The 121,183-nt window shown below is 58.6% G+C and overlaps 7 protein-coding genes and 2 long non-coding RNA genes across 45 annotated transcripts; 4 read left to right on the forward strand and 5 right to left on the reverse strand.

The window, feature by feature from the left end:
* Positions 1-15,588: 15,588 nt before the first annotated feature.
* On the forward strand, positions 15,589-16,907 carry LOC146405000 (interferon-induced transmembrane protein 1-like). The gene is made up of 2 exons (XM_085010297.1): positions 15,589-15,942; positions 16,584-16,907. Exons 1-2 carry the CDS (start codon positions 15,757-15,759, stop codon positions 16,773-16,775), a joined length of 378 nt encoding a protein of 125 aa, XP_084866423.1. The 5' UTR covers positions 15,589-15,756; the 3' UTR covers positions 16,776-16,907.
* Positions 16,908-21,015: 4,108 nt separating this feature from the next.
* Positions 21,016-23,204, forward strand: LOC100519082 (interferon-induced transmembrane protein 1). Its single transcript, XM_003124235.6, has 2 exons — positions 21,016-21,337; positions 21,978-23,204. The coding sequence occupies exons 1-2, from the start codon at positions 21,092-21,094 to the stop codon at positions 22,167-22,169; spliced, it is 438 nt and encodes a 145-aa protein (XP_003124283.2). The 5' UTR covers positions 21,016-21,091; the 3' UTR covers positions 22,170-23,204.
* A 1,642-nt stretch (positions 23,205-24,846) lies between these two features.
* On the reverse strand, positions 24,847-30,296 carry LOC102161418 (uncharacterized). The gene is made up of 5 exons (XM_021082535.2): positions 30,165-30,296; positions 28,173-28,259; positions 27,086-27,166; positions 25,809-26,063; positions 24,847-25,169 (listed from the first exon to the last, which is right to left on the reverse strand). Exons 1-5 carry the CDS (start codon positions 30,294-30,296, stop codon positions 24,999-25,001), a joined length of 726 nt encoding a protein of 241 aa, XP_020938194.2. The 3' UTR covers positions 24,847-24,998.
* A 2,785-nt stretch (positions 30,297-33,081) lies between these two features.
* On the reverse strand, positions 33,082-61,257 carry LOC102166195 (uncharacterized). 2 transcript variants are annotated; one of them, XR_002341370.2, is made up of 5 exons: positions 61,178-61,257; positions 47,932-48,143; positions 41,252-41,385; positions 33,972-40,612; positions 33,082-33,637 (listed from the first exon to the last, which is right to left on the reverse strand). It is a non-coding gene; the product is annotated as an uncharacterized LOC102166195 (long non-coding RNA). The 2 variants fall into 2 exon arrangements; XR_002341369.2 differs by lacking the exons at positions 33,082-33,637; positions 61,178-61,257 and having other exon boundaries at positions 34,573-40,612; positions 41,252-41,319; positions 47,932-48,020.
* Positions 50,540-54,941, reverse strand: LOC110259205 (uncharacterized). Its single transcript, XR_002341373.2, has 2 exons — positions 54,844-54,941; positions 50,540-51,871 (listed from the first exon to the last, which is right to left on the reverse strand). It is a non-coding gene; the product is annotated as an uncharacterized LOC110259205 (long non-coding RNA).
* A 129-nt stretch (positions 61,258-61,386) lies between the features above and the next one.
* Positions 61,387-73,371, forward strand: B4GALNT4 (beta-1,4-N-acetyl-galactosaminyltransferase 4). Of its 4 annotated transcripts, none has more exons than XM_021082536.2 (20): positions 61,387-61,833; positions 65,160-65,263; positions 65,594-65,689; positions 65,770-65,865; positions 65,950-66,040; positions 66,114-66,214; positions 66,377-66,444; positions 66,623-66,701; positions 67,872-67,938; positions 68,070-68,204; positions 68,292-68,401; positions 68,515-68,615; positions 68,712-68,812; positions 68,890-69,799; positions 71,090-71,379; positions 71,518-71,671; positions 71,795-71,867; positions 71,958-72,111; positions 72,410-72,536; positions 72,920-73,371. In XM_021082536.2, the coding sequence occupies exons 1-20, from the start codon at positions 61,683-61,685 to the stop codon at positions 73,041-73,043; spliced, it is 3,132 nt and encodes a 1,043-aa protein (XP_020938195.1). In that variant the 5' UTR covers positions 61,387-61,682; the 3' UTR covers positions 73,044-73,371. The 4 variants fall into 4 exon arrangements, with proteins under 4 accessions (XP_020938195.1, XP_084866425.1, XP_084866424.1 ...); XM_021082537.2 differs by having other exon boundaries at positions 61,638-61,768; XM_085010299.1 differs by having other exon boundaries at positions 61,418-61,833; positions 65,770-66,040.
* Positions 73,372-82,731: 9,360 nt separating this feature from the next.
* Positions 82,732-91,247, forward strand: PKP3 (plakophilin 3). 2 transcript variants are annotated; one of them, XM_013987650.3, is made up of 14 exons: positions 82,732-82,855; positions 84,323-84,518; positions 86,581-86,660; positions 86,797-87,425; positions 87,514-87,637; positions 87,884-88,088; positions 88,422-88,596; positions 89,022-89,139; positions 89,220-89,390; positions 89,466-89,651; positions 90,011-90,164; positions 90,320-90,512; positions 90,590-90,677; positions 90,866-91,247. In XM_013987650.3, exons 1-14 carry the CDS (start codon positions 82,775-82,777, stop codon positions 90,899-90,901), a joined length of 2,436 nt encoding a protein of 811 aa, XP_013843104.2. In that variant the 5' UTR covers positions 82,732-82,774; the 3' UTR covers positions 90,902-91,247. The 2 variants fall into 2 exon arrangements, with proteins under 2 accessions (XP_013843104.2, XP_003354462.2); XM_003354414.5 differs by lacking the exon at positions 82,732-82,855 and having other exon boundaries at positions 84,196-84,518.
* Positions 91,248-92,176: 929 nt separating this feature from the next.
* Positions 92,177-95,028, reverse strand: SIGIRR (single Ig and TIR domain containing; the record flags this gene model as incomplete). Its single annotated transcript, NM_001315689.1, is given in 8 exon segments — positions 92,177-92,340; positions 92,642-92,831; positions 93,045-93,195; positions 93,260-93,362; positions 93,493-93,636; positions 94,008-94,148; positions 94,245-94,378; positions 94,830-95,028. Coding segments are annotated over 8 exon segments (1,226 nt in total), but the record flags the coding sequence as incomplete, so codon positions are not given.
* Positions 95,029-100,680: 5,652 nt separating this feature from the next.
* On the reverse strand, positions 100,681-119,433 carry ANO9 (anoctamin 9). 32 transcript variants are annotated; one of them, XR_014836661.1, is made up of 26 exons: positions 119,342-119,433; positions 118,290-118,447; positions 114,127-114,201; positions 113,897-114,022; positions 113,575-113,720; positions 112,357-112,403; positions 112,169-112,227; positions 112,014-112,087; positions 111,697-111,831; positions 111,299-111,395; positions 111,124-111,184; positions 110,944-111,026; positions 110,715-110,819; positions 110,539-110,634; positions 110,358-110,394; positions 110,001-110,112; positions 105,113-106,723; positions 103,886-104,789; positions 103,676-103,773; positions 103,402-103,532; positions 103,163-103,315; positions 102,204-102,351; positions 101,615-101,713; positions 101,449-101,542; positions 101,252-101,364; positions 100,681-101,153 (listed from the first exon to the last, which is right to left on the reverse strand). XR_014836661.1 is itself a non-coding variant. In XM_085010329.1 (25 exons), exons 3-25 carry the CDS (start codon positions 114,145-114,147, stop codon positions 101,126-101,128), a joined length of 2,187 nt encoding a protein of 728 aa, XP_084866455.1. In that variant the 5' UTR covers positions 114,148-114,201; positions 118,369-118,447; positions 119,342-119,433; the 3' UTR covers positions 100,681-101,125. The 32 variants fall into 32 exon arrangements, 24 of the variants coding, with proteins under 24 accessions (XP_084866455.1, XP_084866459.1, XP_084866454.1 ...); XR_014836659.1 differs by lacking the exon at positions 105,113-106,723 and having other exon boundaries at positions 103,886-103,943; positions 110,001-110,050; positions 118,369-118,447; XM_085010329.1 differs by lacking the exon at positions 105,113-106,723 and having other exon boundaries at positions 103,886-103,943; positions 110,473-110,634; positions 118,369-118,447.
* Positions 119,434-121,183: the final 1,750 nt, after the last annotated feature.

Below are 121,183 nucleotides of genomic sequence, written 5' to 3' on the forward strand. Positions count from 1 at the left end.
CCTGCCCAGAGCGGACCCCCATTCATGGCCTCTGCCTGCCTTTTTGTCTAAGAAAAACTTTAGTCAAAGAATCAACTTAGAGAAGTGAGAAAATACAGAGAAAAGGGAAAACAGGCAAGACATAGTTCAGCCATTCAGCATAGTCAAGGGCCGTTAGTTCTTCCTCGAAGACTGTAGATACTACTCTGAGCCCCGTCTTTGGAGGCGTTTTGCAGGTGCTGAAGCCCCCCCAGGTGCAAGAAGCCAACAGGACGCTGCCCACAGGCACGCAGACCCCAGACCTGTTGGAATCAGAAGGCTGATGATGCTGAGTCCCAGTGACCTCACCACCCGCCAATCAGGAAAATGTCTAGGGGCTGACCGCCCCCTGCTCCTTGAACACGAAGACTCGTCGCTAGCCCCTCTAAGGGGGGCACAGTCCTTGGGGCGCTCGCCTGCTGTGTCCCCTCTTTGCCCGGCAATGAAAGCTACTCTTTCTGTTTCCTCCAACTCTGTCTCGGAGTTTCTATTTGGTGTCGGTGGACAGAGGCAGCCGAGATTTCGGCAACATGGACATTGGGCTACTTCCAGTTTTGGGCCCTATGGGTAATGTTTAGAAACACTTGCATGCAGGTTTTTGTGTGAACACATGTTTTTAGTTCTCTTCCATACACACTCAGGAGTGGAACGGCTGGTCATGTGATTCAATGGTTACTTCTTTTGAGGACCCGGCAGGTCCCACAGCGGGATCACCTTGTTAGCCTCCCCCCAGCGTCGCAGGAGCGTTTCAGCCCCTCCCTCTCCTCCCTGATGGTTTTCACCGGACACACAATCGTAGCCCTTCCCTCCACTGTGCTCTGTGTGTGTGTCCTCGCTCACCACCGGCGGGATGCTCCTGGGCTCGCCGGCTGCCCGTGTGTCTCTGGAGAGCGTCTGCGCAAGTCCTTGTCCGTTTACTCTCCGGCCTGCTTGTCTCTCTGCTGCCTTTTATATTCTGCATGCTAGACCTTTGTCAGCTGTATGAATGGCAAAAACTCTCTCTCACCCTTTAGCTGCTTTTGCACTTTCTGGAGAGTGTCCTTTAAGGCACAAACATTTTTAACTTAGCAAACAGCAATTTATCGGTTTTCTTTTTTCTTTTTTTTTTTTTTTTCTGTCTTTTTGCCATTTCTTGGGCCGCTCCCGCGGCATATGGAGGTTCCCAGGCTAGGGGTCGAATCGGAGCTGTAGCCCCAGGCCTACGCCAGAGCCACAGCCACGCAGGATCCGAGCCGCATCTGCGACCTACACCACAGCTCACGGCAACGCCGGATCCTTTAACCCACTGAGCAAGGGCAGGGATTGAACCCGCAACCTCATGGTTCCTAGTCGGATTCGTTAACCTCTGCGCCCCGATGGGAACTCCCTACCTGTTTTCTTTTGTGGCTTGTATCGTATTTAGGAAACTATTGCCTATCCAAGTTCTCAAAGATGTACACCTCAATCTCCCTATAACAGCTGCATAATTTTATCTTTATTTTGGGGGGAGGAGGTCACACCCGAGGCATGTGGAAATTTCTAGGCTGGGGGTCCATGCAGAGCTGCAGTTGCCGACCCACGCCACAGTTCACAGTAACACCAGATCTTTAACCCACTGAGCGAGACCAGAGATCAAACCCGTGTCCTCATGGATGGATGCTAGTCGGTTTCGTTAACCGCTGAGCCACAACAGGAACTCCAGTCGTAAGTTTTGAGATCAAGAAGTGTGGGTCCTTAACTTTGTTATTCTTTTTCAAGGCTATTTTGGGCCATGGATTTTAGGATCCATATGGGTTTTAGGATCAGCTTGTCCATTTCTGGAAAAAAAAAAAAAAAAAAAGCAGGGGGAGTTTTGATAGTGATTTCATTGAAACTGTAGGTCAGTGTGTGTGGTGTTGCCTAAGAGTTCAGGTCTGTGAGCGCAGATGTCTTGCCATTTATTTAGGCTTTTTAACTCCTTTCTGCAATATTCTACAGTTACCAGCGTACAAGTCTTACGCCTGCTTGGTTACATTTTTCTTTTACTAAATATTTAAAAAATACTCTAAGTGGAATTGTTTTCTTAATTATATTGTTGGGTGAACCATTGCTAGTGATTCTGATCATTGCTATGCTGAGTTTGTCACCTGCAACTTTGTTAATCTAACAGGTTTTTTTGTGGTTTCTATTAGATTTTCTATACACTTGCCATGTCATCTGCATAGAGAGATATTCCCAAGATACTTGCTTTCCAATCTGGATGTCTCTCCTTTTACTCTCTGTCTCATTGCCCTTGTTAGAACTTTCCGGATGATGCTGGATTCAAGAAGATATCTTTGTCTTATTCCTGCTCTTAGGGAGAAGCTTTCGGTCTTTCACCTGTACGCATGCTGTGAGCTGTCCCTTTTCCATGGATGTCTTCTATCATGTTGAGGAAGTGGGGGTTTTTTGGATGTTTTTATAGTGAAATGTTAGATTTTTGTCAGAGGTTTGTCTTCAGCCATTGAGATAACCTCATGGTGTTTTCTTCGTTCTGTTAATACCGCATATTAATTATACTGATTGATTTTTATTTTTAAACCATGCTTGTGTTTCTGGGATAAGTCCCTCCTGGTAGTGAAATCCAGTGGGACCCTGAGGGGACATTTCAGGTACAAAAGCCCCTGCTTGTCCCCCTCCCCATTTTCTGTCTGTATAAAAAGACTTTAGCTTGTGAAAAGACGCTCGACTTCCCTGATTATTAGAGAAACGCAAATTAAACCTGCCGTGAGATACCACCTTACACCGGTCAGCACGTCCATCATTAAAAAGTCCACGAACAACACATTTGCTGGAGGAGTTCCTCCTGTGGGATTCCGGTAGGATTGGCAATGGCTCTGCAGTTTCAGGACAGAGGTTCGATCCCCGCCCTGGCACAGTGGACTAAGGATCCAGTGTTGCCACAGCTGTGGCTTGGATCTGATTCCTGACCCAGGAGCTCCATATGCCACAGGGTGGCTGATCAAGAAAAGAAAAGAGGAGTTCCCGTCATGGCGCAGTGGTTAACGAATCCGACAAGGAACCATGAGGTTGTGGGTTCGGTCCCTGCCCTTGCTCAGTGGGTTAACGATCCGGTGTTGCCATGAGCTGTGGTGTAGGTTGCAGACGCGGCTCGGATCCTGCGTTGCTGTGGCTCTGGCATAGGCCGGTGGCTACAGCTCCGATTCGACCCCTAGCCTGGGAACCTCCATATGCCGCCGGAGCGGCCCAAGAAATAGCAAAAAAAAAGAAAAGAAAACAAAACAAATGCTGGAGAGGGTGCAGAGAAAAGGGAACCCACCCACACTGTTGGTGGGAATGCAAGTTGGTGTGGCCATGATGGAAAGCAGTATGAGGTGCCTCAGAAAACTAGAAATAGAGTTGCCACATTGTCACTGAAATGGAGTTTTAACTAAAGAACAACCCCCCCTTGGCTAAGAAGGCAGCTGCAAGCCTTTTCAGCTATACTCCTCACTATACCACCCTTCTTGTAATAATGTAACAACTGTGTGCCCTCTGTCCAAGCCAGCAGCCCTGCTCATCAGGTACCCAGCATTGCTGATCAGTTCTGCTTCTGTAACCTTGCTCTCTCAGTTTCTTAGGGAGGAACACTGTCTGCTTGGGGATGGGGGAGGCCCGGGATGCTTATGTGGGAAAATCAAGACCTTGTAGTGTATAAAAGTTACTGAGAACAAAGACCTGGTGCTCAGACTCTGAGCCCACACCGGTGCTGAATAAACCTGGCTTTTCCATATCTCCGAGTGCTGTTTGTCTCCTTCCACTGCCACGGTTTTTGCGGTTTCCGCAACATCACAAGACACGTTTCTACAATCTTGTCTTAGTATCTTTGCCGAAAACTCCATCTTGTCCTGCTTTACTTTACCCCATCTTCCTGCTTGAAAAACAGTCGCTGTGATGGTGAATGGCTTATGCTTAAGAACAAAGACCTAAAGGCATAAGTTATTCACAGGGTCAGCAGAATGAGGACTTAATGCGTTGGTCCAGGCACGCCCGGACCTGTGCAGATTGGCAACGCAGTTTGCACAGCATGATACATGATACGTCCTCTTAAGAATAAAAGAGGAGCCCCACGGCCCCAGGGGTTTATGAGGGGTCGTTAGCTGGATATGCGTTAGCAAGGAGAAGAGCGAGGTACAAACCTAGGCACGCTGGGTTGCTGCAGATAGGCACGCCATCTGCAGAAGCACAGTGGTGATTCTCTAGATGCATAGACAGCTGAGGCCCAAGCTTCCTCATATGCCAATGATTGTTCAATGCCCAAAGGTCAGAGTAAAAGCTTAATCAGCAACCGGCTCTGCGACTTTTAAAATAACTTAAAAAAACCTATATCCCGCCCCTGCAGCCCCCTTCTCACTAGCAATCCCACTGCTGGGCATAGATCTGGACAAAACCATAAATCAAAAAGATGTGCCGGAGTCCCGCTCCAGCTGGACCAGGGCTTCCCGAAGGATGGGCGGCGGCAGCGAAGGAATGGACACAGGCCTGGTGGTCATGCAGGACTCTCGTTTATTGCTTGAAAGGGCTTAGTTATATACATTTTTTTGTTTCCTTATATCGTGCGTCATACATCTTTTGACATTTTTTAACTTTCCAATCCATCGAATATTCCCCCGTGATTTTACGCATCAGGGGGACACACACAATGTTCCTTTTCCTTGTACTTCCCACTTGACTTGTCAGCATTAGATGTGCTCATGTTAACGACCTAATTTTATGGGCTGCAAAAGCATGAGTCTATTAACTTTATGGCTAAAAATATTCCTATGTGTCTAACACCTAAGGCCTGACTATATTCCATTAGTAACGGTGAGCTGCATTTATCAAAGGTTATTTGACTCTCATAGAACTAGAAACCATAGCACTGGCACTCCTTGGGTTTGGGCCAATAGACCTGACACATCATCATACAATTGACTGGAAATGGGCACTTCCCTGACTTGTTTCCACTACGTGGTACAAACCGTACAAGCTTTCCTTTGACCAAGGCCCAGTGTCTGCCCTACTCATCACCTAGCCCCTGACATGGAAAACGACTGCCTGCTGGAACACAGAGAGGCCTGTGCCCCCAGCCTCTATTTTGTCTCCAGGGTTTTCCCACAGTTCAAACAGTATGGTCCAAATACGAAAGCATTCTTTTAGGGGCTCTTTCAGGAAAGGGGGGCGTCTTAGAAATGGATGATGATCGCAGTTCCCGTCGTGGCTCAGTGGTTAACGAATCCAACTAGGAAACTATGAGGTTTCAGAGTTCGACCCCTGGCCTGGCACAGAGGGCTAAGGATCTGGCGTTGCCATGACCTGTGGTGTAGGTTGCAGATGCAGCTGGGATCTGGTGTTGCTGGTGTTGCTGTGGCTGAGGCGTAGGGCAGCAGCTGTGGCTCCGATTCGACTCCTAGCCTGGGATCCTCCATGTGCCTTGGGTGCAGACCTAAAAATAGCAAAAAAAAAAGAAATGGATGATGATCCCAGAACGGGGGAACAGTAAGAACAGCAGGGAATTTCCGGCAAATTATAAGCAAGCATTCATCCTCGGAGTTTCCCTACTCCCGCAATTTTTACAACTACCGTGAGCAGTCTGAGAGGAAGAAGCAGGACCGTGACTTTCCCAGACGTGCCGTGCAGTCTGGGTTTCAGGTCTCCTTGGCTGTGTCAGACGGCAGACCCTCAGGAACGGCTCCTGGCAAAGATACGTGCACCCCTGTGTTCGCAGCAGCACTGTTCACAATAGCCGAGACATGGAAGCAACTTAAATGTCCACTGACAGATGACTGGATTAAGAAGAGGTGGTACATATGCACAATGCAATACCAGTCAGCCATAAACGAATGAAACAATGCCATTTGCCGCAACCTGCAAGGGCGTAGAGATTACCATAGGGAAGTAAGTCAGACAGAGACAAATGCCATAATTGGCACACTAGATGCAAACTAGTATATGTAGGACGGACAAAGAACAAGGGCTACTGCATCGCGGAGTGTCCTGTGATAAACTGTAAAGAAAGGGACACAAACGGTGTGTGTGGGTCCATATATGTGTGCAACGGAATCATTTTGCTGGACATCAGAAATAAAACACAATATGTAATCGACCGTACCTCAATAAAATTTAAAAAACAACAACAAAAAAAGGAAAGAAGTGAGCAGCTGGTGGCAAAAGGAGCCAGCAGTTGGCCTGGAGAACCGGTACGGATTTAAAAGCGAATCAGCCATCGCGCAGTCGCAGAATCTTTAGTTCCTCCCTGAAGAACATCGGTAAAGGTGTCTGATGCACTGTCCTTAGCTGTTTGTCGGATGCTAAAACCGCCCCAGGACAGAATAAGCTAACAGCGTGATGACCGGACGGCAGCCATGGCCTAAACTCTCTGTCTTGCACGATTCTGAGAACCGGCCTCGAGAAAGCAAGAACAAACTGACCATGGAACGGAATATTAACCCGCTTAAAACAATCAGACAGTGACCAGACCACCACATGACCAATTTCAAGATGACTATTGGAGCCGACTGTGCTGTCCTGCATGTAGCCCCTGCCTGCACACCCTTGAAACTTTTCTTGAAAACCTCTTGGCCCTGATCGGCAACTCGGAGATGGCTTGGGGGACATCGGTCCACCATCTCCCCAGGTTGCTGGCTTCCTGAAAAAAGGAGCTTTCTTTTCCCACCAAGCCTTGTCTCTTGAACTTTGAATTTGAGTGATGAGTAATGGAACCTGAGTTTGGTTCTGGCTCTGGCCGGTAATAGCCAGGGTGTAAAATCCCTTTAATATGCTGCCAGATTCAGTTTGCTAGACTTGGCTGAGGATTTTTGATTCTGTCTTCATAAGGGCTGTCAGTCTGCAGTTTTCTCTGCTTGTAGTGTCCATATCTGACTGCTGGCCTCAGAATGAGTTAAGAAGTGTTCTCTCCTCATCAGATTTCTGAAGGCGTTTGAGGTGGATTAGAGGCTGCCATCTGCGAGGCTGCACAGAACTTGCAAGCGAGAGGTACAGCCGGGGCGAGTTAAAATTCCACTAGGCTCTGTACAGAAGTTTCATTATTTTTTCTTGATTAAGCATTCCTCTGATTTCTGCAAGCTTTTTATTATTTTCCAGAGTCTGAAAATGTTGAGTCTGATAATTTTTGCAAGTTTCCCCCTGTCTTTGTGGAGAGACGGGCTTCTGGAACGCCCCACCCCAGCATTTTTCTGTGCAGTTTTTCACAGCTGGCACTCACATCCCTGGTAATCGAAAGACCCGCTCCAGCACCTGGACAGGAGCTGGTTGCAGCCCTGGGCTGTCCCCCATCAAGAGAAGCATGTAGGTACACGGGGCCTCCTGTTTTCAACATTGAACGGCTAAGATTTGCACGTGTCAGTGAAGAAAAATGCCAGCTAAAAATTGTAAAAACAATAAAATGGGGGTTAAGGACCACAAAATAATAAAAAGAGTGACAGATGACAAAATGGCAGCCTGCTGCTAAGTGTGTGAGGGCACGTGGGCCAAGGAACACATGGAGTCCTGGCCCAAGCCCCTTTCTCGGCGGGTCCCTGGGCAGTGGGACCCGTCCCCGCCCAGCAGGCATTGCCCACTCCAGGGGGCTGTGAGGGGAGGTGCGTGGTGGTTGGCTCGTCCTCATACCGCGTCAGTGGCTTCCGGGTAAGAACCGGGGTCGTGGAGCTGGCTGGCAGGGACGTCTGGGGTTGCTCCCCAACACCTACCCCTGCTGGGCGAGAAGTCAAAACCAGGGTTCCACCCTGGGAGAGGAGCAGACAGGGAGGCACCTCAAAGCCCAAGGTGGCAGGGGTGCCACCCCCACCAAACCTCTATCTCAGTCACCAGTCTGGCCCCAGACCCAGATGGGCCTGGCGGAGACTGCAGGCTGCGGCCGTCCAGCCCCTGGGCGTCCAGCCCACGTGCAGCTGCTGTGCCAGACGCCCATCAGCCGGGCTGGGGCCGGGGCGTGGACCAGGACCTGGGGAAGGCGATCTTTCCTATCCTGTCTCCAACACGGCCACGGCCACCCGGTGACTTGGTGGCAGAGCTGCCCGCCACAGGAGGCTTGTGTCAGACCCACCCAAGCAGGGATGGGTGGACCCAGCAGCAGCGCCGTGGAAGATGGACGTGGAACTTTCCAGGGCCAACGGGCAGGTGGTCCTGACCCGTGTCATCCACCACGGCCTCCCAAGGTCGGCCCCCTGCTCACTCCTGGGGCTGCAGGAGAAGCACAAAGGTCTTCTCCAGAGGAAGATGCACCCTCTGTGGCAAATACCCTGCAGCGGGGCTGGTCCCTGGGATCAAGGAATTTTGTGCCAGTTGAGAGACAGAGCTGTGGTCGAGATGAAATCATACAGATGAAATGGCAAAGTAGGGAACTCTGAACCCCCTACGAAAACAAGGAAGAAACCATCAAAACCTTTCAGAATAAGGAGTTCCCACTGTGGCGCAGTGGGGTTGGCAGCGCCTCGGCCGGTGTCGGCGCGGTGGGCTCCAGGGTCAGGCATAGCTGCAGCTGTGGCGTAGGTCCCAACTGGGGCTTGGATCTGATCCCTGGCCCAGGAACTCCATCTGCGGGGAGGAGGCCAAAAAGGGAAAAACCAAAAACCAAAAACCAAAGCTCAGAATCAGCTTAAAAAAAGTGTCGAGGTAAAAGCATACGTCACCTAAAAGTTACCATTTCTTATTAAAGCTCACGGTTAAGTGTTTTCCCCATAAGCTAGTTTTCCAAAATTTGGATGAGCCTGGGAGGACAGAGAAGGGACAGAACCTGCTTGATTTATTCCTTACCTTCTGCATCCCACGGCTCTGCTTCCTGCTCACGAGCCAGTGCTCCGTAGCTGAGCCGCTGGGGCGGGGGCTGCCCCCGACACCAGCCTGAGGTCTCTTCCTCCACCCAGGACCACCGTCGGCGCTCAGCCCCGGGATCTGGGAGCTCAGGGGGAAGCGCGAGTTCACGCAGTTGGGCGCCTATGATTCAAATGCCCACATGCTCGGAATTCCAGTCTCGGGTCAGCATCAGCGGTAACGAACCTGACCAGCAATCTCTAAGCACGTGGGTTTGACCCCTGGCCTCACTCAGTGGGTTGAGGATCTGGCATTGTCGTGAGTTGCTATGTAGGTTGCAGACTCAACTTGGATCCTGAGCTGCCGTGGCTGTGGTGTAGGCCGGCAGCTGCAGCTCCAATTCAGCCCCTAGCCTGGGAGCCTCCATATGCCGCAGGTGCGACCCTAAGAGGACCAAAAATAAATAAATAGATAAAAAGCTCACATGACGGCTCTCACGTCAGCTCAGCCAGAGCCCACGAGGGGAGAGAATGGTGGGCCAGCTTCACAACAAGGCCCAGACAGGATGGGAGAGACCCCAAGGGTGGCAGTAGGAGCCCCTCCACTTCCTGGAAAAGCGAGTGCAAAACGCCCTGAGCCCGCCTCCTGGGGAAACGGGAAACGTCAGCAAGTGACAGAAGCCCAGAGCTTCCTTCCCCCAAGGCGCTGCTGTTGGGTCCCTCCTGGATGACCCGCAAGCTGTGTTCAGACCCCATCAGGAGGATGGCTGCAGCCCTTCCATCCCTTCAAGGTTGGGTTAATTCAGATGCTGGCTCTCATTTCTCTGACCGCTGCTCCGAGCCCCTGTGTGACCAGACCACAGCACGAGCCCCTTTGCACCAATGTGCTGTTGCTGCAGGCGCCCCGTCCTTCAGCGGCTGTCCCCGGCCCCAGTCACGGGAGTGCCAAGACGGGGCAGCCATGAGAGCAGAGATGGCCGCGGTGTCCGGAGCCCTCCCACGCTGGTCCCCCGGGCCGTTGCCAGGCCCCAACAGTCTTGTCGGAGGCTTGAAGGACCCCTGGCCCCAGTCAGGGCCCAGCACAGCTCACGTTGCTCCCTCTACTCGGCCTGTGCTTTGCCCCCCGGGCCAGGGCTGCCTTTCTACCTGGAGATGTCACAGAAAGTCTTCCCACGGTGTGGCTTTCCTGTTGACCTAGGGTTAGTCGATCTGCGCCCCAGTCAGTGCTGACGGACAGGAAAAAGGAGACAGGTACTCAAAGCAATCCATACGCTGAAATCTAAAAAGTCACAGCATAAAACTGTCTTTAGAAGACTCTTCTCTGTACCCCCACGACTATTTTCCACTGATTCCCACCACACTTCTAGAACATAAATTTCTGGCTACTTGAGGGGCAGCATGGCCTTGACCCCACCCAAGAGGCAGGAGGCTTCCCAGGAGGCGGCCTGTGACATTGGCAGAGAGCCTGCTCGGAAAGCAGGACGCCCTGGCGCTCAAGGCACACCCAGCGGCCCAAGACCCACCTGCAGGAGCAGCCTGGCCGGAGGACAATGACCTGGGAGCCTGACCTCCGCAGCTCCGTCCCAGGCGCGGCCCCTGTTTCGAGTGTAGAAAGAAGACATCCACGGGGCTTCCCGGCAAGGCGGCATTCCCGGGGCAGCTTCTAGACACGGCGATGGCAGCGCCCGGGGGGGAAGGGCAAGGGACTCGGACACAGGGGAGCCCACAAGAGCAGTGAGCCCCTGCCCTCGCCCTGCGCTGCCCCTGACGTTAGGCCTGACTGTGGGACATTTTCCAGCCACTAGAAAATCCACAAATGTGAAGTAAGAATTGTCATGAAATGAGCTTGCAGGCTGCACCCTGGCAGCTGGGCCACAGCCAGGAACAGGAAGGGACTTGGGTCCCGGCTCCTCCACCCTGGGGCAAAGCTGAGGTGCAGACCCACTGCCCTGAGCCGGGGCGGGCCCTCAGGGCCCTGTGCTGCCCAGGGGTACCTCTGGTGGCACTACTATGTAAGACCAAACGAAAATCATGTTTAAAAATAGAGGATAACATACGACAGTTGATTAAAATGTGAAAAGGTGGAACATAACATCCCCAAAGAGCCCCAAACATCAGCAACGGTGTTAAACGTGAGTCGATGGAGCGTTTCATCCCAAAGCAGGCCTGTAACTTCCACCCAAACGCACCGAAAGGAACGGAAGGACAGACAGGATTTAACATGGATTTTGTTTAACAGAAATCCCTCAGGAGCTGAGAGAACCAATCTGAAAGAACCAAAAAAAATTGAAAATTTGGTAATGTAGGAGATTGGAACGAATCAATAAAGTAATTGACCCAGTCGAGCCTCTGAGAATGGTGTTCTGTGTGTGCACATTCAGAAGGCAGTGTTCTAGATCCAGGCGTCGGTAAACACGTGGCATAGATGGTATATTGGCATATATGAAACATTTGAAATGTTCGTGGAATTTTTACAGTTGTGCATTGTTAAGCTAAAGCAAATATTAAACAATTTCAAATATTTAAATAATGCATAATATGCTATGATAAACGTGGGATTAATCTAAAAATCAGTAATGAAAGAGAACGATAGGAAGACAGGTAGGTGTATAGACAGACAGCATATCATGCAATACTCAGCTGTCAAGTGAGAAATCAGACAACGGATTAGGAAAATCCGAACTGCATATAAACTGAATATGAATAGCAGGTGCCTAAATAGAATTAAAATGCGAAGAAAGAAAGTGGAAAATGAAGCTGGGTAGGTAGCAAGGTTTAAAGTTTCTAAGGTACTTTCATGTCTAAGAAATATTTACACAACTAACATATTGGAGTTTAATAAATCTGAACTACACAGTGTAATCTGTAGGTTAAGAATTGAAAATAGGAGTCCCGGAGTTCTTTTTTTTTTTTTTTTTTTTTTTTTTTTTGTCTTTTTTGCCGTTTTCTGGGGCCGCTCCTGTGGCATAGGGAGGTTCCCAGGCTAGGGGTCTAATCGGAGCTGTAGCCGCTGGCCTACCCCAGAGCCACAGCAACGCAGGATCCAAGCTGCGTCAGCTCACAGCAACGCCAGATCCTTAACCCGCTGAGCAAGGGCAGGGACCAAACCCGAAACCTCATGGTTCTTGGTCGGATTCGTTAACCACTGAGCCACGAGCCATGGAGCTCCCATCGTGGCTCAGCGGTTAACAAACCCAACTAGCATCCATGAGGACGTGGGTTCCATCCCTGGCCCTGAGCTGCTGTGTAGGTGGCAGACGCAGCTCAGATTCTGCGTTGCTGAGGCTGTAGTGTAGGCTGTACACCCTAGCCTGGGAACCTCCACATGCCACAGGTGTGGCCCTGAAAAGACAAAAAACAAAACAAAACCCCTAAGAGTGTAGGAAAAGCTTGCAGACATATCATCTGTGGACAAAGACTGTCAGTTGCCACATCAGTAAACAAAGGATGTTGCAGCCATGGAGACCTCAGCCACTGTAGCCTCCCCAACCCCCCAGTGCATCCCAAGGGATTCAGGGTGGGAAAGCCTGGGACACTGGCCCCAGAGAGCTAACATGCACATCAAAGGAATGATTTCAGGAGCCCCGACTCTCCTTCTCATATCTAGAAAAGTGCTAAATTCCTTAACTTGGGGTGTCTGTTTTTTCTTTAATTAAGGTAATCTTTTGGGGTTCCAACTAACCATTTTTGGTTTCGCAAAAACTCCAATATATCCTGGCTCACTCCTGACCTCTGTTGGGCAGTTCCTCAGAGCGACATGACAGGCTGTCCCCGGGACATAAATCCTTAATTTTGTCTGCCAAATAAAACATAATTACAATTTTTAGTTTGTGCATTTTTGGTTTTGGTCAACACCAGCAAAGGCGTGCAGTTGAGGACTAGCAGAGGCCTGGTGGACGACAGGCAGGTCCAGAGGAGGAGGAGGGAACGTGCTTTCAGAGGGAAGGGGGGCCGGAGGGGCTGTGGCCACCGGAGGCCACCAAGGAGCTGCGGGTCCGGAGCCCGAGGCCTCCCAGGGGCTGGGCCGCTGCAGCCCTGGCTCAGGTTGGCTGGGCTGTTGGGGGTGGTGGGCAGAGGCTTCCTTCGTCCTGCTGGGTGGTGGGCAGGGCCCTCCTGTGGGAGGTACAGGGTTCGAGGCTGGTGGGGGGAGCTCTCCCCTGAGGACCTGCCTCGCTCCAGCCTCAGCTCTGTTCCTAATTCTATACCCCTTCCTCCCTTCAATTTAATCCAAACCTCGATGAAAAAATAAGATCTATTTTATGAGACACACTGCAGGGCAACTGCCGAGACCAGCTCAGCAGGATGGGGCTGACGAACGGGCGCTGTGAAGCTTAAGGAAAAAAGTTAACATCAAACAAGACACGGAGACATATTTCTTAAGTAAAGGTGGGAACCGGGGGACCCAAGGTCTCAGGGACCAAGAGCCCCCCTCAAGAAACCCCACTGCTCTTATTGTGCTCTTGAGGATGAGGTCGAGTGAGGCGGGGGCTATGGGTGCAGGATATGGGGTTTGTTTATTATTTTATAAGTTCTTTTATTATTGTAAAAGTCACTTAGCTGGTAGAAGGTTAAGCTTTTACTCTGACCTTTAGGCACATAACTATCATTAGCATTGGAGTTAGCGATCTATGCAGAACATTCCAGAGAATCCTCCCTGTGCTTCCGCAAAGGGCACGCCTATTTGCGGCAACCTGGCGTGCCTAGGTTTGCACCTTGGCTCTCTTTGCTGATGCATATTCTGCTAACGACCGCTCATAAACCACTTGGCCGTGAGGTTCCTCTTTCTCTTATCCCTTAGAGGACAACTCGTGCTCGTGCAAACGGTGTGCCAATCTGCACAGGTCCGGCGTGCCTAGACCAACGCATTACGTCCTCTTTCAGCTGACCCTTTATGCCTTTAGGTCTTTGTTCTTAAGCTTAAGTCATTTACCAGCACTGTGACTGCAGGAAGATGGGATAGAGTAAAGCAGGACAAGATGGAGTTTTCAGCAAAGAGGCTGAGAAAATATTGTAGAAATGTGTCTCGCGACAGGCAACCAAAGCAAAATGGTTGGTAGCTTTCGGACATGCATATCCTCGGAGGTGGTCTTGGCTGAGTTGTGCTAATGCCTTCATACCGACCAGTGGGTCTACTGATGCTACGGCTCTTGGGCGCGCCCCAGCAGCTGCTCCTTTGTAAGTGGGAGTCTTGGCCTTGGGCAAGTCTTGATTTGACAGTTGGAGGGTTAGGGCCCTGGGCTCCTGCTGTGTTTGCCATTCTATTTTCTCTTCTTAGCAGATAGAAGCCTTTTGTTGTGCCCACCCAGCCTCCACAGCAGCTTGACCAGGAACTCCCAGGAGGCACACATGGTCCAGGTCTGCTGCCACAGGGAGAGCCTTTCCCCCGAGATCAACCAAAACCTGATTAGACGCCCGAGCCCCAGGCCAGGAGAGCAAGCTCCTTCCACAGCCCAAACAGCAGCAGCTATGGGGGAAATTTTACCATCACAAGATATGTCTCTTTGGCAGGATTAATTTAGGCTAATTATTTGTCAGAAACAGAAGACAGATGAAGTCTTGTTGTTACCTCCCTGCAACAACCAAATGAATTTAGATACAGGGCTTGTGAGAGACCAGAGTCCACTCGGCATCTGGACACGTCCGACCTGCCTGGTGTAGCACCTTTGGTAACCAAACACCTGCTTCGCCATCTGCAGGTCACAGGCCACCCTCTCCTTTCAAGCCCTAAGCCACGCCCTCAGCATCCTGCCTTGTCTTTAGGGGGGTTTACCATGACGGCTGCGGCAGTGGCTGCGGTGATTCCTAGGTCACGGGTCTTTCCACGTGCCCATGTTGTTACACTTTGGTTAATTTTCACCTGTTAATCTGTCTCACGTCAACTAATTCCTAGGCCACCAAGAAGAACCTAGAAGGGCAGGGGGAAATATCTTGCCTTCAAACCAGCGACAAGCCCAGCCAATAAGACCATAGCGGCTCAGCGCTGTGAGCCACTGCCGCCCAAAAGACCCGATTCCTCCAACAGACGTCCACACAGCCGCCCCTCCCACTGCCTCCTTCCCTGAAAGGTCATAGCCTGGTTGTTTGCTGAATCGGATGCTAGTTTCCTTATAGCTTGTTTGTCCTGAATTGCAATCATCTGCTCTTCCTAAAAAAACCCATTTCGTTGGTAAAATACCTCGCTATTTTTAAGAGGTCCCAAGTGAGCTGGGTCCGGGCGAGCGAGCTGACCCGACCCTGCCCACACAGCCCCACAGCCAAGGACCCATCCGGCCCACACTCCAGCTCCACCCTGGAGTCACCCCAACTCCTATGTGACACGGCGGGGGGCCGGAGGGAGGGAGGAGAGGCGGGGGCTGCGGGGACATGCAGGCCCTGGGCACCCCGCTGCCCCCACCATGGCTGCTCCTCAGCTCCCACAGGGCCCGGTGTCCCCGCTCCTGGGACCCTTGGGAGATCAGCAGAGGCTCCTTTGGGGTTCAGTCCTGTGGGTGCTGCTGACCTGCCGCCAGGAGGACCCGAACCCCACCTGGAGCAGGGACTCTGCAGCGGGAGGACCGTGGAGGGGGTGGGGGGCTGTGCAGCTGAGGGGGAGGCTGGCCGAGGGCCTGCAGCAGGCTTGGGCCAGAGGCCCCCAGGCTGGGGAAGAGATGGGCCGACCCCAGACCGAGGGGAGGTGGTGGGATGGCTGCAACAGGGCAGGGAGCTCCCTCAGCTCCCTCAGCCACTCTCCCAACCGCCCTAGTGAAACCTGACACCGGCGGTCCCTCCCCCTCCAAGGACCAGCCAAATCCCATTTCCCCAAAGGCCAGGGAAAGGAAATTTTAGAGAAATCGAAACTACTTAGAAAGAGAGGTCCCCCTTCTGCTCATCCCCACACCTGACCCAGCACAATCCCTGAGTCTGGACCACACCTGCTCCGTCTCTGCATCAAGAAACCCACTTCTCAAAGCATCTCCTCTGCCCGCAACACCGACTTCGCCTGATCCCTGAGATGCTCAGGGAGGAGCACGAGGTGGCCGTGCTGGGGGCTCCCCAGACCTCAGCCCCCGTGGCCACCACGGTGATCAACATCCGAAGCGAGACCTCCGTGCCCGACCACGTCGTCTGGTCCCTGTTCAACGCCCTCTTCATGAACTGGTGCTGCCTGGGCTTCGTGGCTTTCGCCTACTCCGTGAAGGTGGGTGGGCGTCAGGGGAGGAGGGATGCGGGGTGGCGGGGGCGGGGGGACTCCAAGAAGGTGTGTGTGAGCCTGGAGAGGCCCCCTGCCCAGATGTGCCATGAGGTGTGTGGGGAGCTGATGCGTGTGTCCTTCCGTGTGTGTGTGTGTGTGTGTGTGTGTGTGTGTGTGTGTGTGTGGTTTGGGGCTCCTTCCCAGCGAGAGTTCGGGGCGAGGCTGCGTGGGTGCCCATGGGGATGGCGGGCTCAGGGGTGGGGTGGGGGGCTGTGTCTCCACCCTCCCGAGACCTGCCCCTGCCCGGCCCAATTAGAGCAGTTAAACCCTTCCTTCACCCTTGGGACTCAGACCCAGAAAAGAGAAAAGGTCCTTTAAGGGCGCTGAGCCAGCAACGGGGCCAGAGCAGAGGGGGGAGGAGGAGGCCTGGGGCTTCCTGGAGAGGCTGGGAGGCTGTGAGGAGGGAGACCCAGGCCCCAGGAGGGGAGGGAGGGGCCCGGCAGGCCCTGTCCTGCTCAGGCTCCAGGGGACGGGCCAGGGCTGGGTCCCCATCTGGGGGAATGGGCCCTGGGGGGCCCCCCGGAGGACAGCGCCTGGTTGTGGCCTGCACCTGCTCCAGGTCCCCCTCACCATGTCTTCTCCTCCAGGCGAGGGACCGGAAGATGGTGGGAGACATCACTGGGGCCCAGAGCTATGCCTCCACCGCCAAGTGCCTGAACATCTGGGCTCTGGTCCTGGGCATTTTTCTGACCATCGGAGCCGTCGCTCTTCTGGTGTTTGCATGCATAGCAGTCTATGAGATGGCTTTACAACATGCAAAGAGTAACAGAGGCTACTAGCAGCCATCCACGGCCCAGCCCAAGTCCCCCACCATCCACACTGGCCCTGCCCCACCCCCTCCCCTTCCTACAGCAGGTGCTAGAGACCTACCTGTCCACAACTGGGTTCAATAAAGTGCTCTTGCCTGTGAAGCTGCTGTGCTGTGCTGCTTCCCGCGGAGGGGCCCTGCTGAGAGTTCCCAGTGGCCTCAGGGGGGCACAGAGCCCTCCGCCCAGGGCGCTCGTGCCTCGGCCCCCTTGGACAAACCCCCCGGAGGACAGATCCCTTCCTCCCACGGAACCAGGCTGGTCCTGCTGGGTGGAAGGGTCTCCCAGACAGCGGGGACCCTGGGCCTTGGGGTGCGAGCCTTTGCCAGAGCCTGGGCCGCACACGGGAAGCAGGCGCCCTCTCAGCCCAGTGCCGGGAGACTTGTCCCAGGCGGGCACTCCTGTCTCTGAGGCGCTGGAGGGCGTGGGTGTGGGGACCCAGGACCACGGGTGTGCTGGGGGCCACCCTGGAGAGGCTGGAGGGGTCCAGGCAGCCACAGGCTGGGGTCAAGCCCCTTCTCCCCCGGGCTCGCCTCGCTCCCTCACTCCTGTCTGGCTCTCCCCGAAGCCAGCAGCTCTTGAGGCTGGGTTCAGTCCTGGCGCCAGGCGGGATGGGTGCCCCACCCCCACGGTGCCCTACCTCCGAGGCCTCGAGAGTTGGGGTTCTCCCTGGCCCTCCGTGGCTGCCCCCTGTGAGCTGGGGAGGCTAGTTCCCCGGGAAGGTGGGTCCTGGAGGAGGGCTGGTGGGTCTACTCTCTGGGTCTGGGAGGGACCCGAGGCCCATGGGGCGAGTGGGGCCGTGGAAGCCAGCTCATGGGGAGGGGGTCCGACAAGCTGCTTGGAGCCCCACTCCCTGGCCAGGTAGAGAGGGGCAGGTGGTCCGCGCTCAGGAAGGTGGGGTCCTGGCCTCCCAAACGCTCTCCCCCCCACCCGTGCACAGCCCAAGCCTGGGGGCCTGGTTCTGCTCCTGTGTCCTGAGGTCTCCTCTGAGGGGGCCGCACGTTCCCACATCCCCAGGAGCCCCTTGGTGACTGCCCTTGTCCACTGTCTTGAGGGGCCTTCCATCCTGACTCCTCCATCAGGACAGAGTGTGTGAAGCTGGAAAACCCTCCAAAGGGCTGTGCCCAGCGAGTGGGTGCAGGGCCAGCAGGTGCAGGGCCTCCGGGCCCAGGACGGGCGCTGGGAGCAGTCTGCCTGCAGGGAGGCCTCAGTGTTGGGGGCAGCGTTGCCGTCTCCCACAGGATGCACAGCAGAGAGGTCTAGAGAGGGTGGCAGTGTGACCCTCGTGGCACAATAGGAGGACAGACAACCCCGGGAGGCCCTCACCTCCAGCAGCCGAGGACCAGGACTTACGGCAAAGCCCCAGTCGGCTCCTGAGCCCAGGCCTCTGCCTGAACTGGTTTTCAGACCTGATCCCACAGCTGCTTGAGGGCAGAGCCCCAGTTGGGGGGCAGGGGAGGTGGAGGCACATCCCTGCCTGTCCCCAGGGGAGCAGCTGGCAAGTCCCGGAGAAGGTGATGTCTCAGGAAGTGTGGGCTCAGGGCAGGTCAGAACCTCTTCCGGCTTCACGGTCACGTGGGGCTCGGGGGCTCTGGGCCCTGATCAAGTCCTCGGGGACCCTTCCCCGCCCAGCAGGCACTGCCCACTCCCCACTCCAGGGGGCTGTGAGGGCAGGTGCGTGGTGGTTGGACGGAAGTCAAAACCAGGGTCCCACCCTGGGAGAGGAGCAGACAGGGAGGCACTGAGGGGATGGAGTCTGCACAGCCAGAGGCAGAAGTCCCGAGAGAGGACACAGTTGAAGAGTGACGCTTAGGGGAGATGGGGAGCTCACAGTAGGATAATGACTGCTCAGAAAAGCCATCAGAGCAAGGCAGGCTTGCTTGACTAGTGGAAGTGAATCGCCTCAAGAAGTGAATCGCCTCAGGAAGTGAATTGCCCAAGGTCCTTGGGTGGGGGGATGGACCGAGGCCTGCACTGGGATTCAGACCCAGGGCAGGAGTTTGAGGACTGATTTGAATACACACCTTACCAGATACCTAGGAGGAGCCACCCCTACCCCCAGGAAGAACGAGGCGGTCTTTTCACCCCCCCCCAAGATAAAACTAGCCCTCGGGGCAGAGTCTCCTTGCCTGCCCACTTGCATCTCTCAAGAGCGTCCTATCCTAATAAATCTGTTTCTTGCCCATCGCTTTGTCTCTCGCAGAATTCCTTCTGTGAAGAGGCACAAAGGACCGGAACCTCAGCAAGTCCAGACATCGGGTGAGTGATTCTAACTCAGAACGTGGGTGCGAGTCCCAGTCTGGGTTCTGGCTGGGTTCAGGCCCTTAGTGCTGTTGGTTTCAGACCCAGCAGCAGTGCCTTCGAGGATGGACTTTCCAGGGGCCAACGGGCAGGTGGTCCTGACCCGTATCACCCACCACAGCTTCCCAAGGCCCGGCCCTCTGCTCACTCCTGGGGCCAGTTGATGGCGCAGGACAGGTTCCCAGCCCGCTTCTCCAGGGGTCAGCTCAAGGGGAGGGGCGGGGTTGGACACAGAGAGGCAGGGGGAGCTGAGCACCTGGGCCGGCGGTGGGGTACCCACGGGCAGAGCTGCAGGCAGGGTGCGGGCCATCCTCTCTGCGGGGCGAAGGGGATGCTGACAAAGGCCTCGGCTGCTCACCAGGAGCCTGCAGGGGAAGCGAGGCAGGGACGGAGGCGGGGCTGGCATGAAGGGTGAAACCCAGGAACCGGCCGGTCTCACTTCCTGGAATTTTGTGAGTTGATTCTAAGCACAGCCATCATTAAAATTAAATCCCACAGACCATCACTCGCGTAAATTACATAAGAGAAAAGTCGTCATTACTCAAGACACGTTGCCCATCCAACCACAGCCCGCGATAGGGGAGGCCGGGCCGCTGAGACGGGCCTGCTGCGGTGTGATGGGAAGCGGGACTGGTCAGCCCAAGTGATGGTTTTAAGCCGTGCCCACCTGCCACATCAGCAAACAGAAGATGCTGCAGCCGTCCCTGAGGGATGCAGGCTGGGGCAGAGCAGGACACTGGCCCCAGAGAGCCGAGGTGCACAGCATAGGAAGGACTTCAGCGAGCCCAGGCTCTAGCACCCTCCCCTGCACCAGATTCAGAAAAGTGCCAGATTCAGGACCCTGCGGTGTCTGGTCTTTTTTAATTAACAGTCATCTTGGAGGTTTCGACTCCCTGGTTTTTCCTGCAAAGCTCCTACATGTCCCTGGAGTTCCCGTCGTGGCGCAGTGGTTAACGAATCCAACTAGGAACCGTGAGGTTGCGGGTTCGATCCCTGGCCTTGCTCAGTGGGTTAAGGATCTGGCGTTGCCCTGAGCTGTGGTGCAGGGCACAGACGTGGATCCAGCGTTGCTGTGGCTCTGGCATAGACCCGGCAGCTACAGCTCTGATTGGACCCCTAGCCTGGGAATCTCCATATGCCGCAGGAGCAGCCCTAGAAAAGGCAAAAAGCAAAAAGCAAAAAAAAAAAAAAAAAAAAAGGCTCCTGCATGTCCCCAACCCCTTGGACCAGCCCCTCAGAGCCACCTGAGAGGCTGCATCCTCGGCTTGAGGGGCTCAGAAATTCTGCCAAAGAAACATAATCCTCAACCTTTAGTTTGTGCCTTTGTCTTCAGTCACCAGCTGGTACTTTTAGGAAACTGAACACTTGGGAGCGAAGCTCTGAAGCCCAGTAGAAGGACCCTTTCGAAAGGCCCTGCCAGGTGTCAGGGAAGCCTCCGGTCCTGAGGGTCCCTCCTGCACCAGGACGGAGGGGCAACCTCTTCTCTAGACTCCCTCACGGGTGGAGAAGGCAAGGGCTGAACTCGGGCTGAAACCTCAGCCTTATCTGGGTGCCTTTCCTGGTCTCCTCCCCCCAGTGCTCCCCAACATCTCGTCTCTCCCTGCAGGCGGCGAGAAAGCTGGCTTCAGCCTTTGCAGGGAGTCACTCGGGGTGTCTGGGTCTCGCCCACGTGTGCAGAGGTACCCACAGCGTCAGCTTGGATCTGTTTTCCTCCCCTTCATCTCGGCCGCGACCCTGGAAGGCCAAAGGAAACCCTTCTGCCCCGTGTCGCTCTGGGGCGGGAAGCTCCCGCTGGGCCCTCAGCCTTCCACCCACCCACCCACCCCGGTGTAACCTGACACTCCCCGGATCGCCCCGCCTCCTCCTCCCAGCCCGCTGGCAGTTCCCCCAAAAGCCAGGAAAGGGAAACTGTAGAGAAATCGAAACTACTGGGGAAACAGAGCACCCCGGCACATCCCCTCTCCAGACCACAGCTTCTCCTGGGCACCATGAACTGCGCTTCCCAGCCCTTCTTCACTGGTGCCCATGGAGGACCCCCAACATATGAGATGCTCAAGGAGGAGCACGAGGTGGCCGTGCTGGGGGCTCCCCAGACCTCAGCCCCCGTGGCCACCACGGTGATCAACATCCGAAGCGAGACCTCCGTGCCCGACCACGTCGTCTGGTCCCTGTTCAACACCCTCTTCATGAACTGGTGCTGCCTGGGCTTCGTGGCTTTCGCCTACTCCGTGAAGGTGGGTGGGCGTCAGGGGAGGAGGGACGTGGTGGGGGGGGGACTCCAAGAAGGTGTGTGTGAGCCTGGAGAGGCCCCCTGCCCAGATGTGCCATGAGGTGTGTGGGGAGCTGATGCGTGTGTCCTTCCGTGTGTGTGTGTGTGTGTGTGTGTGTGTGTGTGTGTGTGTGTGTGTGTGTGTTTGGGGCTCCTTCCCAGCGAGAGTTCGGGGCGAGGCTGCGTGGGTGCCCATGGGGATGGCGGGCTCAGGGGTGGGGTGGGGGGCTGTGTCTCCACCCTCCCGAGACCTGCCCCTGCCCGGCCCAATTAGAGCAGTTAAACCCTTCCTTCACCCTTGGGACTCAGACCCAGAAAAGAGAAAAGGTCCTTTAAGGGCGCTGAGCCAGCAACGGGGCCAGAGCAGAGGGGGGAGGAGGAGGCCTGGGGCTTCCTGGAGAGGCTGGGAGGCTGTGAGGAGGGAGACCCAGGCCCCAGGAGGGGAGGGAGGGGCCCGGCAGGCCCTGTCCTGCTCAGGCTCCAGGGGACGGGCCAGGGCTGGGTCCCCATCTGGGGGAATGGGCCCTGGGGGGCCCCCCGGAGGACAGCGCCTGGTTGTGGCCTGCACCTGCTCCAGGTCCCCCTCACCATGTCTTCTCCTCCAGGCGAGGGACCGGAAGATGGTGGGAGACATCATTGGGGCCCAGAGCTATGCCTCCACCGCCAAGTGCCTGAACATCTGGGCTCTGGTCCTGGGCATTTTTCTGACCATCGGAGCCGTCGCTCTTCTGGTGTTTGCATGCATAGCAGTCTATGAGATGGCTTTACAACATGCAAAGAGTAACAGAGGCTACTAGCAGCCATCCACGGCCCAGCCCAAGTCCCCCACCATCCACACTGGCCCTGCCCCACCCCCTCCCTTCCTACAGGACTTGCAACCAGGGAGGCACAGATTCAAGTAGCAAGAGTCCCACGTGCTCTGAGGAAAGCAGAGAGGCAGGGCTGGGGAACACCCACCACCAAGACCTTCCAGAGAAGTTACAGGCTCGCCTTACAGACGGGGGCTGGTGCCAGCAGAGGGTCAGTCACTAGGCATCCGCAGCTGATCGGTTGCCAGACCCGGGTTTCCAGGGAGGGAAGAAACCGAGTTCCAGGCGGTCCCAGGATGGCCAGGGTGTGAGTCAGTTCATATCCCCGGGGCTTCCTGGCCCCATTTCAGCCCCTCCGGCGCGTCTGAAGGGGCTGAAATGGGTGGACCTCCGTGTGTGCAGAGTCCTCGTGGGCTCCGGCTCGGGACGCCTGCAGGGGACCTGACTCGCAGCTGGGGGAGGGGGCGGGGTCCGCCGTCCACCTCTGGAGACACAGCCCCAGTGGCCCCCGCTCTTCAGGGGGAGGAGAGCCCCTGCCCTGCCCTGCCCTGGAAATCAGCCCCTGTCCCTGATCCCGCCGGTTCTGCCCGGCGTCCAGATGTGCGGGCCCTTGGGGTGCCCCGGGGCAGACGCTGCCCACAGCCAGCTGGGCAGCTGCGGGGTGAGCCGGGGGGCACGGCTTCACTGTCCCTCCCCTGACACCGATGCCAGGCGTGGACCCCCTGTGGACGAAAATGCTGCTGCCATAGCGGGAAGCTAAGGATGCGGCAGCCAGCAAGCCACCGAAGCCTCTCCCCCCCGCCCCCGCCGCCCCCCAGGGACCAGGATGGGAAGGAGGGACCTGGTGCAGGAAGCTGAGGTGCACACACACCGAAGGGCCGATCTCGAGGGGCCCGGACTCTCACATCTTCCCATACCTAGAAAAGCGCTAAATTCCCTAACTTGAGGTGTCTGCTTTTCTTTAATTATGAGTAATGTTTGGGGAAAAAAATAAAATAAAAAAGAGTGATCTTTTGATGTTGAGACTGCCTGGTCTTTGTTAGAAACGTCTGCATGTCCTCAGTGGTCCGTCTCCCAGGCTTAAGTCCTCAGAAAATTCCCGAATAACACACAATTCTCAGCTTTTAGGTTACGCAATTTCTCGGGTCGACACGCCCCAGCCCTCACGCAGGCCCCTTCGTGTGTCCCCGGGAGCCGCGGTCTCCTCCCTCCGGGGCACGGCTGGGGGGTTGGGGTCCCAGGGTGGGCTTTGATGCCTGTGAGCCGAGGGGGGGCGGCCCCAGGAAGGAGGGTCCTGGGGGAGGGGAGGCTGGCCGACCCACCCCCCTGGGTTGGGGAGGAGGGACCCAAGGTGGGGCGGGGCCAGGAGCCAGCAGAGCCCCGGAGTCGGGCAGGGGGCGCTGCCCAGAGACTCAGACCCCTGCTGGGGGTGCTGGGGCGGCTGGAGGCTTCCCTGAGCAGCAGCGCCCAGGAAGGGAGCCAGGGGTGCGGCCAGAGCAGCGTCTGCCCTCCACGCGGGAGCACCCCTGTCCTGCTCTGCCCTGGTCCCCCTCAGGGCCACCCCGGGGCAGGGCATCTTCAGGAGGCCCCACAAGCCACTTCCTCCCGGGCTCACTCCAGGCAAAGCAGAGACAGAGTGCTCTCTCCCGAGTGCTAAGAGGAAAAAGCGCCAGATTTGCCTCCCCCTGCCTACCGCCCTGTTCCCGCCCCCCCCCCCCCCCCCCCCCCCCGCCAACGTCCCCCTCCCTCCCCCGCCCCGGTCCTGGGTGTCAGGCCTCCCAGCTCTGCCTGCTCCCAGGTGGGCTTCCTCCCAGCGGTGACCCCCAGCTCTGTGACCCCTGCTCTGCCCCCTCCCTGCCTGGCCAACGCTCTCAGCCCTGCCCAGGAAACACCCTGCAACACAGCAGGCCCACCTCGGTGATACGGGACACGGTGGCTGCCCCGTGGGAACCGCCCTTTATGACCTCTGCTCACAGCTGCCTGTGGCACCCCGAGGCGGGCCTTCCTGGACCCCAGGGGTGGTTCCACCAGCCCTCCTCCAGGACCCACCTTCCCGGGGACTAGCCTCCCCAGCTCACAGGGGGCAGCCACGGAGGGCCAGGGAGAACCCCAACCCTCGAGGCCTCGGAGGTAGGGCACCGTGGGGGTGGGGCACCCATCCCGCCTGGCGCCAGGACTGAACCCAGCCTCAAGAGCTGCTGGCTTCGGGGAGAGCCAGACAGGAGTGAGGGAGCGAGGCGAGCCCGGGGGAGAAGGGGCTTGACCCCAGCCTGTGGCTGCCTGGACCCCTCCAGCCTCTCCAGGGTGGCCCCCAGCACACCCGTGGTCCTGGGTCCCCACACCCACGCCCTCCAGCGCCTCAGAGACAGGAGTGCCCGCCTGGGGCAAGTCTCCCGGCACTGGGCTGAGAGGGCGCCTGCTTCCCGTGTGCGGCCCAGGCTCTGGCAAAGGCTCGCACCCCAAAGCCCAGGGTCCCCGCTGTCTGGGAGACCCTTCCACCCAGCAGGACCAGCCTGGTTCCGTGGGAGGAAGGGATCTGTCCTCCGGGGGGTTTGTCCAAGGGGGCCGAGGCACGAGCGCCCTGGGCGGAGGGCTCTGTGCCCCCCTGAGGCCACTGGGAACTCTCAGCAGGGCCCCTCCACGGGAAACAGCACAGCACAGCAGCTTCACAGGCAAGAGCACTTTATTGAACCCAGTTGTGGACAGGTAGGTCTCTAGCACCTGCTGTAGGAAGGGGAGGGGGTGGGGCAGGGCCAGTGTGGATGGTGGGGGACTTGGGCTGGGCCGTGGATGGCTGCTGGTAGCCTCCCTCTTGCCTTAAATCCGAAAATACAGTCTGAATTTCACCGCTGAAACAGTGGCAAAAACAGCAATAAGTGTAATGGTCAGAAGGAGGCCCAGGACCAGGGCCCAGATGTTCAGGCACTTGGCGGTGGAGGCATAGCTCTGGGCCCCAGTGATGTCTCCCACCATCTTCCGGTCCCTCGCCTGGAGGAGAAGACATGGTGAGGGGGACCTGGAGCAGGTGCAGGCCACAACCAGGCGCTGTCCTCCGGGGGGCCCCCCAGGGCCCATTCCCCCAGATGGGGACCCAGCCCTGGCCCGTCCCCTGGAGCCTGAGCAGGACAGGGCCTGCCGGGCCCCTCCCTCCCCTCCTGGGGCCTGGGTCTCCCTCCTCACAGCCTCCCAGCCTCTCCAGGAAGCCCCAGGCCTCCTCCTCCCCCCTCTGCTCTGGCCCCGTTGCTGGCTCAGCGCCCTTAAAGGACCTTTTCTCTTTTCTGGGTCTGAGTCCCAAGGGTGAAGGAAGGGTTTAACTGCTCTAATTGGGCCGGGCAGGGGCAGGTCTCGGGAGGGTGGAGACACAGCCCCCCACCCCACCCCTGAGCCCGCCATCCCCATGGGCACCCACGCAGCCTCGCCCCGAACTCTCGCTGGGAAGGAGCCCCAAACCACACACACACACACACACACACACACACACACACACACACACACACACACGGAAGGACACACGCATCAGCTCCCCACACACCTCATGGCACATCTGGGCAGGGGGCCTCTCCAGGCTCACACACACCTTCTTGGAGTCCCCCCCCCCACGTCCCTCCTCCCCTGACGCCCACCCACCTTCACGGAGTAGGCGAAAGCCACGAAGCCCAGGCAGCACCAGTTCAGGAAGAGGGTGCTGAACAGCGACCAGACGACGTGGTCCCGGTGGGGGGTCTCCCTGGGGATGGTGATCACCGTGCTGGTCATGGGAGCTGAACCTTCGGGCGGCCCCATCTCGGCCACCTCCTGCTCCTCCTTGACCGTGTCCTGGCTGTGTGGCACACCTTGTGGGCACCACAGGCGGAGGCTGGGAAGTGCTGTGACATTGCTTCCCTGTGACCATTTTTGGAGTCTGGCTGCATGCTGGAGGGAGGTCTTTCGCAGAGCTCAGCCCCATCTCCTGGCCCCCTTTCCCCACATCAGCTCAGCAGTCCTGCTTTCTCAGAAATTTCCATTTCCGGCTATTTTGTAAAGTGGTGAATTGGATGAAGCCCTAGGAAATTAGCAAATTCTGAGAAGTTACAAGTGGGAGAGAAGGCTGTGGTCCAAGGGCTGGCTTTTGTCCCAGGCACACGGGTCACGATAGACTCAGGCTAGGGTCGGCCCATCTCTTCCCCAGCCTGGGGGGCCTCTGGCCCAAGCCTGCTGCAGGCCCTCGGCCAGCCTCCCCCTCAGCTGCACAGCCCCCCACCCCCTCCACGGTCCTCCCGCTGCAGAGTCCCTGCTCCAGGTGGGGTTCGGGTCCTCCCGGTGGCAGGTCAGCAGCACCCACAGGCCTGAGTTGCCTGCCCCAGAGGAGCCTCTGCTGATCTCCCGAGGGTCCCAGGAGCGGGGACACCGGGCCCTGTGGGAGCCAAGGAGCAGCCGTGGTGGGGGCAGCGGGGCGCCCAGGGCCCGCATGTCCCCGCATCCCCCGCCTCTCCTCCCTCCCTTCCACCCGCCGCTTTCTGTAAGGGCCAACGCTCCTGAGCCTGAGTGCACCCCACCCAGAGGCACCTCAGGAAGGAGCCGTGCCTCCCACGGGCCAGAGCCTTCCTGAATGACGCTTTCCTCTTCCTGTCTCTGTTCACCCCCATGGGAAGATGGGGGTCTCAGAGCGGAGAGAGGTGTGTGCCTGCAGTGAGGCCATTCCCATGACACGGGGCAGTGGCCACTGCGCTTTTCCCCTTAACGAAGAAACACTGGGCATCATAGGCCTGGCGCCCGCCGCTCTTCTGCAGCCCCTTTTCCGCATGGACGGCGGTCTGGCCGCCTCCCCTCCTGCTCTGCCCTCTGTCTACACTCATGCCCCGGTGACCCTCGGCAAGAGAAAAGAGGACCCCAGAAGAGGGGGGGTCACCTGTGGAGACCCCCACCTCCACCGACTCCCAAAGTCCGCAGTCCTTGCTTCCACAGGGCAGGGTCTCCTGGCGTCTGACTCTGGGCCTGCTGGGTCCCTGCAGGGAGGCAGGAGTAGGGGGCAGGACTGTGTCGCACAGCTGCTCCACCCCTGTCCCCCAGCCCCAATGGGGGCACAGTCGGACCATCTTGGAAGGGGAAGCTACTGGGACGCCAAGGAGCACAGCCAGCCTGGAAGCTGTTAGAGGCCCGGGAGCTGGCAGGGGGACCCCCAGGTGGGGCGGGCATCACAGGCACTCCCGGCATCCCGGAAGCCAAAGCCGAGACAGGAGCCTTGCCCAGGCCCCTCCCCGCCGTGTTTGAATGGCAGCAGGAGCAGACACAGAGCTTCCTTTGCTTGGCGCCGAGACCCAGGATGAGGACTAGCGCACCTGGCTGATGGGGAAAACTTTGAAAGTGTGGCCTCAGCCCAGGCAGCCACCAGGGGAGGAAAAAAAGAAGTGTTCCCAGAGGCTGGAAACCCGGGGGCGACATGCGCTGTGAATTTTCTGTGTCAGCCTGACCGGGGCCCGGGGCCCCCACGTTTTGTAGGAAGTTATCCTGGTACATCTGGAGGGGCTTCACTCTGGCAGGTGGGCTCCCATGCAGCCTGCTGGGAGCTGAGGAGGAGGCGAAGGTGGAGGAGGGGAACACCCCCCGGAGCTGGGCATCGGGCTTCCCACTCAGGTCTCGTACTGGGTGCCCGCCTGATCACGTGAGCCTGCGGCCAAGGGCAGATGGCCAGCCTCCAGGCCAGTGGGCTGCGTCCTAATAAGAAGTCTCCTCCTAAGAATCCACTGCTTCTCTTTCTCTGGAGAAGCCCAATACCAGCAGTGAGGAATCGGGGCTCCAAGGGCTCTTGGAGGCAGACCCAGAGCCTCAGCCCCCGTGGCCCTAGAACCAGGGGTTGCAAGCAGACCCGCTTGGAGGGGCATAGGCCGTGGGCTGCGTGTCTGGGCCTCTGACCGCACAGAGACCGGCAGGTGGACGGACGAGCAGAAGTGAAAGGGGCAAAGTTCAGGGTGGGGACTTGGCCTTCCAAGAGTGACAGCTTCTCAGCCCTACCAGTAAAACCGCATCACACAGGCTCTGGAGGAGGGCCCCCATGTGCCCAGTGCTGGCATCACCTTGAGGGAAGGTGGGCACGAGGGGCTGAGGGTGAAGAGCAGAGAAATGTAGCAGAACCCAGACCTGTGGGAAGGAGCCTCACGTGCAATTTTGAGGCCTGCACCTGACCCTGACCCTGAAATTACAATAGTTCTGAAAGAGCACTGAAAGCCTCGGCCTGGACCCAAAGAGACTTAAAATAACCCTGGGCCCCTTGCGTGTGGCTCTATGGCCGGAGGCGCTGGGAAAGCTCTTGGTTTCTGCACTGCCTACCCCAGTGCCCGAGGACGGCAGGCCAAGGAGGGCGTCCGCCCAGGGCCAGCGTCCTCACCGCAGCCTCAGGGGAGACCTCAGGCCCCCCACTCAGGGTGCACTGCCCCTGCTGCACAGTTGATGCTGGAGGCCTGGGGGTCAGGGATGCATCCTTTCAGCCCAAGGTTGTCCTCGTGTGGGCTTGACACAGGGCGTCTAGGCCGTCTTTGCATCGCTTTTGATCTGCATGGGCTGCGGGGTCTTTGGGACTGGCCCCCGGGGGAGGGTGTATTTTGCACCGAGGCCCTCCTGACCACGTGCAAATGTGGCTGTTGGGAGGGCTGCCCAGTCCGAGGCGTGGCCAGGGCGTGAGGCCCCGAGGGCCCTTCTTTCTGCCGTGACCTAGAGGTGCCACCTCCGTGGCCCCTGCGTGACCTTTCTGGGCACAGCCAGACCAGGACGGAGGGATTTGGGCTTGTTCGTTCCACCGCCTAACCCTGCCTGTGCGAAGGGGCGCATCCCTCCCCGGGTGGCTCCCTGCAGGCCCGGCTCAGGTCCCTCCGGCCGGACGCCGCCTTCACACCCTCTCCAGATCTCCTCTGGCAGGACTTCGGGGACCTCAGAAACACGGTCCCCACAAACCCCCTCCCAGCGTTTCCACTTGTCATCGCTGGCTGTGTTCAGTCTGCGCCGCGGGGGCGTCTACCTTTAACGTGTCCTCGTTGGGACAGTTCACAAAGACACGGCAAAGCGCATGTGACGCCAACGTCCCGCCTGGCAAAGTGCTGAAACGCGCATGCCTACCAAACACCAAGTCACACACGGCGCACTGCCCGCCCCGCCAGGAGCGGCCCACCAGCCCCACGGAGCGCACCGACCGCTCTCAGGGCCTTCATGCTGTGCACATCCTTGCTTTTCATGTGAGTTTCAACCCTCAAGTGTGGGTAAAGCCGAATCCAATTGAGCGAGGGTCGAACCCGAACGCTGTGGTTTGATTTTGCCTGGCTTGGTCTCCGTTCCCGCTGTAGTTCATTTCTCCTGATTTCTGTGTTGTGTTCCTTGGATCCCTGAGCCACAGCCTCTGCCCCGCTCTCAACGGTCAGTGTTGCTTTTGCCAATTGCGGCTACAAAGGACGAAGCCGCCGTGAGCATCTGAGCGTGTGTGCGTCCCTACTCGGGCGTCCACGTCTCAGTTGGACGTGCGTCACCCACTGCAGTGGACCAGCCGGATTGTCTGCCACAAGCTTGTTGAAACACACACTCCCACAGCAGGCCCGAGAGGGCCCAGCTCCATTCCAGGGCTTGTGTAATGCTGTCTCTCTGTGCTTTCAATTCTCATGATGAATTAGGTTATAGCAATTATCTCTTGGCACAATAAGGTTGCATGATGGGAGCTCCCGTCGCGGCGCAGTGGTTAACGAATCCGACGAGGAACCATGAGGTTGCGGGTTCGATCCCTGGCCTTGCTCAGTGGGTTAAGGATCCGGCGTTGCCGTGAGCTGTGGTGTAGGTTGCAGACGCGGCTCGGATCCCGTGTTGCTGTGGCTCTGGCATAGGCAGGTGGCTGCAGCTCCGATTGGACCCCTAGCCTGGGAACCTCCACATGCTGCGGGAGCAGCCCTAGAAAAAGGCAAAAAGACAAAAAAAAAAAAAAAAAGCTTGCGTGACGAACAACCACAAGCCCCCGAGGGTATATACCAATAAGTGTTTGCTCTTGCCCAAGAGTCTGGGGGCTTCGGGAGCCCTGGAGCAGCCTCGGCTGGCCTTGGCCAGGCTCGTCATCCTCTTCGAGCAGCTGTGGGCTGAGGCGGCATCTCCAGTCTCGCCCATGATCGCCCAGGATGTCAGGCTGGGTTTGTTCTTAGGTCGCCCACGGCAGGGCCCCCCAGAGCCAAGGTGTGCGAGGGGTTCTCGAGTCTGGTCTCGGGATGGGCCCCGTCGCTTCCCCACATTTATTAACCAGACAAGTGGGGAGGGTGTTTGCAAAAAAGGCCACAGTGGGAGTTCCTGTTGTGGCCCTGTGGAGACGAATCTGACCAGGAACCACGAGGTTTTGGGTTCCATTCCTGACCTGGCTCAGTAGGCTGAGGATCCGCTGTTGCCAGGAGCTGTGGTCTAGGTCGCAGCAATGGCAGATCCTTCGCCCGCTGAGCAAGGCCAGAGATCGGACCCGAAACCTCAAGGTTCCTAGGCGATTCGTTTCTGCTGCACCACAACGGGAACTCCACCCTCCCCTCCTCCCCGAAGAGTAGTTTCACTGGTGAAGAACTTTCGGTCAGCCCTGAAGAGCCCGTTCCACTGTCTCCCACTTCTGCCATTACTGTGAGGTCAGCTACCAACTGAAGGCTTGACTCATTAGGAAATCTGTGTGTTTATCAGGCTGTTTATGTTTTTTATTTTTATTTTTTTATTTATTATTATTATTATTTTTTTTTTTATCTTTTTGCCTTTTCTTGGGCCGCTCCCACGGCATATGGGTCGAATCAGAGCTGTAGCCACCAGCCTACGCCAGAGCCACAGCAACGCGGGATCCAAGCCACGTCTGCAACCTACACCACAGCTCACGGCAACGCCGGATCCTTAACCCACTGAGCAAGGCCAGGGATCGAACCCGCAACCTCATGGTTCCGTCAGATTCGTTAACCACTGCGCCACAACAGGAACTCCTATCAGGCTGTTTACGATTCTGTTTACACGTGCCTTTTGCTACAGTTTTACCGTGATGTGTGGCAGAGGGGATTCATTTTATTAACTCTGGTGGAGATGTCTTGGGCTGCTTTCATCTGTGGGTTAATGTCTCCAACAGTTTGGGAAACTCTCATCCACTGTATCTTCAGATACTGACTTTCCCCCGTTCTCCCCTTCCTCTCCTCCCACGACTCCCATTAAACAGACATTGAACCGTTCACGCTGTCCTCAGCATCCCTTACATGCTGTCTGTGGTTCCAGCCATTGTCTGAATGGTTTCTTCTCACCCACCTTCTCCAGCGAGGTCCTTGAACACTGAACAGGCCAAGCATGGGCCCCGCCTGGGAACAGTATTTTCTGAGATCGTGGGACTCGCTGCCAGTTCTCTTGGGCTGGGTTTCATGTGCTGTAAATCACCCAGTGAGTTCTTTGTCTTGGTTACTCTGCCCTGCAGCTCTAGGATTTCTAGCCAGTTTCTTTTCAGATCTGCGATGTCACGCTTTACGGCCTCCCATTCCCTGCTAAAATGTCTGTGTTTTACCTTGCACCTCCAAGAGCTTAGTAACTCCAGGGTCCAGGATTTCTGTGCTCCATTCCCCTGCTGCTGCTCAACCAAGCTGTCTTGTCTCTTTGGGCACCTGCTTATCTTTGGGTTCTAGGTCCGGAGCTTATTTCAGTCCTGGGATGGTTTCTCTCCCCAGAAAGAGCAAGGAGTCACACAGATCCAATTTCAGAGGCTGAGACCCCCCACACGTCTGGATCTTTTCTCTAATTGCAGCTCTCACCACATCGCTGCCTTTTGGTTCATATACTAATTCTTCTGCTGGGGCTTATCTCTGCCATCTTTTTCACATTTGCAATTGGATCTACTTTTAATGTGTCTTTTTTCATTTTTGTTGTTCTGCATGAGCTGGATCCTATATCCATTCACTCACCAAACACTAAGCACCTGCTTTGCCAAGAGTTCTCATGGTGGTGGACTCACATGTTCTGACTGTTCCGCCCTCCAGACCTGCTGTGTCTGCCCCTGTCTCCTCCCGACATGGAGCAGCAAGGACACCTTGACCCTTTGGGGCTCCTGGGGTCCTTTATCTCCCCCAGCCCTCACATTGGCATCACCCAGAATCACATGTGGGACTTGTGTGGCTGCACTTCCTGCACTTTTGCCCTTTTTCCTGCCTTTCTGTCAGCGGTGATTTGTTCCTAAAACGGGAGCAGACTCTGCAAAGGTATTCGATCCTCTCACTTCCTCTCTGGCCCACGGACTTTCCTGGGTTTTTCTGCTTTTTCTGTTCCTCCTCCAAGAATGTTTTCAACATTTCAGAGGGGCACATTCTGAGGCTCTCTGGAAATATCTTTACTATATTATTACATTTAAATGAGAATTTTTAGCTGGATATTAAATTCTAGATTTTTTTCCTTCAATCCTTTAAAATATCACTCTGTATCTCCTTATATGACTTGCTCAAACATCTAGGCGCGATATGATTCTTGTTCCCTTGTAGGTGGTCTGTTCTTTCTTCAGGGACTTTCTCTTTCTGCAGACTTTTCTCTGATACTCTTAAATTTCACTGCAGCACAGCTAAGTGTGGGTTATGTCTTATCTGGCCTCTTTGTGGGCTTCCCTTTGAGGGTCTCCTCTTCATTCCTAATTCTGGGACGTTTCACTGCATTGTTTCTTCAAGTATTTCTCACCGTCCTCTCTCTGTTCCAGGATGTAAGTCATTCTTTCCCGAGGTCTCAGCTCCATCCGCATCCCTCTCTCTTGCATCCGTCCCCCACCCCTTACCTCCCAGGACAGCTCTCAAAGATGTTGGACTTGCTATAACCTGCCCTCCGGGCCTCCATCCCTGTTTACTGTTCTCGTCTTCGTAAGAGGGGTAAAAGCTAGCCCTTCCAAGGACTTGGTCTCTACCAAGCACTGTTCTTTTTTGGGTTTTTTTGTTTTTGTTTTTTTGCTTTTTAGGGCTGCACCTGTGGCATATGGAAGTTCCCAGGCTAGGGGTTGAATTGGAGATGCAGCTGCCAGCCTACACCAGAGCCACAGCAATGCCAAGTTAGAGCCATGTCTGTGACCTACACCACAGGTCACTGCAAGGCCAGATCCCTAACTCACTGACCAAGGCCAGGGATTGAACCCACATCCTCTTGAATATTAGTTGGATTCGTTACCGCTGAGCCACAACAGGAACCCCCAAGCATTTGTACTAAATGCTGTGGTGTAGGTTGCCACTGTGGCTCAGATTTGATTCCTGGCCGAGGAATTTCCATATCCCACGGGTGTGGCCGAAAAAGGAAAAAAAAAAAAAGGAGGAGTTCCCATTGTGGCGCAGTGGAAACAATCCAACTAGGAGCCATGAGGTTGCAGGTTCCATCCCTGGCCTCGCTCAGTGGGTTAAGGAGCCAGTGTTGCTGTGAGCGTGGTGTAGGTCGCAGACGTGGCTCGGTTCCAGCATCACTGTGGCTGTGGTGTAGGCCGGTAGCTACAGCTCCAATTGGACCCCTAGCCTGGGAACCTCCATATGCTGTGGGTGCAGTCCTAAAAAGCAAAAAAAAAAAAAAAGCAAAGAAAAAAAAGAGCAACGCTACTGAGGGAGTTCAAGGATGCCTGCTGGGCAGATGTTGACTTTGCAGTGGATTCCACAATATCTTCACGAGTTAAGGAGAGGCTTTGGATCATATTCTTGTTTGCATTTACTTCTTCTTTTTTTTTTTTTTTTTTGTCTTTTTGCCTTTTCTAGGGCCGCTCTCGCAGCGTATGGGGGTTCCCAGGCTAGGGGTCTCATCGGAGCTGTAGCCGCCAGCCAACGCCAGAGCCATAGCAACACAGGATCCAAGCCGTGTCTGCAACCTACAGCACAGCTCACGGCAACGCCGGATCCTTAACCCACTGAGCAAGGCCAGGGATCGAACCCTCAACCTCATGGTTCCTAGTCGGATTCGTTAACCACTGAGCCACGACAGGAACTCAGTTTGCATTTACTTCTAACCAGGGAGGTATGGCTGTGCCAAAGGAAGCGCATCCTGAGTCATAGAGTCCCCTGGAAAGTCCTTCCTAATGACCATGTTAGTCCAGCAGTCCTTGAGGAAAGTCAAGGGCACAGGTAAATACCCAGAGGCACTGCCCGGCTGTGGGCCAGCCAGCTGGACACCCATAGGCCCAAGAAGGGCAGTGACCATCACAGGCCGAGATAAACCCAGCCCGTTCCTGTCGGAGCGGCACTGTTCGTGGCCGTGTTCCCAGGACAGCTGCCTGCACTTACCCCTTACGCCGAGGGTCGGTCAGACTCTCAGCGCATGTGGTAAGAAATCGCCTAACCTGAGATGTAGAGTCATTCCAAAGTCCTCGCCCATACGAGGCGAGCTCTCTTAGTTGGTGGGGGCAGCTCTGATGCAGATAATCATGAGAACTGGAGGATGCAAACGTGCTAAGATTTATTCAGGTATTTGTATGTAGTCAGGCAGGTACAGTTATAACTGGAGAAAGGTTGGGAGAAAAAAAAAGGCACAAGTTGTTCTGGCTGTAATGTAACAGGAGAACAAACTTGACTGCGTGCAGCCCCGCCCGGGTGCTCGGCCGCTGAGTCACGCGGGCCCAGCGCCTTTGTTTCTGCCAACGCTGTGAGAACGTTGCCTGCAGCCGATGGCAGGACTGTCCCAAAGAGTCATCTTCTTTTTTAACTTTCTGATTACGGTTGATTTACAATGTTCTGTCCGCTTCAGTACAGTTGATTTACGATGTTTCTGAGCACAGCAAAGTGAAACAATCGTGCATATGCACATGCATCCTTTTTCTGTTCTCTTCCCTTAGGGTTTATCACAGGATATTGAACACAGTTCTGGGTGCTACAGAGTGGGACCTTATTACCCATTCTGCATAGAATACTTGGCATCTGCTGCCCCCAACTCCCACTTCATCCCTCCCCCACCCGCTCGCCACCCTGGCAGCCACAGGCTGTTCTCCAAGGAGCCCTCTTAACTCAGGGTAGAATTCAGGCTTCTTTTACGCGAAGGCCGGAGGGGGAGTTGGGGACGGGAAGGTCAGGGGACGGAAGAGACCCCGGGCCGAGGTCTTTGTTCCTGGTCAGTCGGCTCTAGTCGGTGCAAATCTGGTCTGTTCCGAGGTTCCCGCAGAACTCCGCGAGACAAAGGGTCATTCTTCTCGCTCGCTTTTCCTTATCACCACGGGGGCTTCCCTGAGGAGGGGCTCTCACACTCCAGTTCCTTCAGTAACTAACACGTCGTGTGCACGGCTGAGCAGAGGCTTAGGACGTCGGGGTGAAAGCCGAAGAGATGGGTGCAGCGTGGACTCAGATGTCGAGATTCTACAAGCAGCAGGCAGGTGGGTCTCGGTTCCCGAAGACCAAAGCTAAGAAGCCCGTCGGGCGGCTCTGCACCCTTTGAGAAGGAGCTGGGACTGTTTTATCCGGAACTATTGTTACTGCTTTTCTCGTTTAACTGCCTTTCCTCCAGTGTGCGTTCCCTCACTTCCCTAATTAGTAGCTGCCTGTCCCTGGTCTTTGGCACTCAGGGAAGGCCCAGGAGACCTACAAGAAACACAGGAGTTCCCTGCGTGGCTCAGCAGTAACGAACCCGACTAGGATCCATGAGGACGCAGGTTCGCTCCCTGGCTTTGCTCCGTAGGTTAAGTATCTGGCGCTGCCGTGAGCTATGGTGTAGGTCACAGATGCGGCTGGGATCCTGCGTGGCTGTGGCTGTGACGTAGGCCAGTAGCTGCAGCTCCAATTTGACCCTGGGACCCTGCATATGCTGCAGGTGCAGCCCTGACAGGGAAAGGAAAGAAAGGGGGAGGACCACAGACACTGGGGAGGCCCCGCAGGACCTTGCTCCGTTTCGTAGCCTCTTCTTTGATTCTCCTCGAGCCTAAGGGGAACGGGGGAGGGGGGGGACAAGAAAGGGGGCAAAGCTTTGGATCAAGAGTTTCGTCCTAAACTGCGCAGAGGAACTTGGTTTGGGGGGACTTGGTTTCAAGCCAGAGTAAAGGAGAGAACAGGAGGAAGGAAGGGCCTCGAGTCTTCGTTAAAGTAGGAAAAAGCCTTGAGCCAGCGTTTCGGTGGCAGTGGACACCCATCCTGATGTCACCACTGCTCCTCCTCGTCCAGCTGATTCCCGAGGTCCCCAGGTCTGCACAGGACCAGATGTCAGGCGGCACCTCCTTTACCTGTGAGATGTGTACCCAAGGCTCGGCGCCTCTTCATCTTGCATCCGTGTCAGTGGTCAGGGGCACTTAGTGAGGGGCTGTCTCCCTCTCGCGAAGTTTCCAGAAGACCCAGTCACGAGGCTCCAGACTGTGACCAACAGATCTTGGAGGGTGGATTGAGGAAGCTTTACCTGCTGCTGCTAAGTCTGAGCACAAGCCATCAGAGACGGACGGCAGCTGGGCCCACCAGCCTGGCAGCCAGGTCAGCAGAGGCCGTGCACCGTAGGCATGGGTCTGCAGGGGACCCTCTCCTGGGAGTGGGTTTATGTTTCCCAAAGAGGGTCCTACAGGACCTTCGGCCCAAGAAGTCCAGTCGCTTTGGCCATTTAGATATTTAGGTTTGAGGGTCCCTTTAGTTCTCTCAGCTTTGCTCGATTGAGGGCAAGAGGGACAGTGATGATTCCAAGAAGTCGGCAGCTTTTCCGGGAAGGCTCGTGGGAGCGGCCGGGAGTGGGTGCCTTGGTCACTGGAGACCATGTGACCAAGTAGCCGAGAGACGGACTCTCTGATGGATGGTTTCTTTGCCCCCATGAGGGCATCTTTCCTGCGACAACGGAAGGCTTCCACCCCTCAGGAAGCCAAACACGATGACAGGAACACACTGACACCCCCGCGAAGCAGCGGGGGTTCGGAGGGAGGTGGTTTGAGGCCTCTGGGCACAAAATAGCTTCTCCAGGTCATGGACCTGGCATGCGGACACTGATGGCAAACTGTCTCGAGATTTTGTAGACGTCTCCCTGCCAATGCTTATTTACCATCTGAATCATGTTAAGTGCACTTGGGGTAATGGGAGGTAAAAGCTGAAAACGGGGCTTGCCAGGGAGCCAGGAAGAACCTAGAAGCCGCTTGGGGTTTCCCGCAGCCCCCGCTGTTTGATCCACAGCCATTGTTTCCGCATCTCTGTGTCCCCAAGGCAGGAGCAGCCCACCGCCCCGTCCACAGAAACATCGGGTTGCAAAAGTCTGACAACGAGAGGCCATTTCTGCAGAAACAGAGTGGACTTCACCTACCGGCCAGTCTTTACCGATGCTGCTGCTGCTGCCTGTGCAACGAGACGAGCTGGGGTAGTTCCCTGACACTCAGGGTCAGTTTTCCCAGTGGGACCCCAATTTTGATGACAGCGACTTCAGAAGATAAGAAGATAGCAGGAGAAAGGTCATTTAACTTGTTGCCCCCCCCCCCCGCCCCCTTAATTGGCCTTGTCCGGGGCATGTGGAAGTTCCCGGGTCAGGGATCGAACCCGAGCCACTGCAGGGACCACCCCAGATACTTAACTCACTGCACCACAAAGGAACTCCGAGGACATTTTAAGAGGAAGGTGGTGGAGGTGGAAGCAGGGGTAGGGTCAGAAGCCTATGCTGGGTCAGTTCCGAGGGAAAACTCTGGACAGCGGGAAGGGTAAATACACGTCACCTCCAGCGTCAAAGCTGCGTCTGCCCACTTTGCAGCTGCGGCTGTGACCTTAAGGCAGCTGAGGCGGGTGTCAGCGCTGAGTCAGGGTGCTTCTGACCGACCGTCCCTGCGACAGCCTCCCAGGGCCTAGCTCCTCAGGCACAAATAAAGTGACAGGTTTGGAAGTGCTGGGCAGCCCAGGGTGGGCGTTCTCCCAGCACGCGTTTTAGTCTCCGAAAGGCCAGCTCCCATTTACCCTGCTGGGGAGGGGGCTCAGGACTGAGAAGTCTGTGCATAAAGTGGGGGAGCAAATCAAGAAGACACAGGAACCCAGCGTCGCCCATGCCCAGCGCAGCCTAGAAACGCCCAAGGCTGCCGCTTAGCTGTGGGCCTGGGTAATTCCTGGATCGGCTTAATTCTTTTTGGAGATGGCGGAATCGTCCAGCACTTCCGTTATGACCTAGGTAACGAAGAGTGGATAGAGATAAGTGTCACCTTCCCGGAGACTGTCCTTTCCCGGCTAACGGCTGCAGCAAACGCCTGGGGTCTTCCCTGGATGTGTCTCTGGGGACGGGGCACAGCAGGTCACCGGCGTGGTATAAGAGGGGCCCTACAGCTCGGCGGAGCACTTGGGAGAAGCCGGAGGGGCCCCGGGAACCTCTCAGGCACGGCCCCCCGGGGCTGCTGCTGATCGTTTGGAGTAAAGGCGAACAGGCCTTGGCCTTGGGGTCTAAGGGGGCAGGGAGAGGCCTGAACCAAGGCCGCCAAGAGGGAACCGTTTTGAACCGGCCGGATCTTGTGGCCGAGGGTGTTCAGGTTCCAAACAGCAGGAGACGCGTCACCGACACGTCAACAGCGCCCAGACCCTGGGCAAATCACTGGCCCCTTCTGTCCCTGACCGGCAGGACCTGCGCTGTGGCGGCCGGTCCCCGGGCGCTTAAGTCTCCCGCCAGAGGTGAGACGGGGCCCGGCCTGAGGCCTTCGCGGCTGTCACAGGGTTGAAGGGGAGGTGGGTTTGGTCGCTGAGGGTGGTACAGGGTCAGCCCTCTTTATGGATGCAGCCCACAGATGGGGGGGGAGCGGCTTTGTGGAACGTCTTCCTCTCTGGGTCGGGGACAGCCTGCGGGACGAAAGGACCAGGCCCACGCTGGTCCGGAGCCACCAGCGAGGCCTCACGGGAGGCGAGACCCACCCACACTCGCTGCTGAGGGAGGAGACCGCTGCCCGCGGGGCGAGGGGCCAGCGACCTGCAGCAAAAAGGAACGTGTTCAGGAGCAGGTCCGGCGTCCTTCGCACTGGCTGAGGTAGAAATGCTCTCTGAACGAGCTACCCCACGCGAGGAGTCTGCTGTCCTGTGCGGGTGGGTGTGAAGCAGCGAGGGCAGCCCCGGTATCGATCAGAATTTGGCAAGATTGTCCAGTAATGTTAGCTGTCGTTTCCCCTCGGCTGTTTAAGGATGTTCCCGCCAGCAGTTTCCTGGCGAGCCCCTTGGGGGTCCTGTCAGCCCTGGGAGGGGCACAAGGGGCCTCCTCTGGTGGCGGGAGTGGATGTTGAGGGATTTTCTTGGCACCTTCGAGGACGGCTTTCTGGGTGCCCCAGCGGATCACAGATGAAACACCCTTGGGCCGATGGGTCGGTGGTGGACCTCGAGGGTATGATGTGGGGGCCCAGGCGTGACTTTAGGGTTCTTGCCTTGGAGCTGCTGTGGCTGTAAGGCCACTCATTTGAAGGACCTTTGTTAATGACCTTGGTCCAAAGTCCTTTCAAAGTGTTCAGCCTCGGTCACGAGATGGGGGGGCCGCCCATCCTATTTCCTGCATTTTTATCAGCCTCTAATCTCGGGGGATCCAGAGCAGGCTGGGCACCCCGGTTTATTGCGCGGAGCCTGGAAGGCCATAGAAAGAGCTTCCCCGTGCAGACGATGGATCGCTAATATCCCCCTGAGACTCCGCCGTCCTGCTTCCTAGGTCCATTTTGGGATCCCTGAGTCCAACCAGCTCACACACAGGCAGAAAAAGATCTGGCAGCCCCGGGTCAGAAGCCCAGTAATGACTCCAAACCTAAAATATTTGGGGGGATGCACCCTGGGTTTAGGGAACTTTAAAATTCTGCTCATTGGTTTGGTCTTTGACCAAAGAGTGGACGAGATCCCAGGATCTCAGGCGGCTTTCTTCTCAAAGGCACCTGTGTAATAGCCTCTTCCAGTGGGAAGCTGTCCAGACAGAGAACTGGTACCACACAGGCGCTCAGGCAGGGCCAGTGGGAGCCATGTCAGGCCTACCGTCGTGTTCAGGCACCTCTCAGGTCTTTCATTTCTCATTAGGCAGGATGCCTTTTAATGAAGACATTTTAGAGTCTTGAAGCCTTCTGGAGGCCTCTGCCCACCAACTACAATCAGTGTCCACCTGCTTTTTCTCAGATGCTGCTCAATTAACATTCCTCATGGTAGTCACGCAATTCTAGGTTGTTTTTAATAACATTTGCCATTTTTGTCAGTATTTATAACTTCTGGGACCATAGCTGTTAGACCCCAAATCAGCAAGTGTATCGGAGTCAGGAATCCAAGGATCCTAAGAGCCAAGGCTTTGGGTTTCTTGGAACCAAACTGGTACCCCAAAGGGATGTGCTTCTGGACAGGGGCTGTGCAAGTGCCACGGGGACCTCGCTGCTGAGACGTTTTCTTGGCATTTGCAGGTGGCCCAGAGTCGATCAAACCCATCCTGCAACTGACTTATCCTAACACACGAGGCCTTGGGTCTGAGGACAGCCTGTAGGTGCTCAACCTGTGGTCACCAGTTTTTGCAGCTTTTTGGCCTCTGAGATCACCACTAGCAGTAGCTTCTTTCTGCACAAAATAAGGCAAATATGTGCACTTAACACACCAGCAATCAAGACATGGGGCTCCAGCCTGGCCAGGGAAAGGCCCTGCACATCGGCTCTGGAACCCCGGCCTGGGGAAGGGGTTGGACCATCAGACCTCACCAAAGGGCTCTACACGGATAGAACCCACGGGGGTTCTACACAGACACCTGGGACTTGTGGTCTGAAAAGCCGGGGACTTGTCTCCAGCAGGAGCTGTCCTGCCCTGTAAGCCAATTAGATGGGAGCCTGACCCAGGTAGCAGAGCCCAGAACTGGGAGGGACTTTACCCATGGCCTCTGGAAGCAGCAAGAATTCTGTGAACTCAAAAGGTACCATTGGAGTTCCCGTCGTGGTGCAGTGGTTAACGAATCCAACTAAGAACCCTGAGGCTGCGGGTTCGATCCCTGGCCTTGCTCAGTGGGTTAAGGATCCGGCGTTGCCGTGAGCTGTGGTGTAGGTTGCAGATGCGGCTTGGATCCTGTGCTGCTGTGGCTCTGGCGTAGGCTGGTGGTTACAGCTCCAATTCGATCCCTAGCCTGAGAACCTCCATATGCCGCGGGAGCAGCCCAAGAAATGGCAAAAAGACAAAAACAAAAAACAAAAAACAAAAAACACAACGTACCATGACTGCTTTTCTCCTTGTCACCGAAGCTGCTGGAATTTTCTTTGATCCCACCACTGCCACCAAATCTGTCAAATCACAAATGTTCACTGAGTCACCAACCCATCCAGCAACAGAAAGGAGCTGGGTCAGAGCTGCAGAAAGGCAAGGTGTTTTAAAAGCAGGGAGGGAGCAGAGAGAAGGAGGTCATTAGCAAAGAATGTGTTTTTTCGGGCAAGGTGACTCTTTTAAAGGGGACAGAAGGGGTCTCTTGGGTTTCCTCCTGAGTGCTGACCAGGGAATTCTAGGTTGGCTGGTGAAAGGTCCCATCCCTGGGGAAGGTTGAAACGGCCGTCAGGGTAGGTGTTAAATCTTGTTTTGCTGTCCTAACGTAAGTGACTTCCTTGTGGCTTTGTTGTCTCCTTTTTAACAGAGATTATGAATTTTTGGCAACAGTACTACAGAAATGATGTTGGGACCTCTCCGCCTCGCATAACACAGAGCTTCTGACACGGACAGAAGACAAATCATACTTACTACTAGTCGTGCTGACCTCGGCCACCAGCGAGGGTGGCGTCTACGAGGCCCCCATGTAACATGGCCAGGTTTTCTCTGTAGGGAAGTAGCATGCCGGGCAGATGGTGTAAGACCATACCCATCGTGTTTCTGCTCCAACTCCCACCCACACGTCAGCGCCCTCCAGTGAGTCCGGTCTAGAGCAGCATTATTGTGACGCCGTGTCGTGATTTTCTACTTTCCCCTTCCCTTCTTCCTCTGGTAACTGGATTCTACCGTAAAGAGGGGCTTTCCCTAACCCTCCGTGTGCTTGTTTAATCCACTGCTTCTTTGGGTCAGAAGGGCACGCGGATACGTCTCTCGTTCTTCGGTCTACAGTCCGGGAACTTGCACTGCGTTGCTGCTGAAGCAGTCCCAGCTTGTAGTACCGTGGGTCCCTTGGGGTGCTCCTGCACCCTGGCAGAGCCCTCGCCTGGTTTTGTTCATGTTTCGAGCACTTTCTTACATTCTGGCCCCACAAGATGCTCCAGGTCCATCCAGGGGACTCGCCACCCCAGCCCTGGCGCTGGCCACCTTCCAGGAGGCCTGGTTCCTTTACTGGACGATGGCCTGGCCTCTCGGCCCACACAGGAAGCGCACAGACAGGTACTAACCACACAGTCCACTTATCTGTATCTTTGTGCATGCAGGTTAAAGACCACAAGTTTTACGCAGACCCGGGGGTGGGGTGTGGGCACCTACACTACAGGGCCCGTTCCAAGGCTTCCTCCTCCGCTTCTGACCTCTTTCTCCAGTTCTCACCGACAGAGACTTGTGCTATGGCTCAGTTCTCTTACACAGATCAAACAGCCTCAGAATCCCTAGACCACAGCCCTGAGGGTACCCCCTTCGCCACCTTCCCGGGTGGGGCGCCTTCGTCTGCAGACTCATCTCCGAGCCTGGTTTCCATTTCGGGTGCTCGCCCAGTCCGGATCGGGCTCAGCTGCTCGCTTCCTTTGGGGTATGTGAAGCACCACTTGGGTTCCATCAGAAGCTGTCTTCCCCGGGGTCCTCGCCACCCTGCCCATCCCCTGCCCACCCGCCTCTGCAGTTTCTGGCTTATTCTGCCTGCCTTGTCCGCAAGTGAGCAGACGCCCATTGCCTTCCTTCCGAGAAGAAAGGAAGCCCTGCGGGTGGTCTGCGCTTCTTCTCTCAACAGACCGGCGGTACAGCACGCGCTTCCGTTTAGCGGGATCCTCCTCCCACCCGGCGGCTCTCCTCTCTGCGACGGGCTGGCGGCCACCGTTCCCGGGGTCGCTCTCTTAGTCCAGAGGTTAGGTTGTTCCTAATGTTTTGCAGTGACACCTGGTGTGACAACAAACCCCCGTGTGTGTGCGTATTTCGCATCGTTTGAAGGGCGTCTTCAGGATAGATTTCGGGAACTATCGCCTGGTCAAAGGTAAGTGCACACATATTTTTGTTGTGTCTGACCGAATTCCTTTCAGAATCACACAATTTGCATTCCCCCCGTGACATCTGAGTGTGCTGGTTTTCTTGCAGCTTCAACAACGGAGTGGGTCGTTGTTTACAATTTTTTTGCCCCTTCGATAGGTGAGAAGTGGGGTCTCAGTATTATTGCATTTCTCTAGTGATGAATGATAAGGATTGTTCCTTATGTTCAGAGTCATTTTCTTCCTTCCTTCCTTCCTCTCTTTCTTTCTTCCTTTTTGGCCATACCCGTGGCTTATGGAAGTTCCCAGGCCAGAGAACAACTCAGACATGCAGCTGCAACCTACACCACCCCTGCAGCAACACCAGATCCCTAACCCACTGCGCCACAGGGGAACTTTTTTTTTTTTAATGTAAATTGTCTGTTCATGACTTTTCTCCATTTTTCCTCTTCGGCTTTGTAAGACTCCTTGACGCATTCGGGACATTTGCCCTTTGTCTTTGGTACATGTCCCGAATATTTTCTCCCCATTGCTTACTAGTTTGTATGTTGCATTTTGGTCATGCACATTTAAAAACCACTTATAGGAGTTCCCGTCGTGGCGCAGTGGTTAACGAATCCGACTAGGAACCATGAGGTTGCGGGTTCGGTCCCTGCCCTTGCTCAGTGGGTTAACGATCCAGCGTTGCCGTGAGCTGTGGTGTAGGTTGCAGACGCGGCTCGGATTCCGCGTTGCTGTGGCTCTGGCGTAGGCTGGTGGCTACAGCTCCGATTCAACCCCTAGCCTGGGAACCTCCATATGCCGCGGAAGCGGCCCAAGAAATAGCAACAATAACAACAACAACAACAACAACAACAAAAAAAAAAAAAAAAAAAAAAAAAAAACCACTTATATAGTCATGTTTATTCACCTTTTGTTTTCTCTGCCTTTTTTTGGGGGGGTGGGGGGCTGCAGGTGCGGCATATGGAAGTTCCCAGGCTACGGGTCAAATCAGAGCTGCAGCTGCCGGCCTACACCACAGCCACAGCAATGCCAGATCCAAGCCATATCTGCGACCTACACCACAGCTCACGTCAACGCCACACTGAGCCAGGCCAGGGATTGAAGCCGTGTCCTCATGGATACTAGTCAGATTCCTTTCCACTGAGCCACAGTGGGAACTCCTTACCCTTTGTCTGGATCCTAAATCTTAGTTTCGGTAAAAGACAAAATGCAAATGAGTAAATCTGAAGCTCTAAGTGACTCTTTGTTGAGTCATGAATAGCCAGCATCTCCTCCAGCAGCAGCAGCAGGGAGCTGAGAGGGCCAGCCCAAAGCGGAAGGCTCTGGAAAGGTGGGCCGGGCCGTCTTCTTGGGGACGGGGGCACCAGGAGTTTTATCCCACAGGTGCCCCTGCATCTCTGGGGACGGCGTGGGCCCACGGGGCAGATTGCCTCCTCAGTGCTGGCCGGGAAACTGCAGCCTGGCCTTAAGACCACATTTCTAGGGAAGGCGGAAATGAGCTGAGTTGGGTAGAAGCCTGGATTTCACATCCGGAGCTTCAGCACAAGCGACACCCTTCCGGGCCTGTGTTTTTTCTCTACCAGTTAGAAAGCCCTCTTTACCCTGTGCTCCAAGAGGAATTCACACCTGCTCTCTTCCCGCGCTTGTGCAGTTTCAGCGTCCAGGTCAGCCCCAAGCCTGCTGAGCCCCAGGCTCGAGCATCCCTCTGCGCCAGCCTAAGCCTGGACTTCCCTGTTCCAGTCCTGAGGCCTGTGTCTCGACAGCCCGGCACGGCCCAGAGTTGATTATGGGAATTATGTTAGCAACATTTTTCAGGGTGCTGGGTCCAGCTGGCTGATGACTCAGATACAACGTCGCTCAACCGGCTGTTTTTCTTTTCAGGTTTCCACTTCCTGCGCTGGCAGCCGCTTTCCTGGGGATCCTGGGGATGGGTGGGGTGCTGCCTCCAGGGCCCTGCTGGGCGGGGTCCCCTCCTCATCAAGGCCTGGGGTCCAGCCTCCATGGTGGGGCTGTAGGCAGAAGCCACAGCCTGAGGTGTGCTGCTCTCGGGGGTGACCACTGACCAGAGAGACTTCCCCACCGCCTCCCCTCTCTCCCTTGGACACCCCAGTCTCTGCTCCTGGAGCATCCTGGGGTTTTGCCCAGAAAACCTCTGGGAGGCGGAAAGAGCCTCAGCTGTGAGCCTGCAGCTCTGGTGATGGGAAAATCCTCTTCGGGGAGTTCCCTGGTGGCCAAATGGCTGGGATGCAGGGCTATCGCCACCGCAGCCCAGGTTCAACCCCTTGTCTGGAACTGAGATCCCACATCCAGCCACTGACGATGTGGCCAAAAAAAGAGAATCATATTCATCCTTGCACCCTTTTAAAGGAGCGCGACCCTGTGTGTGTTGATTTAACCCTAGAGGGCTGAAAACTCCGGCAGGGAGAGGAAGGCAGGGACCCAAAGTGCTCAGGGGACCCCTAGCCCCTGCTGCCTCTCCCTCCAACTCCAGGGCCACGGATAGAAGACCCTGAGAAGGATTTTGTCCTTAAACGGAAGGGGAGCAGGATTTGCCGGCTTTGGCAGAAGGCTTATTTTGAGCTAAAGGCAGCTTCAGGCAAAGTGCTTTACCTGCCCTGTGGCCACTGTGTGACGTACCAGGAGGCTGGATGGGGAAGCGGTGTAGACTTACTGCAAACAGAGAAGCCTTTCTTTCACATCCTTTTGTGCCCCCAGGCCCCACCCCTCTCCTTAGCTCAGGAAGTTAGAAAAGCCACAATTACCGGCTGCCCTTTGGGTCTCATGGGTGTTTTTCTTTTGGTTTGGTTTTTGGCCCATGGCACAAGGCAGTGCCAATTCCAGTCTCATGGTCGCATGTCTTTAGGGGGCTCCGATACACGCAAAATTTGTTTTTCTTCTGCTACCTTGTTTTATATCAATTTAATTATTACACAAGCCAAAAACCCTAGAAGGGAAGAAGGGGAAAGCCTTCCCACCCCAACACACACACAGCAAAACCGACTGTTTTTTCATTGTTGAAGCGTTCCCAGACCGTGAGCCCAAACCCTGCAAACCCAGGCTGGCTCATGTGTAGGGAGTCCATCCCACCTCCCAGCTGCCTCCCCGCCCATAAATCATCAGAAACAGCAGCAACAGGACAAAGCTCTGACTTTCCCAACATTTGCCACTGTTCTCTTTCCTAGTACTTGAACTTTTTTTGGATTTGAACTTGAGAACTTTAGTTCAGTTCCTTTGAGGCTTAGATTACTGTAGGAAGAATCAATGCCTGTACCGTAATTTCTCCTAGGATAGGGTTTATATTCAAATTTGGGCTATCACAGCATCACAGCCTCTTGGCGCTGGAAAGTGTAGTTTCCGCTGCACTGGATGACGCAGTTGAGGGTAAGGTGGGGTGGAAAGCAGGATGAGATGGGAACCGGGGCCCCAGTTCGTCTGAAGAACAGTCTGTTCTTGTCCATGTCAAGATGTTAAGGGGGCGAAGACCCCCAGCCCCCCGCAGAGGGTCCCCACAGGGCTGCCACCTGGAGGGAGGCAGGGCCCAGCCTGGTGGACGCTGCTTCTCAGCGGGGCAGCCTGGTGGGACCTTGGCATCAGGCCACACTGGTTAAGGAAGCAAAGGCCGGGGCCTGGGGGCTGGGCCCTGCTTATCTCTTTGGAGGTTGGGAGGGGTCTTCTGGGAGGAGCTGAAAGGCAGGAGATTTCACCCACGTGCAGGCTGACAAGTGAACCTAAAACGGTTTTAGAGGACAGAGCCCCTGGTCAGGGGGAAACAACACCCCACTGCCCACAACACATCCTCGGGTGTTCCCACAGGGGCCTGCAGACCCGAGCAGAGGAATCGAAGGCTTCTGCGCCCACATCACCTTTGCCCCAAGGGCCACCTCCTACCGCCTGCAGCCCCTCTCCTCCTCCTCCTCCTCCTCCTCACCAGATGGCCCGTGGTCTAGGGAGACAGGGCACCCAGACCGCTGCCAGCAGGCTCACCGGCTCTGAGGTTCAGGCAGGCTCCAGGGAGCTGCCTTCGCAGCCGGAGGTTGGAGGGGCTCCCCAAGGCTCAGATCTGAGGGGAAATGTTGGGGCCCCACCCGTGGCCCCTTTTCTAAGCTGGGCTCCCCGTCACAAGTTCAGCAAAGGAGATGCCCCAGTCCCCGCCGCCCCCCCTCTTCCTCTGCTGGTCTCAGAGGGGAGCACGCCCACAAACCCACCCTCGCGTCTCCTGTACTTTCACCTCTTCTCACAAACAAAGCTCTGCTGCCCTCAGGGCCCGACAGACCTTTGCGCCCGCGCCCCTCCCACTTCCCGGCCTCCCGGCCTCCGGGCCTCCCCGCTCCCCCGCCTCCCGCGAGCCGGCGCCGTCACTTCGGGGAATCGGCGGGGGTGGAAGCGGCAGCCACGCCCCCGCCCTGGGTTCCCGCGCCCCCGCCCTGGGTTCCCGCGCCCCCGCCCGGTCGTGTGCTCTCCGCCCCCACCCGGGTCCCTGAGTTCCCCATCCCCACGCCCCCGATCCCCGTCCTCAGTCCCCGCGCCCCCCACCCTGGTCCCTGTGCTCCCCGTCCCTGCGCTCCCCGTCGCCGCGCGTCCTCCAGCCCCCCACCCCGGTGCCTGTGCTCCCGGTCCCCGCGTTCCCCCAGCCCCCCCCCCAGGTCCCTGCACTCCCAGCCCCAGGAATTTGCCGCCCCCTCACAGGACACCACCTGAGCCGCTTGGATGACTCAGGCCCCCCTCAGCAGCTCGCCAGATGCAAACCCTTACCTCCCGAAAGGCTCCGACCCCCGCCCCACCGCCTCCTGGAGACAGGAGCCGGGGCGCCTCCGCAGTCCTCGCCGATCACGCGTGGGCCTGCGACGCCACCTGGTGGCCTCCAGGACAAAACGCGGCTGCAGGGACAGGGAAGGGTTGCTGGACCCAAGTAGGGGTTCTTGTCTTAGCCTGGGGCTGTTGACCCAGCGCTGATGGAGAGGGACCTGCAGAGATGTGGAAGGAATGGTGGCTGGACAAGCCCTGCTGCTGTGGGGTCAGGACCAGCGTCTGCAGGAAGAGACTGCCCAGCTCCTCCAGGGAGTCCCCCAGCTGGGCAGGACACCCTGCCCTCACAAGGAGTTCGGGACATGCTGGGAGGAAGGACCAGCCCTGCCCTCAAGGAGCTTAAAGCGCAGTAGGGAAAAGACAAAAATACAAACAAATAAGCAAGCAGGAAACATCAACCACACCGCAATTTTTAAAGTTTAAAACAAGAAAGGAGGATATGGAGTTGCTACCACGGCTCACAAGTTAAGGATCCGGCATCGCCACGAGCTGCGGCATGGTCACAGATCCCACTGGGATCGCACTGCTGTGGCTGTGGGGCAGGCCCCCAGCTGCAGCTCCGATTCCACCCCTAGCCCGGGACCCTCCACATGCTGCAGGTGCGGCCCTAAAAAGAGCAACAAATAAGTAGTAGGAGGTTACGTTCGGGATTTGGTAAGCGCCAGGAGGAACACGAAGCCCTGCGACTCACACCTTGTGATGAGATGGGAGGAAGTGAGGGATCTCTAAGAAAGTGCGGCTAGTGAGAGCCAGGGATGAAAGCCTCTAAGGGAGGAGCTGCGGGGAACATTCTGGCTAGAGGAGACAGCCATACAAAGGCCCTGGGGCACAGAAAGGCAGTGTATCCCTCCAGAAAAGGGAATCCAGAGAGGAAGTGGTCAGAGGCCAGATCTGGGTGGGGGCGGGGACTCAGAGCAGCCACAGGGCAGTGGCAAGGCCTGCATGATGCTGGTCGGGTCCTGGATGAGTGGTGCATGCAGGGGCTGAGCTGCCCATGACCCAGGCAGAACTGCAGCCTCACAGAGGATGCCAGGAATAAGCCTCTCTCCACTCAACAGGTGCCGATGGGAGACAGCGAGAAGTGGGGTCATGGCATACGGCCTCACACGGCAGCACCAGATCCTGCCCCGTGTCCCAGGGGTGGTGTGATGGGCGGCATGCAGTGGGTCATGTCACCGCTGAGGGACCCAGGGCTGTGGGGCAAGCAGAAAATCCACCAAGTCCCTGCTCCAGGAGGAGGCAGTCAGTGGTGGTCCTTCTGGGTCCCCTTGACTTGGCTGGGGGTGTCAGCGATGGCTACAGAAACTACTCAGCCTCAGACAGTGGACCCCACAATCTGGCCATTCAGCAAGGACACATGGGACGCATGGGGCCTGCAGCCACCAGCCTCCCTCAACAATCCTACCCTCAGCCAAACTCAAATTGGCACAGGTCAGAGGTGCTGGCGGGCTGGGCCACCTGCTCACTGTGTCCCATGCATGTCCCATTTGTCCACCCGCAGGGTAAGGTGACCCACAGAACTGGCCTCCGCCTTGCTCCCAGGATGCTGGCTCAGGTCTTCAGGAGTCCCAGAGTGGTGCAGGCCACATCTCAGATGACCCTTAGCTTCTTTTCTGAGGGCCTGCCGGTGGCATCAACCCAAACACAGCAGGAGGCGATCCTCCCCCCTCAGCCAACACAAGCCCAAGCCATCTGCTGTCCATCGGGACCCACACAGGTGCCGACCTTGGGCAGGGCTGTCTCACCCACCTGGTAGATGGGGTTCGAACTATTGTCCCTGGGCATGGAGAGAGGAGACAGGAGACAGGACACAACCTGGGGGTCTGATGAGAGGACATAGCTGGAGATAGAGGTTAGGAAGCAATAGAGTTGACGATGGCTAGAAGGCAGCCCCATTCCCCATGGAAAAGCATCTGAGGCCCCCCCTCCCCACGTCTGAACAGGAAACCCAGGTTGAATTTGGTCTGGATCACTGGCACATGGGTTTGCTTAAGCCATGGGAGCAATATCACCAAGCATCTGCAGCCTGAGTTGCTGCACCCAGCCTAACCCAAGACTGCAGTTTCCACAGACATTAAGGGTCATGACGGGACACTGTGAACCCTGTGCCCACAGATGTGACAACTTTGATGGCATGGACAAATTCCTTGAAAGACACAGACTATGAAAACTCACACAAATAGCTCTATTTCTAGTAAAAACTGAATCAGTAATTAATACTCTTCCAAACAAGAAAGCCTCAGGCCCAGATTGTTCCACTGGTGAATTGTACCAAACACTTAAGGAGGAAATGACACCAATTATCTGCACTCTTTTCTGGAAAATAGAAACAAAGAGCACGCTTCCTCATTTTGAGGCCAAAATTAACCTAATAAAACCAAAAACAGACAAAGATACAAGAAGAAGAGAAAACCACAGACCGACATCTCTCACTATAAATGCAAAAATTCCCAACAAAATATTAGCAAATTAAATCCAACAATTAATTATGCACGCAAAATAGTTACTTACTACTAAGTGGAATTTATTCCAGGTATGAAAGGCCGACTCAATATTTTTATTTTTTATTACTCAGTGGATTTTATTCCATTTACAGGTGTCCAGTGATCATCACAACCCAATTTTACAGCATGTCCATCCCAAACCCCGGCCCATCCCCTACCCCCCAACCTGTCTCCTCTGGAAACCATATGTTTTTCCAACTCTGTGAGTCAGGAGTATCTGTTCTACAAAGAAGTCCACTGTGTCCTTTTTTTAGATTCCACATATAAGTGATAACATATGATGCTGGTGTCTCACTGTCTGACTAACTTCACTTAGCATGATAATTTCTAGGTCCCTCCATGTTGCTGCAAATGCCATTATTTCTTTCCTTTTAATGGCTGAGTAATATTCCATTGTGTATATGGACCACCTCTTCTTGATCCACTCCTCTGTCAACGGACATTTAGGTTGCTTCCATGTCTTGGCTGTTGCACATAGCGCTGCAATGAACATGGTGGTACGTGTGTCTTTGTGAGTCGTGGTTGACTTAGAAAGTCCAGAGATGCCCAGGAGTGGGGTTCCTGGATCAAATGGTCATTCTGTTTTCAGTCCATACTGTTTTCCACAGTGGCTGCACCAATTTACATTCCCACCAAGTGTCATAGGACTCCATTTTCTCCACACCCTCTCCAGCATTTATTGTTTGTAGACTTTTTGATGATGGCCTTTCTGGCCAGTGGTACCTCGGAGTGGTTTTGACGTGTGTTTCTCTAATAATGAGTGATGTTGAACATCTTTTCACGTGTTTTTTGGCCATCTGTATGTCTTCTTTGGATAATTGCCTGTTTAGACCTTCTGCCCATTTTTTGATGGGGTTGTTTGTTTTTTTGGTATTGAGCTGCAGGAGGTGTTTATAAATTTTGGAGATTAATCCCTTGGCAGTTGCTTCATTTGCAAATATTTTCTCCCATTCTGTGGATTGTCCTTTTGTTTTGTGGTTTCCTTTGCTGTGCAGAAAATTTTAAGTTTAATTAAGTCCCATTTGTTTATTTTTGTTTTTATTGTCATTACTCTAGGATGTGGATCTGAGAAGCTACTGCTGTGGTTTATGTCGGAGCATGTTTGGGCTATGTTTTTCTCTAAGAGTTTTACAGTATCCAGTCATATATTTAGGTTTTTAATCCATTTTGAGTTTATCTTTGTGTACGGTGTTAGGAAGTGTTCCAGTTTCATTCTTTTACATGTAGCTGTCCTGTTTTCCCAGCACCACTTACTGAAGGGACTGTCTTTTCCCCACTGTATATTCTTGGCTCCCTTGTCACAGATTAGTTGACTGAAGATGGATGGGTTTAATTCTGGGTGATTCAATATTTTTAAAATCAATAAATGTAATCCATCACATCTACAGGCCAAGAAAGAAACATAATATCACCTTATCAATTGTAGAAAAAGCATTGGCAAAACTAAATACCCATTCATAACTAAAATTCTCAACAAGCTGGGAACAGAGGGGAAATTCCTCAATGTGATCAACAATATTTACCAAAAAAGTACACCACTAACATCATACTTAACTGCGAGAAACCAGATGACTTCCGCTTAAGATCAGGAACAAGGCAAGGATGCCCTCTCTCGCTCCTATTCAACCCTGTACTAGAAATCCAGGACAATGAAATGAGACAAGAGGCAAAATATATACAGATTGGGAAGGAAGAAATAAAACTACCTTTGTTCACAGATGACAAGCGTGTCTATGTAGGAGACCCAAAGAATTAACAAAACAAAGACACTCCTGGATTGAATAAGCAATTATAACAAGGTTGCAGGAAACAAGATTAACGTACAAAAGGCCACTGCTTTCCTATATACTAGCAATGAACTATGGAAATTTGACATTCCAAACACAACTCCATTTGCATCAGCACCCCAGAAAATCAAATACTTAGGTATCAAAATCTAAGTAAATAATGTACAGGAGCCACATGAGGAAGACTATAAAACTCTGATGAATGAAATCAAAGATCTAAATAAGGGGAGAGATAGTCCATGTTCACTGATAGGGACTCAATATTGCTAAGATGTCATTTCTTCCCAACTTGACCCACTGATTCAGCGCAATCCCAACCAAAACCCCAGCAAGTTATTTTATAGAGATTGACAAACTGATTCCAAAGTTTATATGAAAAAGCAAACATCCTGAATAGCCAACATTATACTGGAAAGAATGACCAAGCTGGAGGACTGATGCTATATATACAACTTAGCGTAAAGTGGCAGAAGACCAGACATAGATCAGTGGAGCAGAAGAGAGAGCCCCAAACAGACGCACACACAGAGTCAACTGATCGTTGATAAGGGAGCAAAGGCAGCACAGTGGAGAAGGACAGTTTTTTCAACCAATCTTGCTGGAACGAGTGGACATCCGCAGGTAAAAAATGAGTCCAGTCACAAACCTTATACTTTTTATAAAAACTAACTAAAAATTTGGAGTTCCCATCATGGCTCAGTGATTAACAAACCCCACTAGTATCCATGAGGATACAGGTTCAATCCCCGGCCTTGCTCAGTGGGTTAAGGATCCAGCATTGCCATGAGCTGTGGGGTAGGTCACAGGCGCGGCTTGGATCCCACATTGCTACGGCTGTGGCATAGACCAGCAGCTATAGCTCCGATTCAACCCCTAGCCAAGGTGTGGCCCTAAAAAGACAGAATACAAAAAAACAAACAAACACCTAAATAAAAATTTATCACAAACCAAAACAATAGAACTTCTAGAAGATAACACAAGAGAAAATCTGAGCTTGGATTTGGTGACAATGTTTTAAATACAACAACATAAGTGCTGTCCCTGAAAGAAAAAATTGATTAGCTGGGCTTTATTAAAAGTTTAAAATTCTGCTCTGCTAAATATACTGTTAAGACAGTGTAAAGACAAGCCACAGATTAGGAGAAAATATTTCCAAAACATATATTCAATATAGAATTGTATCCAAAATGTACAAGGAATGCTTAAAAATCAACACTAAGAAAACAAGTAACCCAACTTTAAAATGGGCAAAAGATCTGAACAGATACTTCGCCAAAGAAGATGTACAGATGTCAAATAAGCATCTGAAAAGATGGTCAGCATCGTATGTCGCTGGGGAATTGAAAATAAGATGCCAATGGAATGGCTAAAATGTAAAATCTAACAACACTGAATGTCAGCAGGGATCAGGAGCGAGAGGGGCTTTCACTCTTCGCTGGTGGGAATGCAAAACGGCAGCCACTCGGGAAGACATCTGACCGTTTCCTACAAAGCTAAACATGACGTACTGTACAATTCAGTAACTGCACTCCTAAGTGTTTATCCAATTGTTGAAAACTTTATCCAGTAAGTTCAAAACTTGTGCCCACACAAAAACCAAACAGCCACACTGGAAGCGGCCAGAATGTCTTTCAAGGGGAAGGTGCATCCGTACACTGGAGTATCATTCAGTGATAAAAAGAAAATGCTATCAACCCACAAAAAGACGAAAGAAACTAGAAATGTGCACGGTTAAGTGAAAGAAGCCGGTTTGAAAAGGCTCCATGATATGTGGTTCCAACTCTGATATTCTGGAAAGGGGAAACCAGGGAGACAGTAAAGGGTCAGTGGTTGCCAGAGGCCCAGAGAGAGCTGGGCGGGGAGAACAAGTGGAGAGGGGATTTTTCGGCCTATAGCGAGACGGTTCTGTGCGGTGTTGTGATGGTGCATTTGTCAAAACCCATGGGACAGAACAACACAAAGAGGAAACATAAGTATGCAAACTAAAAAAAAAAATCATTTAGGGAGTTCTCTTGTGGCACAGTGGGCTGAGGATCTGGCATTGTCACTGAGGTGGCTTGGGTCACTGCTGTGGCAAGTGTTTCATTCCTGGCCCGGGAACTTCCACAGGTGCAGCCAAAAAAAAAAAAAAGGTCATTTCGGAGGCTGGCGAATCCAGGACGGAGAGCAGACCGTGGCAGGAGAAGGTTCCCTTGCTGAGGTCCTGGAGGGAAGGTGCCGACCTCAGTGGCCTTGGAAACAAGTGGGGTCTGTAGGAGTGAGGGGACACAGCTGTGCTCTGGCGACGAAGCAGGTAAACAGCTGTCCCCGCTGGGATCAAGCGGGTGGGGCCGGGGGTCTCACTGCTGGAGCGGGAAGTTACAGGAAACGGAGGGAGGGTGACCTGTGGGTAGCAGACCCTGGCTGGAGACACAGGCGGGAACTCACGTCCAGCCTAATGGAGAGACGGGTGGGCCACACAGGAGTGTTCGTAACATGTGCACATATGCAAGGTGGGCGCACATATATGTCTTTGCTTTGTCTGCTGAGAGGCACAAAGAAACAACACCCCATAGCAATGAACGCACCTGTCTCCCAGATGGTGGTCGCTAAGACAGGAACCAGGTTCCTTAAGGAAACGGCTGACTCTGGGCCTGGAACAAAGAAATATGCAGGATGCGCCGAGGGCATCTCGCACTGCTGGAAAGTAAGGAGGTGCTCAAAAAACGAAACAAAAAAGACGGGGCATGTCAAAGGGATACAGGAGCCAACTGACAGAGCTCCCAGGGCCAAAGCTGGAACAAATCGAACAAAACAATCAAGTAAGATTATATTATAACCCAGATACAATCACACGGACAGAAATGAAGGACTGGGTAAAGCGATAAACGGAGGAGGCGATGCCGCTGCGGCACGGCGGGATCGGCAGCATCTCCGGAGCTTTGGGTCGCAGGTGTGATCCCTGGCCCGACACAGCGGCTTAAGGATCCAGCATTGCCGTAGTTGTGGCATCTGTGGCTCGGATCTGATCCCAGGCCGGGAATGTGGTGTGGGGCAGCCAAAAAAGAAAAATAAAGAAATAAGACAAACATTGTTCGAAATTTTTTAAGTGAAAAAATAAATGGGCAGAAGAGGCAAATCTCCCATGCTGAGAACTCCAAATAAATTATGCAGATGCTCCACACACAGGAGGGAGAGCTTGAGCCCCCCAGCCCTCAGGTGCGGACTGCGCGTGGGCCTCCTTCCAGAAAGCACAGGACGCAAGAGGCGGGGCAAGCGGTTTACCGTGAACCTTCCCCCAGCCTCCTGGGTCACGTCCATCGGACGGTGGGTCCGGCCTCCTGGGTCATGCCCATCGGACGGTGGGTCCGGCCTGTGGTCAGTCCCCGGGTACAGAATGTGACCACTGGAGTAGACACACTCAGCAATTGGCAGAATCCCACACTGTTCCCTGACCACGGAGTGAGCGCCGTCGTTGTGGGAAAGGTCGAGGGGAGGCCGCGAGGCCTGCCTCTCCCGAGGAAGAGAATAAACCACAGCGGAAACGCATCCCTGGAGGTGAGCACCACGACGCGGACAGAAGGGGGCGAGAGGAGGACTCCCAGCTCGTCGGCAGAGCACATGCGGGCCGGCGCGCGGCAGCCCAGGCGAGCTGAACCCAACCGCAGCCGCTCCCTCCACGCCACGGCGGCGCTTCGAGCACATCAGCACGGGCTCGCGGCTTGGCGCAGCCGCGTCTGTGCCACACTTGTGAGTAAGGCCCGTCGGAAGAGTTTGCTTTCAAGAGGCAGGGTCAGCACGCCACACTCGCTGCCCGCCTTCAGAGGCAGGGCAGCCCCGTGTCATAGCACGCCCATGGGGACCTGGCTCACTGGTCCCTCCCGCTGTTCCATGACGCTGGTGATGTCAGTTTGGACCCGCGGAGCAGAAAGTGGCCCCTCTCCTTAGAAGGACATACGGATGCCAGAGAGCGGAAATGAGCTCTGCAGAAAGGCCAGGGCTGGCCGCCTCTGAAATTCCTGGGGTCCGGCAGCCAAGTGCGTGTCCAGGTAACCCTTCCCAAGTCATCAGCAAGTGGCTGCATCCAGTCCCATCGGCCACGAAGGAGGAGGCATAACGCCTGGCTTGGCTTGTTATCAGGGAGGCGACGCCCCTCCTGCAGCTGTGCTACTCCCGCCCCTAAGCTAAGTGACCCAAAGTGAGAGAAAGCAAAGAAAGCACTCCCCAGCAGGTCAGGCAGCCACACAGGCCCTCTGCCACGGTGCCTGAGTGCCAGCCCTGCAGTGAGTCACAAAGCTCTGCCACCCGCTGGTGGTAACTCACCACCTGGAGACTGAACACGCAGCCATGAGCCAAGGCTAAGCCATCACCTGCGAAGCCAACGTGAGCTGGGTGCTGTGGGAGCCAGCGCCCACTGACTGGTTTCTGCTCCCTCCCAGGGCTGGGGAGGGGGCTGCAGGACAGAGATGAGGGCGAGCCCTCAGGTGGGTAGATGACAAGCAGTGTCCTGGCTGGACGAGGCAAGAGGCATGGACCCACACTGGTGGCGGGCAGGGACTAGTTCTCCAGCCGCTGGATCCCCAGACACCAGGAAGGAACACGGTTGGAAAGCTGGAGACGAGGACTTCTGGGGAAAGGCATGCAGAATTCTCCGGGCATGCCCAGAATCCAAAGAACCTGTGTGCCACGAGAGCTGTCTCAGCAGAGGTGGACCTTAATAATCAGGTGGACAAAGTGGCCCATTCCGAGGGGATGCCAGCCTCTCTCCCCGGCACCTCTCACCCTTGGTCAGCAGGGTGAGGCGCCAAGTAGCCGAGGCGGGGGAGAGAGCTCTGCACGACATCGGGCTTGGACTTCCTTCCACCCGCGAAGGCTGATCTGGCCGCTGTCCCTGCCAGGCGCCCAACTGCCCAAAGCGGAGACCAGCCCCTGCCCCTCTTCCATCATGTGCGTGGTGTCTTTGGGGGTCAGTGCCTCCATCTTACTGGAATGACACCTACTCAGGGTATAGACAGCCCTTCCTTGCCTGCAGTGCTTTGGCCAAGGCCCTCCCGTGGGCGCACAGAATAGGCTGCATCCGTCCAGCCTCCCTTCCAACCAGGCACTCACCTCACAGCAAAAGAAGTGCAGCAGCGGGTCCATGCTCACAGGGCCCAGTGGTCCTGCACACTCCCATCTCCCTGAAGCAGCCGGCCTGGTAGAACGGTGGACAGAGAGTGGACTGGCCTCTGGAAGACTTGGTTGGGAGCTGGCTGGGCGTCAACCGGTGGAGCTGGGGTGATGCCTTCTAGGTTTTCTCAATCAGCAGTCCCGGGGTGCAGGTATTGGAGGGTGAAACGAGTAGGTCCACGGTGAATTGCTGGCTTCCCATCCCTGCCACTCAGCTACGCTGGCCCAGCAGTCTCAGATGCCAAAGCAGGAGTGCATTAGGGGGCCCAGCTCTCCTGGTTTGCCCAGAACTTTCCTGGGTTCAAAACTGAATATGCCACATCCTAGGAAACCCCTCGGTCCTGGGCAAGCCCTAGAGTGCTTCCACCAGGGGGCACACTGGACTGGAAGTTGGCAGCCAGGTGGCCAGGTGGCTGGTCACGGAAGGGAGGGCTGAGTTTCTATTGCAGAACTGAGCACGGAGGCAAGAGTCTGGCAGGCGGGAGATGCTCTAGGGTTTCTGAACGCCCCTTGGGCAGAGAAAATGACCTGAAACAGAACCACCCACTGCAGGCACAGCCCCTCTCCAGGCACTCCACCAGACAGAGAACCACGACCAGCTGAGGCGCTGGCTGACACAGAGCGAGCAGCGGGCAGAGGAAGAAGGCGGTGGTGAGTACCAGCTATGGCCACATGGCTGCAGTGACGAGAGCCCCTTCCTTAGCTTCATGCAGGGCGCGTGGGCACTTGTTCAACCCGCCCCCTCCCCCTTTTATCTAGCATATGTGAATATCGGTTAATCTTACACGTCGGTGTTTGTGTTATTAACTCACAAACCCTCTTAACATTCTCAAAGACAGCAGCTTATCCCGTTAGAGCCAGTGCCACCCAAAGATGGACGAAGTGAAACGAAACTTTCATCAGTCTCTTCCGAGAGATTAGCTGGTCTTGGCGGGGATACCTGGTTTTGCCTTTGTTTGGATTGGGAAGTTAACCAGGGTTTAAAGTCAAAGTGTGTGCACGTGCTGAGCTTCCAAGGAGTCTGCTGGGTGGTTCCATTTCCCAGTCTCCCCTTCCCTGTGTGGTCCAGGTCAGAGGGGCAAAAGAGGAGAGGCCTCAGGGAGTGGTGGCTGCTGCCGTCCCAAAGGCTGTCGTGGCCAGATGTGGTTGCGGGGGAACGGCCGTGGCCAGCAGATCCAGCCTGTCTTCCTTTTCACTCCCTCTCTGCCTTCTGCCCTTCCTCCCACACTGGCCTCCAGGCCAACAGAGGGGACCTCCTGGACCCTCCACAGCAGTGGTGTCCCCAGCACTTCCTTCCTGGCACCCACTTCCGAAGCTTGCTTTCCAAAGACCTGGTTTAACTTTCAGATCAGGTGTCGTTTCTCCAAACAGTGAACCCCTAGTGATCACTCTCGTGGAAGAAACCCTCCCCCCAACCTCTCTAGGCTGTCACCACACTTTCTTTTCTCTTCTTCTTTTTTTTTTCCCCTTTGGTCTCTTTAGGCTGTACTAACTGCATATGGAGGTGCCCGGGCTAAGGGTCAAATCAGAGCCACAGTCACCAGCCTACACCACAGCCACAGCAAAGCCAGATCCAAACCCCACACCACAGCTCACGGCAACACCGGATCCTTAACCCACTGAGCAGGGCCGGAGCTTGAACCTGCATCCTCCTGGATACCAGTCAGCTTTGTTTCCACTGAGCCACAATGGGAACTCCGCTCACACTGTATTTTCTTCACAGCATTTAGCACCACTGGAACTTATTGTTGGCTCACATGTGTCTCTGCCTAGGAAAACAGACACTCCATGAAGGAGGCACCTTTTTTTTTTTCATCGTCCACAGTTTATATGAGGTTCGTTTTTTATGTTGGACATTTCTGTGGTTTTGACAAACGCATAGCTCCCTGTATCTACCACCACAGTGTTAAGCGTAATAGTTTCGCTGCCCCCAAATCCGCTGGGCTCCACATGTTTATCTCCTTCCTGCCCCCCAAAACCCGTCTCTATAGTTTTGCTTTTCCCAGAATGACATAGAGTCGGATTCACACAGTACGTCACCTTTTCAGGTTGGTTTTTTTCAGTTAGCAATATACATTTAAAGTCTTCCATGAAAGGAGGCACCTGATCTGCCTTGTTTGTTACCGTTCTCCTTAAGTCTCTGGCTTCTAAGGGTCCCGGGTACCTATTGGCTGGATGGGCACTTGGTGCAGAATCAGGGGTGAGAGGGGAAGGGCACACACGGCAGCATGAAGACGCACGTTTGTATATACAAGGTCTGGAGAAAATACAGGAAATGATGAGATTCAAGGCACAGAACTACAAATGGAACGTTCAAAATATGCACAACTTGCTCTCTCCCTTAATGAAGGTACAGATACAGACATGGAAAGAGACTGGAGGAGGGAAGGGATGAGAATGGGCTGGGGAAGGTTTGAAGGGATGTGGGTGTTGTTCATACGACAGATGACATTACAGTGGAAAGTGGCCACCTTGATTCTATGCCCCAAAGTGAAAATGCAAGGGAAAGCGGGTGGCAGTGTGAGCACGGCAACTTCTTGGACAATCTTCCCAAGAGGAAGTGGGGCCCACAGCCCCTCCTCTCACGCCTGGGTGGTCTGTGACAGCATGTGGCAGAACTGGGGTGTGGTGACTCACGGGATCCCCTTTGCTGGAGCCCGGAGGCCACCGCCCTGGAGAGGCCATGCCCAGGTGCTCTGCCTAATCATCCCGCCGAGCTCGGACTCAAGGGCCCAGAAGGCCCCAGACGACTCCGGCCTGGCCACCAGAGTCACCCCCAGCTGGCCACATCTTCCCACCTGAGGCCAGAGACATCCTGGGGCAGAGGAGAGCTGTCCTGTGGGGCCCCATCTGAATTCCCAAACCACAGAAGCCATGTGCTTAAGCAACAGCTGTTTTACAACCTGGCTTGTTACACAGTAACAGAAAACTGGAAGAGATGGAGGGAGGGACAGAGAAAAGAGTCAGGCTGGCAGCTGGGTAAAGGGAAGGCTGGAGATGGGACAGGGAGGGGTTGAGGAGGCCTGGGCAAGACTGGGAACCAAGTGGGGCACAGTTCATCAGCAACCCACACCTGCCCCCCCCCACCTCCAGTGCAGCAAGAGCCACCCCTTGGACCCCACCACTCAGCTCAGACACAGAAGTGTTCCCTCCTGTTCCCTCGCACATGGCCCTGCCTCTTCTGCCTGTGCACCTCCATCTTCACTCTGCCTTGGCGGAGGCCACCACCTTGCCCTTCTGCTGCCCCTGTCCACGTGGCAGCCAGGCCAGACCCTGGCTCTCCAAGCTGAGGTCCCTTGGTGGTTCCTCATGCCCTTCAGGGTGAAGCCATGTGCTTTTGAGACCCTCTCAGTCTTGCCTGCATGGAGCCTGTCCACCCCTACACACCCAGCCACCCTGACCCACCATCGTCACCTTCTCTCTGTGTTTTTCCCAAAACTTGCTGTTTCTTTTCTTGACTTTGAGCCGCATTCCTCCTGGTCGGAGTTGGAGGGTCTCCCCAACTCCAAGCCCAGGCTGCCCACATCCCTCCCCTCACATTCCCCAAGCTCCTAGGGCCTCCCCATCACCCGTCCCTACACCCTTGTTCCCCGTGTGCCCACTGTCCCCCAACCCATGGCCTGCGCCTCCAGCATCCTCCATCACCACACCTTGTGTCCCTGGCTTCCCCTGCCCCGCATCCCCCCGCCCTGTGCACCACCCCCTGCCCCGTGCACTCTCAGACCCTTGACTCCTGTCCCGTAGCCCACTCACCTCCGCATACAGGCATCCCGGGTCCTCCGCATCCCCGGGTCCCCGAGCCCCCGCGCTGCTCCGGGCCGGCGCGCCCAGGTGGATGCGCGCGCGTTGCGTGGAGACAAGCGGCGGGCACACCCTAACACGCCGACCCCGCCTCCCACGCTGCGGATTGGCTCCCCGCAGGCTGGCCGGACCCGGATTGGCCCTCGCGGCGCGGCGGCCGGGCCCGTTTCACGGTGGGTAGCACCGCAGCGTGGATGCTGCTCGGTCCCGCCGCGGCCCCCAGAGCGTGGAGCCCGAGTGGCCGGGCGGGGCCGGGCAGGGGCACCGTCAGGAGTCCCTCCACCGCCCACCCTGGGCCCTCGGCCAGGGGCAGTCTGGTGTCGCGGCCGCACCCTGTGGCCGCGGGCGGCGGACAAAGGGCCATGCGGGGCTGGGGGACCCGGCGCGGGGCGCACGGGAGCCGGGGGCCGCAGCGGCGCCACTGAGTGCGTCCCGGGGCGGGGCGGGGCCGGCCGCGATGCCGTGGTTCCCGGTGAAGAAGATCCGCAAACAGATCAAGCTGCTGCTTCTGCTGGTGCTGCTCACCTGCGCCGCGTGGCTCACGTACGTGCACCTGAGCCTGGTGCGCCAGGGCCGCGCGCTGCGCCAGCGGCTGGGCTACGGGCGAGGTACGGGAGGGGGCGCGCGCCCTCGGGGCGGGGGGCGGTAAGGGCCCCGAGCAGCGCCGGGCCCGGGCCTTCCCTTCCCGTCCGGGTCTCTGCGTGAGCCAGGCCCTCCAGGAGACCCTGACCGCCCTTCCCAGCTCGGCGATATTGGAACAGGGGGCGCGGTTCGGGTCGGCCCGAACGCCGGTGATGTCTGCGGGGACGTGCGCGACCCTCTTGGCGAGCGTCCCCGAACCTGGGCGGACTCCGGGATCAGGCCTGGAGTGGGTCGTGACGGGGTTAACGGTGGTCTCTTGGAGAGACCTCCGCTCCCAGGCATGCTGGGATTTCTGAGAGGCCAAGTCTGGCAGCTCCTCCACCGCTTACCTACTTAGCAGAGCCTCAGTTTCCCTGTCTCCTGGGGAGGGGGATGGGTGCTGGCTGCGGGGAGCTGACCCTTGGAGTTGGGACGCTTCGTGGAGGAGGCACCTTAGGCAAACCTGTGATCCAGGTCTGAGGAGTTTGTGTGTTGGGGCGTAAGGCATGGGCTTGGGGTTCCAGCCTGGGGAGCCCCGAACTGTCTGGAGTGAACTCTCAGGCTCCTGGAGCTCACGCCCCAGGGAGGACAGTGAACAAATCCGGTCATGGTGAGCACTGTGGTAAAGAGCCAGAGGTGGGGGTGGGGGGTTGCCACCTTAGCAGGGGGAATCCCGGAGGGCTTCTTTAGGTGGTGACCTTTGACACATAATATTTGGGGGAGGGGGAGGCAGAGGGCCTAGAACCTTGGTGGGAAGGTGATGAGAGAGAGAGAGAAGCATGCACCTCAGGCAGGGCAAGGGAGAGCCCAGCCAAGCTGTTCCTGGCCCTTCTCCAGGAAGGGCTGTGTCCTTAGGATGAGTGGTGAGACTTTCGCTTCCCAAAGACTCAGAACAGTGACTTAGCCTCACAAAGTCCTGGGCCTCCCCATGGTGGGGGGCGGGGGTCCAAAGCTCCCTGTTCAGTCCTACACCTGGCGCTAGGCCTGGAGTCAGGGGTTTGTCCCAACCTCCCCCCACCAGAGTCCATGCATCTCACAACTGCCACACCCTCCAGGGGCTCCCCAGCACTGGTCAGTCCCTCACAGAGCCCCCCAACCCAGCAGTCAGCAAATAAGGCAGGACCCCAGAGCATGAGCCAGTGACACAGAACACAACCAGCCTTCTGCTCAGTTGCCTGTGTGGTTTTCAACCTCAGTCCTCCCCAGCCTGACTTCCTGAAAAGGTGGGAGCCTAACTCAGCAACTGGGAGGGGGTGGAGGTGTGGGACCCCATTTCTTTCTTTTTTTTTTTTTTTTTTTTTTTTTTTTTGTCTTTTGTCTTTTTGTCTTTTTGTTGTTGTTCTTGTTGTTGTTGTTGCTATTTCTTGGGCCACTCCCGCGGCATATGGAGGTTCCCAGGCTAGGGGTTGAATCGGAGCTGTAGCCACTGGCCTACGCCAGAGCCACAGCAACGCGGGATCTGAGCCGCGTCTGCAATCTACACCACAGCTCACGGCAACGCCGGATCGTTAACCCACTGAGCAAGGGCAGGGACCAAACCCGCAACCTCATGGTTCCTAGTCGGATTCGTTAACCACTGCGCCACGACGGGAACTCCAGACCCCGTTTCTGAGGCCTCCTTTGCTCTCAGCTGGGCCAGCGGGGAAGACAGCACCAGCCTGCCTTCACTGCTTCTGGGTGGGCAGGAGCTGATCGAGGTTAAGGAAGATCCAACCCATGGAGCTCCCATTGTGGCTCAGCAGTTAACGAACCCGACTAGGATCCATGAGGACGTGGACTCGATCCCTGTTCTCGCTCAGTGGGTTAAGGATCCGGCGTTGCCATGAGCTGTGGTGTAGGTCACAGACACGGCTCAGATCCTGCGTCACTGTGGCTGTGATGTACGCTGGCAGCTACAGCTCCGATTTGACCCCTAGACTGGGAACCTCCATATGCTGCAAGTACGGCCCTAAAAAAAAAAAAAAAAAAAAAAAAAAAGGAAGATTCCACCCTTGTATGGCTCCTTCCAGAAGCAGCCCCAGCCCCAGCCCATGGGTCTCACCTCCTGACTCTCCTGTCAGCCCTGCCCTCACTCCCACCAGAAGGGCCAGCTTCCCAGTATCCAGCAGTCAGTGCAGGCAGAGCCCCGGCGGACGGTGAGCCCAGAGGCAGAAGGCCGGTCTGGATTTCACTGTGTCGGGGCTCGGTCCCTGCCGCAGCAACGGGCGGCCTGGGTTGGGACAATACATACAGACTTACCCTGAGGGGCAGGGAGCCTCAGGGCCAGGCTACGGGGATTTGGCCAGGAACTTCTTAGGGGCTCCCCTCCCCCACAGCTGGACAGAGGCCAGTGCCTGAGAAAGAACCTGGATGAGGAAGCAGGCACCACAGGGGTCTCCCAGGCAGGAGACCTTGGGGAGCCCCCCACCCCCAAAGAAGGGGCCCAGGTCACCTGTGTCCATACAGACTCTAGCTCCTGGGACCTGGACATGGATCGAGGGCCAGGCTCTGCCCTGGAGGGGAGGGTTCCTAGGCTGGATGTCCCTGGATGGGAGCCAGGAGGGTGGCCATGGCGCACAGCAAAGCCTTACCTTCGGAGTCTCTGGTCCCAGGGTGATGCCCAGGCCCAAAGCTTAGGGAGGAGGTCTGGGAAGTTGAGGGATTTGGGGGTGTGGAGGTGGTCCGCCCCGGTTTAGGGAGTTTGGGGATACCCAGCTCTAGAAATGTCCACAGAAGGCTTCCCCAGGGGCCACCCTCCCTCCAGGGCCGGGCTGGCCCCAAGTCCTCTGGCAGCCAGACGAGCATGCTATCCCTTCTCTGCCCAGGCTGGTACCAGGGCTCCTTTGGTCCTGGACCTTGGCCTCAAGGGCAGCAAGTGGCACACGTGCCATGGGCCAGGGCTGGCAAAGCCTCAAGACCACAGTGCCGGCTCTGCTGACAACAAGCTCCAGCACTAACCCTAGGCTCTAGGTTCTGGTAAGGGAGGCAGACATGAAGCCGCACACAGGAAAAGGAGCGAGGGCACGGAGCCATCCTGATGGCCTTCCTGGAGGTGGAGCCACCAGTGAGGACTGCCAGAGGGGTGTGCATAGGCATATTTATACTGCTGCGTGTGCCCACACATAAATGTTCCCTCACACCAGCCAGGGACCGGGAAAAGCCAGGTGGAGGCAGAAGCCTCCCCACAGAGGCAGGGTGTGGGAGAAGGGCCCAGCAGAGTGCAGGGCTGGCAGGTGGGCCACCAGTTGGCCATCCTGCCCCCAACTGACCCAGCACCGGGGTCTGAGGCCTTGGGGAGCCTGGGCTCCAGTCACACCCCACATGCCACCCACAGACGGCGAGAAGCTGAGCAGTGTGACAGACGGCCGGGGTGTCCGTGCTGCGCTGTCCACGCAGAGGGCAGAGGACTCCAGCGAGAGCCGTGAGGAGGAGCAGGTGGTAAGCAGGGCTTGGGGGAGAATGTGTGTGTGCAGCGTGCATGAGACCCAAGGGCACTCGTGTGCCGGTGGCCTCAGAAACCTGCAGGCTGTGTGGATGGAGGCGCGGGCGCAGCACCAGGCTAGGCTCCAACACGGGGCAGGGCCCAGGCACAGACCTCCCGGCCTGGGTTGGCCAGGGCCCTGGGTGTGTATGGCTTCCAGGCTTCGAGGCTTCGAGGCGTGTGAAGGGATCTCTGGGAATCGGGGGGCAGGGGGAGTGGGGGGGTTGTGTGATCCCTTCCTGCCCTCACACTTCTCAGCTCTGACCCTGGTGCCCTTTCTCCCGCAGCCCGAGGGTCGGGCCCCAGACATGCTGTTTCCTGGGGGCGCTGGAAGGCCACTGTCACTCAACCTCACCCATCAGGCGCCCCCGTGGAGGGAGGAGGTGAGCTCAGCTGGGCCTGCCCGGCGTGGGGAGGGCCAGGCGGGGGCTCTGCCAGAGGTAAGCCCTCCTCGCACTCCCAGTACAAGGGGCAGGTGAACCTGCACGTGTTTGAGGACTGGTGTGGGGGCGCCGTGGGCCACCTGAGGAGGAACCTGCACTTTCCACTCTTCCCGCACGTGAGTCTGGGGGGCAGGGTGGCGGCCCCCAGGTGGGCAAGGGTGTGCGGGGGGCCTTGGCATCAGAGGCCACTGCCCCCCCAGACTCGCACCACCGTGAAGAAGCTGGCTGTGTCCCCCAAGTGGAAGAACTATGGCCTCCGGATTTTCGGCTTCATCCACCCGGCGAGAGATGGTGCGGGGGTGGGGACAAGGGGGGAGGGGTGTCCTAAAGCCCCACACCCCCTGAGCCCTGTCTTGTGGCCTAGGAGATGTCCAGTTCTCCGTGGCTTCGGATGACAACTCTGAGTTCTGGCTCAGCCCAAACGAGAGCCCAGCGGGTGCCCAGCTGGTGGCCTTTGTGGGCAAGGTACCCCCACCTACAGCCCCGTCCCTCCATCTGTAGCCCTCTGTCTTCAGGGGCCTCCTGCAGCCGGGATCGCCTGTCCCCTCCAGCCTCTTAGTGGGACCAGGAGGGGCTGGGGCCCCCAAGGAGAGGCTGAGCCCCTGCCCCTCCTCTCTCACCCTCCAGACTGGCTCGGAGTGGACAGCACCTGGAGAATTCACCAAGTTCAGCTCCCAGGTGTCCAAGCCCAGGCGGTGAGCAGCTGTGGCCGTGTGCGCGTGAGTGTGCACGAATGTGTGAGAGGCCCGGGGCCTCTGCTATGCCGAGCCCCGAGGGCCAGCCCCAGCCCCACCCCCACCCCCTCTGGGCTCTCCATCTGTTGGGGGTTCCTGGGGCGTGGTGGGGCCCACTCCTGACTCCTCGTGTCCCCAGGCTCATGGCCTCCCGGAGGTACTACTTTGAGCTGCTGCACAAGCAGGACGACCACGGCTCGGACCATGTGGAAGTGGGCGTGAGTGGGCAGCTGCCCTCCTGGGGGCTTCTGGAGACCCCACCTCCCCAGCCCTGCCCTCCCGCCCACCACTCCCCGCAGGACAACCGTGCAGACCCTGCCCCAGAGGGGCTTCTGCTCTAGTTGGCAAAGCAGCTGCTCAGGGACGGGCTTGTGCCCCACTGCCTGCCCAGGGCTCGGGGGAGCTTCATGGAGGAAGAGACCCTTGAACAGTCTGGAAAGATGAGATGCATTCACAGGGAGAGCAGCGGGGAGAGCATTTGGGGTGTCTCTGATGAATTCTAGATCTCAAGAACAGCAGGGGAGAGGAACCACCCAGAGCTTTCTGAACACCAAGCAGTCTGGTGGCCAGAACAGGCAGGGCTTCCTTCTGAGAGCAGGAGAATTGGGTTTGCATTTCAAGAAAAACCCCTTTGGCCACTGTGGAGAGCGCCTGCTGGGAGGGGTTTTCATGGGTGCCATGGGTCCCTGAACCAGAGGGGTGGGAATGGAAGAAATGCGGGGGGTGGGGTGCGCAGTGACTGAGAGCCTGAACCTGCCTGGGTGTGGTTGGTGACCAGGGTGGCTAGGGGCCGGTGGGACATTGCAGGTGTCTGGTTTGGGTGGGCGGGCACCATCCCAGCTCATTTTGGCAGAGGGTCCAGGGGTGACCTTGTGGAAGCTGAGGGGTTGACTAAGAGCATCCAGGATGAGCTGGGAAGGGAAGAGGGCCTGGGGTAGCCCCCAGGAACCCCAACATGGGAGGCGTAGGGGAGGGACAGAGTCTGCAAGGGAGACTGAGAAGGAGCAGCCACCGAAGTGGGAGAAAAGGGGAGGGGGAGGTTCAGTGGGGAGTGGGGGTGCTGGGTCTGGCCCTTGGAAGGCCAGTGCTGCCCTCCAGAAGAACAGTGGTTGTGGAACCCAGAGCAGGTGGAGGCGGAGGCCATGACCAGAAGATGGGGAAGTGCCCAGGATGTCAGGAAAGGCCTAAAGGGAGCATGGGAGGGCCTCACCAGCTCCAGGGACCCCAGCCTTCTGGGCCCTCTTAGGATCCCTCTCCGTCCACCCCGTGAGCTTCCTGCATCCTTGAAGCATTGCCCCCACTAGTTCCCCACCCGCACATCCCTCACCCAGCTGCGTCCCCACCCCAACCCCCACCATTTTGTCCTGACCACACTCTCCACCCCCTAGTGGCGAGCCTTCCTGCCCGGCCTGAAGTTCGAGGTCATAGGCTCTGCTCATATCTCCCTATACACAGGTGCGGAGCCCAGAGCTTCTCTGGGAAAGGGGAAGGGCTCCTGATGGGTGGTTTCTTCGGGATGGTGTCTGGATGTGGGTGAGGAGGGTCTTTGGGCACTCCTGGGGACTCCACCCATCCTCTGCCCCTAGATGAGTCAGCTCTGAAGATGGACCACGTGGCCCATGTCCCCCAATCTCCAGCCAGCCACGTGGGACTGGGCCTGCGGCAGGAGGAGCCCAGAGCCGACATGCTGCGGCCTGACCCCCGAGACACCTTCTTCCTCAGTGAGAGGGGGACCACGGGGTGGGGTGGGGGGGACAGTGCAGGGCAGGGGTTCCAAGCCAGCCACACTGTGTGCACCCCTCCCTCAGCGCCTCGGGTGGAACCCTCGAGTCTGGAGAATGTGCTGGAGCCCTGCGCCTACGCCCCCACCTACGTCGTCAAGGACTTTCCCATTGCAAGATACCAAGGACTGCAGTTCGTATGTGCCCCTCGGGTCCCTGAGATGCAGGCCTTCCTCTCCCCAGGGCCCCCTGAGCCTGCTCCCAACCCTCTGGCAGACGTCACAGCCTGAGCCCTCCTGCCCTGCCCCAGGTGTACCTGTCCTTCGTGTATCCCAATGACCACACGCGCCTGACTCACATGGAAAGCGATAACAAGTGCTTCTACCGCGAGTCGCCACTGTATCTGGAAAGGTGGGTGGGCGGGGCCCAGGAGGGAATGGGGCGGGGCCTCTGCCCAGCCGGGTCTCTGACGCCCCGCCGACGCCCCGCCCCCGCCCCCCGCCCCAGGTTTGGCTTCTACAAATACATGAAGATGGACCGGGAGGAGGGGGAGGAAGACGAGGAGGAGGAGGTGCAGCGCCGAGCCTTCCTCTTCCTCAACCCTGCCGGTGAGTCCCCTGCGCTCCCCAGCCCCGCCCAGGAGGTGGGCGCACCCGGAGCGGCGGCTTAACTGTGCTTCCCGCAGACCTCCTGGACGACGACGAAGACGGAGAGCCGCCTGATGGGCTGGAGCCCACCCGGGCGTCCGCACACTGGGCGTCCCAGGCGCCCAGCACCCTTCGGTTCCCCGCCGCTGCCCCCACCCAGGCCCCAGCCACGCCCGGCCCGCCAACGCCCCCCAGGCGCTCTCGGGCGCTGAACTGGGCTGCACACCCCCTTCCCCTCTTCTTGGGCCGCGCCCCACCACCCCGTGCTGCAGCCGAGCGGCCGCCCCCAAGGGTGTATGTGACGCGGGTACGGCCGCGACTGCGGGCGCCCCCACGGGCCCTGGCACCGCTGAGCCCGCGCGGCCCCCCCTGGCCGCCCTTCCCTGGTGTCTTTCTGCGGCCCAGACCTCTGCCCAGGGTGCAGCTGCGCGCGCCCCCACGCCCGCCCCGGGCCCGCGGGCGCAGGACCCGTCCCCAGGCCACAGAGCTGAGGCCTCTGGCCCGGGCACCGGCCACCCAGGGGAGCCAGGAGGGACAGGCACGTGCACCCGGACTCACGGCCCCCACCGCGGACTCAAACTCTTCGTCCGAAGCGCAGCCCGTGACCTCCTTCCTGAGCTTGTCCCAGGTGTCCAGGCCACAGCTGCCGGGGGAGGGCGAGGAGGAGGAGGAAGAGGAGGAAGGGGACGATGACGAGGAAGGGGCGCCGGGTGATGAGGCCGCGTCAGAGGACAGCGAGGAGGCAGCTGGCCCGTCGCGCGGCCGCTGGCGCGAGGACGCCATCGACTGGCAGCGCACGTTCAGCGTGGGCAACGTGGACTTCGAGCTGCTGCGCTCCGACTGGAACGACCTGCGCTGCAACGTGTCGGGGAACCTGCAGCTGCCAGAGGCCGAGGCCGTGGACGTGGTGGCCCAGTACATGGAGCGCCTCAACGCGCGCCACGGCGGGTAGGGGGCGGGTTCGGGAAGGGAGGAGACGTGCATGGGGAGGGACCACCTGGGCCTCCATGGGACCGTCAGGCCTTCCCAGGGTTTAACAGGGTACTGCTCTGGGGGTGGCCCTTTTGGGAGCCTTCCTGTGTTAGGAACCTTCCCCCTACCATCCAGGGTTCCTGTCCTGCACCTCCAAACCCCACACCTGTCACCTGGACCTGAGGATGGGTCTGAGCCACCCAGGTCTCCTCCAGATAGAGACACATGCAAGGGTCAAGCTAAGAGCCCCCAGTCCCTCCCCCCCAGCCTACAGTGCTGACCCGGGTCATGGTCCTCAGGGGAGGGCTCAGGGTTCCTGCGCCACTGACACACACACCCTCATCCCACCCCCCAGCCTCCCTCAGGCCCCAGGAATCCAGTCCTGTCTCCACCCCAAGCAGGCGTGCGAGTGGAGAGTGGGGGACCCAGTTTGGCCTGAGTGCAGGCTCTAGGGGGTTCTCAGAGCTGTGCTGAGCCCTTAAGGAGGGGCAGGACCTGCAGGCGGCAGTGATAGGCAAAGGCTGGCAGGAGGCTGGTGGGCAGAGGACGGGCCTTGGGAACTTTGAAGGCCAAGTTCAGGACTCGTTCTTCTTGTTCTAACACAGAGTTTCGAGCAGGACACGGGTCGGGCCCATTTGGGTCATAGGCAGGCGTGTGGTACTCAGCAGCGCCAGTTAGGAGCTCACTGCAGGCCCAGAAGCTTCTTCCCTGGAGATCAGCATAGCCCCCCGGGGGAAAGGGGGGCAAAAAGGAGACTTCTGACAGGGGGCACCAAGGACCTTAGAGAGGAGGGGCTGGGGAGGATTGGGGGCTAGGTCCAAGCCGGGGACACCAGGACAAAGATCCCCACAAGAAGAGGAAGTCTGCTCATCCAGTGTGAGGCCACTTTGAGGCCACAGGTAGAGACCGCTTACCGTCTTAGTGTGCCACCTTTGAACCTCATCCTGTGGGCAGTGGGTGTCTCAAAGTTTTCGCTGTGGATGGGAGTGGTGGCACCGAGCAGAGGGGACAATCAGGCTGGGCATGGGGGCGGCCTCCTGGTGGGATGCCCTGGGGAGGTGGGCTGCCTTCAAGGAACTTCCCCCAGACCCTGAGGTGTGATGGGGCACTTGTGGCAGCCCCCGACTCACCTGAGGGGCCACCTTGTCTCTGCGGGAAGATTAGGGGTCGGGGAGATGCAAGTGGCCCCCAGCTGCAGAAACAAGGTGGCCACTCAGCCACCTTGAGGAGCTGGCTCGATGGGGCTGACCCGGCCCCACTTCCCAGGCGCTACGCCCTTCTGCGCATCGTGAACGTGGAAAAGCGCCGAGACTCCGCGCGCGGAAGCCGTTTCCTGCTGGAGCTGGAGCTGCAGGAGCGCGGCGGTCGCCGCCTGCGCCTCTCTGAGTACGTCTTCCTGCGACTGCCTGGAGCCCGTGCCGGAGACGCGGATGGAGACGGAGAGAGTCCGGAGCCAGCTCCCGCCGCCTCCCTGCGCCCCGACGGGCGCCCTGAGCTGTGCCGCCCGCTGCGCCTGGCCTGGCGCCAGGATGTGATGGTACACTTCATCGTGCCAGGTGCGCAAGAGCGTGGCCACCCGGCTTTGGTGGGGGACGGATGGCCCAGAGGCCTCGTGGGAAGGGGAGGGGCCGCTGCCGCAAGTCGGGGGCACCACAAGGTGTCCAGGTGGGCTCAGTGTCCCCATCCTCCGCCAGTGAAGAACCAGGCGCGCTGGGTGGTACAGTTCCTGGCAGACATGGCCGCGCTGCAGGTCCGCACAGGAGACTCTCGCTTCAGCGTCATCCTGGTGGACTTTGAGAGCGAGGACATGGATGTGGAGCAGGCCCTGCGTGCAGCGCGGCTGCCCAGGTGACACCCCCTACGCAGGAAGGCCAAGCACGTCTTCCCTGCTCTGGAACATGGATTTTTCTGTCCCTGCCCCCAGAAAGGAGTGACTCTGATTTGCCACCCCCATCCCCTCCCCTCCCCCAGGTACCAGTACCTCAGGCGAACGGGAAACTTCGAGCGCTCTGCAGGGTTGCAAGCTGGAGTGGACGCGGTGGAGGTGCGTGGGCAGTGGGATGGGCCGAGGGCACTGGGGTTGGGAGTGCTCTTCCATTGCAGAGGGCAAGGCTCAGACCTCTGCTGCCTCCAGGATGCCAGCAGCATCATTTTCCTCTGCGACCTGCACATCCACTTCCCTGCCAATATCCTGGATGGCATCCGCAAGCACTGTGTGGAGGGCAAGCTGGCCTTTGCGCCTGTGGTCATGCGCCTGGGCTGCGGGAGCTCGCCAGGGGACCCCCACGGTAATATCCTGGATGCCCCTCAGTGATCCTGGGGTCCCACCAATGCTAAGATAAAATCCACGCTCCCCGGGGGCTCCTCCCAACCTGCAGGGAAGGCCTGGGGCCCCACCCATGCCCCCTGCTGTGCCCAGGACCCAAGGTCCTCCTCTGGCAAGCCTAGGGACATGCTCGGCCCCTAGGAACCTCCTCCAACATCCAAGGCTCCCAGTTTCTGACCAGCACAGCCAACACATTGGAGTGACCCCCGAGGAAGGGCTTGCAGGACCTGGGGTCTGAAGGGCTCCCCTCTCCGCCCCAGGCTACTGGGAGGTGAACGGCTTTGGCCTCTTCGGGATCTACAAGTCGGACTTCGACCGCATCGGAGGCATGAACACAGAGGAGTTCCGAGACCAGTGGGGAGGCGAGGACTGGGAGCTCCTGGACAGGTGACCCCCCCCCCCCCGTGGAGACTGAGACTTCTGTGCCCTCCTCCTCCGGGGAGGGAGGGGGCCCAGGGGTCCTCACGTGCTGAGGGGTCTCTGCTTGCCTCCTGCTCCGACTGCCAGGGTGTGTAGGCCCAGAGAGACCCTGGGACCCTGGCCACCCCCTAGTCCTACAGGTTCAGGGCAGCCCTTGAACTAGTTCTGCACCCAGATCCTATAGGCCTGGTGGAGGCCCTGGGTCCCCCTCCTCCCATGGGGTCCTCTGGTAGCAGAAGCCCTGACACCCCAGCCCCCAAACCACTTCCATTCCATCCCCCACCACCAGTCTTGATCCCCCCAAAGGACCCTCCAGGCTCAGAGCAGCCCCAACATGCCTCTCCACCCAGGGTCCTGCAGGCAGGGCTGGAGGTGGAGCGGCTCCGACTGCGGAACTTCTACCACCACTTCCACTCCAAGCGGGGGATGTGGGGCACGCGCAGCCGGAAGACCCCCGGCAAGGAGGTGCCTTGAAGACCAGCAACCCCTCCTCCAGCTTCGCAGCCCTGGCAGCTGGAGGCCGGCGCTGAGCCTGGACTCTAGGGACCTAGCGGGGCTCAGCCCTGGGCACAGCCACCACCCGTGCCTGCAGCCCCCTGGCCCACCCCAGCCACGGCCCCCTTGGCGCCGCTCCCCAGAGAAGCAGCCTCCACAGCGGGCCAGGGTCAGCCTGGTCCCCACGCCCTGTGAGACGATTTCTGTGAAATTTTGCCGTAGCGATGACGTTGTTTTCAGGATTTCCAAGAGTTACGTCTGTTCCATTTTTTATTCAGAATGAAATATTTTTTTTAGTTCTGGTTCATCCTCTGTGCCCGGCTCTCTTGGGAAGGCAAAGACGAGCCGCAGCGATGGCAGGAGAGCCCCCCACCCTTGAGACCGCTCACCTCTTCGCGCATTTCCCCTTCGAGCTTCCTCGTGGGCCCTAGAGGAAAGGCTCTGGACCTTCCCCTCGTCACCGTGACCGGCACGCACGGCCTGGCCCTTCCAGCCCCGCGCAGAGAATTTCTGCGACCTCCTTTGTCCCCTTCCTGGTGAAAACCGACCTTGGACGTCGGGCCTGCCCATCTCCCTCAAAGATGCAGAAGCACTCTGCATCCTGGGGTGGCAGGGGGCTTTCTGTGACCAGGTTGGGGGGTGTAGGCTAGGACCAAGTTGCCATAAATGGAAAACCCAATGCAAGCGGGTTTAGGCCATATCGGCGGTGGGGGGTGGGGGGTGTTGTTTGTTTGACTTTTCTCGTGTACCTAGAAGTGCAGGGTCAGGAGCAGCCCAAAGAACGCGGACACGGGCTGGGTGATGCCGTCAAGAGCCTGCTCCTCCCCGGGTCCCAGTCACGGCAGGGAGGCCGGTGCCCTGCCTGGCAGCATGTGCACCGCCTGTATGAGTTCCTCACGGCTGCTGTGACAAGTTTCCACAAACATAATGGAATTTACTGTCTTACTCTCTGGAGGTCGGAAGCCCTAAAATCAAGGCTTCCACAGGCCTGCGCTCCGTCGGAGGCGTTACCTGAATCTGCTTCCTTCCTTTCCCAGCTTCCAGAGGCCACCTAGACTTCTTGGTTCACGGCCTCTTCCTTTGTCTTCAAAAGCAGCAGCCTTTACCATTTCCACTCACTCTCCCTTCCTCCCTCACACCTCAGCCACCGTCATCACGTCTTCTCAGACCTGTGCCTCCGGCCTCCCTCTTTGAAGGACCCCCTGAGGACCTTGGACCCACCCAGACCGCCCAGGAAGCTGCCCCATCTTAGGCAACACCCTGTACTTACTCTGCAAAGTCCCTCTGGCCGTGTCAGGTGACAGCCACAGGGCCTCTTTGGGGCCGTTACGCTGTGTGCGCCCCCTCACACGCACTCAGCGGGAAGGCAGCATATCTGCTCAGCACCCCAGACAGGCCTCATGAGACAGGCCTCTCACCATGAACACAGGGCAGCCGGAGGGTTTCTGTGGAAGTGGAGCCAGAGGAACCTGCCACGTGGGTCCCGAGAAGACCCTAGAGACGGCCCTGCTGGAAGGGATGGGGAGGGGCCTTCAGCTCTGTGGCTGCTGAGCAGGGCGGCCAGCAGGTGCTTGTGAATGCTTAGTCGCTTGTGACCTGGGCTGGTCCATGTAGGGCAAGTGCCCACAGGGCGGAGGACACAGCTGACCTGCCAGAGGCCCCCAGTTCATTCTGCCCACTCCTCCCCAAGTGTCTAGTTCAGATGAAATGGTCCCCACTCACAGATGTTTCCTAACAAGAAAAGAAGTAGCACTAGAATTAAGAATACATACTCCAAAATGGGGTGAGGGGTGTAATTAACAGGTAGGTAAAGCACACACATCAGCGAAACAATTTCCCCTGGAAGCAGAAGCGGTCTGCCTGCTCTGGACATACGCATGCCATCAGGTCTTCCTCCGTGTTAGCAGCGTCCACTGAGCACCCACTCTGGAACAGACACCGACCAAGAAGCGGCGAACAAGGCAGACAAGGATCCCTGCCCTTACAGATTTAAATTCTAGTGAAGGGTGAGGTGGAGCTGACAGTAGACAGCAAAGAAAATGTAGAGCAAGTTAGCTGGTAGCAGCTATTGTAAAAGATCGAAGCCAGGAGAGAGGACAGGGAGTCTGCGGGACGCTGCCCTTGTAATTCGTGGTCAGAACAAGCCTGAGAGTGTGACACCCCAGCAAAGCCCTGGGGTGGTTGTGAGGCTGCCAACGAGAGAGACTGGGGAGAGGGAAAGGTCAGGGGCAACATTTGAGGGGTTATTTTTCTTGTTTTCTTCTCTTTTTCTTTTTTTTTTTTTTTTTTTTTTTTTTTTTTTGCTTTTTCGGGCCATATCCGTGGCATATGGAGGTTCCCAGGCTAGGGGTCGAATCAGAGCTACAGCTGCCTGCCTAATCCACCGCCCCCAGCAACGCCAAATCCCAGCCGCGTCTGTGACTACACCACAGCTTAAGGCAACGCGAGATCCCTAACCCACTGAGAGAGGCCAGGGCTTGAACCCACAACCTCATGGTTCCTTGTCGGATTTGTTTCCGAAGCACCACCACGGGAACTCCAAGAATATTTTAAAAGGTCATGGAGGAGTTCCCGCTGTGGTGCAATGGAATTGGCAGCATCTCTGCAGTGCCAGGACTCCAATCCCCAGCCTGGCACCACAGCAGATTAAAAGATCCAGCATTGCCACCGCTGCAGAGTGGGTCACAGCTGTGGCTTGCATCCGATCCTTGGCCCAGGAACTCCATATGCCCAAGGGTGGCCAAAAAAGAAAAACAAACAAAAGATAAATGATATGGGAGTTTTGTGGCACAGCAGGTTAAGGATCTGGGGTGGTCACTGCTGTATTGTGTGTTCAATCCCTGGCCCATGAACTTCCACATGTCTTGGGCGCAGCCAAAATACACAAATAAATGATAAACCCCTGTCATCACTTCTTTTCAATATTATATTTTGGAAGTACTAGTTAGTGCAACATGTCAAGAAAAGGAAATAAAAGATGCGCAGATTGAAAAGGAAGAAATAAAACTGTTTTAGCTGGCAGATGACATAATCACCTATGTAGCAAAATCCAAAAGAATTAGCCAAGGGGGGCAGGGAGGGAAGAAAAAGAAACTCTTGGAACTAACAAATTATATAGCAAGGTTGCAGGATACACGGTTAATATACGAAAGTCGATCGCTTCCCCACATACTAGCAATGAACCACTGGAATTTGAAATTTAAAATACAATACTAGGGAGCTCCTGTTGTGGCTCAGCAGTTATGAACCCAACTAGTATCCATGAGGGTGTGGGTTCAACCCCTGGCCTCAATGTGTTGAGGATGCAATGTTGCTGTGGGCCACAGACTCCGCTCAAATCCTGCATTGCTATGGCTGTGGCCAAGGCCTGCAGCTGCAGCTTCCATTCGACCCCTAGCCTGGGAACTTGCATGTGCTGCAGGCATGGCCCTCAAAAGCAAATACATATTTTCACATTAGCATTATGAATAATACTTGGGGATAAACCTAACAAAATATGTACAAGGCCTATACGAGAAAAGCTACAAGACCGTCGTGAAAGAAATCAAAGCCCTCAGTCAGTGGAGAGAGAGTCCACGTTCACGGAGGGAAGACTCAGCCCTGTCGCACTGTCAGTGTCTCCCAGCTGGGTCAGCAGCTGCAGGGCGAGCCCAGTCGCAACCCCAGCCAGTTATTTTGGGGATAGCGACAAACTGATTCTTTTCTGGAGCAGCAGAATACCCAACAAAATACTCAAAGTGAAGAATAAACGTGGAGGATGGACACGACGGCAAGGCTTGCTGTAGAGCAGGAGCCATCCAGACAGTGCGTGTTGGCAAGATATTAGACAAAGTAGATGAATGGGGCAGAACGGAGAACTCAGAAATGGACCCACATGTAGACAGTCAACTGATCTCTGACAGAGGAGCAAAGACAGTCTTCAACAAACTGTGCTGGAACCACCTGGCATCCACGGGCACCACCGCCCCCCACCAGAGCAGCCCAAACCCAGAACAGGACGCCGCCCACGCCAGGCGGGTCTGCAGCACCAGCGGCTCATCCTTCCCTGGGGATGCGGGCGGCCACTTAGGAGTCAGCTTGGCGGTTTCTTACAAAACCAAACATACGTGTGGACTTATTTATGATGGCCATTCCGACTGGTGTGAGGTGGTACCTCACAGTAGTTTTGATTTGCATTTCTCTAATAATCATTGATGTGGAGCACTTTTTCATGTGTTTCTTGACCATCTGTATATCTTCTTTGGAAAAAGGTCTATTCAGGTCTTTTGCCCACTTTTCTATTGGGTTGTTGGCTTTTTTGCTGTTGAGTTGTAGAAGTTGTTTGTATATTTTAGAGAAGAGGCCCTTGTCAGTTGCATCATTTGATACTATTTTCTCCTGTTCTGTAAGTTGTCTTTTTGTTTTCTTTTTGGTTTCCTTTGCTGTGCAAAAGCTTGTCAGTTTGATAAGGTCCCACCAGTTTATTTTTGCTTTTATTTCTGTTGCTTTGGGAGACCGACCTGAGAAAACATTCGTAAGGTTGATGTCAGAGAATGTTTTGCCTCTGTTCTCTTTGAGGAGTTTGCTGGTGTCTTGTCTTATATTTAAGTCTTTAAGCCATTTTGAGTTTATTTTTGTGCATAGTGTGAGGGTGTATTCTACAAATAACAAATGCTGGAGGGGGTGTGGAGAAAAGGGAACCCTCCTGCACTGCTGGTGGGAATGTAAGCTGGTACAACCACTATGGAGAACAGTATGGTGGTGCCTTAGAAAAGTATACATAGAACTACCATATGACCCAGCAGTCCCACCCTTGGGCATGTATCCAGCCAAAACTTTCCTTGAAAAAGACACATGCACCCGCATGTTCACTGCAGCACTATTCACAGTAGCCAAGACATGGAAACAACCCAAATGTCCATGGACAGACGATTGGACTAGGAAGCTGTGGTGTATATATACACAATGGAATACTACTCGGCCATAAAAAAGAATAACATAATGCCATCTGCAGCAACATGGATGGAACTAGAGACTCTCATACTGAGTGAAATAAGTCAGAAAGAGAAAGACAGGGAGTTCCCGTCGTGGTGCAGTGGTTAACGAATCCGACTAGGAACCATGAGGTTGCAGGTTCGATCCCTGGCCTTGCTCAGTGGGTTAACGATCCGGCGTTGCCGTGAGCTGTGGTGTAGGTTGCAGACTCGGCTCGGATCCCGAATTGCTGTGGCTCTGGCGTAGGCCGGTGGCTACAGCTCTGATTCAACCCCTAGCCTGGGAACCTCCATATGCCACGGGAGCGGCCCAAGAAATAGCAAAAAGACAAAAAAAAAAAGAAAGAGAAAGACAAATACCATATGATATCACTTATACCTGGAATCTAATATACAGCACAAAAGAAACTTTCCACAGAGAAGAAAAGCATGGACTTGGAGAATAGACTTGTGGTTGCCAAGGGAGAGGGGGAGGGAGTGGGATGGTCTGGGAGTCTGGGGTTAATAGATGCAAACTATAGCCTTTGGAGTGGATAGGCAATGAGATCCTGCTGTGTAGCACTGGGAACTATGTCTAATCACTTGTGATGAATCTGTACATGTATGTGTAACTGGGTCACCACGCTGTACAGCAGAAAATTGACAGAATACTGTAAACCAGTTATAATGGAAAATAAAAATCATTATTAAAAAAAAAAAAACATACTCCCGCCGTGTGCTCGGCGCTCGTGCTCCCTGGTATTTGCCCCGAGAGCTGCCAATGCAGGGCCACCGGAGACGCTGCCCAGGGAGGCTGAGAGCAGCTTCATTCCCAGGTGTCAAAACTGGGAACCAGCCCCGACATCCCCCCACAGATGAATGGCACACAGACGGCACTCAGACGACGACGGGGCGGCATTCAGCCCCCGAAAGAAAGGCGCTCTCCGGCCGCAAAAAGGCGTGGAGGAGCCTCGGCCGCACCCGACGGAGAGGGCAAAGGCGGCCGCGGCAGGGGTCCACCTCGAGGACACGCCGGCCGGCCGGCCAAGGTGCAGCTCAGGGCGGCAGAGGGTTCAGTGGTTGCCAGAGCGGGGAGGGGGGCAGGGAAGGCCCTCGGGCGGAGCACGGAGGACTCAGGGCTGTGAGGACCCCGCAGGTGACACCATGACGCTGGACATGTGTCATTGTCAGTTTGTCCAAACCTGCAGAATGTCCAGCACCAAGAGCGAACCTTGATGTAAACCAGGGGTGACGATGACCTGTCCATGCAGGGTCATCAGCTGTGACAAAGGTACCACCTGGTGTGGTCACTGGGGGAGGCCGCGCGCGTCGGGGCGGGGGCTGGAGGGGAACTCTCTGTACCCCGCTCTCAATTTTGCTGTGAGCCGAAAACTGCTCTAAAAAAGAAAGTCTTCTTTTAAAAAATCCATGACGGGAGTTCCCGTCGTGGCGCAGTGGTTAACGAATCCGACTAGGAACCATGAGGTTGCGGGTTCGGTCCCTGCCCTTGCTCAGTGGGTTAACAATCCGGTGTTGCTGTGAGCTGTGGTGTAGGTTGCAGACGCGGCTCAGATCCTGCGTTGCTGTGGCTCTGGCGTAGGCCGGTGGCTACAGCTCCGATTCAACCCCTACCCTGGGAACCTCCATATGCCGCGGGAGCGGTCCAAGAACAACAACAAAAAGACAAAAAGACAAAAGACAAAAAAAAAAAAAAAAAAAAAAAAAAAAAATCCATGACGAAAACAAAGGAAAATTAAGATTATCTGACAACACTTGGGGGGAAAAAATGGGTGAGAGAAAAAACCTTTACAGAAATAAAAGCTGCTTTAGGAATTTCAAAAACCAAGAACAGCCACTGTTAAAATCCAGCCAGGAACACAGAAGACAGGTCGGGGACATGCCCTCAAGACGAAGTGGAAAAGGCCAGAGCCCAAGGTGGTCCGTGAGGGGGCAGCGGATGCGGAGGAAGACAAGCAACGAGGGGACGCGCCCAAGGGAAAGCGGACCAACACAAAGTTCCCGCGGAAGCGCAGGCCGGGATCTCCCGCCCCGAAGGACGTAAAGACCCTGGGTGGCCTCGGGCAGCCCCGGGCTCCCACCGTCCCACGGGCAGGGGCCGCCGAGGGAAAGCAGCTGGAGCAAAGGCAAGGGCCGATCTCAGAGCCCGGGGCACCCAGGAGCCCACCAAGACGGTGAGAGCCCTGGGGCAGCGATGGGAAGGGCTCTAACCCTTCCTGGCTCAAGACGCGCCCTAAACCTCGGGGAGAAGGGACACGGCACACCCCCCTCTGAGCCCCCGCGGAGGACGGAGGACGTGGCCCAGACCCACCGCAGGGGCTCCACCAAGAGCCCCCCACCAGCCAGTACCCGTCCCCAAGCCGGCTCCCATCCTGCTGTTGCTCGGGCGACACCTCTCCCCACACACCTGCTTCGGGGCTTCTGGAACCTTCGCCCGCAGAGCCTGAGTGTCTCCATCTGCAAAATGGAGCCGTCACAGCTCAGCCTCCTGGGGCTCCTGTAAGGACTAAGGACACGTGGGAACCAGCTCTTGAGCCACCCCACCCCCCACCTCCACCCCGGGGCCACGGGCAAACCCTTCCTGTGAGCGCTGAGGGGTGCTTCTCCAGGACCGCAGCGCAGGCCTCCTGCGGGAGGAAGCACGAACTTTCACTCCCCCAGTGAGGGGGACTCAGCACCGCTTTCCACTCTGCCACCACCTGGGGCCATCTCCTGGTCCCGGCCCCGTGGGGACCAGCCACTGCCTCCCCACCAGTCTCCCTTCAACCGGCTCATTCTCCTCAGAGAGGCTGAGTCCTTTTAAAACACAAACCTGACGTGTCACTCCCCCGCTGAAGCTCCCAAAAGATCCCCGGTGCTCCGCCCCCACCCATGAGCTCCAGCCACCCCTTAGGGTCCTGTTTGGGACCTCTGCAAGGCTCCCCACCCTTCCCCAGAGGAGTAAGGGTCCAGAGACTCTCAGCTGCCCAGCCACCCCAACCAGCATCCTTGCATGTGGGCTGCTGTGTCTGGGTCCCACCAGACGCCAGAAGGAGAAGCTGCATTTCCTGGTCACGCACCGGCCCTGGAGCAGCGCCAGCACAAGGGGAGAGCTCAGAACCCACAAGTGGTGGACCGACCGACCGACCCACTGACCGGCTGAGAGGGAGGCAGGGGGGCCCAGACCCCTGGGGGAACTTCCAGGCCAAAGGAGGATGTCTGGCCCCGGAGGGATCAGGGCAGGCTTCATGGAGGAGGCAGGCCCTGGCCCTCCAGATGTTGGGAGGTTCCGGAGCATGGGCGCAAGTTGGCCGACAGGAAGCCGCAGGCATCCCGGGAGTCCCCCCTCCCCGCCATGCGCTGTGCTCTCGCACCTGGTGCGCCAGCTGACTATCCATCTTCACCCCTGCAGGCTTTGTGGCCCCAGGCCACCTACTTAACTTCTCTGTGCTCCAGCCAGAGCCTGAATTTGGTTTTGACAATAATTGCGCTCTCTACGTCTTCAAGCTTTTCTCCCCATCTTCTGCCCCTTGACAGCCCTCCTCCAGGCATCCCATGGCACCTCTGGGCCCCTCCTCCAGCTCCACCTGCATACACCTGGCAGCCCCTGCAGGGAGGGTCCCTAGGTCACCAAAGCCAGCACTGGGGGCTCCTCCCTCCGCCACCCTGCCTTCGGCTCTGGCCTTGGCCCAGAAAAGCACCTCCTCCCCCAGCCCCTGCTCCCCAGCACCTCTTGCAGAGGCTTCTGCACCTGCCTGGCTCCCTATCTCTAAGTCAGTCGGAGCCGTGTAAATGCTGGCCCGCCCCTTGGGCCCGCAAAGCCCTTCCTTCAGGCTCCCCAGTACAGTCCAGACCCCCCCCCCCCCCGCGACCCACCACCTCCCAGGTAAGAGCATCACCCACCTTCCAGGCCCCAAGAAGCTTCGGGTGCCCATCCTCAAACCGGAGAGGCCCACAGCAGATTCCCAGGCCCTGCCTGCACAGACGTCCCTACCGCTGTTTTGTAAGCTCCTGGGTGGATTTTCTTCTGCCACAGTTGCCCCTCTGGCAGAAAGTCCTCCCTCCACCCTCCCTGTGCTCTCTGCTGGCTCCACAGGGGCAGACGGAGCGGGGAGAAGCCTGGTCGCAGGGGTCGGACTGGACTCTGGGCTTGAGGTGGGGACAGGTTTGAGCCACAGCGGGTCCCTGAGTCTCTGCAGCAGTTAGAGGAAGCTCTCCCAGGAGCCCTGGGCTTTTCCTGGACACCGCACCACAAAGGCAGGAGCTCCGGGGTGGGAGGGCCACCTGTGCTCGGGGAGGCTCGCCACAGCTTGGGACCCCTGCAGGCCTGCCTGGCAAGATGAGGACGTGCCACAGAACTGGCGCTGGGACGCTGCGGGCTGCTCAGCACCCAGGGGCACCCTCCCTCCCGCGGCCCCAACCCCGCTAAAGCCCCCTGCGTCCGTCTGCGGCTCTGTGGGGGCCTCTCCACAGCCCTCCAGACCCCCACCCCCTTCTGGCTCCCCTGTCCTGCTGCCCAGCCAGCTGGGCCCAGGCAGACTCAGAGCGAAGGGCGGGCCCCAGGCCCCTGTGCCAGGCGTGCGCCTCCAGGCCGACTGAGCACCGCACCAACTTGTCTCCCGGGATTTTTCCACACAAAACACGTCTCCCAGGAAAGCAACCGGTCTGATGAGCTCTGGGCGTGCGGGCGTTCCCAGCCCGCCCTCCCTCTGCCCCTCAGTCCTGCCCCACACCGAGGCCGCCAGCAGCGCTGAGCCCAGGATGCAGCCGAGGACTCCTCGGCCGGCAGCAGTGGCCTCGGGGCTGAGCCCCGGGGCCGGCAGTGTCCCGACCACCAGCAGGGTAGGTCTCCCGCCTGCACCCCTCCCCAGCCCGGCAGCTCCACCCCAGACTCCCCCGATCTTCCCGGGGACCCTCCTCTCCCCTCAGCCTGCCACAGACTTCCCCCCCCCCAGCACTGCCCTCACCCCTAGAGCTGTCTCCCGAGCCCAGCCCCACCTCACCCCTAGGCCACTGCCCCCCCCCCGCCCCGCCCATTCCCACCTGGGACCACATCCCTGCCTTCAGGGGCCCGGAGCCCAGGAGAAGGGCCTCCCATAGGAGAGTGGGCCTGTTAGGGGGAAGTCACCACGGGCCACCCAGGAGGTACCTGAGGCCACTCAGCCCCCACCCCTCCAGCCCTCCTGGGCTCAGCCCTCAACCCCACTCCAGCTACCAGGGGCAGGTCCTAGAACCCACGGGTCCAGGAGGCCTTAGGGCGTGCCGGTCCAGCTGCCGGGGCGCTCCAGGGAGAGCTTCTGGGGCAAGCCGACTAGGCCAGCACCTCCTGTTCCTCCCTGGCTCCTGCCCCCACTCCTTGCTCAGCTCTCATGCTGCTAGACCCTGCTCGCCCGGACTCCCGGCTCTTCCCTGCACACGCCAGGTCCTGCGCCCTAGCGGGCAGGAGAGCCCCTCTGAGTCACCCCCCTGGGGCGGCTCCGCCTGCCCCTAACCCTGACTCACGTGTTGGGAACGGCCCTCCCACCCCCAGGCTGGGGGTGGGAGCCTGGGAGGGCCACCAGAGAGGCCTTGGGAGGGCTCTGCAGAGGTGGAGGCCTGGGGCTGGCTTCTGGGGTCTAGAGGATGGGGGTCTGGAGGGTCATGGGTCTGCGGTGGGCCCGTCATCCTCCTGCTTCTGGGGTCTCTCATCCTCCTGCTTCTGGGGTCTCTCGGGCACCAAGAGCCAGGACAAGAGCCCCACAGAGCCCCTCCGCTCTAAAGGTCTACCCCAAGCCCTTCTTCCTCGGCTCTGTTCCTTAGCACTTGACCCTGCCTAGGCCTCACGCCAGCCTCACAGTGGGGCCGCCTGGTCCCTGGAGTTCCTTAGAGCCCCCAGCTCCCAGGGAGGGGGAGCCCCGCCCTCAGCCTCCGGACCCTGCCACAGGCTCCCCAGTGGCCTCCCTTGGCCCCTCCCTGACCCTCAAGACAATGGGCCCAAAGAACCTACTGTGGCCTTTACAGGCTGGGAACAAAGAAGGGCCCCAGACCCCTTCTGTCCCGTCTGGGAACAGGGGGGAACGTGCAGGGCCTGTTCTTCCGCCCAAACTCCACCTTAAGCGGCCCTGGCCCCTCCCTCCCACCTGGCCAGGTGTCCCCGCCCCTCGCTGAGCTCAGCCCAGCCCTGGGCGAGGCCAGCGGGGAGGGGACTTCAGGGACAGGGCGCACGGGACGGAGACGGCTGGAGGCGGCTACGGGGCCCAGGCCAGGCGGACCCAGCCCCGCAAGCCGGCCGCCATGCAGGACAGTAACTTCCTGCTGTCGGCCCTGCAGCCCGAGGCCGGCGTGTGCTCCCTGGCGCTGCCCTCGGACCTGCAGCTGGACCGCCGGGGCGCGGAAGGGCCGGAGGCTGAGCGGTGGCGGGCGGCCCGCGTCCAGGAGCAGGTCCGCGCCCGCCTCCTGCAGCTGGGCCAACAGCCTCGGCACAACGGGGCCACCGAGCCCGAGGGGGTGGCCGAGGCGGCCAGAGGTAGGCGGACGGCAGCAGGGTGGGCGCTGGGCGGCGGTGGGCAGAGGGGGCCCCGGTGGGTGTGGTGGTGCCAGGGCCAGAGGCCGCGCCGGGGCCCGCTCCGGGCTCCGCTCCCTGACTCACCGAGGCCTCTGCCCGCACTGAGTCACCCGCCCCGCCCCACCAGGCGTGGGAGAAGCCATGGGTGAGGCCTCCACCTCCCGGCAGGGTCCCTGGGGTCCTCCCTGCCAGCCTGGGCAGGCCCCACCTGCCCCCTGGGTCCTGAGCCCCCCGTACCCCGCTGCCGGGGACCCGGGAGGAGCGGCACATGGCAGGCCAGCCAGGCCCATCTCTGTCGGCAAACCCGGAACACAGGCTCACACGCGGTCTCAGAGACACAAACACACCGAGACAGATGCCCAGACTCTAGCATCCCGTGCACACCCCACGGAAACGGGCAGGGCCTGCGACTCCTGGACAAGAACGAGCCTGTCTGGGCCGGGGTCTCCCTGTGGACCTGCAGGGGAGGGCCCAGCAACAGTGACCGTGACAGCAGGGGGTGTGGGAAGGCCCTCAGGGCCAGGCAGACCCTGGTCCCATTGGTGTGGGCGTCAGTGTGCACATGGGCAGGTACGAGGGTGCGGGCGGGCACCGGTCTTAAAGGATCCCATAGGGGCAAGGAGCTCAGGGCGCTTCCAGAAACGCCATGTCCTAGGCTTCAGCAGCAGGGATCAAGGTTAGGCAGTAAGATGAACCTCCCAGGATGTCAGGGACCAAGGCCATGTTCACGGCGACTCACAAGGGGTTCAGACGGCCCTTCCCAGTCGCCGGTCAGGGCAGAAGAGGACCAGTACAGGGGCCTGGATGCCTGGGTCCTCCCTCCCTGGGCCTCTGGCTTGCTGGTGGCCACGTTGGGTGCCCAGGGTCATGGGGTAGAGGAAGGAGCAGGGAGGGGTTAATTACCACCCTGGCTACCCTGCCAATTAGGGGAAAGAGGATTATAATTTGGGGGTGGGGGTAAGGTCCTCAGGCTGGGGGCGTGCCCCCCAGGCTGAGTCTCACTAGCGTCAAAGGGTTAATAGCCCCTGCCCAGAAGCCTCATTAACCAGGGCAGGTCTGGGGTGGGGGAGTCCCCCAGACCAACCGGGGCGGAGGTGGGGGAGGGGCCAAGGCCCCCCTTCCCTTCACCCCCACCCTGATTCCCTCCAGCCAAGTCACTCTACCCTGGCCTTTGGGGGCTGGAATGCGTCCCCCTCCAGGTGCGGCCCCACAGGGACTCTGCAGAGGCTGACCCCCGCCAGGAACACCCTCCCTATCCAAAGACCTCACCCCTGCATCACCAGGTGATGCCACCCAGCCTGCCACCACCGCTCTGCCCTGGTTTGACCTTTACCCGGCTCTTCTGGAGGTGCCCTCCAGCTCTTTCTGTGCACCTGACCACCCTGGTCCCCCCCTTGTGTCGGTCTCATATTCATTTCTCCAGCTGTCCTTCACTGTCGCGACCCCCTCCCAGACCCCCTCCCACAGATCCGACTGTAATCCACCTCTCATCCTTCCGGGGGCCCAGCCTGCCCTCCCCCATCTCTCCCCCCTCTGCCCTCCCCCACCCACCCGTCTGTCCACTCACCATGCAGTCGGGCTGGCGCCAGTGCCCTCGGCCTATATGTGGCCAGGGGCAGGCTTGGCTCAGCCAGGTGGGTCAGGGGACCGCACCTCAGGGCACCGGTCCAGGGACACTGTCCTCAGCGAGTGCAGCATCACTCTGTGTGGCCACAGGGCAGGACAGGCTCACAGGAGGTCAGTGTGGCTTCCTGGGGGAGGGGGCCAGGCGCTGTACCCTGGCTGGGATTGGGCAGCTGGCAGAAGAGTCCCTGGCACAGTCCCCAGGCCGCCAGGAAGTCAGCAGGGTGAGCGCCTCTGTCCCCCGCTGGGAGGGGCACAGCTGGAAGGGCAGGGGGCTGTGGGGAGGGCGATGAGGCAATGGGGTCCACTGGCCTCCCCGCCGAGTCTCAGGGCCAGAGGGGAGGCAGGAGGCCAGCGCTTTGCCATCGGCCCAGCCAGGCACCGCTATCCCTGTCCGCAGGTGGGTCCCGGGCTCAGTACCACACCTTGCAGGCTGGCTTCAGCTCACGTTCCCAGGGCCTGAGTGGGGACACCACCTCAGTAAGTGACACCCTCTCCAGCCCAGAGGGTCTTGTGAGGGGGGTTCTGGGGGAGGCTTGGGGCTCGGGTCAGAAGAGGAGACGGGCACCAGGTGAACCCAAGCGCGCCCTCAGCTGCCCTCCTTACTGCCCCACAGACCTTCCGGCCCATCGCCAAGCCCACCTACAGCCCTGCCTCCTGGTCCTCACGCTCAGCTGTGGATCTGAGCTCCAGCCGGAGGCTGAGCTCAGCCCACAATGGGGGCAGTGCCTTTGGCGCTGCAGGGTACGGAGGTGTCCAGCCCGCTGCCCCCATGCCCACCCGGCCCGTGTCCTTCCACGAGCGCGGTGGGGTGGGCAGCCGGATGGATTACGACACCCTGTCCCTGCGCTCGCTGAGGCTGGGGGCCGGCGGCCCAGACGACCGCTGCAGCGTGCTGTCTGAGCAGCTGGAGCCGGCCGCCGCCTCCGCCTACCGGGCCTTTGCCTATGAGCGCCAGGCCAGCTCGAGTTCTGGCCGAGCGGGCCTGGACTGGCCAGAGGCTGCTGAGGGGCCGCCCAGCCGGACCATCCGTGCCCCGGCCATGCGGACACTGCAGAGGTTCCAGAGTAGCCACCGCAGCCGTGGGGGAGCTGGGGGAGCACCAGGGGGTGTCCTGGAGCCCATGAACCGGGCACCATCGGTGCGCAGCCTCAGCCTCAGCCTGGCTGACTCGGGCCACCTGCCGGACCTGCGTGGGCTGGACAGCTATGGTGGCCGCCGCACCCTGCAGAGGCTTAGCAGCGGGTAAGCCGGGCTTGGCTCAGGGAGGGGGCTTCTGCCCCGACCCTGGCGCGTTCCTGGGGTCAGCCTGCCCCATCTCCTGTCTCTGCAGCTTTGACGACATGGACTTGCCCTCAGCAGTCAAATACCTCATGGCCTCAGATCCCAACCTGCAGGTGCTGGGAGCAGCCTACATCCAGCACAAGTGCTACAGCGACGCAGCAGCCAAGAAGCAGGTGACCACCCCTGCTGACTCCCTCACTGGCCCCCACTTCTCCCACTGTTCTCTGGTCCCTGACCATCCCTCCCTCATCCCCAAGTTGACTGCGCAGACCCCATCCTGCCCAGAGCTTACTCAGCAGCAGAGAGGCAGGGGGGGTGACCCGCACACGTCTGCACCCACCTGTATCTGCCTGCACACGTCTACACACACCTATACCGTGTGTGCACCTGAGCTAACACCTGCATGCCTGTGCCCACAGGCCCGCAGCCTTCAGGCTGTGCCTCGGCTGGTGAAGCTCTTCAACCATGCCAACCAGGAGGTGCAGCGCCATGCCACAGGCGCCATGCGCAACCTTGTCTACGACAATGCAGACAATAAGCTGGCCCTGGTGGAAGAGAATGGCATCTTCGAGCTGCTGCGGACCCTGCGTGAGCAGGACGACGAGCTGCGCAAGAACGTCACAGGTGGTCCTGGTCCCCGGCAGCCGCCCCTTCCTCTTGCCGCCCTTCCCTTGGTCCTGGGCCTCGGTCCTCAGCCTCCAGTGCTTCCTGTGGCATATGTCTACCTGGAGCCAGCCTCCAGCCACAGGCCCCACGTCCCCAAGCCTTGTCCTCCGCTTTGTTGCAGCCCCGTGACCCTACGGTCACACTCAGGCTCTCCCCAGCGAGGCTCTTGTGTGAGGCTCAAAGCCAGGTGGGGCCCTGGGACAGGTTAAGAGCCTCCTCCCCACCACCCCTGGACGGCCCAGAAGGGGCTGGTGGGCTGTCCTGACCATGGCCTCGGCCCACCTGCCACAGGGATTTTGTGGAACTTGTCCTCCAGTGACCACCTGAAGGACCGCCTGGCCCGAGACACCCTGGAGCAGCTCACAGACTTGGTACTGAGCCCACTCTCGGGGGCTGGAGGGCCACCCCTCATCCAGCAGAATGCCTCCGAGGCCGAGATCTTCTACAATGCCACAGGCTTCCTCAGGTGAGGGGGCAGGGGAGGCCCAGGGAGCATCACGTGGAGCTGAGGTCTGAATGGCAAGGCAGAGGCAGCCAGCCGGCCTGGGGAAGGGGAGAGAGTCAGGCAGAGGTGCTGACTGCCAGGTGTGGTCGCCAGTCAGATGTCAACAGATTCTGGAGGCTGCAGGCTCAGGCATCGCAGTATTGGGGACTTGATCTGACAGTGCTAACATCCCTGCCCCTGCCCCCACCCCCGACTTGAGGAGCGGATGGGGGATGGGTACGCGGCGGAGCCAGGGCTGGTCCCCAGTAGGGACAAGGAGCAGGAAGTGCCAAGGGGTGGACCCAGCCCTGGGGGAGGAGGGGGTCAGCGCTTAGCTTCTCAGCCCTTGGGTTTGGGTTCCTGTGGGGTGGGCTCCGTGGGAACCTCTGATCTGCCTCCATCCACAGGAACCTCAGCTCAGCGTCCCAGGCCACTCGCCAGAAGATGCGCGAGTGCCACGGGCTAGTGGACGCCCTGGTCACCTACATCCACCATGCCCTGGACGTGGGCAAGTGTGAGGACAAGGTGAGGGTCGGCCAGTGCCCGGGTGGGGGGCGGGGGGCAAGGGGGTCCCACCTGCTCTGACCGCGGTCCACCCTCCGCAGAGCGTGGAGAACGCGGTGTGCGTGCTCAGGAACCTGTCCTACCGCCTGTACGATGAGATGCCGCCATCGGCCCTGCAGCGGCTGGAAGGCAGGGGCCGCCGGGACACGGCGGGGGCGCCGCCGGGCGAGGTGGTGGGCTGCTTCACGCCACAGAGCCGGCGGCTCCGAGAGGTGGGCGCGGACCTGGGCGGGTGGGGGCAGGGGGCCCGGCCGAGCCTGGCTGACCCTCTGCGCCCTCCTGCCCAGCTGCCCCTCGCGGCCGACGCGCTCACCTTTGCCGAGGTGTCTAAAGACCCCAAGGGGCTCGAGTGGCTGTGGAGCCCGCAGGTCGTGGGGCTGTACAACCGGCTGCTGCAGCGCTGTGAGCTCAACCGGCACACTACGGAGGCGGCCGCCGGGGCGCTGCAGAACATCACCGCGGGCGACCGCAGGGTGAGGCCGCGGGGCCCCGCTGGCGTTCTGGCTGCGCGCTGGGGACGCGAGGCGTACACCGGGGTCGGGACGGGAGCCCGGCTCTCTCGGCCTTCGCCGGCCGACGGGGGAGCCAGAACTTCGGAGCAGGGGGGGGAGGAAGGCAGGTGCGCAGGCGCGGCCCGGGGTGCGCGCCCCGCCTCCCGCGGAGCCCGCGCGGCCGCCGAGCGGCCCCGGGAGGGAGAGGTCCGCGGCCCAAGCAGGGCGGGCCTCAGGGGCCTGGGCGGATTTAGGTTCTGCGCTGGATTGAAGGGCGGTGCCGGCGGTCGGGGCCAGGAGGGGCGCCAGCACCTGAGTCGCCAGCCTCTCTCCGCCTGCAGTGGGCGGGCGTGTTGAGCCGGCTGGCTCTGGAGCAGGAGCGCATCCTGAACCCGCTGCTGGACCGAGTTCGGACCGCCGACCACCACCAGCTGCGCTCCCTGACCGGCCTCATCCGAAACCTGTCCCGGAACGCCAGGAACAAGGATGAGATGTGTGAGTCCGCCCGGCCCAGAGCCTGGGCTCTGCCTGTCCACGGGCTGCTCCCCTCCGGCGGGCTTTGGGCCGCTGCAGCCCCTGGACAGACAGGCATGCCAGCTCCCTGGGGGAGCAGGGGACGGAGGGGACTGACCTCCCCCCCCTTCTGGCAGCCACCAAAGTGGTGAGTCACCTGATCGAGAAGCTGCCCGGCAGCGTGGGTGAGAAGTCCCCCCCGGCCGACGTCCTGGTGAACATCATAGCCGTCCTCAACAACCTGGTGGTGGCCAGTCCTGTGGCCGCCCGAGACCTGCTCTACTTCGACGGGCTCCGCAAGCTGGTCTTCATCAAGAAGAAGCAGGACAGGTAAAGGCCCAGGCCCTCAGCCCGCCCCCGCTCTGGCAGCGCGGGTCACCCTGCTGACCCCTGCCTCCTGCCCGCAGCCCCGACAGTGAGAAGTCCTCCCGGGCGGCTTCTAGCCTCTTGGCCAACCTGTGGCAGTACAGCAAGCTCCACCGGGACTTCCGGGCGGTATGTTCTGGGACCCAGGGCAGGCCAGGCCAGGCGTGTGGGCCGTGGACACAGGACGGCAGGGAGGGACACGGAAACCTGTGTGGCGCTGGAGACCCGGGGAGACCCGGAGCCCACTTCCAGCACCCCGGGGAGGGCGGGGTACAGGGCAGCTGGTGCCCTGACTCTGGGTCCCCTCTCCACTGCAGAAGGGCTACCGCAAGGAGGACTTCCTGGGCCCGTAGGCGAGGCCGTCCCTGGAGAAGGGGAATGCGATGTGACCCAGCCTCCAAGGGAGGGCTCGCTCAGGGCTGCTCGCCAGCCAGCCTGGAGGAGAAGGTTGACGACGGCCCAGGGGCCTCTCGCTGGAGCCCCATCCACGTGCAGCTTGAAGGCCTGGGCCATGGGGAGGGGACAAGGGCTTGTGGCTGGGGACTTGGCTTTTGCAGGGCAGGGAGTGGGGCAGGGCTTGAGGATGCTCTGATGCGTGGGATGGTGGCCAGGTCACACTGGCAGAGGTGGGGCTGGCTGTGGCCCAGCAGTGCCTTGGGACAGCCAGCACTGGGAATAAAGGTGGCCGTGAACACAGCAGCCACAGCTCCACCCGCTTCCATTGGTCAGATGTGGGGGTCGGATCCAAGGACTCGGCAGTGGTCCCAAGCATAGTCATGCCTGCCCCTGAGGGCACTCCCCATTAGGCCCAGACGCAGGCCTCTCCAGGTCAGGGGACCCAGTCCAGGGAGGAGAGAGTGTCCAGCAGCAGGAGAGCTGGCCGAGAGAGAGCTTCAAGCCAAGTGTGGCCCAGACACAACAGAGGGATGACCACTCCTGGGGCAGCTGTGACCACTACTGGCTGGTGCTGCCCTGCTGTGCTGCTTGTGTGGGAGGTGCCCGCAGCACCTCTCTGCCCCACCTTCCTGGGCCTGGGGTGCCCTGACAGGTATACTCATGCTGTCTGTTTGAGGCTTGGGATCCAGGAGGTTCTGGAACCCCTCTCCTGCTCACCGAGCCAGGCGACTTGATTGGAAAGCTCCCAGTGATATTTTTACACCAAAAGACTCCTACCTGAAGTCTCTAAGGGGGCTGCCCCCCCCCCCAGGTATGCCTGGATCAGAGGGGGACTGGGGACAGTCACACCCCCAAGCAGGGAGACCCAAGGAGGCCACTGCAAGGGACGTGCTTGAGCTGGATCAGGACGGAGGACAGGGAGGGGTGGGTTTAAGCGGACGGTCAGATTTAGCAACTAGTGGCCATGGGGTGAGAAAAGGCGAGGTCCAGGGCCCTGGAGGGACTGAGATGGAAGTGGGGGCGTTCTGCCCAGGACCCGGCCTGCCCCCTTAGACTCGGGCGGGATTCAGAAGGACTTTATTTCTGGCACAGGGAGGGTTTCCAGGGCCACTCCCTTTCCCCAAGGTCCCAGGCCACAGGTACCCAGGGACTGTGGTCCTGCTGAGTGGGGGGAAAAACCCAGCCCTGCCCCCAGCTGTCCCCAGCGATCCTGCTGCTCCATTGGGCAGAGGCTACACGTCATCTTCTGACACCAGGCAATAGAAATCCGTGCGGGCACTGTAGTTTCGGGAGCCCAGGTCCGAGACATCCACTTCACTGCCACGGCCTTCTCCGAGCGAGACCCCACTTGCATGTGATGGAACTGCTGGCTCCCCAAAGACGGGCCCTCGCACACCTGCAGAGGGGGCACCACCAGGCCTGAGGCTGGGCTGCCCAGAGCCTGCCCTCTGCCAGGGTCACTCCCCGCTGCCCCTCCTGCATGGTGGCATTTGAGGCCCAGGAGGTTCCTAGGCAGGCCCTGGGCCTGACCACCTCCATGGGAAGAGTGAAGGGAGATGCTAGGGGTTAAGCCCATCCATGGGCTTCAGGGAGCAGTCCCCGCCACCTGGGCCCCTTCTGTGGCTCTTCCACCTATGCAGCCTCCCTCCAACCCAGTCTGAGGTTTTCAGGGCCAGGGGTGGGGCCAGTGGGCATACCCAGGTCCCCCTCAGGGTCAGGATCCAGCTCCGGGTCCAGGGTCCGACCCTCAGGGCCTCGGCCCCCCACGATCAGCATAGGGTCCTTGTCATCCTGCAGCCGGGTCTGGGGGTCTCCCTCCATGGCTCTGTACTGCACCTTCCGTGGCAGCGCCAGCTGTAGCTCTTTCCAAAAATCGGAGGAAGGTGTCTGGAGACCAGAATGTGGAAGTTAGCAACACATGGGGTGTGGGGGGTGCCAACACACAAAGCCCCAGCCTCCTTGGCCTCAAAGAGCACACTCTGCAGCGAGCGTTCACCTGGCTCCAGGGACCTCCAAGGAGGCCCTCTCTTCTGGGCACCTGGCCGTGGAACCCCCACCCCCGGGGTCTCCTCCACGAGCCCCCCGGCCCCCCCTCCGCACCACGGAACCCGGCCTCCAGAGCAGCAGGGTCACCAGGTGGCGGTGCTGACGCAGCAGGCGGAGCGCGGGATGAGCGGGATCGCGTCGCTGGCCCTCGAAGGTGATGAAGATGGGTCTGCGCGTGAGCTCCAGCAGCCGGCACAGGCCCTCCCTGCGAGGGTGGCACCGTCAGCGGGGGCGCGGCTGGGTTCCACCCAGCCCCGCACGGAACCCACCGGAAGCTGTGGCTGCACCAGGCCCGGCCCAGGAAGGCGTCCGACAGCACCACGACGAGGCGCCGGCAGCGGCTCAGGTTCACCAGGAGGTCGGCGGACGGCTCTGCGGGAACGCGGGCGTCGGCGGGGGCGGGGCCCAGCCTGAGACGGGGGCGGGGCGGGGCGGAGCCTGGGCCGGAAGCGGGGCGAGACGGGGCGGGGCCCGAGGGGAAACGGGCGGGGCGCCGCGGTACCTGCGCGCGGCAAGAGGTCGCGGTCGTCCAGAAAGAGTTTGTAGCCCCGACGCCGCTCCAGCTGCGGCTTCAGGATGAAGTTCACGAACTTCCGGTCCTCCGGGCTGTCGCTGTAGGAGACGTAGGCGTCGTAGAGCTTTCCGTCTGTGGACGGCGGCGGGTCAGCGCGGCGGCTTTCCAGGCCAGGACCCGCCACCCTCGGCGTCCCGCAACCCTCTCCCCTGTGCCACAGGGGCCAGGCCACCCCCGAGACGCAGACCCAGCAGATTCCAGCCCCAGGCCCTGCCTGGACCCCTCCTCAGCACAGGATTCTGAGTGGAGCCCTGGGATCAGCATATGGTTCCTTTTCTGCCCGCCCAGGGCCCTCCTGGGCTGCACGGAGACACCCCTTTCCTGGACTGGGTGCCCGCCAGGGAAGAATGCCTCCTCACCCCACCTCCAGAAAAGCCCCCACAGCTGAGCCTAGAGAGGCCGGGTGGCTGAGCGTCCCTCCCGGTCCATCCGGGCCCGCGCACCATTCATCTCCACCTCCCCATACTTGTCCTGGTACCACAGCAGTACATTGAGCCGACACTTCACATACAGCAGCGCTGCCAGGAGCAGGGCCAGCAGGACCATGACTGAGGCCAGCACTGTGGCCACATGTCCAGCCAGACCTGGGGACAGAGCTGCAGTCAGCCACCCCAGCACCCTCCAAGCCTAAAGGCTCCCCAAGCCTCCCTCCTACCCTTGACCCCAGTGGACCCTCTCACCAGCTCTCCGGAGAATGAAGGAGGAGGAGCTGACATTCTGGATGGAGCAGGTGAAGGTCCCAAAGTCCTCAGTACTGGTCAGGTTGACCCCCAGGACACTGGACACAAGCACCTCTGACCAGTTGGCCTTGACCCTGGAGAGACCAGGCCACACCCCTTCACCTGGGGCCCCAGAGCCCCACTTGTCTGGGACTTGCCCAAAAAGGCTGCAGATTGGGGCTTCCTGGGCAGACCTTGGGCTATGAGCTAAGGGAAAAGGGGGCATGGATCTGTTTGGGGACAGTCGCCTTAATCCTGGGTCTGAGTCCTGGGGGTTCTCAGAGCCCAGGCTTGACCTGAGGTTAATTCATAATTCAGGCTGTAGGACTCTGCTGGCACTTATGCCCTGGGCAAACTACAAAGTGTCTACAGGGGCTGTCTCCACCTGCAGTCACTGCCTCTTAGCTGCATCCAGGGTGGCACTCCGCCCATGTCATGTCTGGACGGTCACTCCCTAGCCCATGTCCAGGTGGCTCTATACCAGGCTGCTGGTCAGAGAAGCCACTGGCCATGGGTATATCCAGTGTGGACACCCTCATCTCTTACCAGGAGTCTTCATGGAGGTCATGGTGGCTTCCATTCCCCAGCGGCAGCCCGTCTTTCAGCCACTGGACTGAGGGCAGGGGGCAGTGGGGCCCAGAGACCACCGAGGCTGTGCAGTTCAGAGTGACCGCACTGCCCAGGGCAGGCCCCAGGACCTGGTTTCCAGATGGGGAGAGGAAGTCAAGGGCCCTGTCGCAGACTCCTACAGAAAGAGGACCCAGTGGTTAGCCGTGCCCACGCTGCCAGCCTCCTGCTGTCCACAGATGCTCTGGGGGCCAGAAAAAGCCAAGATGATCAGCGGCGTGTGCTGCCTGGAAGCCATGCCATGTCTGTCCACGGGTCCCATGAGGGACGGGGCCTGGCACTTGGCACATCGTCCCCCAGCAGAGGCTGGTTCTTACACGTTCTGCCCGCCCCATCATCAGAGAGGATGCTAGCCTGGACAGCAGTGGCCAAAGTCAAAGCTGAGCCGACCTGTTCCATCCTAGCCCAGCAGGGCCCACCTAGCTGCCTGTCCACCCAGGACGTCAGCCCCCACACTTCCTGTGTGCCCACTGCAGAGATGCCTAGGCGCCGGCCCCTCTCCTGGGGGAGCTAGAGCGGATGTGGACACCGGTGGGTTGGGGGACTCAGGTTGGGTGTGCCAGCACCTTCTACGTGGCATGGAGACTTGGGGTTTCGGGACCCTCACCTGGCCATAGGCAAAGGCTTCTCACCTCCTGAGATCTTGACTTTCTCACCTTCATCTCCCCTTTAAGAGTGCTCAGTTCTGGGGGGCGGTCAGAGAAGACCACCCTCATCGTGGCAGCGTGGTCTCCTAGCAGCCCAGCAGCCTCCGCCAGAGCCCGCCCCTGGTCTCCTGGGCTTTACGGCCCCCACAAGCCTGGTCTAGGGGCCTTGGGCAGGAAAGCCTTCAGGGCCCATCCTAGCCTTGGGCTCAGGCCCTCAGGCCTCGAGAGAGAGGCAGCAGGGTAGCATGGAGCAGGGTGAGGGGCAAGAGCGGGGGGGGGAGCCCGTGCCCGTCCCTCTCTGACCGTCTACCTGCCATGTTCTGGCGGGGCCTCCTCGAGGCAGGCTGGACACTGGTGCCACCCACAGCTCCACGGGCTCCTCCTTGGCTGAGCAGACTGATCCCCCAAGGGCTGGGCAGGACTCACTCTGTCCCTGTGACTGGTCAGTCAGGGCTCCAAGTCAGGTCAGAGGCTGCTGCCATCCCCAGGAGCAAGTTAAACAAGAACAGGATGAGTTAACGTGTAACTTTGGCCACCAAAGCTCTGCCTCTGCACTGGCTGCCTCGTGGAAGTGGCAGCGCCCCAGGCACCAGCACAGCCCCAGGCACCTCACACAAGGGCACCACCTCGCACCGGCCATGCCCAGGGAGGGGCCCACAGGCTGAACTTCATCTGCCCTGGAGCCACTGTGACAGCTCAGGGTGGGACAGTGCCCCTGGCACCCCTCTCATGTGCCTGGGCTTGTTTTGGACTCAGGCCCAGTGCACATATGCATACAAACACAGCACTGGAGGCTGACCTTGAGACGGGAGGAGCATCAGAGCCAGGCCTGGTCTCAGGGGAGCCCTCCTGGATCCTGGGCTGGTACCCCCACTCCTTGTCATCTTCAAACCCAGAGACTTTCATCCACGTTATCTGTCTAGTTCTCCACAGGAAGCCCCCACCCGCCCGGAGGTGACCCTTCTCTCCTATGGGGGTCTGGGGTGCTCCCAGCCAGACTGGCAGCAGCCACACCCACCTCTAGACACCAAAAGTTCTACAGTGACCTGGGCCAAAGGAGGGCCTGTGAAGCCCCAGGGCCAGAGCCATCGAGGACACCAGCCTCCTTGCAGCCGGACCTGGGGCACATCCCCCCCGCACCAGGTCCCCCCACTAGTCCAGTGGGTTTTTACTGGGCATCTACTCCACTCCCTCCCGCCCTGCTAAGGGGACACACCGGGGCCCTGCCTCCTTCAGGCTGTCCTTCCACCCACGGGGCCCCTAAGGCTGTGCAGGGATGAGTCTCAACCTGCCCCCAATTCCTTCTGCATGAGTGACCCACTGTGGACCTGGAAGCCCCTGGCGTGGCTGGAACTTCCTCAGAAATTGGTGGAGCATCAGGCTCATTCCCATGGGACCAATGCAGAGGGTCCTTCCAGAAGCCCTTAGGATGGAGGGCATGCCTGGGAAGGTCCTCGAAGCGGGAGAACCAGCCCCCTGGGGGCCGTGGAAGACCAGGAAGCTCATCCCCCTCACCCAGAAGGAGGTGCCCCCAGCCCAGCAGGTCCCAGGGCAACTCGTGCAGCAGCCCCTTCGCCCCCCGAGCTCAGAAGACTGCCATCCCCTGGACCCTCCTGGAAGTTAAGGCCAAGCCGCATGGCCAGGTGACAGGGGTGTCCCTGCACACCCTCCCCTGCAATCTCCTTTGCACACCTGTCACCCTCACACGCACACAGCCCCCTGCCATTTCCCCTGCAACCCTCCCTCTGTCCAGTTGGCATGTTGTACACCCACCCCTGCACACCCCACCCCTGCCTGCACTAAGCTCTCAGTCCCTGTGCACACTCCCCACACTTCCTGCTCCGGTGGTCCACACACCTGGCACGCACAGCACACACCTGCAAAAGCTCCCACAGGACACATGGCTGTGAGCACCTGTACACACCCCGCACCAGGCACACTGCCCCTCACCCCCTGCTTGGCCACCGTCACCCCTTGCTCTCTCCCAGGCACACGTGCGCGCGCGCGCACACACACACACACACACACACACACACACACGTGCCGCATGTTTTGCGGGCCTCCCCTCAGCCAGGCCTGATTTTGAGGACAGGCCTCAGGCTGGGAAAAGCAACGGAGGACGAGGACACAGGCTCACGCGGAGCAACAAGGCCACCGTGGGAGGGAGGGCACAAAGTCACCTGGTTCCAGCTCTTTCCTCCTGAGGAGGGGATGTCGGCCACTGAGGTCATTGACGTGGGCTTGGGAGCAAAGTCTTTGCTCAGCTGGGCCCCCCGCCTGGTCCGAAGCGCCACGGCTGCCCCGGACGCATTGCCAAGCACGGTGAGGACCTGACTTTTGTTTGTGTGTTTAATCAGAACTTTCCCCGTAGCTTCCTGGCTTTGCAGTCACATCCTCTCCTAAGCCTAAACCCCACCCAGGCACCCACCCTCCTCCGCGGCGGGCAGTTGGTGGTTCTCCCCCCCAGCCCCGCCTGCCCCACTCTTCCTGTAACTCTGAGTCAAGCAGCTCCTTCCTCTGGGGCCCGCCCCAGTCCAGCCCAGGCACCGTCCTTCCCTTCCCATGGCCTGGAAGGTGGGGGGAGGGTGCCCAAAGCCTGGGGTCCATGGTGCTAATTGGGGGTCCTGGCAAGCAGACCCCCAGTCAGGGCCGTCCTGCACACTCACAAGGAGCTGGGTAGTCTGGCCTGCTTCCTGGATGCCCCCTACAGTCCCAACCCCCAGGAGAGTGGGGAGTCTCCATGCAGCGATGCCCCCGTCCCAGTGGGCAGCCCCGATGTAGCTCTGACTCTGACCTGCAGGGGTGACAGGGTTCCTGTGGGAATGCTCACAGCACCGGGGCCTTGAGCAGGGCTCTTTGCCTCCCTCCCCGTCCACCTCCCAGGTGTAGCCCCCAAACGGTGAGCAGGTACCAGGGGCTGGGGGATCATGTGGACCTTAGTTTCAGGCGGGGATGGGAGAGCTGTGCCCCCTTTTCTAGCTAAAGAAGCAGACAGACGCCCTCAACAGCAGGTCCCCATTCGGAGCTGGGGGGGGGCGGGGCGGGGGCATCACAGACCCACAGACTGTCCTGGGACTCAGGGCTCTGGTCAGAAATCAGGCAGGGGTCCCCGTCATCCCCTGTCCCTGCTCTCACCCGCACGGGGGCAGAGCCTTCCAGTGGAGCATCCTCGGTGCAGCATCAGCTTTCCCACAGCCTCGACCTGACCCTGTGCCAAGCCCCCCTGCTCAGACCTCCCTGAGGCCTTCAAGACCTTGGGTGATGGTGCATCTTGGGCTCAGGACCCCATAGCACAGGAGGAAGTGCACCTCTCCGCCAAGGAGCCTCAGCTTCCTGGATGTAGGTGGGACCTAGTAGCAGCCCTCAAGCCAGGGCCCCCAGGGGGCCCTGGGGCTGAGTAGGCAGCATAAGCACCTGAGGCACAGGCTAATGGCCTCCAGCAGTCAGTGACCTCCCAGGAGCAGCCAGGCAGGAGGCAAAGGGCTAGGCTCTCCCTGGGCTCCCCAGCTAACCGGGCTGCCTCTCAAAGCTTCGGCAGGTCTGTCCGTGGCTCTGCGGGCCCATCCGTCCCCTATCTGACAGCCAGAGCTGGGTGCCCCGCTCCTTTGGCTGACGTCCACCCCTGCCCTCTTCGGTCCCCAGGCTCACTCCCCAAAGACAGCAAAACCCCACTCGCCTCAGGCGCTCTCGAGAACAGCCCTTAGGAGCCCAAGCCCGCCCCCTGCACTGCCCACCACCCTCGGCCGCGCGCCGCGTGGTTCCTAGAAAGCCACGGCTCCTCCTGCCCTCAGGCCTCACACCGGTGCCCCGGTTCCCGCGGCGCGGGACGGGCTGCAGTCCCCACGCCGCAGGCCGGCGCCCGCTCCCTGTTCCCCCGCCCTGCTGTCTGGCTCGCTGCTCAGCACCCCCAGCCCCTCGTCTGGGAGGCGCAGCCCCGGACGGTCCCCTGAAGGAAAGAGCGGGCACCGCAGTCTGTGGCTCAGCAAGCCCGGAGGCTCCTTCGTACTGTCCCGGGCCCACACGGCGGCGGCTCCCCGCCACACATCCCACACCCGTGCCCCGCCTTCCCGGAGGGGTGGACCGGCCTTAGTAGTCGCCACCCTGCAGGTGCGGTGAGCAGGCGGGGCGGGGGCGGGGAGCGCAGCGCTGCGGAAGGCGGGGGCGCGCGCGGACGGCGGGGGCGCGCGCGGGCGGCGGAGCTCCGCCTGGAGACCGGTGCGCAGCGGTACCAGCTGGTTTTTCTGCCCTCTCCCGGCGCCCCGGGAAGCCTCAGGCCTGGGATCCGACTTTGGGGCGGCGATGGGGGTCCTCGCGCGCCTCGGCGCCCCTCTTCTCCCTCCTGGGCAGCAGCCACGAGGAGGCCTCTGGCCACGTCCGGCGGAGCGGGAAGAGCAACCCACGCCCGGACAAGGGCCACGGGGCTGGGACGCAGGCGGCTGGCCGGGCTCCCGGGCACTACTCTCGGAACCGCAGCCACCACGGCCCAGAGGCCCCTCGGGGCAAGGGACACCTCGGCCCCCCCAAACTCCAGGCCTGGTCCTGGCTCCCAAGAGCAGTCGATCTCCACTCACCTCCGCGGGTAGGGGCCGCGATTGCCACTCACCTGCTGCCGAGACCTGAGGCTCGCGCGGCCGCGAGGGCGGAGCGGCTCACCTGGGCCAGGTGCGCAGCGGCGACAGCGGCAGCAGCAGGTGCAGCCCCGCCCAGCAGCCAATGCCGAGGGCGGACCTAAGCGTCCCGCTTTGCGCCCAAGGCGGGTGCTCAAGACTGTCCTGCGCTCAGCCCCCTGGAACCTCGGCTGCCGCGCCTGGGGGGCAGAAGCCGAACCGGCCTAACCAGCCTAGAGAGTCTCGGCGCCCGGGGGACTCCTCGGAAATTCCACCATCCTCAGGGGCCCCTTGTGTGCCTCTGCCCCTCCTCCCACGCTCTTCCTCTTCCTCCAGGAAGCCTGCCTTGACTCCTGCCCCGAAACCCCTGGTGCAGGGAGGACAGGCCCTCTCTAAGGCGCCCTGATGAAACCAAAGCAGGATCAGGAGGCTACCACATTCCAGGCCTTTCTGCTCCAGGGCCTCAGTTTCCTAGCTACCCCTGAGGGCAAACATAATCCACCAGAGGCCCAGAAATCGACACAGAGAAGTTTGATTTTATTACAGACGATTCTGCTGGATGAGGGGAGTCAGAGGTGTGGGACAGGATCTGGGGCCCAGAAGACAGAGGGAGGCCCAGGAAACGGGCCGGTTTTCCTGCTTTGTGACTGTATGAGAGGCCCCTCCCACCCACCCTCTTCTGTAGGTGGCAAGGGTCACGCAGCGTTCAGGTCAGGCAGTTCCAAGCCTGAGCCCCAACAGATGGAACAGGCGCCACAGAGCGCAGACAAGAGTGCAGCTCACAGGACCTCCCCCGCAAACCGTGGCTCCCAGGACCCCCACGCATATGTACGTCTTCTGAAAGCCCCCCCCCCCCCGCACACACACCACCCGCACAGCCAGGGCTTGGGTGGGAGGCGGTGGTGGCAGCTCTGAGTCTTGGCCCCTGGGCACCAGTGCCCCAGGACCAGCTCTGGGTCCCCTACACGTCTGTGCTCTTGGGGCTGGAACTGGAAACAGAAACGGGGTTGAGCTGGAAACAGAAATGGGGGCCGGGCCGCCCGGCAAGCCCCGCCCCGCCCGCCCGGCAAGCCCCGCCCCGCCTCACCACATCTTCTCCCGGAGTCTCTGGTACTTCTCCTCTAGGACCTTGTTTTTCACCGACTGAGGGGTGTCGGGCACAAACCAAGCAGCAATGAGCTTGATGCACAAGGCCACGTGCTGGGAAGCAAGGGCGGGGGCTGAGTGGGGAGGTTTTAGGTGGGGCCAGCGAGCCCACCCCCCCCACCCCCCGTCCTGGCTCACCTCGAAGAGGATAAGGAAGGCCAGGCGGATGGCCAGGAGGACCCAGGACTGCTCCGTGAGGTTGGAGTCCTGAGTGGTGCCATAGTCCCGGTACCTAGGGTGGGGAGCACCTGAGGTCAGGGGTCAGGAGTTCAGAGGGCACGCTCATGGGGCAGGGGGTCCAGACCTGCACTCGGTCACGTTCTCGCCCTCTGTCTGGACAGGGTCCTGGAAGTCCTTGGTGAAGAACACGGACAGACTGTGGTTGACGTAGCCTGTGAGGCAGCTGGGGGAGGGGAGAGGAGTTTGCGGTGGCCCCTTCAGGATTCCGGGGTGCTGGCTTGGGACTGATTCCTGCCTGCTGGGGGTCACCAGGGTGGGACCCAGGGCAGACCCCCTCCATCTCTGTACGCAGGAGAGGGGCCCCTGGAGGAGGCTGAAGGGACCCCAGGAGCTGCCACCTGCCTTCCTTGCCAGGGGCTGAGGGGAGCCGGGCTGGGGGAGACTCCTGGAGACCTGACTGCAGGTCAGCGGTGCCCCGCAGGGCTGCCAGAGCTGGACAAGGACCCTGCACAGACCGCAGGGGTCTGACTTCGGGAGGGGAGCCATTCTGGTACTTGCACAGAAAACAGCTGCTTCTGGGACCCTCATCCCCCGCTGGGGTCCCAGTCAGCACTCCTGGGCTCCCCGGGGCTGGGCTGTGGTTGGGCCAGTTTCCCAGGGGTCTCTGGACCGTTCGAGGCTCCCCCGGGGGCTGGGGGGCTGTGTCCCCTTACTCGATAGCAGGCTGGGCCCCCTGTCGGCAGGGGCCATAGCGGTGCTTGTACACGATTCGGGGGATGAACTCAGATGTGAAGGCGATGACCATCCCGTTGGCAATGACCGCCAGCACGCCGATGATCTCCAGCACCTGCAGCCAGGTCCCTGGGCCACAGCAGGGGGTGAGGCCTGGTCCACCTGCACCGCCTACCACACCTCCACTCAAGGATCCCCCAAGGCTGGGAGCCTGGATGGCTACGGGCCTTGGGACAACTCTGCCTGTGGCAGCCATGAGGCCAGGTCACTGGTGAGGAAGATCTGGGCGGGACTGACAGAGCACAGCCTCTGCACCCCCCTTTTTGCCAGGGACAGGGAGGGGCTCGGGCCTCCAGCGCCCACATCTTCTGCCTGAACCCTTCAGCTGCCCCCAGGCCTGCTCCCCTTCCTGGGTCCTCACCCCAGGTGGACCCCCTTAACCTGGGCCCAAGGCTGAGGCCCCCTGTGCACTTCTCCCTCCCACATCCAGCATCACCCCCCTCTGTTCATCCCCGACACTGTCCACCCCAGCAAGGCCAGTCCAGGTGACGGAGGCCACCTGCTCTCAGTCCCTGTCCCCAACTGCTGGACCCCTCTCTCCCTCAGCTCCCTGCTCTGAGTCCAGCCCTCCTGCATGGCGCTCTGCAGGGCGGCTGCTGGCGCTTCAGCCCATCCTGTCGTGGGATGGAGGGGCTGCAAGGTGCCTGCCAGCCCTGCCTCTTCCTGGGGTCCGAACCCCCTGTGGGCCCAACCTCCAACCTCGGCTGAAGACCCTCTGGAGAAGGACTGGGGGCTGTCTGTAGGGTGAAGGCCACATCTTGCCCCCCCCTGCTCAGAGTGGTTGTTGCAGGGGGACTGGCGGGGCACCAGCACCCCCCACCACCCCTGCCCCCTGGCTGGAGGGCCCCACTCTCCTCGGCCGCCCGGTGGGGCCACTGACCAATGTCCTTGGCCTTGCGTGGCACCAGGCGCCGCTGCAACCTGACCATCTTGATGGCATCCAGGCGGATCTCCACGAGGTTGCTGAAGAGCGCGAGCAGCGGGGCAAGCGGGAAGGCAGCCACGAAGATGGTGGTGAAGCCATACTGGATCACTAGGGAGCGGGGCTTGTCACTCTGGGCCCCCGCGCCCCGCGCCCCCTCAGCCTCCTCGCGCTGCATCCCCGCCTCCCTCGCGTACTCATCTCCATGAACTCATCGAACAGGCTGAAGGTGTTGACCGGGTTGAGGAGGTAGTTGTGCTGCCAGCGCCTCAGCTCAGGGTCCCGGGACACGGTAGCCTGCATCGAGCGCCACTTGTGGGCCAGCCACCTGGGGGCGAGGAGAGCCAGTGGGGTCCGGGAAGGGGGCCGGGGCCCCTCGGGGCTGGCGGCTCTGGGGCCAAGCAGCGGCCGCAGGGTCCCTCGGTGAGGGTGGGGCCACCGGGATCCCCGGGGAGGGAGGCCGGTCCTCACGGGCGCAGGTACTCCATGCAGTTGCTGAGCGTCTGTTTCAGACCCATGATAATGGCCATCTGCACGAACAGGTCCATCATGCAGCCGCTGAGATGGCACTGCGGGGGCAAGAGTGGGAGTCAGGCCCTGGAGGTGGCGGGTCGGAGGAGGGGGAGCCTGGGAGGGAGCGTGGTTCAGGCAAAGGGCGGTAGGCATCCGGGACAGACTGACCTCCTCCAGCTTCCACAGCCCCGCCAGGCGCACGGACTTGCCAGGGTGACCATTGATCCTGAGAAGGGCAGCAAGGCTGAGGGAGGGGCCGGCCCTTGCCTCTGCCGGGGTGGGGGAGGGAGAGGAGAGAGGAGTGGAGAGGATGGGAAGAGACCCACCCCGCAGGGGAGCAGAGGCTGGGTGCTGATGCACGGCTTATGCCCAGGACCCCACCCCCACCCCCGCCACACACACCCACACATCCACAGGGGACCACCCAGCTGTTCACAGGCTCAGATACACAGTCTAGACAAGGCCCATTAGGAATAGTTTCAGTTTCTCGAAAATGTTACTATGCATATAGGGTTGCTTTGTTTTGAAATCATGGGCTTTCCATGATAAAAATATACGTAAACTCTGTTAACGCAAACGCTGGCCCGTGCTTCATGGTGTTGGCCTGCAAGTCCACGACAACTACCGGTCTGTACGTTTGCAAAGGAAAAAACGACTATTTTGAAATTTTGATTATAGGTTTGGAAAACCAAAATAAGTCAACTAAAAGATGGCAGAAAAATCAACTAACAAATGCTCAGAGCAGACACAAAACTGATAGCAAGCTTAACTCGCTTCCATAGATGCAACAAAACCACTGACAAATGTAGCAGGAAGAAATAGCTGTCACAGATTGCAGCAAAAATTATAAAACACTAGAGTGAAATTCACAAGAAATCTGGGGGACCCATATGGGGGAAACTAGAAAACAGCTAAAGAACATGAAAACGAGACTTGACTAGGAGGTCCTGTCCTGGCTCTGTGGTAACAAACCCAACTAGTATCCATGAGGATACAGGTTCGATGCCTGGCCTCACTCAGTGGCCCAAGGATCCGGCGTTGCGGTAAGCCGTGGTGTAGGTTGAAGATGCAGCTCGGATCCCATGTTGCTACGGCTGTGGCGTAGGCCTGCACCTGAAGCTCAGATTGGACCCCTAGCCTGGGAAACTCCATATGTCATAGGCGTGGCCCTCAAAAGATGAAAAAGACTTGGCTAGAGAAACTTTGTTCTTTGATAGAAAAACTTAAGGTTGTGGGTTTGTCTTTGCTTTTTTTTCTTTTTAGGGCCGCACCTGCGGCATATGGCAGTTCCCAGGCTAGGGGTCCAATCGGATCTGCAGCTGCCAGCCTACACGACAGTCATAGCAACATGGGATCCAAGCTGCATCTTCGACCCATACCAAGGCTCACAGCAACGCCGGATCCTTAACCACTGAGGGAGCCCAGGGATCGAACCCGAATCTTCATGGAAACTAGTTGGGTTCCTTACTGCTGAGCCATGACGGGAACTCCACCAGGGTCCTTAAATGAGGAAAAGACAAGCAGAGAGATGGCAGGATGAGAAGGAAAGCCTGACACACTGCTGGCTCTGAAGACACGGGGCGGGGGGGCGGGGGGCAGGAGCCAGGGAACATCAGGCGGCTACTAGAAGCTGAGAAAGGCAAGAATGTAGATTCCAGACAGGGCACAGCCCTGCTGACAGCATGATTTCAGCCCAGTGGAACCTGCTTTGGCCTCCTGGCCTGGGGACGTGTGTTGCTTAAAGTCACTAAGCTGTGGTCGGTAATAGAAAATTAAGTTTCTATTTCAATCCTTCCTGAAAGAATGTATCATTTCACTGTGATCTTAAGCAGTGATTCCCACAAGATTCGCACAGAATCTTGATGTAGCTTGACAAAAATTAAAGTACACCTAGAAAAATGAACATGTAAATACCTATAAAAAAGAAAAAGTGAAAGAGGAAAAGGAAATTCCCTATCTGACAGTAAGGTGTCACACAGCACTAATCACACAGTAAGCTACTAGATTAAACGCAGAATCTGCAGAAATACGGCACATTCAAGCAAATGACGGCACTTGGTACGTGACCAAGTGCTGGTGACGGTGACAGACAGTCGATAAATGGTTTGGAAATAACTGGCTGCCATTTGGAAAACAACAAACAGGCTTCCTTGCTCTGCCCCTGCAACAAAACAAATTCCTTGTGAATCAAAGATTTGAATGCTTAAAATGTTGAAACCAGGAGTTCCTTGGTAGCCTAGTGGTTAAGGATTTGGCATTGTCACTGCTGTGGCTCAGGTTCGATCCCTGGTCCAGGAACTTCTACATGCCAGGGGTGTGGCCTAAAAAAATGTTGAAACCGAAAGCATCTAAAGGAAATCCCAGCCGAATGCACTTTTAATTTTGAGGAGGGACAGGCCTTTCAGATCCTGGCATGAAAAATAGGAGCTATAGGAGTTCCTTTGTGGCCCAGTGGATTAAGGATCCAGCCTTGTCACTGCAGTGGCTTGGATCATTGCTATGGCACAAGCTCCATCTCTGGCCCAGGAACTTCCACATGCAGCAAGTGCAACAAAAAAAGAAAGAGAAAAACAGGAACTATAAAGAAACATAAAAGAAACTGACTCTAGAGTCACACAGGTAACTGGATAGGCTTTCACCACCTTTCCTGGAGACCACAGGCAGGGGTGGTGCACAGAAGGAGTCAGACTCTGGCTTCTATCTGCTCTACCACCTGCCAACTGTGTGACCCTGAGATAGTTTCTTAGCCTCTCTGTGCCCCGGTCAACTCCTCTGCGAAATGGGGATTAGAGAGTCCCTACCCCATAGGACCGCTGTGCAGACTAGAGTTGGTCCATGGGAGGCACTCAGGATAGACTGCACATGTGTGCACTGGCTGCAAGCTATTCTCAGAAAGACCCATCCCACCATGCCAAGGAAAGGCAACTCCATCCTTCGTTCTTCGGAGTGAATGGAGAGCTAGGAATCTTCAGCCACGAGGAAACCCAGGTGGACAAAAGTGATGAACTAGGACAAAGAAACAGAAAGACAGACCTTTTAGGAAATGAGGTAATGAGAGAACAGGCAAGAACTTAAGGGAAGAGAGAACGCTGATACCCTGAAGAAAGCACTGTGTCTATGAACACAAGAAAAGGATGCTATTTAAAAAAAAAAAAAAATAGAGGGGGAATTCCCACTGTGGCTCAACAGGTTACAAACTGAACTAGTATCCATGAGGATGCGGGTTTAAAATAAAGAGAGAGAAGAGGAAAATTCAGGGAGCCTAAACAGGATGTCAGGGAATTCCCTGGTTCTGTCCCTGGCCTCGCTCAGTGGGCTAAGAACCTGGCGTTGCTGTGGCTGTGGCATAGGTAGGTGGCTGTAGCTCCGATTCAACCCCTAGGCTGGGAACTTCCATATGCTTCAGGAGTGGCCCTGAAAAGATTAAAAAAAAAAAAAAAAAAAAAAAAAGGAGTGCTCTGAAATTAAGACTGTAAGCAGAAGCAAAGCATTTTCAGTTGAACGGCTGGAAAACAGAGTCAGGAAAACTCCCAGAAGCTGGAACAAGAATGGGAGGGAAAAAAGCAGAGAAAATTAGATGACCAATTCAGCAGGTCCAATTTCCAAACGGAAACAATTCCACAGCAGGGAGCAGAGGGAAACGACACAGGATGCGGGAAAATCACTCAGCATCGAAAGACACGAGGCTCCGGGCCCGTGGATTCCATGTACCGGGCCCACGGCAGGTGCTGCGAGTCCAGCAAAGGACAAGGGCCACACTCCCGGCCCCGGAACTGCCATTTCCAGGAGAAAGAGCGAGAGACAGTGAACAAAGAAATGTGTCCCGAGTGGCGGGGCTGCGGGGGGAACGAGGCGGGACAGGAGCAGGAGGCAGCAGGGAAGAGAGGGCCTGAGGGACCGGGGCTCTGGGTCGGATGACGTGCAGAGGTCGGCGGACAGCAAAGGCCAGCAGCCGGGAGGCAGCAAGCGGTACAGGGGAGGGGGAAGCAGGAGAGGGGAGAACCCGAAACGGAATAGGATGCTGAGGTTTTTTGCTTTTTTGAAAGGATGCTTTATTTTCTTTATTATTACTATTTTGGCTGTGCCTGCGGCATATGGAAATTGTGGGGCCAGGGATCAAATCCTCCCCAAGGCAGCGACCGAGCCAGAGCAGTGACAATGCCAGACCCTTACCCTCTGAGCCTCCAGGGAAGATCTTTTGAAAGAATGTGACAGCATGTTTGTGTAGTGGTGGAATCATCCCGCGGGGAGAAAAGCTGGCGTGTGAGGAAGGTGTGACTTACTGCAGCGCCTCGAAGGCAAAGGACCCATCACGTCACCCTGCTGAGGAATTTCAGAAGACAGGGGACAGCGAGAAGGTACACAGAGTCGGAACCGCGACACCATGAGACTTGTGGAACAGAACACGAAGCGGAAACAAAAAAATCCTTCCCAGGTCTAAGGAAGACAATGACTCCAGCAAGCGCTCATCAGGCCCTTCATAAAAAGGAAACTGCGCAGAGTTCCCGCAGCAGAAACGAATCCGACGAGGAACCATGGTTGCAGGTTCAATCCCTGGCCTCACTCAGTGGGTTAAGGATCCGGCATTGCTGTGAGCTGCAGTGTAGGTCACAGACGCGGCTCCGATGTGGCGTTTCTGTGGCTGTGGTGTGGGCCAGCAGCTCCAATTAGACCCCTAGCCTGGGAACCTACACATGCTGCGGGCAAGGCCCTAAAGAGCCAAAAAAAAAAAAAAGGAAACTAAGCACGTGCAATTTCCCACGTCCCCTTTCTCAGGAAACCACCAGAAAACATGGGGTCTCACATGGCAGAAAACGAGGGGCTTCACAGGATGAAAGGGCCAAGCACAGCCCCGAGGGAAAGAGACAGATGCCAGGCGAGGGGGCATCTCCAAGGACCGCATGATGTCTTGGAACATACTGGGAAGAGTTGTTTGGTTTTTGTCTGTTTGTTCGATTGTTTGTCTTTTTGCTGTTTTCTTAGGCCACTCCCTCAGCATATGGAGGTTCCCAGGCTAGGGGTCCAGTTGGAGCTGTAGCCACTGGCCTATACTACAGCCACAGCAACGCGGGATCCGAGCCCTGTCTGCAATCTACACCACAGCTCATGTCAATGCCAGATCCTTAACCCACTGAGCAAGGCCAGGGATCGAACCCTCAACCTCATGGTTCCCAGTCGGATTCGTTAACCACTGCGCCATGACGGGAACTCCAAGAGTTGTTTGTTTTTAATATGGCCACACCCATGATATATGGAAGTTCCCGGGCCAGGGAATGAATCTGAGTTGCAGCTGCGGCAATGCTGGATCCTTTAACCCACTGAGCTGGGCCGGGGATCAAACCCACACCTCCACAGCAACCCAAGCCGATGTAGTTGAACTCTTAACCCACTGCACCACAGCAGGAACTCAGGAGTTGCTTTTGCTGTTGTTGTTGTTTTAGGACCAAATCTGAGGCATACGGAAGTTCCCAGGCAAGGGGCAGAGTAGGAGCTGCAGCTGCTGGCCTACAGCACAGCCACAGCAATTCAGGATACTTAGCCCACTAAGTGAGGCCAGGGCTCGAACCCACATCCTCATGGATACTAGTCAGTTTTGTGACTTTCTGAGCCACAGCAGGAACTCTTGTTTGTTTGGCTTTTTTTAAGTTCTGCTAGAGAGTTTGGCATTAACTGGTAATGTGTATGTAACTTCCAAAATTTAAGCAAACACAGAGTACACACAGAGCAATTCTTTTCTTCTGAAAAGATAACTGTATTTTGATTGGACCAAAGAGGTTCATTTCACTGGTGAGACAAGGGAGGGGACGTGGGTGCCTGTGCGTGAAGTGGGGTGTCCACCACAGCGCCATGTATAACGCTCAAAACCAGAATTAACGCAAAGGCCCACCAACCGAAGTGCTTAAATAAACTCCAGGACGTTCCACAAAAGAATGCTCATAGTACATTTCTACACACAAAGCCTCACCACCCGTATGCAGACGTGGGAGAGGCCTACAGTGTGTCTTCAGTGCAAAGCAGGTACACGCATCTACGTGATAAAACCGCTTATGTCAGTGGGGGTGTGTGTGCTTAAATGCCTAAAAACGTCTGGGAAGACCCAACAAAGTTACAGCGTCATTTCTAGGGCTGTGGGTTGGGTAGCCGCGGTTTGCTGCGGCCTCCTTCGCACATCTCTCTGCTGGGTTTCCACATGTTCTGTGCATGATTGGTTTTTAAAATTTAAGAAGGTATTTCCATTTTTAAGGTGGGGACAACCGAGGCAGGTGGGAGCAGGTGCCCTTACCTGCCCAGGATGAAGGCGATGTAGATGAGGGAGGAGAAATGGGCAAAGAACTGCAGAGTGAAGAACCTGATGGTGAACTTGCTCTCTCGCTCTGAGAAGGTCCTGGGCTTCTCTGGAATGAGAGGTGGGCCGTCCCTCCCCCACCTCTCACCCTGATGACAGGCCCACGCCTGTCCCCCCCACGACAGGCCCATGCCCAGCCTGTACCTATCCTGACAGCTCAGGGACACCTGCAACCCTCACCTGTCTCCTAGGAGGGAGCCTCTGGCCTCTTGGGGGGGCCCTTCCCCCATCCTAGGGCTCTAAGACCCCCACGCTGAATCCTGCCCCCAGAAGCCAGAGAGGGGCTTAGCTCACCAAAGTCGCAAAGCTTCAGGGCCACACACTTGTTGATCTGCGGGCGGGGAGACAAGGGCTCAGCTCGGAGCTCAGCGAGCCCCGCCCCGCGCCCCGCCCCTCCTGCCCGCCCCACCTTGGTCATGACGAGGATGGTCACATAGTGCACCAGGGCCCCGGTCACCACCACGGCCGTGGTCACCTGCTCCTCCAGGAAGGGCAAGGCCGAGTTGAAGAGGGCAGCAGCCAGGACACGGTAGACCACCAGGACGTGGGCCATGCCAATCATGAGGCAGATCTGCGGGAGGGGTGGCGGGATGGGTGGGGCTCGGGGGGCTGCCCCACCCAGCCCCGGCCCCGCGGCAGCCCTGGGCGTACCATCAACAGGGTCAGGAGGAAGATGATGCCGCTCCGCACGTACGAGTGCTGGTGCAGGCGCGGCTGGGAGTCAGGGCAGTTGATGAGCTCGAGCGCCATCTCCTCCTGTGGAAGGGACCGAGCAAGCTTCAGAGCCGGGATCCATGCCTCTGACCCGCACGGCTCAGACACAGCAGACTCATGCGGGGCCACACAGGCCTCTGGGCCTGGTCTCCTGGCTCAGCCTCACCTGGTCCTCGTCCCAGCCGTACAGGTCCCAGTGCAGGACCACGCGGGCGCGCTGGCGCTTCCAGATCTCCAGGAACACGGTGGCTGTGGCGGGGGCGGGGGGGGGGGAGGCTGAGGCCTCATGGTGCGTCCCTCGTGGTGTGGGGCTCAGGCTGGCCTCCCCGAATGCCCAGCGACTCACCCCACAAAGCCATGAAGATGGCAAACAGCACGGTGCCCTCGTTGTCGAAAAGGTGGGTAAGCTGGGGAGAGGGGCGCGTGGGCCTGGGGCGGCCTTCCCCGGCCCATCACCCGGGCAGGGCGAGCCAGCTTCCCCTTCTCTGGGTGCACCCGTGGCCGCGTCCCCAGGCGCAAACCTTGGCAAAGGTGCAGGTTTCCGAGAGCCGCCGGTACCTGCGGCTGTGGTCGCCGCGAGGGCACATGTAGATGTCGTGGGCCTCGCAGATCTCCTTGCTGCGGGTGCAGGGGCGGGGGTGGTTGCAGCACTTTCCTGCAGCCCCTCGTGGGACCCCGCCCACGCTCAGCCCCACCCCTTCCGGACCCGCCCCGCCCTTTCCCTGACTCCGCCCCACCCTGCCCCGCCCCTCGACGACCCCGCCCACACCCACCACGCATCTCCCCGGACCCCCGCCCCACCAGCCCCGCCCCATCGTGACCCCGCCCAGCCCACGCCCCCTCCACGCCCCCTGACTCCGTCCCGCCCCATCGTGACCCCGCCCATGCCCGGTCCCGCCCCTTCTCTGCCCCACTCCACCTGATCTGGCTGGCGTGGAACAGGGAAAACCCACTCAGAAAGATGATGAGGCCCACCGCGGCAGCGGGCACCAGCATGTAGGTGTACCAGCCGAGCCAGGCGAAGTACAGGGCCACCTTCTCACCAAAGTAGTTCCTGCGGGCACAGCTGCCCCGTCAGGGCCACTCCCACCAGGGGTGAGCATCCGGGGGCCAACGCCTGGGTGGGGCATGCCGCAGGGGAGGGGGCCAAGGAGAGTCTGGGTCGAAGCCCCGGGAGTCTAAATGGGAACAGACACCTGCCTGCTTGAGGCTTGGGTGTGTCTGGGGCAGTATTACCTGATGTCATCGATTGGCTGCTCTTGGAACATGTTTGTCCACTGGGCCCATTTCCTCTTTAGGTCTTCCTCCCCCTGGGCGCAGGTGACAGGCAGTGAGCGCTTCCTGCCTCGGGCCCTGCCCTCAGGTCCTCGCCCCGCGGGCCCACCTCTCACCTTGTGTAGGGGGAACCCGGCCTCAAAGACCCCAGCCTTCACCAAATCCTGGAATGTGTCTGGTGGACACAGAGATTCTCGGGTCAGACGCGGGTGAGGAGCCAGGGCAGGCCCTGTCCCGTTCTTGCCGCGTGACTGCCCTTCCCAGGGGGCTGCACACACAGGCCACGGGCCCCTTCAGTCCTTACCCCCACCTGCCGTCTGGCTGTTCAGGACAAAGTTGACAATTCGGATCCTAGAACACAAGAGCTGGCTCAGGATGGCCCCGTTTGACCTCGCTGGGCCTGCTCTATCAGGCCAGGTCCCAGGGCCCTCTGCGTCCCAGCAGAGCCCCCAGACCCCTGCCCTGACTGCTTGACCTGAATCCAGGACTCGTGAGGAGCCCACCTCCCACCTCCTTAATCCTCTGCAGGTCCAGCTGCTCCAGGTGGGCCTCCCTCATGGGTGGTTCTTCTCCTCCCAGGGCCCCAAGCTCAGCTCGACAGGATTCCCTCCCAGACGCCTCCCAGCTCCCCCTCTTCCGATGACACCTTCCATCTGGAGCCCCCACACATCCAGAGCACACCCTTTATGTGCAGAAATCCTCTTGACACTCCTGTGAGCCATTTTCCCTAAGGGGAGACCGAAGCTCAGAGAGGTTGAGTACTTGACCAAGGCCACACAGCCAGGAAGTGCCACATCCAGGTATCTGACTACAGAGTCATGCTTCCCTGGAACATGAGACCCAGGCCCCAAGCATCCCAGGGCATCCCCCACAGCCTGCTCCTCCCAGGCCCTACCAAGGTGCCTCCACTCATGCACCCTCCCAAGACCAGCCAGTTCTGCTTTCACAGGAAGAACCTCTCTTGCCTCATCTCCAGCTTTCAGGAGGACTCTTTGCTGGTCTCCGCTGACCAGGCCCCAGATGAGTTCAGAGGGCTGGGGCCAGAGCCAGGAAGGCGATGGAGGGGGGGGTGGGGAGGGCAGGTGGACAGGCTCGGGGGGCTGGATGACTGGGTGGGGGGAAGCAGGTACATGGAGAGGGAGGAGCTGCCAGGTGCCTGGGAGGCCGGAGGCGGAGGTCCAGGGAGGGGCATTTGGTCTAGAGAAGAGCAGTCAGGACCCGAATGCAGGGAAGGAGCTCAGAGCCCAGGAGGGACGGTGGGAGGGCCTCTCGGCCTCTCCCAATCCTGCCCACCCTTTAAGGCTGGCCTCCACTCTGCACAGGGACAGTCACAGGCAACCCTCCCACACTCCAGCAGGTGAGAAATGTCACTTCTCCTTATCACAGACAAGGAGACTGGGGCACAGACCCTGCCCCTGGGGCCTCTGCCCTGGACCAGGCCTGGGAGCCTTGCTGCCGGTCTGGACCAGGCCTGTGGGTGGGCAGGGGTCCTCCTGGCCCCAGGTCTGGGCCAGCCTCTCACCTGGTGGTGGCTGGGACGGGAGTTGGCCTGGCCAGCTCCGCTCTCGGAGCAAACTCCTCAGGCTCCCTGAGAAGCGTGCGGTAGAGGTCAAAGATGCTGTTGTCGGCTCGCATCCCAAAGTACAGCTTCTCCTGGTCCTCCAACACCTGAGGGAGGCAGCGTGGGCCTCTACTCCACCTTAGGACCCTCCCCTTTCATCGAGGGCCAGTGACCTGTCTCTTCCACCTCAAGCACAAGGCCACAGGCCGCCTCTCAGGCTCCTCCCAGGATCCAGCCATTCCCCATGGCCCCTGCCCCCGGGTGAGGCCCGCGGCCAGCCCACCTTGTGGTGGAAGCCCTTGCTCCCGAGCTCCTCCAGGAACCGCTGCTGCTGGGAGGCCAGCCGGGGCTCTCTCTGGGCGCGATGATCCGCCACAAGGACGTAGTCCCACTGTCCAGCGGCCTCCGCCTGCAGGAAGGAGGTGTGAGCCGGGGCTGGGAGCGGGCAGACCAGCTGCAGGGCATGGGGGAGCAGGTGGAACCAAGCCCAGAGGGGCTCGAGCAGAGACTCACCTCACAAGCATTGGTCTCCATCAGAGGGAAGCTGTCCCCTTCGTTCCCCACCAGGGTCCGGAAGCGCTCTTCACCCTGGGAGAGCAGGCAGGATGGGAGAGCAGGCAGGACGGGAGAGCAGGCAGGACGGGAGAGCAGGCAGCACGGGGCTCACCGCTGCTTCCCCGGCGAGGTGCTCTGGCACCAAAGGGGTTAAAAGATAAAGCTGGGGGAGTTCTCTTGTGGTCCAGCTGGGAAAGTTGTCTCTGCAGGGCCTTGGGTCGCTGCTGCAGCGTGGGTTTGATCCCTGGCCTGGGAACTTTCACATGCTTTGGGTGTGACCTAAAAAAACCCCAAAGCATAAAGCTGGGATGGGGTGGGAAAGTTCCAGTGGGGCTGCGCTTGCGCTGAGGCTACAGCACAAATAACTGGTGAAGGTTTGTTCAGAAATATATACAAAGAGCTCCCAGGACCCATAAAAAAGACAATGCTGCTTAAAATGGGCCAAAGGCATTCCCGCTGTGGCGCGACAGGATCTGTGGCATCTCTGGCGCCCTGGGAGGCGGGTTCTAGCCCAGGCCCGGCACCGCGGGTTAAGGATCTGGCGTTGCCACAGCTGCGGTGTAAGTCCCAACTGTACCTCGGATCTGATCCCCGGCCCAGGAGCTCCATGTGCTGCGGGGGGGGCCAAAAAAGAAAGGGGGGGGGGCGAAGATGCCAGAAGGCACTTCCAGAAGAGGAGCACTAGGAAGAGGGGAGAAATGGAACTAAAACTTGGGGAAATGGTGTTACGTGACCAAAGGCACCACCTTAACCCATTTCACAGCAAGTATACTGGTCAGACAGCCTCAAAGTTCCAGAGGATCTATTAAAATGTGGAATCTAATATGGTATTGTAAATGAATTATACACCAAAAACGAAACCATGTTGGGCTTTTGGCTTTGACCAGCGCCCCAGGCGACGGGGCACTGGGGCCTCTGCACGGTCCTTATGACTCTGGAGGGACACTTGTGGGAAGCCACACAGCAGGAGCAGCTGTGATTAGCATCGAGTGGCAGCGGAGGAGGGGTGTCTTCAGGCCTCATTTACTCCCAGTGAACAAAGAGCAAGCTCTGAGGGCTTGAGACAAAGGGACACGGGCCCCTTCTCTGGAGGAGGGGTGGGGCTGCAGCAGGTGGGGGACAAGGGCAGACAGAGCAGGGCACGTGGGGGGAGCCTGGGGCTGTGGTGAGGGGAGAGCGCAGCAGGTGCCAGCGCCGTGTGCCCTCAGACAAGCTCCCACTCCTCCCAGCCTTGGGCATGACGGCCCCCAGGGGCTGGACCAGAAGCAGGATGCGTCCTGTAACCCCGGCATAGGCTCTGCAGTCTGTGGGCTCCGTAGGAGAGACTCCAGCCCATGTCCCAGCTGGCAGCTCCCGGGAGCACAGGGACCCCAGGGACAGGGACCCTGCCCCCTCCCCGGGGTGGTGTCCATTGGAGCACCCCACCTTTTTGGGTGCCACCCACCCCACTGTGGCCCCCACTGGCCCTGGGCTCTTGTGGGGGCCTCCGGCCAGCCTATCACCACTACTGCCCCTCTCCTGGCTCACAAGTCTGCGCTCTCCTACCCTGTCACACCCTGACCCTGCTTCTTTCCCTCCTGCCGATGGCCAGGCCTTTGTCCCTCTGGTCCCCCCCTGCTCTCCCTTCTCCTTTGCAACCACATTCCAGCCTAGCTCAAGGCCACCCCCTCCAAAAAGCCTCACCAGACTGCTCCAGCCAGTCTGCCCTTGAGGACTGCCAGGTAAAATACAGGCCACCCAGGCACTTTTGAATTTCAGATAAACAACAGATAACCTTTTGGTATAAGTATATCCCAATTATTGCGTGAGATATACTTATACACCCCCCAATGTTGTTTATGTGAAATTCAATTAACTAGGTGCCGATTTTTTATTTGGTTTTGCTAAATCTGGAACTCAACTCCACCCCCAACCCCCATGCACACCAGGAACTATTGGGTCCAGGACCAGGCCTAGGTCTGCCCCCTTTTCCTCCCTCTGTCTCCATCGCAAAAGCCAAGAAATGCATCACATCCAACCACAGAACAGCAGTCACTAGGACATGGGACCCAAAGTCCCAGGGAGGCAGGGCAGATGCAGACATCATCTCCGTGCCCACAGGCACAGCACGGCCACTCTGCCACTGAGACTCTGCCCCTGTGGGTCGCGGGCTCACCAGGCCCACTGCCCCCGTGTTCCTGAAGTGCGGTCGCCCTCCTCGCACAATGTCCCCTTCTCCCGCCCCGCCGCGCGGCTGCAGCCGCCCGCAGATGTCCAGGCTCAGCTGTACCTTCCAGTTTGCAGGGAGTGAGAGCGCCCTGGGCTGAGGCGCCTCTGCCCTGGGGAAGAGAGTCAAGGCTCAGGTGGATGGGGACAGATACCTGTGTGTCACTAGCAGCCGGTTCTGTGATTTGTCCCCATAGGGGCCACGTGTCCTGGTGAAACGGATCCTCAGGCACTTGACTTCGGACCCAGGAAGATACCCCTGCCCCGTCCCCCACCAGCCCCGGCCTCCGGCCCCCTGCCTCCTGCAGAAGGAGCCTTTGAGGGCCCGTGGTGGACAGTCCCCCAGAGGCAGAGAGGCCCGCACATCAGCACAGGCTTGAGGCCAAAGGATGGCTGGGGGAGCTGGGGCCCAGGGTGGGGAGGGGTGGCACAGAGAAGCCAGACAGGGCAGGACTTTAGGATCCAGACAGGAGGAGGGCGCGGGGAGAGACTGACAAGGGTCTGCAGAGGCCGGGGCGGAAGGCTGGCCCTCAGGCAGCCCCCAAAATGACACTTCTGGACCTGGTGCAGCTCTCGGATCCCAGACACCCTCCCCGTCAGAGATGCCACACAGCGATGGGGCATTACCCAGAGCCTCCCCTGGAGGCTGGTGTGTGATCTGGACCAGAGGTGTCCTCTGGGCTCCGACCCGACCACTGATTCAGGCCACTGGACAGGGACGCGCCCCCACCCCCCAGAGCAAAGGCAGTGACCTGGTCACCCATGAGCAATGGGCCAGCAGTCGCAGGGCAGCCAGGTCTGAGTCCCCCTTGCCCAGCTCTGGTCCAGCCCTCATACCCCACAGCCAGACGGGGCCGAAAGTCTGCGCCCCATATACTCTGGGTTCACCAGCCTCATCCCTAGGCCACCTGCAGGCAAGTCCCCTCTCTAGCCACGGCCACAGCCCCAGCCTCAGGATCAGGCTGTCCGCTGGCCATCTGTCCACCTGCCCTCCAGGGAGAGAGGCTTCAAAGGTGGGAACCAGGCTCACCTGAAGCTGCCCCTTCCCCCGGCCAGCCAAACTGCTTGGTGTCCCCAAAGCCAGGGCTCTGGGCCCCCTGTGTCCCTGTCCCTCGGGTTCCCAGACCCTCACAGCAGGAACGGGGTTACCCCAGCCCTGCCACAGCAGACCCCCAGCAGGTCCCTGAACACAGATAGGTGCACAGGCTCTGGGCACCAGGCTCTCTGTTGTCCTCCCTTCAGCCTTTCAGCCCCTGTGCCCTCCAGGCTGCACGCCCCATGGCCAAGGCCCAGGGCCTGGCGCAGGCCAGAGTCCCAGTGGGTGAGCCCACTGGCTCCCGATGACGATACTTCTAAAGATGCAGCGGCTCCTGGGGGAGCTTGGGAACCAGAGCTGGGGGAGTCCTGCTTCTCTCCATCCCTTCCCAGCCCAGCTCCAGGTCACCAGTGGGGCCAAGGAGGCCGCGGCACAGACGTGACTGCCCCCAGCTCCTGACCAGTCTGGGCAGGCTGCTTGGAGCCCTCCCCTCACTCTCCATGGCCCAGCTCGCGCCGAGGGTCACACCCCAGGCCCAGCCCACCTCTGGGCCCTCCTGGCTGGGCGCCACAGCACGTTGCCATCTCATCACCCAGGGAAGGGACCCTCCTATCCTCCCCAAGAGCGCAAACACGGAGAGGCTTCCCCCTTGCTCACCTAGCCTCTGAGCCCTCCCCGAGCAAGTCCCCCTCCTCAGCTCTGGCCCATCAGCTTCCGAATCCGCCCCTCTGCCCCTCTGTCTCCTTGGTCAGGTCATCCTTCCATGTGTCTGTGTGTTTACTGACCCCAGACACGCACTGATGACACGGCCTGCTCTGTGTGCGGCTCTCAGGGGTAGTGCCCAGTATGAGTGGACACAGGGGCCTGGACAGGGAGGTACCTGCTTGGCAGAGGAGGTAGCCCTGAGCTTGCCCTGGTGGTGTGGATGGGCCCTGAGGGGCAGCAAGCAGTACGAGTACCTCCCAGAGTTGCAGTACTCAGCATCGCCAAGGGTTGGTGGTTAGTGTGCACACAGACGTGGTACTCAGCCCTTCAGCTCTGCAGAAGCATGAGGGGCAAGAAGGGAGACGAAAGGAAGTGAGATGGGGCGCGGGGGGTGTTGGCTGCTTGAGATCACAGGAGCCTGGCCTTCAGCGGGGGGCAACGGGGAGCCATGGAAGAAAGGGATTTGAGAGCCGAAGGGCGTGCCCACATCCAGCTGGGGCCACCAAGTTCCCTTTGCTGCCTGCATAGGTCTCTTTCCAAGGGTTAATTCTCTCGCCTTGGCCAAATCATGTGCTTCCTCCCCACCATCCTTTCTCCTGTCCCAGCTGGGGCTGGCGCGGGAGCAAGGGTGGGCAAGAGAGCCCAATTATGCCCACGGCTCCAGAGCTGGCCCTGCAAGGCCTGAGGCAGGGTGAGAGGCCGCCTGCGTGGCCTGCACTGGGAGCGCCCTGAGGAGGACAAGTGGGAGGCTGGTTTCGTTCTCCACCTCGGTGTGGGTCCCCTCCCAGAGCCGCCCAAGGCCTGGCCACAGCCCAGAGACCTCCCCGTGGCAGAGGGAAGAAAAGAACCTTCCTGGGATGTTCTCCTGCCTCCCCAGAGCCCCCAGCCTCCTGCTCTGCTCCCCAGAAGCGGTGTCCACAGCCCTCGGCCGGCTCCCCGCCCTGCCTGATTTGAGAGTCCTCTCCTCCAGGTCCCAGGTCAGCCCAGGTCAGCCCACCCCGGAGGCCGCAGGGCAGAGCTGCAGGGTCTGGGGGCCTCCTGCCGGCTCAGGGCCCCGAGGTGGACGTGCCTTCCCCACAGGGCGGGAGGAAGGCTGCTCTCCTTTGTGCCCGGCAGGTGGAGGGAAGACCACAGGCACCTTCCAGGGGAGGCCGGCCGGCCGAGCCGGCAGGGGGACCTCGGGCGCCGACCCTCGTCCAGTGGGCGTGGCCGCGGGCGCCGACTCACCTGCATGCTGGTGGCCGCGCGGTGCGCCGCGGTCTGCGAGGGGAACCCGCTGTCACAGCCCAGCGCTCTTACCAGACTTCCGCGTGGGACTCACCCCTCCCTCCTTCCCGCCCTCCCTCCCTCCTCGCCCTCCTCCCCCTCCTCCGCAGGTCCCTGGGCCGCGCCCGGCGCGGTGGGGAGGAGCCAGTGACCCGCGGGGCGCCGGAAGGGTTAGCCCGACTCAACTTGAGGCTGCTCCTTCACCTGCAGAGGGATGCTACCCCGGAAGCTGGGATCGATTGGCATCCTTGGGGGGGGTGGCTCTGAGCACTCTCCCGGTGGCCGGTGGCCGGGGACACATCTTCCCCAGGCCCCCTCCAGGGCACCCAGCGGGAGAAACCCCCAAGCCCACTGTGATTCCCTTAGAGGAGAAACAGGGGCTGGCAGGAGTGCGGCTGGGCCGCCTCTAGAAACTTCTCTCCCTCCCTGAGCCCCTGCTGGGGCCCCAGCTGGGGGAGGGGGAGCCCTGGGGTCCAGAGACAGGAGGCTGGCCCTGGGGGCGTGGAAGACAGAGCGGGGCTGTACCACACCGTGGTGAACCCAGGCAGCCGTGCAGAAGGCTCTGAGACACCGGAGAGTGGCCACCCTGTGGGACAGTCTATTGCTCCCAACGTGGAGTGGGGCGTCCAGGCCCTGAAAGCTGCTGGGAAGCTGAGGACCAGGGCGGGGACTCAGCCGGGAAGCCACACCGAAGCACTGAGCAGCATGGGGGCAGCTGGACGGGCGCAGGGAGCACCCCTAGTGCCACAGGGGTGCCCAGTGTCAGGGCACAGCCGTGTGTGGCCCAGGCGACCCTGCGGTTCAGACCCACCATAGGCATGTTGGCTCTAGTTTCCCTAGTCCCGCACACATCTCTGTCTGGGGCACCCCATGGAGGCTGTAGCAGCAGCAGGGCTGAGCTATGAAGACAAGAGCGGCAACTGGAGGCAGAGAACACGGAACGGGTGCCCCTCTGATGGCGCAAATCCGGACAAACGCATTTACAATTACAGCGACAGGGGTTCCCGCTGTGGTGCGCCCTGGCCCATGTGCTGCCAGGGTGGCCAAAAAAGAAAAAAAAAGATTCCTGTAAGAGAAAACCCCAAAGGGTCGTGGCTTAAACAAGTTCCTATGCTTCTCCCTCCAGTAAGTGCAGTCTGGAGGTGGTCCCGCCAGACGTGTCATGAACTTGTCGCTCTGCCACTGTGAGCACACAGACCTACCACGTGGTTCCAAACGGCTGCTCAAGCGCCAGGCACCACATCCACATTCAAGGCAGCAGGAAGAGCAAAGGATGAGTTGAGTCACCTGGCCACACTGTATTGCAACGAAGCCTGGGAAGTAGAGTCACTTTTCCTAAAGAAGAAGATAGAAAGACAGATAGAAGATCGAAAGGCACCCGGCAATGTCTGCCACAGGCTGGAGGGCCTCAGATGCTGCGTTAGAGCTCAGGGAACAGTCAGCCAAGGGTTCTGAGCGTGCGTCAAATCTGAACTCAAGATCCATGCGATCCGTCAGCTCCTGGATGGCCCCGTCTCTGCCCGGGCTCCAGCTCGACCTGCTCAGGATGTTCTGTACCTACACTTTCTCTCTTTCTTTCTTTCTTTCTTTCTTTCTCTCTCTCTTTTCTTTTCTTTTCTTTCCTGTCTTTTGTCTTTTTAGAGCCACACCCACAGCATATGGAGGTTCCCAGGCTAGGGGTCGAATCGGAGCTGTGGCTGCCAGTCTACACCAGAGCCACAGCAACATGGGATCCTAGCTGTGTCTGTGACCTACACCACAGCTCAGGGCAATGCTGGATCCTTAACCCACTGAGCAAGGCCA

The sequence above is a fragment of the Sus scrofa genome, chromosome 2 (genome assembly GCF_054392235.1).
Source record: "Sus scrofa isolate SSC_HxYL_T2T_F1_AM1 chromosome 2, Sscrofa_HxYL_maternal_Yorkshire_Landrace_v2.0, whole genome shotgun sequence".
NCBI classification, from domain to species: Eukaryota; Metazoa; Chordata; class Mammalia; order Artiodactyla; family Suidae; genus Sus; species Sus scrofa.

Excerpts from the sequence above, each read along its gene's own strand:
- LOC146405000 (XM_085010297.1), top strand. The coding sequence starts at position 15,757 with ATGCTCAGGGAGGAGCACGAGGTGGCCGTGCTGGGGGCTCCCCAGACC. Across the intron at positions 15,943-16,583 it reads CTTTCGCCTACTCCGTGAAG|GCGAGGGACCGGAAGATGGT; the intron begins GTGGGTGGGCGT and ends CTTCTCCTCCAG.
- LOC100519082 (XM_003124235.6), top strand. The coding sequence starts at position 21,092 with ATGAACTGCGCTTCCCAGCCCTTCTTCACTGGTGCCCATGGAGGACCC. Across the intron at positions 21,338-21,977 it reads CTTTCGCCTACTCCGTGAAG|GCGAGGGACCGGAAGATGGT; the intron begins GTGGGTGGGCGT and ends CTTCTCCTCCAG.
- LOC102161418 (XM_021082535.2), bottom strand. The coding sequence starts at position 30,296 with ATGGGCGAGACTGGAGATGCCGCCTCAGCCCACAGCTGCTCGAAGAGG. Across the intron at positions 28,260-30,164 it reads GCAAGAGCAAACACTTATTG|CCCCTCGTGCCCACCTTCCC; the intron begins GTATATACCCTC and ends CTTCACCCTCAG. Across the intron at positions 26,064-27,085 it reads GACTTTGGGAGTCGGTGGAG|GGAAGCAATGTCACAGCACT; the intron begins GTGGGGGTCTCC and ends AAATGGTCACAG.
- B4GALNT4 (XM_085010299.1), top strand. The coding sequence starts at position 61,683 with ATGCCGTGGTTCCCGGTGAAGAAGATCCGCAAACAGATCAAGCTGCTG. Across the intron at positions 68,205-68,291 it reads CCGAGACACCTTCTTCCTCA|CGCCTCGGGTGGAACCCTCG; the intron begins GTGAGAGGGGGA and ends CCCCTCCCTCAG. Across the intron at positions 68,616-68,711 it reads TCGCCACTGTATCTGGAAAG|GTTTGGCTTCTACAAATACA; the intron begins GTGGGTGGGCGG and ends CCCCCGCCCCAG.
- PKP3 (XM_013987650.3), top strand. The coding sequence starts at position 82,775 with ATGCAGCCGAGGACTCCTCGGCCGGCAGCAGTGGCCTCGGGGCTGAGC. Across the intron at positions 87,638-87,883 it reads ACGCAGCAGCCAAGAAGCAG|GCCCGCAGCCTTCAGGCTGT; the intron begins GTGACCACCCCT and ends CTGTGCCCACAG. Across the intron at positions 89,391-89,465 it reads AGAGCCGGCGGCTCCGAGAG|CTGCCCCTCGCGGCCGACGC; the intron begins GTGGGCGCGGAC and ends CCTCCTGCCCAG.
- ANO9 (XM_085010313.1), bottom strand. Across the intron at positions 110,395-110,472 it reads CCATCCTCGTCATGACCAAG|ATCAACAAGTGTGTGGCCCT; the intron begins GTGGGGCGGGCA and ends CCCCGCCCGCAG. Across the intron at positions 110,113-110,357 it reads CCTGAAGCTTTGCGACTTTG|AGAAGCCCAGGACCTTCTCA; the intron begins GTGAGCTAAGCC and ends CTCTCATTCCAG.